Source organism: Arvicanthis niloticus, chromosome 4 (genome assembly GCF_011762505.2).
Source record: "Arvicanthis niloticus isolate mArvNil1 chromosome 4, mArvNil1.pat.X, whole genome shotgun sequence".
Taxonomy (NCBI): domain Eukaryota; kingdom Metazoa; phylum Chordata; class Mammalia; order Rodentia; family Muridae; genus Arvicanthis; species Arvicanthis niloticus.
In genome coordinates this window covers 122,074,963-122,188,398 of record NC_047661.1, presented here as the reverse complement: position 1 = coordinate 122,188,398, position 113,436 = coordinate 122,074,963, and the positions used below count along the sequence as shown (strand labels likewise).

At 44.6% G+C, this 113,436-nt stretch overlaps 2 protein-coding genes and 1 long non-coding RNA gene across 6 annotated transcripts; 2 read left to right on the top strand and 1 right to left on the bottom strand.

Moving 5' to 3' along the window:
• Positions 1-4,841: 4,841 nt before the first annotated feature.
• Mcoln3 (mucolipin TRP cation channel 3) lies at positions 4,842-32,123 on the bottom strand. 2 transcript variants are annotated; one of them, XM_076933335.1, is made up of 13 exons: positions 31,734-31,861; positions 27,603-27,832; positions 25,008-25,175; positions 21,070-21,223; positions 20,560-20,644; positions 20,336-20,432; positions 16,835-16,934; positions 14,328-14,440; positions 14,077-14,226; positions 10,257-10,358; positions 10,049-10,171; positions 7,953-8,159; positions 4,842-6,903 (listed from the first exon to the last, which is right to left on the bottom strand). In XM_076933335.1, exons 1-13 carry the CDS (start codon positions 31,807-31,809, stop codon positions 6,769-6,771), a joined length of 1,740 nt encoding a protein of 579 aa, XP_076789450.1. In that variant the 5' UTR covers positions 31,810-31,861; the 3' UTR covers positions 4,842-6,768. The 2 variants fall into 2 exon arrangements, with proteins under 2 accessions (XP_076789450.1, XP_034356089.1); XM_034500198.2 differs by lacking the exon at positions 31,734-31,861 and adding an exon at positions 31,944-32,123 and having other exon boundaries at positions 4,843-6,903.
• Positions 32,124-42,022: 9,899 nt separating this feature from the next.
• On the top strand, positions 42,023-95,429 carry Dnai3 (dynein axonemal intermediate chain 3). Of its 3 annotated transcripts, none has more exons than XM_076933333.1 (24): positions 42,115-42,258; positions 44,128-44,261; positions 45,782-45,868; positions 46,235-46,273; positions 48,985-49,166; positions 51,434-51,538; positions 52,281-52,430; positions 53,207-53,406; positions 59,295-59,411; positions 60,479-60,669; positions 61,470-61,594; positions 64,492-64,581; positions 66,463-66,549; positions 67,809-67,937; positions 69,387-69,460; positions 71,364-71,607; positions 73,274-73,361; positions 79,295-79,455; positions 80,600-80,663; positions 86,145-86,275; positions 89,212-89,416; positions 90,683-90,774; positions 92,404-92,526; positions 95,113-95,429. In XM_076933333.1, the coding sequence occupies exons 2-24, from the start codon at positions 44,222-44,224 to the stop codon at positions 95,254-95,256; spliced, it is 2,868 nt and encodes a 955-aa protein (XP_076789448.1). In that variant the 5' UTR covers positions 42,115-42,258; positions 44,128-44,221; the 3' UTR covers positions 95,257-95,429. The 3 variants fall into 3 exon arrangements, with proteins under 3 accessions (XP_034356847.1, XP_076789448.1, XP_076789449.1); XM_076933334.1 differs by lacking the exon at positions 95,113-95,429 and adding an exon at positions 93,592-93,735; XM_034500956.2 differs by lacking the exon at positions 44,128-44,261 and having other exon boundaries at positions 42,023-42,258.
• Positions 95,430-96,834: 1,405 nt separating this feature from the next.
• LOC143442154 (uncharacterized) lies at positions 96,835-99,313 on the top strand. The gene is made up of 2 exons (XR_013110166.1): positions 96,835-96,975; positions 99,167-99,313. It is a non-coding gene; the product is annotated as an uncharacterized LOC143442154 (long non-coding RNA).
• The last annotated feature ends 14,123 nt before the right edge of the window (positions 99,314-113,436 follow it).

Sequence of the window (113,436 nt, the reverse complement as noted above, 5' to 3'; positions counted from 1 at the left end):
GACTGAGACCAGGCAGTGCTGGGCACCCCCCAACAGGAAGACACTACTCATGCAGGCAGCGTATGTGCCGCCCTCAAAGTAGCCAGGGCCACCAAACAACCACCTAAATGTAGGAAGGAGCTGGGGATAGAGAAGAGGTAAAGAAAAGAAAGATGGAAAATCATCGGAATTACATGGCTGAAAGTTTGGGCTATTGGGTATACCGGGAGACATGAATTACGATTTCCCAATGAACCAGTTAAAACACTCAAAGGTTAGTTCACCAGAGTCTCTTGTTTACAGAGAGGATCCAGGCTCATGTGTCAGAACTAGCACTAGACACTGTTTTACGCTGCATGTTGGGCGGTTCAACCACAGGCTTTTGCTCTGCGCTCCTGTACTTCAAAGCGCGTGTCTTAGCTTTCTCAGGATACAAGAACGTTTTGTTCAACCCTGTACTATGTATCATATTACATAGGTTCACCAATCACAGTCATGGATTTCTCTTGGAGGTTTTCTTCTTATGACAAGTTCATGAATTTACTACGTTAAAAGGAATTCTTTTTTTTCTTTTAAGTCATCTGGAAAACGTGAGCCAATATAATAGTAGACCTGCAACAATTTTATAATAGAAAATCCAGAGCAGTCTCTACTGGGAAGTCACTGTGTAGACAGAACACAATAAAATAACAGGGAAGTGAGCCTTTTATTTGTGTGGCTTTATGTCCTTCTGATTTTCTGTTGATGTGAAGTAAGTAAGCTTTGAACTTTCTATATATTAATCTTTTGTTGTTTTTAAACACTGTGATCTCTGAACTAGGTCTTCCTCGGACTAGGTCTTTCCTTTGATGGTGGAAAATCAACCTGATATTGATCTCCATGACCTGAACGTTTCTGATATCTGGAACAAGTTTTCTCTTGAGAGTTGTGGGTGTTCTGTCTCCTTTGCCGTAGTTCAGTTTTATCTGCCATATCAAATTCTGCTGTGCTTCAGCTTCATGCATGGTAGGAGGTAAGGATGGCTCAGCTTTTCTGCAGCTCAGCCGTCATCTAGCTCAGCAAAAAATAGCCTTTAACTCTGGGTTGGTGATCTTTGTGTTAGGAGAAGGGCAGTCCTTCAGGCTTGGTGGATGGCTCTGACTTGCTTGCTTTAGGCTTGGTGGATGTGACTTGCTTGCTTTAGGCTTGCACTAAAGCAATGGATGGCACTACCTCTGTTACAACTGATGTGTGGTGTGAAAACAGGTACAGACAAGAGGGAAACAAGAGAGTGGTTTTGTTTCTCCGGCTTATAGACATCATTATTTTAAGTTTTTAAAATAAATTTTTGTTTCTTAGAGCAGATATAGCTTCAGAGTGAAATTGATCAGAAGACACGGAGGATTCCCACACATTCTCCGCCTCCTCCACATTGGGGTCACCCATCTGAACTGCACTCGCTGAACTGCAAAACAGAAAGCATACTATCACTTGACACCTGGCAGCTTCACTGCCAGCGCCTTGACTTTGAGAACATTCTGGCTCCCAGAACTGTGAAAAAGAACAGTTTACTGCTTGCTTTAAAGTACTGAATCATCACTACTGTGTTATAGCAGCCAGAACTGACTGAACATTCGCCCTGATAAACCCTCTGTGTACCTTCTACTAACTCACCACCTGCTGTTGCCTTTAGGAATTACAAGTTTTTCTTCTGTGTCTGCTTGTCCTTTTCTAGAATGCCATACAGTTGGAATCCTACAGTATGTAGCATTTTCACATTGACTGCTTTCACTTTGTAATACCCAGTTAAGCTTCTCCCATGTCTCTTCATAACCTGCTAACTCATCACCTTCCAGCACTGATAATGTCCTCTTGAATGGACATACCACAGCTCTTGATCCACTCTCTTCAAGAGTACCTTGGTTGCTTGCACATGTTGTAAATTTTGAAGAAGGCTCCTTTAAGAGTTTTATAAGAAACCACCTATAGTCCATTTTGAGTTCTCCTCAGTAATAAACAAGATTGTCTCACTTTATGCCCTCACCAACATTTGGAATTTTTGGTGTTTTGACTGTTACAATGGTGTGTGGAAGTTGATTTCATTTACAGGTCCCTGGTGACATGTGATATTGAGTATCTGCCCCATATCTGCTTGCCTTCTGTATATCGTCCTTAGTACGGCATTTTCTCCAGTTATTGTATCTAGTTTAAAGGGGCAGTCTGTTTCCTTATTGTTGAATTTTGAGTTATGTGTATATTATATTTGCGTGTCATTAGCTTGGTTTTTGCAAGTATTTTCTTGTACTCGTCTTATTCTCCTGTTGGTGTCTTTTGCAGAGCATACAGTTCTTTTTTAAAGGATTGCTACTGATTCAATTTATTTAATAAATATTGCTGTACTCAAACTCTCGGTTCCTTACGTAGATGTGCTGCCAAGCACCTTTAACCCAGCACTTGCGAGGCAGAAGCAGTCAGACCTCTGTGAGTTTGAGGCCACCCTAGTTACATATCAAGTTCCAGGCAACCGGGCCTGTATAGTTAAACTCTGTCCCGAGAGAGAGAGAGAGAGAGAGAGAGAGAGAGAGAGAGAGAGAGAGAGAGAGAGAGAGAGAACGAAAAGAAAAAGAAAGAAAAATGAATGAAAGAAAGAAAGAGAAAAAAAGAAAAGTAAATAAAGATGTCAAAATAAGGTTCCTTGTGTGAATTTATCCCTTGTATGACGTGGTTCATCTTCTGTTGCTCTAACAGGGATGCCTGACATCTGACACTGGGTAATTTATAAAGGACAGGGTTACATTTGATTCAGGTCCCAAAAGTCCAAAAGCAGGCTACCAGCATCTGTTTGGCTTCAAGTGAGCACTTTATACTGCTTCAGCCTGTGAGAAAACAGAAGGGAAAGGGAGGGCATGCACCAAGGAAGAGGAACAAGGGACAAACTTTCAGGACCACTAAATCGTCCCATAAAGGTACCATACATCCACTCACAAGACTCCACACCATGGGCCAACCGCCTCTCACTAGGCCTAGGCTCCCAGCACATGGATCGTGGAGATACAGGCTCAAACCAGCCTCTCACCTCTGCCCTCCACATTCCTGTACTTCTTGTTATGGAAATATATTGATCTTGTCCAGAATCAGCTTCAAAGTCCCTTGTGTCATCTGAGACAAGACATCAAGGCAAATGTCACAAGCGTGAGGCTGTAAAATCAGGACACGTCATCACCTCTGAGATGTAAAAGCAGGACAGCCTTAGGGTAGATGCTCTCATTCCCCAATGAGAAGAGTAGACCACAGGATGAGCTAGTGAATGGCTTCCAGCAGAATTGACATGGCATCTTAAAACTGGAGAATCATCTTTCACTCCAAGTGCAAGGTAGAGGGCAGGCTCCCAAGACTGCAAGCAGCTCTGCTCCCACAGTTTGTTGGGGCTCAATCAATACGGCTACTCTCTGCGGGGCAGAGGTGTCTTCGCAGCCCTAAGTACCTTGTCATGTTAGGAAACACAACTGCAGCTCCCCGCCCCCACCCCTTCTCCCAGACACTGACTTGTTGCAGGGTCTGCCGTTTCTTATGCTGGCAGGTCTCTGTGCAGCAACCAGATAGTCCTTCTGAAGTTTAAGCGGATGACTCCACACCTTCATATCCCCTGCATTCCACTCACCTGCCGAATGGATACTGCTAGCATTTGCTTACTGTACCCTTTGCCTCGGCAGCGGCGGTGATGGAGGAGGCAGATGCACAGTGGCCGGCAGTAGCAGGCACAGCTGGACCCACTTGAGACTCAGCATGCTGTCCAGGCTTATTGAATGGGTGCATTGGGTATATGAACAGAGGCACACTTGAATACACTCAAGTTACAGCTGGTTGTGCCTAAGCAGAGCCACAATGGGATGCAGGGAGCAGAATCCTTGAGTCACCAGGGTGACAAGGCCACAGAAGATATTCCAGCCGGTCCTCCTGGAACCACTCTGCCCCTCTAGGATTCTGGACTTTGATGAAAGGTAGACTCTAAGATTTCTGAAATAGCTTCAGGGACTTCCACCATTGCTTTGATGAGTTGGACCTGCCTCACAAAAGGCAGCTTGGCCATATACTTAGTGATATCTGTTGACTGCATATATGTTTTCCTGAGCTTTCTGCAAAATTAGCCCGTGTTCCACTTCTCACAACCAGCTCCTTTTCCAGCATTCACTTCAAAACTGTTGCAGTCTGGGCCCACACTGGGTTGGACTGCCATTTCCACGTAGTCAAGTGTTGCCATAGCAACAGTCTACTACTTGTTCTTCATCCATTTCCTGTCATTGTAACAGAATGCCTGAAGCTGAGTAACTCATAAAGGAGAAAGATTTGTTTTGCTTCAGATAGTTCTGTAGCTTATTACTCCAGATGTTTTGGACGTTATTACGTCCAAAAATCATCTCAGCTTCTGGTGGGGGCTCATGAGAGCAATCTGAAGAACGGAGCATGTGCAAAATAGAAAGAAAGAAAGAAAGAAAGAAAGAAAGAAAGAAAGAAAGAAAGAACCAAGAAAGAGAAAGAGAGAAAGGAAGAAGAAAGAAGAGAAAAGAAGAGAGAGAGAGAGAGAGAGAGAGAGAGAGAGAGAGAGAGAGAAAGAAAGAGAAGGAAGGAGGCCAAAGCCCCATGATACTCGCCTATTCCATGAGAAAATCAGTCTGTTCCTGAGGTCTCAACTCCTGTGACCCCAACACTTCCCATGAGGCACCCAGCTCCCACATGGTAACACTGACAAATTCAGTTTCTAACAGGTGAGCTTTAGGGAACACACCCAAAACCTAGAAGAATTAGTCCATCTTGTGTAGTTTGTCGAGCTGTGAACAGATAACTATAGTGCACTTGATTATCTTTTCAATGCATGGACTCCATCGGGCTCCTTCCTTCAATTCTGAATATCCGTGTCTGCATTGCTTTCCTTAGTTTGGTAGAGGCTTATTAACTTTACTGATCTTCAAAACAAAACATTATTTGGGGATTTGTTGGCTTTCTGTTGATTTACATTTTCTTGTTTGACACTCTGATTTTATTTATTTACCTTTTTACCATAGTTTTCCACGTTCTCTTGCTTCTCTGATTTCCCAGATAGATGTTTGGGTAATGACTTTTAGATATTTCCTCTCTTCTAACATACACATCCAAGCCTATACTCTACCCCCACTCACAGATCAGCCTTTACTGCACTATACTACGTGTTTCCCTCTCATCTGTTTGCTTGCTTGTTTTGAGACCGAGTCACTTAATGTATCCCTGGAAGTCCTGGAATTGACTACATAGAACTTTTAACTTCTCCCAACATTTTTTCAGTTTCTGAGATATCTATCTGGCATGTGTACTTGTGTGTATGCATGTGCACATGTGTGTGGAAGCCAGCAGTTGATGTCAAGAGTCTTCCACGGTTGCTATTCACTTAGTTTATTGAGGCAGGTTCTCTCAATTAAACCCAGGGCTCACCAACGTAGAGCTAGTTTTCTCTGTAGGCAAAAGGAAGCAACTCCAGGCCCAAACCCTGGCTCAGTGTGTTTCTAATGAAATATAATTGTTAGTCTCAAAGCATTGCAAAAAGGATAATAATAAGGATGTCTCAGATGATCAACACAGTTTTAAAATTCATGTTGCATCCTAATAAATTACAAAACAAACATGGCACCTGTGTATCTTCAGTATGTCTCTAGTGCAACATTAAAGTGTTAAAATTTTTTATTTTTTTAAAGGAGCTCTTGTAAAGCCATTATTTTTTTTTAAAGAATTATTTATTTATTTAATGTATGTGAGTACACTGTAGCTCTCTTTAGAGACTCCAGAAGAGGGCATCATATCCCATTGGAGATGGTTGTGAGCCACCATGTGGTTGCTGGGAATTGAACTCATGACCTCTGGAAGAGCAGTCAGTGTTCTTAACCACTGAGCCATCTCTCCAGCAATTGATGTCTACATAGATAAATAGTACATGAAATAAATATTATACCACAAATAAAAGTTCCCATAATCTCCCGTTAGAGAACTAGAAGATGTAGAGCCTAATTCTGAGCCTTTTCAAGCTACATAGATTCACTTTAAAATTTTGAGCATGGGTTCTAGAGCTTCAAGCCATAGAGCCACAAATCCTGACCCCAAATGGATTTGCCGAGACTGCACGGGCCTACGGGAGGCATGCCGTATCACCAGTTTCCCCCATGTTGCTTGGATGCTAATAAAACCATCATTTTTTAATCAAATGCCTCCTTGGCGTGCACTCTGACTTCATTCATTTATAGACTCTCTTCCAACTTCGTACCTTAACACTGAAGGGCAGAGAAAGCTTCTAAATGAATACGGGAATCAAATAACGACTGTCCTTCAGAGTCAAGCATTCCACCCGCAGCTGTGACGGGGTTCTCGCTATTGTTCTGTCTTCATTTAAGGAGAGACTCTAGGGTACAATGGTGTCGGGTGTGTAATAATTATGCCAATTCTCAGAGAGGAGCACTGGGTCATCCAATGTCGCTGAGAAGCCAAAGCTTATTTCCTGTGCAGCGCACGATGCCGTGTGGTAAGGGGTTAGAGCACACACTCCAGAGCACAGCGACTGAGACCCATTAGCGTCCCCCATCAAACCAGTCATTTAAAATGTTAATGTAAGCAGGAAAGACATGAAGTATGTTCAAAAAACATGAACAGGTCCTGCTAAGTCATCGCCGTGAGTTAACTCAGAATACCAGTATCTGAACATACTGTTGCGTGATCGCAAATCATCCATCTTGTCCCTGACCCGGCCACACACTGTATTTTCCTCCCAAGCGCAGAGAAACCCAGCAGTTACTTTTTGCAGCAGCAGAATAAAGAGCCTGGAGGGTCATCTTCTAATCTGTATTTTCCAGAGTTGGGGAGGTCTTTGCATTCTGCTATAAACTTTCGAAGTTCCGTCTCTGGAAAGCCATCTTGCTGGTAGTGCTACACCGGAGAATGGGGAAAGTCCTCGTTACTATGGCTACTCTCCAGTAGCTTCCCAGACTCAGAGTGGAGCACTTGGCAGTGGAAGGGATGTCTCCAGGGAGAGCTTGGGACTCCCAGGCATGTCTAGGACATGTCATCTCTGGAGCCACGCAGGCTAGATGGGCCTGGGACTCAGCAATAGTTCTGTGCTCACTCCTCCCAATCTGCCTGTACCCACAGAGGCATGTGAATCCTGTCTGTAACCCTCTCCTGGGAAATACTGGGCCAAGATTCATCTTAAATCCCACAATGTCTACTCCCAGTCTGCCTACAGCCCCATGAATTCCCAGACAGTGTGAAGGGAAGCTCCTTAGGTAAAATCTGGTTCAGGCATCCAGAATCCCATATGATTTAGATTAGCAGAGCCTAGCTGAGATTTGAGCAGTGAGAGTCCCTCATCTCCCACAGGTGCTCTCAGTGAACATCCCTCGTCCCTTACCTCCCACAGGTGCTCTTAGTGAGCATTCCTCAGCTCCCACAGGTGCTCTCAGTGAGCATCCCTCATCCCTCACCTCCCACGGGTGCTCTCAGTGAGCATCCCTCATCCCTTACCTCCCACGGGTGCTCTCAGTGAGCATCCCTCATCCCTCACCTCCCACGGGTGCTCTCAGTGAGCATCCCTCATCCCTTACCTCCCACGGGTGCTCTCACAGAACTTTGCCTCTCTCATATGGCATCTACTTTGTACACCCAATACCTACTGACACTTATTAATCTAATAAAAGATTAGAAATGTACTTAAGGGTTGGAGACAGAGTTCAATGGCACAGGGATTTCCTAACATGTGCCAGGCCCTGGGTTTGATCCTTAGTACAACTAGCAATGAATAAAAAAGAACTCTTATTTTTTAACACAAATACTGAGAAACAAGATGCTCAACATTCCAGAAATTCCACGATTATCATAATTTAGTCGTGTGTCTCCACCCCATCAATGCCCTCTGAGTACTAAGCTGTACTGCCACACACTCGCTCTATATCGGCAGTGCTCGGCTTCTGACAACCTACCTTAATGGTTTCATATGTGTCTGTGATCAGCGCGATGAAAAGGCTCAGAATCATGTATATGAAGAGGCTGATGAATGAGTACAGGTAGACTCGGCTGAACAGCCAAACCAGGTAACTTTTCTGCTGCATTTTCGCAAATGTGGAAAACATATCATCTCCGTTTATCAGCGAGAATAGGCACTCGGAGACCCTGTTCAGAGAACGGAACTGGGGGAGGGGCGAGAAAGGTTCATTTTCCTCTATGTTCCTTCATGTGGGAGACTGTTGTTCACGACATCATCCTGACCTGGTATGCCAGGTGCCCCTTTCCCAACAACCAACCCAAGGGAGCCACCAGCCTTTGCTTTGGGGCATATGCCAAGCCTCGGCCTGCTGCTTTGTCAAGTAGTTCTCTCCTGTCACTCCTCTGCGCTGCAGCAACCTGAAGTAGGTCAGGAAGGATGGTTCTGTCCTCTCAGTGCCTCTCAAGAGCCAAGTGTCCCCTCCCCTCCTCTCCCTCCTCCCCTTCCTTACTTCCCTTCCCTTCCCTACTTTTCCCTCCCTCCCCTCCCCTCTCTTCTCCTTCCCTCCCTCTCCTCCCTTCTCCCTCCCCTCCCCTCCAGTTTCCTTTCCTTCCCTCCCTCCTCTCCCCATCCTCCCCTTCCTTCCCTCCTCTCTCCTTCCTTCCCTCCTTCCCCTCCCCTCTTCTCCCCTCTCCTCCCTTCCCTTCCTGCCCTTTCCCCCTCCCCCTTTCACAGAAAAAGACCCTTGAAATGATTTGAACTCTTCTGCAGAGATGCCCAGGTTCCAGACTCAAATGGTCCTTCATCTCATCTTGAAGCTCATCCAACTCAAGATGACGTCAAGACAGTCTCACAGCAAACTTCTCAAATATTCCTACAAGGTTTTTGGTCGTCTGGTTGGTTGATTGGTTGATTGGTTGGTTGGGTTTGGGGTTTTTTTTTTTTTTTTTTTTTGTATAGTTTTACAGATGTATACAGGTGAATTTGAATGAACTGAACAATTCTCTGGTGGTAAAAGGAACAAACTTATCTAATGTATTCCAAACAGGATGTCAGGCCACGGAGCAGATCAATAATTCTCATGAGGTGTTCACATTTGACTGATTTATAGTGATACACTCGTTATCAGACCTATATGTGGATGTAGATATAAGTCTTTCCATGTTTTAAGGCTGGATTACCAGAGCAGAGGAATTCATTTGGGAAGAATAAACACTGTCAGTGTTTGATGACTTCTGGGTGGGGGTAGTCAGTGTGTGATCCTTGGTAGGCTGACCATACTCCAGTGGACGGCCCCCCACTCATGTGGATATGAGCAGCACTAATTACACCCAGTGGGTTATTAGAAGAGAGAACATAAGGTTGGGGGGATGTAAGGGAGGATGTGGAAGGGGTGGGGATGAATAGTAGATGAACATGATCAAAATATGTGCATGTGTAAAATTATCCAAGAATAAATAAAAGAATCAATATTTTTAAAAGGGTAAAAGAGCACATTAGGTGTGTTAGCACACTCCTGTCATCCCAGCACTTGGGCAATAGAGGCAGGAGAGACCAAGACTTCAAGGTCATCCTCGATTACATACAAGAGTTCAAAGTCAACAGGAACACAATCAAAAACAGAAGTAAATAAGCAGTAGTAGTCATAAAAATAGAAGCGATTGGCCTTGTCATATGAGCTTCATGACAGGAAGAGGGCCTGGCTGTCAGTACCTATGGTGGTTTGAATAGGAACAATCCCCATTAACAAATGTGTTTGGATGGTTGGGCCGCAGGGAGTGGTACTATTAGGAGGGGTGGCCCTGTTACAGTAGGTGTGTCCTTGTTGGAGGAAGTGTGTCACTGTCAGGACAGGCTTTGATGTCTCAGAAGCTCAGGCCCAGGCTCAGTGATACACAATTCCTGCTGTCTGCGGATCCAGATGTAGAACTCTCAGCTCCTTCTCCAGCACCATGTCTGCCTGTGCTTCCTGCCATGACAATATGGACTAAACCTCTGAAACTGTAAGCCAGCCCGTTAAATGTTTTCCTTTGTAAGAGTTGCTGTAGTTATGGCGTCTCTTCACAGAAACAGAGACCCTAAGTCATAGATTACCTTCTCATGGTAAGGGCCCAGCACGATCCATCCACAAAAGCAATAGCCTAGATAGATCATAGCAGCACAGCAACAGAACCTCATGACGTTTGGCAGCGCTGCCTGGAGGGTCAGAATAAGGAGCTGTGGAGACAAGAGGCTGTTAGATCCCTCTGCCCTTTAGTCAAAATAGTGAAATAGCTCCAGTGCACTCTGTAGGATTCCTTACATTGTACTTCGCAAAGAAACCCAGGTATCGGATAACGCCAAGCCAAACGAGCATGGTCGAAGTCCCAAGGAGTATGCTACAGACATCGTAGCTTGTGAGACTCTAGATAGAATAGGGAAAATTGGTTAAATTGCAATGTGTCAGTTAGGCAAGAAATATTGAATAGCTATGTGCCAGGAGCTGTTCTATGTGTGAAGAATAAAGCAACAGAGAAATCGTTTGGGTTTTTTTTTTTTTTTCTTAACCTTCATAAAGTTTACACTCTAGTGGGGTACATGGAACAAAACCCAGCAATAGATTAATACATCCCTCAGTTCACTCACTGATGGTAAACGCTGAGGAGGAAGGGCCCTGGTGTGGGGAGAGGGAAGGAGCGAGTGTGAGCTTGCGATCTGGACTAGAATGAACAGTAAGAATCTCAATGAATAAGAGGCATGGAAGACAAGATCTGAGGCAAAGAAATGAGGGAGAAAGTTGACCAAAAACCTAGAAGAGCCTTGGGGACACGGAGCAGCAAATGTGAAGGACCCGAGGCAGCAGGGAGCCTGGTGAGAAATGAGCAGCAGATGGGGGGGGGGGGGGGGCGGGGAGGTAAGGGGTGGGTATTGTAAGACCTCGTGGTACTTAAGGTTGTTTTTCTCAGAAAAGATCAGAGAGATTTTCGAGCCTTGAAGAGGAGAGACATGGGCAAATGTCGGCTGTGTGGCTGACAGGCTGACGGCAGAGGGCTGGGGAATACGAGGGTTCTTGGAGTCCTGTGAGAGCAGGTAATGGCTGGGTCCAGGCTGGAACTGTAAAGCTGACCAGGACCTTCTCAAAAATAGAACATATAAATCCCCTCTAGAATTATGCATAGGGGAGAGGACTTTTATGGAAGAGGAGAGCTTCAGTGAACGCGTGGTTTGGGGCTTGAACACACAGAGGGGTGTCGTTCGTGGACTGGAAAGGCAGTGGGAGAAGAAGATTTGAATTGAGGAGGGCTGGGGGCTGGGGGGGGGGAGGTCTGAGTTAGGTGTGTTAAACCTGAGAAGATAAGTAGGTAGTCAAGATATAAGGTTGACATTTGGAAATTCAAGCTGCAAACTAGAGACTTGTAAGGTGCCGATTTGACACATGTTGGTACAGAGGTACCAAAATATCTATCTGGGTCAGAATGACAATACCAAGGCAGTGACAACTGCCCAAACAGGATGCCTCAAAACATCTGCACACTGAGGGTTGGCCCCACGAAAGGGAAGCAGCAAGGAAAACTGACAGACTGAGATCTGGAGGAAACCTGGTAAGAATCACCTCAGCTAAAAGGCAACGCATGCAAGCCAGATCAGCAGTGCCAAGCTACTGATGGGTCAGGACAGACAGTAATGATCCACAGACAACAGCAGAAAGGAGTTTCCATGGCGACGTGACGCAGCCAGCTAGGCAGACATGCTGGAAGAACAGGTAGTAGGGGGTCAGACTCATCAGCAAGGTCAGGTACTACTCTGATATATTTTATCCTATAAACTGGAGCAGAGATGTGGGGAAATAGTTGGATAAAGGACCTGGGATTTTAATTTTTCAGAAGAAGCAAAAACGTAGTATGGGAGAGTTAGAAGAGAGAAAGAATTGCCAGAGAGAAGAAAGAACCTGGGGCCAGCTCCTGAGAGGCAAGTGAAGGAGCTGGCCTTGGACAGCAGACTACATTATTCACAGTATTAGAATGGACAGACACTGGAGACAAGTAAGGGGTCTCTCTTACTGCTATGAAACAGGAAGTGGGGTGAGGGTAGGAAGAAGTGCCAGTGGTTTCAGAAGGGAAGAGGGTGGTCCAGAAAAATGAAGACAATGCTGGACACTATGAAAGATCACTGAAGGAAATGATAGTTGATAAAAAAGAAACAAAGATGTCATGCACAAAGCGTCCCTGTAACCCCAGAATAGGGGAGGTGGAGGCAGGAAGATCAGAGTTCAAGGCCAGCCTCAGCTACATGGTGAGTTTAAAGAGAACCTGGGCTGCGTGCAATACTTTCTTAAAACTAATAAAATAAATATTAATTATAAATTCACCATGATTATTTGTTTTTGTTTCCCTTAAGCTAAACTGCACAAAAATATAGCCATATTATGGTAGTGGCTGGCCCATGGTGGGCACCATCTTGCCCCTGTGTTCTCAGGTATCTGTGTCCTTCTTCCTCATAGCCCCTTGCAGGTGGGTTTGACTAATGTCGCTCTAGAGCGTGAGAACAGGAATAACATCTGCTACTCCTGAGCCATGACCACGTGACACCGGAAAGCTGCCACCATCTGATATTTTCACTTCCCACAGCCGGAGCTGGTTCACGGGGCAACCCTGTGTCAATTGTGAAGTCAGGATGAGCCCTTAGCATCTGGTCAAGAACAAAATGCAGAGATCTTAGGTCCCTGAATGACCTGCCAACCTAGAGCCCCACCCTGACTGCTTCAGAAGAGAAAGGCAAGCTGCCCTTTGACCCAGGAAGATCAGAGTTCTCTGTGTTTGGTTTATAACCAGGGTCCTGAATGATGTGTAGTTCATTACGACAAGACCAAGGAAGTATAAAGCTGATCGAGACTCATCTGGACATTGTTAATTTATTTTATTTTATTTTATTTTTTATTTTATTTTATTTTTGCTTGAGAAGAAAGACTAATTCTAGACTAGATTGATTGTATTTCAGGAGAATAATATCAATGGGAAAAATAAGAACGTGAGCATATTTTTACGTTGAAAGGACAAAGGAAGTAAAGGTAGAATGCACAGGGTAGTACTTTGACCTCTTTCCCCTCCTCCTCCCACTCCCCTCCCTTCTCCTCCTCTTCCCCCCTTCCTCCTCCTTCTCCCCTCCTCGCCCCCCTCCTCCTCTTCTTCTGGTTGGATATCTTAGCTTTAAAATTTTCTGTGAGAACTCTTGACAACTCAGCATACTTTCCTTGGTGCGTATATGACTTTGATGTATGTGACCTGGAGACTTTGAGCTCTCTCAGTCGAGCTCAGAGCATTTTCCAGCCACTCAGATGATATTGACCGATCAGTTTGTGGATCACACTTTTAAAAACTCTGCTTGAGAGACTTCTAGCAGCCAAGCGGTGGTGGCGCACACCTTTAATCCCACTATTCAGGAGGCAGAGACAGGCAGAGCTGTGAGTTCAAGACCAGCCTGGTCAACAGAAAGAATTCCTAGACAGTCAGGACTCCACAGAAATTCTGTCTCAAAAACCAAAAAAGAGATATACAGATAGATATAGAAAACATATATCTATAGAAGATAGATATAGATATATAGTTATATAGTGATATAAATATAGATACAGTTATATAGATATAGTTATAGATATAGACAGATAGACAGACAGATAGATAGGAAGGTAGGCAGATAGATGGATAGATAGACAGACAGAGACAGACAGACAGACTTCTAGATTTAAGACTTAACTAGAGTTAAGAAAACTGCTGTTGCCAGGCAGTGGTGGCATACACCTTTAATCCCAGCACTTGGGAGGCGGAGGCAGGCGGATTTCTGCGTTTGAGGCCAGCCTGGTCTACAGAGTGAGTTCCAGGACAGCCAGGGCTACACAGAGAAACCCTGCCTCAAAATAAATAAATGAATGAATGAATGAATAAATAAATAAATAAATAAATATAAAAAGCAAAAAAACAAAAACAAAAAAAATAAGAAAACTGTTATTGTCAGCTTCAAGTTAACTGAACAAAAAGCCCAGAAGAAAGCATTTGCTTTGAATTTTTTTCATAGTTTGGAAAAATACATTTTACCATTATGATATTTTGCCATTATGATAGCGCAGTTGAGAAGAACAGTTTTACCTTGGCTTGGATTTCCATTTTCAGAATTGATCCGACGATTGTCAGTATGTCACTGACGATAATCATGATGTACCACCCGTTGATGAACTCCATCTGATCAGAGGCTGAGACTTCCTTCTTGTAGTGAAGAAGAAAAAAGTTGACAAACTCCTTTTGGAAAGAGGAAAAACACGTTGGGTGAGCTTGTGAGCTTTGGTGTGGCTGAGCAGGTCAGCAGCAGCTGAGCACGCATCTTGGGGAGCAGGGCTTACCTGCTGAAGCTGAAGACCCCGAATCACAGACCTGGCACAGAGCACCAGTGAGGTCAAGCAGGTCAGAATGACAAAGGCATCAAAGATCATCATGTAGTGGGTGTTCTTCTGAACTGGAAGACAGAGGCCGAGGAAGCATGAACATGATGTGACTTCTTTCTCAAATAATTCAGATAATTCAAACATTTCAGAATGACAAGGACAGGAAGTCCTGCAAGCATTCTTTCCATTAGTATTTAAAGAAAGCTGAGGGTCCTTCAAAAAAAAATATCTTTCATTATCAGCCTATGGCCTTTATGCTGACTAAATCCTCCTTGTGGGTGTGATATACACACCCATTATCCCAGCAGTCAGGAGCAAGAAGCAGAAGGATTGCCATGAGGTCTAGGCTAGCTTGGATTATATACTAAGTTTGTGGTCAACCTGAGCTACATATAGCAAAATCCTCAAAAAAAAAAAAAAAAAAAAAAAAAAAAAGTCAATCAGTAAGCAAGCCTTCCAACTCCTACATTGCTTAATGACATTCTTAGCTGGGTATAAAATATCCATTGAGTATCTGTATGTACCTGGCACTTTTCTAGATGCAGGAACACAGTGGTAAAGAGACAAGGCCCTAACAGACCTAACACGAGCATCTGTGACCGTGAAACAAGCAAAGGGGTGAGCAGGCCCATGGGCAACAGGCACAGATGGAAGGATACAAGAGACTTTAGGTCACAAGCACAGACAGTGCTCAGCACACTTCCCTCCTGACTCTGTTCCATGCACTGTGTGTGTACAGGATCCTCACAACAGCTCCTGTGAAGCCATCAGGCTTACCCCCACTTTGAACTCGAGAAAACTGAAACACAAGGATGTCCCATCATGTGCCCACGCCACAGGGCGAGTACACACCACGTTTGGGGTTTAAACGTTCACAGCATTGCCACCCCGCATCAGGTTGCTCTGTTTGTTTTTAGTCTTGTTAGGGGATATCCTCAGCTCTTGCCACAAAACTACAGAACCAGAAGTGTTGTGTCCTCCAGACAAGGTTATGGTTCAGAGCCATCGCTCCATACTGGAGAAGGAAGCCAGGAAAGAGGCCTCACCAAGGCTTAAACTGAACCTTGGGTGACAAGAAATGAACAGCTTCTGCCAGGCTCGGTGGCTCACACTAAAGTCCCAGCACTTGGAGACCAAGGCAGAAAGACTGTGAGTTTGAGGATAGCCTAGGCCATATAGAGAGACCCTGTCTAAGCAATGGACAAAGAGGAGGAAAAGAGAAAAAGAAGAGAGAGGAAGAAAAGAAAGAAGAAAGAAAAAGAAGAAGAGAGAAAATGGAGGAGGAAGAGGAAATGAGAGGAGGAGGGGAGACCATTTTTTTTATAGCCATATTGAAATCTTGGAGAATCATAAATGCTGTTGTGGCCCACGTGCTGGTGTCATCAAAAGAGGCAGCAGCCACCAAATCAGAGTTTATCTCTACCAGGCTGCTGTGAGGAAGTGATTTCAGAAAGAGCTGTAATAAGCATACTGCTGGTGTTTGCCCAGTGCCTCTAATGGCTGCCCAAACATCTAACACTGCCTTAGAAAAACTTAAAAACGACACACAAGCATCTGAGAGGCAGCCTCTGCGCCAGGCACTTTGGATGCTCCCATCTTCCCTATGTGTGATGCTGCTCACCAGTGGCAAAACAAGTTTGCACTCCACCTAGGCAAGTCTGTGACAGCAACGAGGCTTGTGATTCCAGAGCCTCTTATACTCACAGACAAACCCTCCACCGGTGACTACCCTCATGTTGGTCTGACACTCACAGATTCTAAACCCAGCTGGGATCTACCAACTCTCTTGTGTAAAGCAGAGGAAAGAGCATCTCAGCAGGTGTCCAAGACACTTCCTCTTCTCAGTAGAGCCCATGTAATCTCTTGTGTTGTGTAACCACGAGCAAAGTGCAGCGTAGCCTACCATCTGGGCTCCTTAATAGGACCTAGATAACGGCTCAGGGAAATTCTTTCCTGGCAGTGTTTTCCTGTTCCCGACAGGACTCATTCTAATCTGAATTTTTGTTTGTGTTTCTAGAACAGATTTTTTTTTCTTCCCACACCACTCCGGGTTTTAAGCCAAATGAAAGACCACTACGACATGTCATAGCTTCAAGGTCAAATCCTCCCTTCTCCCTCGATTTAAGAGCACAGGTCTTTCCTTACACATCGATCTTGAGCCTTGGTTTCTTCATCTGTGGACATAAGGATCCTGCTGCTCATTGAGATAGTTAAAGATATTAAAAGAGGAAAACAGGTATACGTACGCTTTTAGAGCAGAAGCGTGAGTGTGTAGTTGGTGAGGAGGAGAAGGTAAGGAGCTGCTGGGTGCTACTATGTACTGACTGAATCACCACACATCTTCCTGCAGAACGTGAAGGGCTTGGCCCAGTCTTTTACTTAGTGGTCCCTACATCCTGCGGGCAGTGGTGTGGTGCTTAGTGATTTAATCACTGTCCAGAGAATGCGTAGAGCTTATGACTTACTTGATCCAGACACATGCCAGTCTTTGCATTCTCTGATAGAAATGTCGTTGTCTAAACTTATTTTGATTCTTCCACTGTGAGCCTTGTTATCGAATGTTATCTGTAAAGACAGGAGAAGGGGTCCAGGATGCATAACTAGGTTTTGGAGTCAAGATAAGTCTCTAAATCTGCCAGGAAGCAGTTCATCCATGGACACGGGACATGCTGGTCCTCACTTCTGAGCAGCTGGTACTGGTCTCTGTTGATCCCTGAGGAGTGCCCCTTCATTCCTCTGTGAGGGGATAACACTGAACTCAATCTGCTGTAGAGAGATTTTTCGCATCTATACCCCATGTTTCTAGGATGCATTCTAGCCCCGGACACCTTAGCAAACAAGCGTGCTCTCCCTCCTGTCCTGGATACTTAGCTTGTGTGCTGAATTTGTTCAGGTTTCCTCTGCCCGCCTTCCCATGGGACCTTAGCAACTGATAGCTTTTGGTGTTCAGGCAAATTATGTAAACACAGAAGCACAAACTTCTGTTTTGCTTTCCTTTTTTCATTCTGGGTCTAGATTTCAGCACCACTCTGACATCCCACGTATTACAAAGGGCGTGGTGACTGAGTTGCTAGCATGTCTTGCTTCTGAGATAACCAGCTGAAGACAATCGGTGCAAGCAGCACAGAGCTACAGCACAACAGTCTTTGTGTGATCTTCCTGTGTCTCCTTCTAACTCTCTTGTTTCTTCCATACAGAGAGAAGGAAGGAAAGGCAAGAAAATCCATCTATATTTTTTGTCCCGTTTCCCACCAAAAAAATGGAAAAAGTTCACTTGAAAGTCCTTCATTTATAGCTTAGTCCTAAATCAATATCTACCTTACTCCACTTCACCCCCATGCTCAGGGAATATCACAGAAGCAGGGCCAGAGAGGCTGTAAGACAGAAGATAGGAGGACTCCTGTGAATGGTGTCTTCCGGTGACTGTACCCACGAACTCATAGCAGCACAAGATCAAGTCAGCTGACTTTACAGCATAGAAGGAGAGACACAGGAGACCACACCCTTAGCTGAGGAGATATTAGCACCTGATGGCTACTGGAAGAGAGTCATTTTTCTTTGGATGTGTGGCCTCTGATAATTTGTCCATGCTCTAGGGACCAACGCCTACCTGTGCATACTCAGACATCATCAACTGAACTAAGTGGGAAGATGGTAAAACAGTCTGGGAAGAGTTGGAGGGGGGCAGGGCTGGTGACTGTGATCAAAATACATCGTACTTATCTATGAAATTCTCGAAGGACTTTTTTTAAATGCTCAAAATCCTCTGCCTTTGGGTTTCATTGAAGTTTCTCCACACAGAGAAGGCAGACAGAGCTTCAAGAATGAGGTTCTAAGTAACTTCAGAGCCCAGTCACTCTGTGTCCCCTCGAGATGGAGTATCAGCTTCTTTCCCTACACAAATGAAGCCACTGCACTGGCTGCCCTCCTGACAGTGGCTGAAGAGTACAGCCTACATCTTACACGAGGAGATGCCAGTGTCCTTTGATGGGGTGAAAGTCCTGACCCATGAGAAAGAAGTCTTTGTTCACATAAAGAGCCTCAAGGACTGATGAGGACTCGGCAGATATCTCAAGTTACATTTCAATAAGCATCAGCAGAGGCTGAACCTCCCTGAGAAGAAAGTATGCTAGATGGGATTTTAAAGGAGTATAACGGGGGGAGGGGAGGGGGGAGGAGGAGGCAGAAGATTACTACATTTGGAGATCTGCACACTTGTTATGCAAGCTTGGGGCTGGAGCTCAGATCCCCAGGGCCTATATGAAAGCCAGGCAGACATGGCAGCTGCCTCAAACACGTGAGAAGCTGGGACAAGGGATCTCCCAGGCAAGTGGGCTAGCCAGACTGGCCAGAATGGGTGACTTCTGGGTTCAGTGAGGGACCTGCCTCAATGCATATAGGGGTACACAATCAAGGAAGCCCTTCAGTGTTAAATGTGAGCTTGTATACAGATGCACACACACATACATGTATGTGTCATGTGTGAACACACACAAGTACACACACTATACACATCATGTGTCATACACACGTGAACACATATATACAACATATACACATGCTAAAAATAATTCAGATGTTCATACACCTGATAAAGAATCTCAAAAAAAAATCAAGTGAGACTTGTGAATGTAAATAAACTATAAACCCAACTTAGCATGCATAGGCAAAATTTAAATATTATTTCAATGAATCTGGCATGAATATACTGGAGGATTAGATATCAGAATTGAGATGCTGGGGAGGACCCAGATTTCACAAGCATTTTTTTTTATTCATTCAAGAAAAAAATAGCATTTCCTATCACGTATTGTCTGAGGGAAAAGATATTAATTAATAAAGTGGTTGAAAGCTTCAAGAAGCCTAACAGAGATTATGCCAAACACTAAAAAACTCTAGAATAAAAAGTGAAGTGTCAATCATATAAAATATAAAAAGGGGAGGAGACAAATACAAAACCAAAGCCGGTTCCAGAGAACCCAAAAACCCAGGAGGCACCCGGGGAGATTAGAGGAATTCTGAAATTAGAAAACTATCATTTCTCAAACTCAAGATAGAAAAGACTTGATCACTCAAAATCTTTAAAATCAAGTAATTTTGATGATTCATAATTCACTGGTTAATACTAGAATCAACATATATAGTTCAAAATCCTCTTCAGGTTTGGGTGCTTTTTTATGTTAAACCACCTCTGTGGTTATTATTTTATGTGATGAAATATTATTTCACTCTTGTCCTGAAAAGTCAATGTTTCACAACCAATTAATCAAGCTTCATAGCTACTGCAGTGGCCATACAGTCGGGATCATATGAAGAAAGGGTTTTAAATTCTGTCATACATAACAGAATGTGTTATTTATACATCTTTTTAAAATCACATTTATTCATTTAGTGTGTGTGCACACAGACACACACACATACACAGCTCCATCTGCAATTGGATACATACAATTCAGAAGGGGAGGCAGAAGAAGAGATGAACCAGGGCACTCAGGGACACATAGGGAAATTAAGGGCAATAATCCTAAGGTTGCAAACATCCATGATGAAGAAGCTCAACAAAGACCCCTTGGTAACTATGGAAAGTAGTCAGTCTATCTATCTATCTATCTATCTATCTATCTATCTATCTATCTATCTATCTTTATTTCCCCTTCCCTCTTCCTCTCCCTCTGCCCCTCATCATACTAATCTTTTGGTCATCCGCTGTGCACCAGACGCCATACTGGAGACAGTAACACACAAGGTGAGTCCCTGCCTTACAGAACATGCACCAAGGTGCAGAAGACAAACAGCAAGTTAGCAACATGCAGAGAATAGAGCTGGTTGGAACAATGTCCCCAGGCACACTGGGGTAGAACATCCTTTATTTTTAACAATGCCTTAGCACCAATAAATGAACCATACACCTCATTAAAATAACTTTTCTCTAGACAGGAGCCACATTGAGGACAACCCACACTTACAGTCAGAGTGAAGTCGTAGCAGTCAGGAAGCTCCTGGTGGCGAACCGTCTGCAGATTGATGGCCTTGAGCTTAAACTGGAGCTCCACAGTCAGAAGTCTGGAAAGCAGAGCATGCTTCAGATGAGGAAACACGCATAGAGATGATCTGTGCGCACCTCCAGAGCAAGCTTCAGATGAGGGGGTCGCACACAGAGCTGAGCTGTGTGCCCCTCTGCTCTCCTCACCTGTGGAAGTCCAGGCTCAGGTTGAGTTTATTTTCTCCAGGTGTTCCGGTGTGGAAAGCTTCATCTGGCTCGATAAGGAAACACTCTGCCACAGAAAGAAACAAAGCCATAGGTGAAACTGCATCTCCAAAAGACGAAGGTTAAGATCAGTTGCTCACACTGATTCGTTTTAGAATCAAGACTGTAAGAGCTCAGTGTGTAAACTCAGCCCTTGTCCTGTGTCTCTTGTCTTTAAGATGTTGATGAATTAGAAAGACTCAAACTCTGTCTCAGAACGTCATTCCTGGTTCTAGTTCCCCAATGCTTTCTTTACCAGCTTGCTTTTCTTTTAAATTCATGAGTTTTATAACAAAGGATTCATGATAGAAATTGACACATGACTTCTGTATAGTTCTTCCTATGCCATAAGGGCACCGCCTATCAATGTTTTCAGAGGTGAAGTTGTCACAGGGCTTAGGTATAAATCAAGGAGTTAAAAACAATAGTTGGAGGTTACAGGGGGATCATCACCTGTTTCAACTTCTGGATCGATGTCGAAGGTATCATTCCCAGGGCAGATGGTTCCTTGCCTATAGAAGTGCTGACAAATTGCCATAGCTGACTGCTTAGTCCCCTTGTTCTCATATGCATGGTTGCCGACAGAGATGTTTCGAAGCTGCAAGTACTTCACCCAAAAAGAGAGACAGAAATGGAACACCAAGCAGGGCCAAAGGGATGCCAGCCAGAACAGAAGCAAAGCCATGATAACTCTTCCTGGCTTTGTCTCCCCTTGGGGTGCAGTCATTCGGGGAAACACACTCTCCGATGCTGCATCTGAGATAGAGGCTTTAAAGAAGAGTAGTGGAGATCAGAAGGGGCAGTGATGAGTCCAGGGAAGTCCCTGGAGAGGCCTGGAATACTCAAATGCTTTGTACAATCTACCCAGGAATTCTCCGGGGCAGCTGCCTCCAACCACAGTCTCTCCCACACTCCTGCTCCAGAATCGTCTGGTTTGGTGAAAGCCTCTCACCCAGATGCAGCATCCCAGGTCATTCTTTGACTAGTGAAGTAAAAGCAAATTAAAGATTTGCATCCAAGTGCTGCAGCTACAAGAAGTAAAGCAAGTATATGTTGTTCATTTGTGGTCCTTCCCTGGTTTCAGAACCCATATGATGAGGATTTTGAACGCATTAACAAACCTCTCTGTGTTTATCTGGTACTTCTGTCTTCATCTGGTAATTACATCAAATGCTATGGCAGTGAGCACTGATGGAGGTTTAGATGCATTTGTGGACACCAACCTAACGTGTATCTCTCTTAGTGTATGTATGGACAGGGGCAGAATATGAGTCTCTATTGTGTGAGCAGTATCGTGTAATACAAGCTGTGGGTTTTGGTGGGTTCTTTAGAAAGCAGAGGTGCTGAGGTCACTGAGTGGGAAATAAGAGAAAACAGCCAGATTCGGAAATTAGCAGACTGTTTGATCTGATAGGTCAAACAGTTCTGACATAACAGGGCCCGAGGGACTACGTGGACGCTTAGCCCATCTGTATCCCTTCTGTCATGGAGGCCACAGCAGGGAGATACAAGAGCTGAGCAGTAGACAGCCTTGATCCTAGCCTTTCAGAACCGTGAGGAGGACACGGCTTCTCAACCTGCAGATATTTTCCTATAGTAGCAGAAAGAAATGTGGCAGCTGAGATAAGGACTCCTCGTGGAAAGAACATGGAGATCTAACTAGCAGAGCAGTGCCAGGGCTGGGTACAGTGTTTTGAAGACTGAGCTTAGTCCTGCTGATGAAGCCAGAGATGTTTTACAAAGAATTGACCAGGCCTTTAGTCAGGCAGAGTGATTGCTTTTCAGAGGTGGAGGCAGCAGGATCAAGAGATCAAAGCCAGCCTCTGCTTCAGAGTTTGAAGTCACTCTGTGTTACATCAGGCCCCATCTCAAAGCAACAAAAAGTAATGGATGGTTTACTTCTTGTCTCTGCATACCCTCTAAGACACATACAAATCTAGTACAATGTTTTACAGATACTTAATACTTTTAAAAATTAAATTTAGGGCTGAGAGGTGGCTCAGTGTGTCAAGTACTTACCACCAAATCATGAGGACCTGAGTTCAAATCCCCTAAACCCATAGAAAACCAGGCACAGTAGCATGTATCTGTAATTGTTCCTATGATAAAACAGGAGGCAGAGGCAGGAGCATCCCCAGAAGTTCACAGGCCATCTAACTTAGTATACGTAATGATGAACAAGACTCTGACCTCAGACAAGGTGGAAGCTGAGGACTGGCAACCAAGGTTGTCCTCTGAGCTTCACACAAATGCCATGTCATGTCCTATACGAACATCACTCTCTTTCTCTTACACACACACACACACACACACACACACACACACACACACACATACACACTGCGATGCTTGGAATATCCTTGGCCAAGGAAGTAGCACTACCTGTTAGAGTAGGTGTGGCCTTGTTGGAAGAAGTGTGTCACTGTGGGGTGGGCTTTAAGACCCTCCTCCTACCCACATGGAAGCCAGTCTTCTAGCAGCCTTCAGATGAAGATGTAGAACTCTCAGCTCCTCCCCTACCATGCCTGCCTGAATGCTGCCAGGCTCCTGCCTTGATGATAATGGACTGAACCTCTGAACCTATAAGCCAGCCCCAATTAAATGTTGTCCTTATAAGACTTGCCTTGGTCATGGTGTCTGTTCACAGCAGTAAAACCCTAACTAAGAAACATACTCTATCTCTCTCTCACACACACACTCATGCATACACAAATACTCTCTCACATATTCATAAACACACAGAAACACATACTCACACACTCACACATCACACACATATTCTCACATACATACATTCAAACATACACATTCTCACACACACATACTCGCGCACATACACACTCTCATACACACCCACACATGCACACATACACACATTCACACATGTACTTACACACACACACTCACACACACACTCTCTCACACACACTCTCATACACACAAACACACTCACACACACTCTCATACACACAAACACACTCACGCACATACTCACATACTCACACATGCACATATACACTCTCACACTCATACACACACTCACATATGCACACACTCTCACACCCACATACATTCACACATGCACTTATACACTCATACACACACTCATACACACACTCCCTCACTCACACACACCCCAACACATACACACATCTTTTTTTAAAAGTCTCTAAATTTATCTTCATCAATGAGCTATTTGCTATTTTCCCTCTAAAATCATGCGGCGTAATTCTGTTTACCAGCTTATGTGTCTGACTAGCTTCCTATTCCCACAGCTGGCCAGGAGTTCTGCCTCTATAAAGATGCACTTCATCCTAGCAGCTCAGGGCCTCTGTTTGAATACGCTGCCTCCAGAAATGAGGAGTCATGATTGCTCGGGAACACGTTTAAATAAGGGATTTCATTGTTTTGAAATGTGGTCTGTAGCTAACCTAGGCCAAAAATTCTGACCTCAAAAGCACTTTTAATTATCCCTTCAAAAGATGTGACTTGGGACCTTGAGAAAGTACTAATTATAGCAAGAATGACCCAGAATGAAAACTTGAGTCTGGAGGATGAAAAACAAGCCTATTTTCTGTCAGGCAGCTAGTCAGTGTCACAGAGTAGTCATCACCAGGCATGACATCAATGCCTTGCTTCTACACGGGCTTGAAGGCCTTGCTTGTTACACAAACTGTAAAATTAATATTCTCATTAGTTATTATAAGTCTCCAAAAGTATAAGCTTTGAAGACTTAATGACTACCTATATCCAGGGTTATGGTAGTAATTTCAAATATTGAATCTCTCACATCAAGTTCTATCCCTGATTCTTTTAAATGAGTCATTGAAATTCTTCCTCTCTGTTGATAGAAACATAAGCTTTTCAATCAATTTTTACTTGTATATGAGTATAGCAATATTCTTCAATCAATTTTTAGATATTTGTTTTATTTTACACATGTGTGTGCATGTGTGTGTGTGTGTGTGTGTGTGTGTGTGTGTGTGTGTGTGTGAAGGGATGCCTACCAAGGCCAGACAGACAATAGATTCCCCTGAAGCTGAGATTACAGGCAGTTTTGAGCTGCCCAATAAAGATGCTGGGAATCAAACTCAAGTCCTCTGAAAGAGCAACAAGAGCTCTTAACTGCTGAGCCATCTCTTCAGCCCTTAAATTATATTTAGTTTATTCATAAGTCGTCTCTAAGCAGAACAGTGCAACGCTTGAGTGTTGGTTTCTATACAATCCACTGTTACCATTTCTCCAGCCTGTTCTTCTTCCCAAGAACACACCCACCATCTGGATAGCTCACTCTTAGAACCCTTGCCTAGCTTATGCAGAGCCCAGAGTTCTACCCCTTATACCTAAAACAAACAGATAAAATCAACACCCGATGCACACAGTTGACTTACCTGGGTCACTGCAAAGATGATCTGGTCATAGACATCATTCTGAGTGTACACTGCATAGGTGTCATCCATTCGATCCATGTATCCTTTTAGGAAGAGGTGTTTGAAGGCTACAGTGTTCTCTTCCTTGAAAGCTACTACCATCTGGTTACTTAGTCCAAACAGGACCAGCTTAAAGAAGAAAAGAAACACCAAGAGGATGAAAAATCTGAACAGAAAAGAAATAGAGGCATGTGGTTTAGGGGCTTGACTAGCTAGAATCTATGAGGGATTTGGTAGGATACCCAGAAGGCTCTCTACTTGGGGGCCAAGAGATAGCTCCATGGATGACAGAACTTTTCATACAAATATGAGGACCTGAGTTCAAATCCCCAGAGCCACAGAAAAGCCAGGTGTGTGCCAGCACTCCAACATGACTATAGAGACATGGGAGGTGGAGATAAGAGAGATCTGGAAGCTTGTGAGCCAGGTAATCTGGTGTAACAGATCCTGTTAAAAGGTAAGGGATGAGACTTGGCTGTCCTCAGATCTTCACATGTATGTCATACTTGCGCACACACACATACACACACAACATACACAAAGATAGACACACAAGGATACACACAGTGAGAGAGGGAGACAGAGAGAGAGACAGAGACAGAGTGTCTATAGGACTGCACTGAATTTGCAGCCAGTCTAGCCTCCATAGTGGTTTCCAAACTAGCCCAGGCAATAGATTAAGACCCCCATCTCAAAAACAAACAAGCAAGCCATCCGTTCCTTTTAAAACATTTACTTAAACACTTTTGTGTGGTTCTTAACAAAAAGCTTAACACTGACTAATGCTCCTCTGGACCACTCTAGTAACTGTTGGGAGATCGGATGAATCCTCTAAGAGGTGAGGAGTAATTCAGGACATGAGCCTGAGCGTGTGCAGCTCTGAGCCTGTGCATCACTTTCTCTGCTCTGGTCTCCTGTATCCCACAGGGATGCACACTGAGCCTGCTTGGTGCCCCTGAGGCAGAGATGCACCGCTCAGGTCTAGTTAAGACTTGAGCATGAACGCATGTACAGCACTGAGCCTGGCACACAGCCACCACTCAAATGTGCCTGGTATTATTCTTGTAAACAGCATTCTTGCCCAGCTGATACAGACCTCCCCCCTTGAAATGGCACAAACAAGCTTTTCAGTGCTGTGACATATTGCATTATCACCTGGAAATAAGAATTTCAAGTGCGAGTTGCCAAGTATTGTGCTGAGGACTGAGCAGATTTTCAGGGTGGTATATTAAAGAGAAACTGCCTGCTTCTGTACAACCACTGATGAGCCATACAGCCTTTTAAACCTGTAAGCATGGATATCCTCTTCTGTAAGGCAGAGACTGGGATGCCCCCAGTAGGAGGGTGGTCACATGACATGAGGCACTGTGCTGGGACGAGGGGTCACCCAAGTCCAGATAAGAATTCTACCAACTTAAATGATTCTAGAAACTGTCTTGGCCTACCAGTCCTAAGTACTTGTTTTCAATAAGCAATTAAAGACTATCAATCTCAATATTAAAAAACAATAATAAAAATCAAAACCAAAAAAAAACCCTTTCAATAAGTAAGTGTTCACCAAGAACAGATAATAAAAATGCAAACCTAAACTTTGCCTTCATTTTTTAATTTCTGCTTTTAACAAGAGATACTTCCTCTCACTAGCAGAAAATCCCACCTTTTTTTTTTCTTTTGACATTTTTTTTCTTTGTGAGCCCACACATGTGTGAAGGTCAGAGGACAGTTGGCAAGAGTCAGCTCAGGCCTTCTACGGTGTGGGTTCTAGAAAGCAAATACAGATTGCCAGGCTTGGTGACAAGTACCTTTGCCAGGAGAGCCATCTTGTTAGCCCCCAAACATGTTTTAATAATAAACTACACCAGCATGTGCAACTATCACAAAAACATGATTCCTCAAAAAAAAAAAATGTAAAGAAGTTATGGAAAATAGATTGAAATTTTCCTTTCTAACAAAAGTGAAGGCATAAAGTTCACAGGCAACGCAAAGCTCCTGCTGGCAACCCCATATTGTTCTGCTACATGGCTTTCCTGATTCGGGGCTGCAGGAATCCACAGTATTAGGAACACAAGAAAGACCTCCTGTTGGGAATCAGCTGCTATCTGTGCAAGCTGTAGGTCCCTCTCAAGAAACGTCTTCACTAGGATCCAAGAACTAAAAATGTTTACTCCTGAAAAACATTATGGTATTAAAATTCTAATAATGAAAGAATGAGAAAGAGTTATGTCATGGTGCACAGTTTACCAACACTGACTGGAAAGGCAGAAGTAGGCTGGTCTCTTGTGAGTTCAAGGCCAGTCTGCTCTACATAGGGAGTTCAAGGCCAATTGGGCCTAAATAGAGAGCCTGTCCCAAAAAAAATTTTTTTTTCTTTTAAAGAATCAAGAGGGAGAAAGAGAGGACAAACAAAGAAACAAAGTCGAAGGGAGTAGGGTTTAAGTTTGTATCTTTATTTATTGTCTATCCTTACAGGGGCAGTTAAAGCTGTTTGATGAACCTGTCCCGCCTTCTCTGATACGCAGAGGCTCCATCTAACTCTGGAAGCTGGAAGCTGCTTACCTGGATCGTCACCATTGCGATTTTCAGAATCTGTATGGCAAGTTTCCATGGCTTCCTACCCCGAGCCCAGAACTTCTCACAAGGATTCATAAAAAAGAATTTGAGTTTCCTCCTCATCTGGTCTTCCAAGAGAAGCTGCTCGGCCGGGGACGAGCTCGGGTGGAAAGTGCAGGGATTTTCATCGTGGTGTGGGCTGCAGCTGCTTACCACCACCTCGGGATTTGCCATCTCTAGGGAAGGAAGCAAACACTTCCACTCAGCTGGGAGAGGCACAGCCCACGGTGTTTGCTACTGCTGAGCCTCGGGACGCCTGAACAAAGGGTCACAGCACAGCGGTGAGGCGGAGTAGAAAAACCGGCGGAAAGCGAGGGGAGGGGGGGCCCGCATGAGAAGGAATGTGATGTGCTCCTCTTCCTGCGCGGTGTCTAGTTCAAGCCTCTCACCAGCAAAGAATCAAATATTCAGCCACAATTAACCTTTGCTTAAAGCCTTCCTCCCTTTCCAACTGTACACTTGCCATTTTCTAGAAAACCGTTCTCTTAACAGAAAAGGCCACGTTATGAACTCCTTGGGAAACCTGGTTTGGGGTGTTGGTTTTGCTTTATTAGATTATAATTCCATCCAAGATATCGCTAGAGCCATCTGACATCCTCCTTATCAGAAGGAGAGAAAGAAAAGACGTTTCTTAGCAATACTTCACGATGTGACTTGAAATCCATCAAGCTGGTACCTGAAGGAGCTCAGCACTGACCCTCTCTTGAGAAGTCCATGCCCACACATGAGGATGCCTTTCTCTTCCTTCTGGGGTGCCTCTCTTTCTCTTTTAATCCTCATGCTCAAAAACTGTGTTAAAATGTCATTAATAAACTTTAGCCCTGCCTCATGTTGGCTAGTCTCGGAATTCTTTTTCCCTATTAAAAATCTAAAGATTAAAGATCTGGGTTTTACAGGAATGGAAGTCCCTAAAGAATTATGAGTGCTCCTTTGGCTGCTGCAAGTGACAGTGGCAGAACTGTGCTCCCCAGACATAAAAACTACTTATATGGGGCTGTTAACTTACTATGTCTAAGGAATCCTGCATGGCTGCCCCAGTGTCCATAGGTAGGGTTGTCCTGTGCTCCTATACCATATTAGGTAGGTACAGACTGGAACAGAGGATCTGTTCCCCACTGGTTTCTATTATGTAAGTGAATTCCCACCTAGGTGAAAGTTAGCAAGTTCAAGGACTGCTCCAATCAGTAAAAAATTACATGTTTACACATATGACCACATATGTGTGCTTTCCAGCTCAGTGGGTGACAGATAGCCAAGATCAGAGCCCTGAGAGGCCAAGAAAGGACTTCAGAGAGTGAATGGACCCTGAAATGATATGCAGATTTTATGTGAATATGATCATTCATTTCCCTCTCTTAGGAGAAACAAAAACTTCCGTATAGTTATTAATCAATAAATCACTTTTGTACAGAACCAAGAACCAGTTTGGATCTTTGTAGGTCTATGACTTGATTCAGTTCACTCAGCCTACATCGAGTGATAGTCCTGCAAAATTCGAATAATAATATCCTCATAAGATTGTGGGAAACATTAAATTAAATGCAAATAAGGCCTTTATGTAGAGTGTAAGCAGGCAGCCTCACCCTCTACCTTCGTCAGTCAGGCAAGCTTTCTAATACCAGTGTTATTTCGAGGGACAGTGTGAGTCTCCAGAACTGGGCTCTGCTACAGCAGGGAGGGCAGGTTCTCAACTGCAGTCCAGTTTCCAAATGACTCAGCACTTGAACTTCCTTATACTTACCAACACATTTTACCCTTTGAAGCGCGTGTATCTACTGTTGGGTATACCTCTTTGGAAGGGGTATATCAAATAGTAGGCTTTTTCAGACTGAGGAAGAAGTCTCTCCAGAGAGTGGGAGTTATCCAGGATTTTCCTTTAGGCTAAAATTGATTCTATGGAAACCCATTCAAATAAAATACCCCACACTCACCAAGACAATAGAGTCCTTCCACATAGAACAGAAAGCCCATCTGAGGTTAATGTTTTCATAAAGACTTAACACTCAACAACGAAGGGAGAAGAATTTAGCCTACAATTATACATCTGAGAAATCGTATCTACAGCTTTCCAAGTCTGGAATCACACATTTGATATGGATTACCACGTTCTCATCAAACCCAGCATTCCTGAAATGTCGATTTGGGCTATAAAAACCAGCCATGGGGGACATTCTAAATTCCTGACTAATAAAAAGATTGATAAAACCACTGCTGAGTGAAGAAAAGAATGTGTAACACATGTTACTATGTAACAAATGCACTCGGTTCCTTCCAAAGAAGACGGTAATGGCATGCATCAAAGTGCAGCTTTGTCGAGGTCCACGGTGCATCTCAAAACATGAGTGTATATAATCTCCTTAGGGAAAGGCATAAAGGAGAGAAAAAAGCCATTAATCCTTAGGGGGTTTGCTCAATGTCTTATCGCCTCCAAGAGTAGAACCTGAAGTGCTGGGTACATGACTGAGGAACAAAAAGTTTGTCTCACACGAACAAAGCTGTGGGCTCTATCCCTAGCATGGCAAAAACAAAAACGTGGGATATTTTAGACAGTATTTGAGGAAACTTTCTGTGAGGCTTGATGCTGGTTGGTTTTTGTCAACTTGACACAAATTAGACACACCTTAAATGAGAAAATCTTAACTGAGAAAAGACCTCTTTGACCTGTAGGCAAATATGGAGGGTCTCCCTTGATTAATATTAAGTGGGAGGGTTCAGCCCACTGCAGGTGGTGGTGACATCCCTGGGTAGGTGGTCTTACTTAGTATAAGAGAGCAAGCTGAGCAAGCCCTAAGGGGCAAGCCAGCAAGCATCGTTTCTTGGTGGCTTCTGCTCCAGTGCCAGGCTTGTCAGGTGCCTGTCCTGTGCCCCTGTCCTGACTTCCTAGTAACAGACTGCGACCTGAATGTTTCAAGGTGAAGTAAACGTCCCTGCCCAGTTGCTTTTGGTCATGTGTTTTATCACAGAAATAGAAACCCTACTACGTCCGACTTCAAACAAGTTTTGTTGGTTACTACATATGAATAACTGCAATAGTGAATTTGTTGAGAGTAAAGTGTATTTGCGAACTACTGATTTGAAATCCCACCAACCCCTTTTCCATTATGTTACTTTAAGCCCGCTGGATAGACAGACACTATAACCTAGAGGAACAAACTGTTCTAGAGTAACTGTAACCTAGAGGAACAAAGAGAAAACTGCCAACCACCCTTAATTTATTCAAAACGCTGCTCAAGTTGTTCCGGAAGGCCTGCTCTCTCGCCCTCGGAGGTGGAGAGCCTTGCTGTCTGACCAGGTATTGGCAGCTGCTCTTTGAAGTCCAGCCCTGCAGGGGTTCAGCAGAAGTCTACCTCAGGTGTCAGGGTGCCAGCCCTAGACTGTCACAGTTACTTCAACAACCAGAAGCTAAACTGTGTTGAGCTGCAGAAAGGTATCCACAGAGAGGGTGTGTGTAATTGGAGAGAGCGACAAACTGCCACAACCTGTCTCTTCAGCATAGTCTCTTCTCCCCCGACAATACTTAAGCCCCTCCTTTCTGGCCTCCCTTTCTCCCTAGTTCTACAATCTGATAAGTCTTTGACTTCAGGCAACCCACTAGGCAAGCATGGAGCCTCCGTCTTTGCTCCTGCAAAATGAGAACAGTGCTATTCTCTCCGCAATGCACACCTCCTTCCTCTTTTTTCTCCCCTGCCATGGGGACTACCTCTAGGGTGCTGGCTCCTAGCCAGAAACCAAGGTCTAGCCTGCTGCTGGAGTCTTTCTGACAAGCGCAGAACCCAAGCTATTATTGTCCCCGTTTCTCCCCCTGGCCAAGGGCCTGTAATAGAGATTAAGTCCAAGTTTAGAGCAGACACAGAGCCATTGGGGGTTATCTCTGAGACTCTAGTGAGAGCAGCCCGGTTAGCCTCCGGGATCAGTTTTCCCAGAGAGAAGGACACTCTGAGCTGGGGGTGACATCTGGCATTGGATTCTCACAGCCTGGGAAACAAAACTAGCACAGACAGGTAGGACTCTGCCGTCACCTCCAAACCTTGCCGAGGTGACACCGAGTGTTCCCAGCCCAACAGGCGCCCCACTGACCTGTAGTTCGTGGTGGAGCCCCGATTGTGCCAAACCGGCGCATCTCACACTCCGCTCCCCTCTGTGTGCCCTCCATGGCTCAGATGTCCCGGGCCCTTACCCTCCCTCTTTGTGCCACCCACGGCTGGAGACACAGGCTCTCTCCGCGAGCGCAACAGGCAGCGTTCCCAGGACACCTGATGCCCCGGGGCGGCGCCCAGCTAGGCTCACCTGAGGCTCAAGTCACACCGAGGGGGCACCGGCGGGAACAGCGGGGACCTGTGGGGAGGCTTCAGGTCCTGCTAGTCGCTGAGGGACACGACACATCAGCGCGGGGTCACCCTCTGCTCCAAGCCCTACAGGCTCCGGCCATCCTCCTTCCTCCGGCCCCAGCCTCGTGACCCTCCTCCCCAAGGCTCGGGTTCCCTGCCACGCCCTTTGTGGGGCGGCCTTTCTCAGAGACAGGTGTGGAGGGGAGGCCATCTGAGGGAGTGTGGCTGTGGCACTGTCTTCTCTCTCCCTCACCCCCAGCAACCCATTCCCTGAGCTTCCACCGAACGTCCGTCGCCACTGGCTTTCTCTCTGCGCTGGAAAACGACTGGTGAGGTGGACCACTCCAATGGACGGCATGGAGCTGTAAACACGGGGTCAGACTCACTGACGCTCACCCACTAGCGTTTACTTGGCTCCCAGGCCTGCCATGCTGACATTTGCAGACACGGTGAACTCAGAAAAACGTAAGGCATCCACCCAGAGTCTTGGACCATCAGTCAAAGAATGGGAAGCGAATGCTGTTGACTCTCCCAGGACTAGGGTGCAGGCAGATAAAGAGCCCCGGGGAGCCCTGTGATGCAATGTAAATCTAAATATGTCAGGCAGGTCTACAAGGGTGTTTAGTCAGAAAAGCACTTGCCTTGTATGCTTGAGAAACCTAGTCAATCCCCAAAATCCATGTGGCACCCACAACCTCGGTCCTGGGGGAGGTCGGAAACAGAAGGATCTCTGAGTTCACTGGCCAGCATTCCTAGTCTAATTGGCGCCATCTCACTGGGCCAGTGAGAGATCCTGACTCACTGGATTCTTGCAAATGGCACACACGCATGTGCACCAGTATGGCCGCACATTCATATGTGCATCTCACACAAACTGGCACACGCTCACATGCCATTTTTAAGTGCCTGGCTGGAGGAATGGATCAGGCATTAGGAGCACTTGCTGCTGTAGCAAAAGAACCAAGTGTGGTTCCTAGAATCTGGTAGTAGATTACAACATCCGTAGCTCCAGTTCCAGGGTACCAGGTGCCCTGTTCTGAGCTCCGAGGACACCAGGTAGACATTCAGGTGCACATCCAAACATAAAGTCAAAACACGTATTCACGTAAAACAAAAATAAATCCATAATGCAAATGCTTAGGAGCAGACTTTAAGCTGAAACCTTTCCTTCACGAATTCTTTTGAAACGTTTAGTGTTGGCTTGTCTACACATCAGGATCAGCACGAACTTTGGCTAATTTCCATTACAATCACTTGAGGTTTTATTAATTTATTGTTTTATTTTTATTATCTTGGGGCATGAATACTTACTTGGAAGGGAAGATACCATAATCAAGAAGGTGCCCCCCTCCAGGGCGAGGCTTATCCACTGCATTTCAGATGTTCTGACCTTGTGACTTCCCCAAATGTGCAAAAATGCATAATTTGTGGTAGTGGGCGATTGTGTTCCAGCTTTCCCTTAAAACACATAAATAGTTTTTTTATTGTAACATAAAGTAGAATTTTCTAATAAAATATTCTACAAACTATACCCAGAGCAGACAGACCATTTTGCAAACTTGTTTTTTCAACTCTGAGATCAGTTTACACAGGCAGTTTATAACTGGAACTGTCCTCTTCTGTGCCTTTTTATGTGTGCAAGTGTTTTTTAGATTTGTTTTGCAATGGAGTGCAAAAAGTTTATTCTGTTCATTAACCTGAATCCCAAGTGTGATGTACAGACTGGCTAGATACTCAGAGGATATAATTGGCACACTGTATTCTCAAGTGCAATTTGGAAGAATAATTTATTCTCTAATACCCCTATGTCTCTGCACAGTTTAAGACTGTCTTTTTACTTACTGTAGCTGAAGTTATCATTGTAGCAAGTATTCAAAATGCACAATTGTTCAGAAACAATCTGAATTTTGGAGAGGTTTGCAGAAATAAGCGATGGCGTTCCCTCAGCCCTAGTGCAGCAGTGCTGTTTACTAGGGAACAAAAAACACTAGGTTTTAGAGTTAGTTCAGTGAGGGCCCAAATTCTTCTATGTCACTTATTGACTTATTTGTGATAAATCATTGACTCTCTCTCACTCCCCACTTCCTTTCATGTCTAATCTGCCTAATGAAAGAAACTGTGACCATTAATTCGTATAATACATGTAAAGCACTTGTATTTTATGTGCTTAGAGGTGTTCAGTCTTGGTTTTGGATAATCAAAGCGAATGGAAAAATCGATCATACTCATGAACTGTTAAGACTCAATATCATTAAGATGTCAGGTTTTGCTCAATTTATTTATAGATTAGATCCTGTCTGAATGGGAATTCCACCAAGCTGCTTTTAGAACTTGTATGGCAATGCAGAGAACCTAGAGTAACAGAACAATTTTTATAAGAACAAAACTAAAATATCTGTCAAACCTAATGCCAAGACTCTCAAAGCTGCTTGAGCAAAACAGCTGTATAATATACAAAAAGGCTCCACCCAAACGCTGGAGCAGCGACCAGAAATAGGTTCTTATATATACAAAAAGGCTGTACCCAAATGCTGGAGCAGCAACCAGAAATAGGTTCTTATGCATGCAACTGGTCTGTTGGCTTTTAACAAAACTGTCACAGTAATACATGGTGGAGAATTAACCTCAGTAATCAGCATAGTGATGTTATTGGCTCCACAGAACATACTGATGGGATTGAAGAGAGGGCTCGGTGGATAAGAGTGTTTACTGTCCTTGCAGAGGAGCTGGGCCAGTTCTCAACAGGCGCACAGCAGCTCACAACCAACCCAACTCCAGCACCGGAGGATCCCATACCACTTCCTGCTTCTCCATGTGCCTTCATACATGCAGTACACATGCACTCATGCCTGCACACATGCACTCATGCCTGCACATATGCAGTACACATGCACTCATGCCTTCACACACACACACACACACACACATGAACAAAAACAAAGCTTTAAAAATAGTCAGAATGCACTGACATGAAGCCTAGAGAAAGACAACTTTAGTATCAGAGTCAAATGTTTGGGAGACATATTTAAAAAACAGGGCAAAAGTAAGAAAGAAAAGCAGTTAAGAGCCAGTCAGTCAGTCTTGCTTTTGACCTTTACCATGCTAGAAGTATGTGTTCCCGGACCTGCTGGTACTTCATTCTCAAATAGAATAAACATGAGTACATTCACGAATGACACATATCATACTAGTGATATGAATGGCTATTCCAAAAAGTAAGTTTTGGAAGTAGTATAAATCTCAAAACTGCCATTTTTTTTTTAAACTTGAGATTTTGTGTTAACATTGCCGGGAATACACGCATATTGTTCGAGTATTGCCCAGTTGACTCCACTGCATCTTTGAGGTATATATTGCATAAGGACAATTTGGTCAACAACAGATGACATGGAAGATGGCGGTCCCATGAGATGACAGTAGAGCTGGAGCACTCTCATGACCTAGTGATAGAGCCATCATAGCATCTTATCTCTGTGCGTCTTTGGAATGACTGATGCAGGTATGAACACTTCGGCTGTGTTACGAGTCATAGCATCACCATACTGTTGGGCAGTACATATAATACACAGTTTATGAGAACATCCACCAGAAGCTCCTGTATTTGAATACTTGGTCATCAGCTGGTGGCACTGTTTGGTGAGATTTATGAGGTGTGGCCTTGCTAATGGAAGTGTGTCAGTGGGGACGGCCTTTAAGCGTTGAGGCCTTGAACCACTTCCAGTTTGCTCCTTCTGTTTCATGTTTGCAGTTCATGTGTGAGCTCTCTCTTGCTTCCGCAGCTACCATGTCTACCTGCTGCCTCCACCCCGCCGTTATGGAATCTAACCTTCTGGAGCCGTAAGTAAAACTAAATTCTTCTGTAAGTCTCCTTGGTCATGGTGGTTTTATCACAGCAACAGAAAAGCAACTAACAGAACATCCAAGAGTGACAAATGACATGTTTTTATCATTTTCTGTATTTTCAAGTGTATTATATTTATGAACAAGAGGTAACTGTAACATAGACGTAGAAAGGGTTCACAAAGAGCGCATCAGTACCAGAGGAGATGGCAGCGTCGTGCAAGGGCATCACCCTTGCAAACCCTCTAGAAGGACAAGGTTTTCAAGTAAAGTAGAAGAAAATGACAATCTTGACTTTATGTAGTCTTGAGTTCGTTTGGTTTTGTCTTCATTTAAAAAAATAAAGACAACAAAAATGAAATATCTTTTAGAACAAGGATATAAAGGATATAAATATTTTCTACAGCTACACAGTCTGCTGATTTATTTATTTTACTATTATTGAGAATTTATTTTTCATTGTTCCCTTCTTTTAATTGTTACAAAATGACTACAAAACAGTGATTATGTGATTGGAACAAAGTGTTTTGCACAATATTTTGATTTATTTTTTTGACAATATTGTATGTATACAATATATTTACATCATACCCATCCCTCCTTTTTCTCCTTAACCCCCACCCTGCACCCACCAACTTCATGTTCTCTTTGTTATCTTTATAACTCACAGAGCCTAGTTAGTGCTATCTATAGTGTGTGTAGGTGTGGGACCATGTGCTGGAGCACAGACAGCCTACCAGTGGCTGTGCACACAAAGAAAGATACTCTTCCTCCACAGCCATCAAAGGCCCCAAGCTCCCTAGCTGGGACGGGGCCTCCTGAGCTTCCCCCGCTCCGTGGGACCACACACCTGCAATCCTAAGAGACGAGAAGCTAAAAGATTTTGAATTTGAGACCTCACTAGGATACAAAGCAAGAAACCGTCTGAAAATAATATCAATTGTGAGCAATAACTCTCAAGTCTACACTGAGTAGTCAGGAAGATAAAATCAGTACCATGGGGATGAGAACCGCAGGAAGAGAAGCAGTCAGCACACTCAGGAGGTCCAGTTTGAGTGTGCCCTTGAGATGCTGGAGCGGGCTTCTCGTGTTGTTTAGGGCTTGTTTTCATTTCCTTCACAAGCGGGTGTGCTAACTGTAATATAAACGGCTACCCATACAGTACAGATCACACAAAGGGACAGACAGGCATGAGTCATTCTGAGTCCCCACTGGGCTCAGCCACTTTGCAAAGGCAGCGAGAAGGCTTCTCTCCTAAGGAGCTGGGATACAGGCATTTGGTAAACGAGCCCCAACTTTGTTCAAATATAGTTACCCTCAAATTTCTATAAATTTATTTTTAACACTTTCAATTTCAATACTTCTTATATGGCATGAGTAACAAATATTTCACAGACTACGGACAAATACCCTTGGGTGGCACTGACTTAAAGGACATATTTTGGATAAGTGTTTGTTATCTTGGAGACACACCCAGTAAAGGTGGGGTTTGATATTCAAATTTTCATTTAATCAACACCAAAGAACTCACTTTGAACAGAACTTAAGATTATGATTGAACAACAAATTCACTGTGAAAAGCCACAGAGAGCTGTTGGGCTGAGACTCCTATGGCAATGCCAAGCAAGAAGGAACAGATTAAGGTCTACCAGAAGTCTAGAAAGGCTAATAATTTGGCATCTGGTCTTACTAATATTACAAAAATGCATCCACCACATATGTAATAGGAATAAGGGATGTGGTGATCAATATTGTCAACTTGACAGGATCTAGAATGTCCTAGAAAGATCTAGAAGACCTAGAAGGCACCTCTAGGCATGCCTTGATAGATGAACTGGATTGGCTTAGTTGAGATGGAAAGACCCATCCTAGCTGTAAATGGTATCATTCTCCATAGAATGATGGGTCCTGGACTGTACAGAAGAGAGAAGCGAACTGAGGACCAGCGTTCTTCCCGCTGCCTCAATCCCTTCTCGGCCCTGATGTACTCTCCAACTGTGACCCAGATTAAGCACTTTCACTCTCAAACTGCTCTTGTAAGTGTTTTTGTTTGTTTGCTTGTTTGTTTTAATCACAGAAACAGGAATATCAACTGATTCAGGAAGGAGTGGTTTCCATTGCTAACATACATGCTTTTGGTTACATTTCAAATAATTAAAAAGATAATTTTTCAAACTAGGAAACTTTGGAGATAGCACGCCAAACTGTTCAAAAGTGGAAGAGCAACACTGGCTAGCCTCGGGGATGAGAACTCATCTTCTGATTGAACCTTATGACTTATTCCCTCACATGACAAAACTCTTTAACACAGATTGCATTTTAAATTCAAAGCTGTTTACTTGGCGGAGAAAAGAATCAGTTCATTCTTCCTCTGGCTCCCTCTCCTTCTTCTTCCCTTCTTTTCTCCAATAGAAGGTTCTCTGTGGGAGCCAGGACTGCCTGAGGAGCCTGCCTGTGATCTGCAGGCAAGGCTCACTCACCCCATCTTTTCTGGTTTCCTCTGAGGGATGCACTGTCACCCCCACACTGAGTTCTGGACAGTTTTACTTGTCAACGGCACTTGTTCAGACAATAATAAGCTTTGTCTTAAACATAATGTTCTTACTTAAAGACAGTACTTTTAAAACATTCAAAATGTCCTAAAGGTTAAAAAAAAATTAGACTTCTCTAGTAACGGTTCACCACTGCTCAATGCCTGCAAACACCAAGGGTTTCTCCTCAGTCTTCAGTGGCTCTCTTCCTCTCAGCTGTTTCTGAGAGTTTGAAGACCTACACAGCACAGTGAGCTCCATTTCCAAATGAAGCTGTTTGTTTGCTCCTGGCCTCTCCAGAGACACCTGCTATACAGATCTCAGGCACAGGGACAGACAGGTGTGAGTCATTCTGAGTCCCCACTGGGCTCAGCCACTCTGCACTCCTCTTAGTCTTTTTCGTTTTTCCTTTTTATAATCACCACAGTTGGGGCTTAGAGGTAGCTCTGTCAGTAAAGGGCTTACTGTGTAAATATGAGGGCCTGAAGTTGATCCCCAGAACCCACCTAAAAAGGCCAGGCAAGTGGTGTGCAAGCGAGTGTGTGTGTGTGTGTGTGTGTGTGTGTGTATGTGTGTGTGTGTGTGTGTGATCCTGGTGTTGAGGAGGCAAAGGTGAGTGGATTTTTAGAGTATATAGAAGTTTTACAGACAGCCAGTGTAGTCTGCTTGGTGAGCCTCAGGCCAGCGTGACACGTTGTCTCTAAAATGTCTATGGATGGCTCGTGAGGAACAAGATCCAAGATTGTCCTCTGTATTATACACACATACACACAGGGGTGGGGGAGAGTGTCCTGTGTTCCCTCTGACACAGGCTAAGACAGTTTCCCAGGAACCTAGAAGTGACCTCAGAGCTCAAACAAGGCCTCTCCTTTCCTTCTCACAGGCCCTCTCTCCCAAGCATACCGATGCAAATAAATGGTACCGGATGCCTATTCCCAGCCCTCCGTTCCAAGCTCTTTAAAAAGCAAAACTAGTAAAAATCAATGTTATCTCTGACTTCCCAGGTCTTCTGCAGTAAACTCAACCTGAAATCTCTCTAGCTGCTATTTCCCATTGTTATTCTGAGACTTGCTACCTCGTCCCTTAACTAACAAAACTAAAACTAATTTTGAATATGTTCAAGATTGAGGCAAATTTAATCCGTGTCCTCTGAGAGTGCACAGGTGCTCAACAGTCATCCTGGCCACTCCTGCCAAAGATGTCAGTCATGAATCTGCAATGTGAAAAAAAAAAAATCACTAAACACTTCCTGTTTTTTTGTTTTTTTTGTTTTTTTTTTTTTACTTTCTTGGTATTGTGACTTATGATTCATTCCTTGGGGTGTGTCTAAAGGAAAGATGACAGTAAAACCCATGTCTCAGCCAAATCACAAGATTATGATCATCCTGGAATCTAACAGGATTGTGGGGAACTTTTTTAAAGGAAAATATATCATTTGAGGAATATAAAAAAAGTTTTTGTTAATTTCTCTTGCATTTATCAGAAGAAGCAATTAATCAATTATACATTTACATATAATGCATATAATATGTCCATTATCTATGATATGTAATATATTATATGTAATATATGTGTGTTTATGTATATATTATGTATATATTTAACATATATGGGTTTATTATATAATATATATGAATGTATCAGGAGCAGTGTTGGATGGTATCAATTAAAGCCAAAGAGGTCTTACCCAGCCTTAAAGAGTGGAGATGCCATGTTAAGTGGCCTCAGCGACACAGTGTGATAGTCAAATGGGAAAGCAGGGGAGACAAATGCTGTGTGCTTCCATGGCTTTGCAGAGGAGACAGCATTTGAGCTGAGCCCAGAGAGATGAAGCCCTTATGTTCGTGAAGGTGGAGAAGAGCACACAGACTGAGGCAGAAAAAGAAGCAGTAGCTTGGCTTCAAGAGGAAGAGGCATCCTTAGAAAGCCAGGAGGAGTAACTGGGGACACACTGTCTCCTGAGTCAGGGCTGCAGAAAACCAACAGATGAGCATGTCATGGCTTCCTGTATTTTCATTTTCATTAAATTTTATGTCTATTTTAGTCAACGGTGACTTTACATATTTTAAAAATTGACATAAACATGAATATATATTGTGGAGCAGAATGTCAAACTCTCAAAAAATAAAACAAAACCAAACAAACACACACACACACAAAAAAAAACTTTGTGAGAATGGATCATATACCAAGTGCTCATGAAGAGACAGAGGAGAACTTCAAGGCCTCTGTCTTCATCTCTCATCTCACTGTATGAGCTCAGGGATGTGGGAAACCGAGGAAGAAAGGTACCTGGCACCCGCCGGCTGTCTCTCAGGCCATGTTCAGGGTTTTACACAAGTTTTTACACACAACCCTAACATGTGCAAAAAGAGTGATCTCAGGCCCCAATCTCTGATTCAGAACACTCATGGTAACTTAGAGGGAATTAGAGGGGAGAGGGTGGAACGTGTCCAGGCACTGTTGTTCCTAGCTAGGTGACAGATGAGCTCATCAGAAATAAGGAAAAGGCAGAAGGCAGCTTATAGATGGATTATCAGTGACATATTCAGGGAGGAAAATGGTAAAACTCAGTAATAGGTTGGCTCTGGGCAAGGCAACAAGAATCAGGGACGGCTCTCAGTTTTCTAGTTCTGCCAACCAAAGGACTGGGATGCTACCACCTTGGGGAGAACCTGAAAGACATCTGAACATGGGGTTGTGAGATGCCGTAGTGCCTTTTAAGTGTTAGGAATTGTGATGAAATCCCCGGGACCCATGTAACGCTGGGTGTGCACATCTGCAATCCCAGTGTTCCTACACATAAAAACAACAACCAGGTATAAGACAAGGACATTTTCTTCTGTCCTCCATATATGCATGGTGGCACTTGCCTACACAACACATACCGGGGGGGGGGGGAGAGAGAAAAGAGAGAGAGAGAAAAATTTGAAAAGATATCTAAAGACAGGAAGTTAATTCTGGCTCTGTTAAGCTGTGGCGGCGGCATCTACCCATCCGGCAGTCCATCTATCCATTCTACAGAGGGAGTTCTAGGGCAGTAAGATCCTGTCTTAAACAAAACTCTTTAAATCAATTGTTGTGGTCAACTGCATTACTTTACTAAATTTTGCCAGATCACAAACTAGCAGTTTTAATTTGTATTTTTAAAGAAAAGAAGGAAAGCTGGCGAGATGGGCTTCACTCCAACAACCCCAGAGGGCCCGTAGTCAGATGACGCGATCCTTACAAACAACAGCAACCCTTCAGGCAGCTAGTCCTCTGAGTCTCGTAGTTCCGGTTTGAGTCAAACTCTATACAAATTTTTTTGACGAGAAAAAAAAAAAATGCACCGCAGTAGTCAAGGACGTCCAGGACAACCAGAATGCAATCTCCACTCCACTCTCCAATTTTACACAGGTCCCCAGGTGCATCCTGCTCCCTGCAATAGGGAGGTCAGGTGGCTGACCTAGGAGCTGCTCACCCCGCACCCCACAAGAACTTCTCTTTGAGTAACGCTGCAGTGGATGCAAGGCATGGCATGGACCTGGGTCAAGAGGGACCAGTGCCACAAATGGAGACCTGAATCGCTAGCGCTTTCCTTATTAGCAGAAAACTGGGCTTCTCTCGGGTTGCGTTGGGTTACGTCACAACAGAACAACCAATCACTAGCCTTCTATGAGAGACAGAGTTGGGGAGTGGATAAGGTATTGGTGAAGGGGTTCTGTCAATCTCAACAGAAGAGACAATTTTTTTTATCTTAGCAACGGACGCGTCCTAGCAACAACTGCCAGCCGGCGTTGCTGGAAATTGAGATTTATTTTTCTGAGCAAGCAGAGTCAGACTCCCATCTCCTCCTCTCGAAGGAGCGTTTCTCCCGGGAATTATCAAGAGGCTCCTTTCTTTTCCCTCTAGTGATTCCAGGTAAGGGCGGTTCAGAACGGGAAAGGAGGCATGGGAAAACTAAACATCTCATTACCATATCAAGGGCGTTTGGAAACTTCCCAGAAAGTGCTAGTGGAGGTGAAGTCTACGAAATAAAGAAGTACTTTTTTCACTACTTTCGACAAGTTTGCAGCCCGAGCCAGTGAGACAAAAACAGCTATGAGAGAGAAATTAACAGCGAGCTAAGGTTATTGGGAACCGAGGGCGGACACTGTCTTGTTCTTGGTCTCGCATTGCTTGGCACGCAGTGGGAGCTCAATAAATTATGCATAAATGAATATGAGAATGACGTGATCCCGGTTACTCATCAACACAGTAGAGGATTAATGTGGACTGAAGCGGATCACTGGGGGATGGGGGAGGGCTAACCAAAAAGATGAACAGAGAACATAAACTCTTTGAAGGAGGGCTCTTGTCTTGTTCCCCTAGTGTTTAGCATATCCAGGACTTAATTGCTGCTCAGCGCGACCTCCCTTCCCCTTGAAGTACTGTATGCTGAATGCTGAGTGAATCCACAGTAACCCTTCAGGCAGCCTTGTGTCTGAGGCCCTGTGTCAGCTCCTCAGGGCACTACTCGGAATGCATCAGAACAAGACTGATTGAGGCAGAGTGAGAAAGCAGGCCACCAGAGCAGCATCCCCTTCCCCTTCCGACAAATGCTTCTAAGATTACAAAATCCACTCCTGGGAAGTAAAGGGGGCTTAGGGAATTTGCATTTCAAAACACTGGAAGAGAATGTCCTCTATAGAAAAGGAACCTGATCATTTTATTCGTTGTATAAAATAGACAATGAACAGTAATGATGGTGGCAGAGGTGTGTGTGTGTGTGTGTGTGTGTGTGTGTGTGTGTGTGCACGCTCTCGCCTCTGTAACTGGGTATGCTGCAGCTGGATGAAGCTGGGTGATGTATACAGTGCTGTTGAGTACTTTTGGCCAAATGAAACGGGAATAGAAAATGGAGAGGAATCAATGGATGAGAAATTTTCCAAAAGAGAATGAGGTCCACCACCTGAATCTATGATTCAGATGAATGAGATGAAGACTATTACATCTGAAAAGCTGAGACAGCCGTTTATTCGCAGAATACTTTAAAAGTAGAAATTTGGACTGGTGAGGTGGCTAAGTAGGTAAGGGTGCCTGCCACCAAGCCTAATGGCCTGGGTTTGACACTGAGACCTCACATGGTGGAAGGACCACCAACTCCAGTAAGTTGTCCCCTGCCCTAAACATGCACACACTAAATAAATAAGTGTAACTTTAAAAACTTTTAAGTAGAAAGCTCAGAGCTGAAGAGAGAATTCTGTTGGCTAAGTACCTGCCCTGCAACTGTGAGCACCTGAGTTTGATCGCCAAAAATCAAGTTAAAAAGTTGTGCATACACACAGGGCAGCGGCGGGAGTAGAGGATAGGAAGGGAGAGAGACTGACTAGGAATTTCCAAAAGTATTGATCAAAGTGTCAAGTGTACCTCCGTCGACCAAGACCACTGTTTTAAGTGGTTCTATTCTGTTTTAAGTGGTTCTATTTGCATGATGGATAGTTATATGTCAACTTGGCACAAGCTAGGGTCATCAGTTGAGAGAATTCCTCAGTGACATCCAGCTGTAGAGCACATTCTTCATTAGTGATTGATGTGGGAGGGTCCAGACCATTGTGGGTGGGGCCATCCCTGGGCTGGTGGTTCTGGGTTCTGTAAGAAAGCAAGCTGAGCAATCCAGTTAGCAGCACAGTAAGCAGCACTCCTTCACGGCCTCTGCGTCAGCTCCTGCCTCCAAGTCCCTGTCCTGACTTCCTTCAATGAAGGACTATGATGCAGAAGCATAAGCCAAATAACCCCTTTCCTCCCCAGCTTACCTTGGTCATGCCTGGTGTTTCACCACAGCAAGCAGGGAAATCCTGCCTCAGACCAAAAAAAAAAAAAAAAAAAAATCACTGAACTTAAAATGCACGTGAAATCCTTCAAACTGCCTGGCATAAACACCTGTAAGTATAATTTATAATTATGACTATTTAAAAACACCCATGTTGGGCTTCCCAGGCTCAGCATGAGAAGTGCTCGCTCTGTAAGCCCAACAGTCTGATCCCCAGAGCCCACATAATGGTGGAAGGAGAGAAATGACTTTAAATGTTGTCCTTTGAGTAACTGACAAGCACAGTCGCACATACAGCACCCCTCCCCCACCTCACACATGCACACACATGCACAGTGATGAAGATTCTGTTCTCACTGCATGCAAGAGAAATGTAAGGGTGTAATAAAACAAAACGGGGGGAGAGAGAGAAGGAGAAAGGGAGAGGGAGAGGGAGAGAGAGAGGGAGAGGGGGAGAGAGAAGGAGAGAGGGGGAGAGAGAAGGAGGGGGAAGAAAGGGGAGAGGAGGAGAGGAGAGAGGGGGAAAGAGAGGGGGAGGGAGAGGGAGGGGAGAGGAGAGGGAAGAGACAGAGAGGGGGAGAGAGAGAGGGAGGGGGAGAGGGAGAAGGAGAGGGAGGCAAACACACAGACACCCATCCTTTGGTCAAGATTTTGCAATGAAGGGTCTAACTAACAACAGCAAGACTTGGTCATGTTTTAGCCATCAGCTATAAAATAGCGTTCAGTTTGTGTTGATGTCAATTTGCTAAAATAAGACAAACCCCTCTGCAGGGACTTAATGATGATGTGATTATTATTATTATTACTATTATTACTATTAAACCTTCATAGCCACCTTGTGAGGTAGACTTTATTATTCCCACGAAACAAGGAAATAAACAGAAACTAAGAACGTCTGTAATTCGCCCGGGACCATTCAGCTTAAAGCAGAGACTGTTTTCAAATCCTGGTGCATAGATTCATAAAACCACATGTCCCATATGGGGTAGCCCAGGCTGGCCTCAGATCATAGCAATCCTCCTGCTTCAGCCTCCCAGGTGCTCTAATTTTAGGTATGGCCCCTACACCTGACTCTGAAGTCACACCTTTGACCATTTAATAGGATGAGCCTATGGTGGGCCTCATGACAGGGATTCAGATGTCATGCAGATGACCTTGCCCAGTGTTACACCCCACCAAAGCACCCTGGGACGTCACCAATGAGATCTTAATGGTTACATGATCACATGCTAAGACCTGTATGACTAAAATTATGTTAATTTAAAAATCATGTCCAGATGTGCATGTTGTGGACCCACATGTTAAGATTACACTCGGATGTGTGTGCTGTGGGCTGAAACACTTGCGAGGAGACAAAGTACCAGGTAGCACTGAGCACCTTCAGAGAAGTGGACCCCTGTGAAACAGAGGTGGTGCTGCGCCTCAGCCAGCAGCTTCGTAGAAACAGGGCGGTATCAATCACACTGTTGTTGGGTTAAAACCTTTAGTCCTGGTACTCAAGTTTCTGTTGAAAATGCATTGTTGATCTAGTCCAGGCCCAAACCTAGGAAACATTACGTTCACTAAATAGGAATGCTTCATTCATACCTGATAGCGTAAGCAAGGATTTATTGATGATTTCTCTTTTTGTAGTCAACATCAGAGCCATGGCACCAAAACCACAGAAGAGCCCCAAGGGCCAGAAAAAGGGCAAAAAGAAGATGAAGCCACAATTACCTGGTAGGACTGGTGGTGGTGGTGGTTGCTGTTATTGTTCTGTATTACATAATATGTACTGTGGCTTGACCTACCAAGAAAAATGAAACACTTTTGCTTCTATGAAGTCAGACACTGCAGTATTAAGTGGTCAGAGGCTGGTCTTTCCCCACTGGCTTCACTACAATATTAGTGAAATGCCATGGCCATTTCACTACATCACCAAGGGTGACTGTGAGAAAGACCGTTGCCTGCTTTGTCTGTAGCTGGCCACATGGTACTTGAGTTCTCCGGTTCATGTCTGTATTTGCATGCTATGTTCTGGTGTTTTACAATATTATAACCAAGTGAAACAACGTGATTCAAAGTTGATGTTTCTTTGTGTTTTAGTTGCTGAAGAAGAGGAACCAATGAACATGGAGAGCATGGGTAAGTAGAAATAACAAGCTTTATTACCTAGAGTCTCACTATGCAGCCCAGACAAGTCCCCAAACTACTGCGGCTCTGCCTGCCTCCACCTCTCCCGAGCATTTGGATTGCATCCCCATACTTGGCCTGGAATTCTTAAAGTAAGGAATTTAAAAACAAAAACAAAAACAAACAAACAAAAAAAAAAAACAGAAAGCAGAACTTAAACTGAGAAATAGATTTAGACAACACAATCCTTTAAAAAATAAATCTGAGCTGGAGAGATGGCTCAGCTGTTAAGAGCACCAGCTGCTCTTCCAGAGGACCGTTCAATTCCCAGCAACCACATGGTGGTTCACAGCTATCCGTAATGGGGTCTGATGCCCTCTTCTGGTGTGTCTGAAGATAGCAATGGTGTACTCATATACATAAAATAAACAAACAAATCTTTAAAAATAAATAAATAAAATAAAAATAAATCTACTGAGAGTATTAAGAGTTGGCAATTTGCTGGGCGGTGGTGGTGCACGCCTTTAATCCCAGCACTTGGGAGGTAGAGGCAGGCAAATTTCTGAGTTCGAGGCCAGCCTGGTTTACAGAGTGAGTTCTAGGACAGCCAGGGCTACACAGAGAAACCCGGTCTCGAAAAAACCAAAAAAAAAAAAAAAAAAAAAAAAAAAAAAAAAAAAAAAAGAGTTGGCAATTATGGTTTTGTAGATACAGCATGTTCCAGACAAGTCTGACAACCTGAGTTTGATCCCCAGAATCCCCCCAAAAATAAAGGGAGAGGCTGGAGAGATGGCTCTGTGTTTAAGAGCACCAGGTGCTCTTCTAAAAGACCTGAATTTGATTCCAAGAATCCACATGGTGGCTCATGACCATCTGTAATGCCAGTTGCAGAGGAATCTGATGCCCTCTTCTGGCCTCTGAGGTACCACATGAACATGGTATATAGCATGGTGTACACGCAGCCAAAACTCCTGTACACATAAAATAAAAATAAATAATCTTTAAAATATTAAAAATTGTAAAATAACATGGAAGGAAAGAACCAACTTCACAATTGTTCTCTGACTTCCAAAGCTTGCTGTGTAATCATACCTACATACATATATCATACACTGCCATGCACACACACACATACATCATACACTGCCATGCACACACACATGCATCATACACTGCCATGCACACACACATACATCATACACTGCCGTGCACACACACACATACATGCATCATACACTGCTGTGCACACACACCCACACACATATCATACACTGTTGTGTACTCACACACATATATCATACACTGCTGTGCATTCACACACAAACATCACACACATACCCAGTAATAATTTCTGCCCTATCATGAGAGTATTGAAAGATCTTTTGTAGGTGGCCTGCAAGTTATGGCTTCCATCAGGATAGCATCTTTCAAACTGTAGCTCAAAGGCAGTATTCGCCTGCTACCAGCTCGTTTTTATTGAGCTCATGGCCAATAAAACCCCTGTGGGTTGGCCTTGTAGTTGACACCCAAGTGAAGCCCCAGCATCCTCCTCTGTCCCCGGACCTTTCTCCGTCTCTTGGAAGCAGACATGTCACTAAGCTCTAGGCTCAAGTGAGTGACTCTCACTGCTGATTTCCACAGCTCATGGCTTAAAGCCTAAAGAGCAGCCCTTCTCATTCAGTTTTACCACAGACCCTGTGGGTTGGCAGCATCCTTGGGCCTTGCCCCATTCAGTCTGTTAGGCTGGACCACGAAGGCCTTGGACTAGAAAGGATGCACACTCTGTCTGACACCTTTTGTTCACAGTGAACAAGGACTCTGATATCCTGTTGTTGCCCTGAGTCATGGAGATGTTGCAGCTTTGAATCTGCAGGAGTGGCCCCTTCACATGCTCCTGCAGTTCACGAGTGGATTAAATGTCGTGGTGGGCCAACTCAAAGCCCTGGATCTGGGTCTGAGTGGAAGCTGAGTTGGTCAGCCTGCTAGCTCTCCTGTGACCACACCACCAAGGCCAGCTCTCCCATGTTGCCTAGGAGAGGTGTGGGGCCAACTCTCCCAAGTGCTGCATCTGACAAAGAGTAGGGGCCAGGTTCCCCACTCTCACATCCTCAGGGCTAGCGCATCTGCCGGCTACAGGGCACACCTCTCCCACAACTATACCACGCCATGGCAGATGAGAGGCAGGGCCAGCTCTTTGGAGTGTGACAGCCAGAGGAGGACAAGCTCTCACACCACAGGCGAGGGGCTGAGCCAACTCAGTACAATGCTCATACACCAACATGGCCTCAGGCAGCGGCCCAGACCAGGCACTTCCTCTTAGCCTTGAGTAACATAGGGCCTCAGACATCAAAAAGGCCTGGCTATGATATGAACAGGGACTCAGATGTGGGCCTTGGTGGCAGCCTAGACCCGGACATCATCATGGCGTCAGATGGTTGCACAGGCTTCTGTGTCTCTATTGTATTGTCGAGTCCCACCTCTCTCCACAGTACACGAACCACTCGGCTTTGCTTTCCCCCTCATCTCTCTATTCCCACTCCATCTTTCCCACTCTTTCATCTCGTTCTCATTCATCATGGTGGCGCCCACCTTGGGGCCAGTGTAGGCACTTCTTCTGAGTCTCAAACTTTTAACCAAGAAAATTATTTAAAATTAAACAAGCATTTCTTGCTGCTAGTAGTTTATGTTGTATTTAATGTCCAAACTCTACTTTGTGTTCACAGGCCATCCAGAAATTTATCCATTAGTATTAACTACCAAGACCCAGGAAATATTCAACTGTCGAGTAGAAGAAGATATGACAGATGAACAAACGTATAAGCTCATCAAAAAAGAAGATATCTTGGCAGACCTGCAAAACCGAGCTGCGGTATCTGACTTCCACCCAGTCAAAAAAATTGTCCGGGTAAATACAAGCTTGCTCTTTGCTTTCAGTCCTAACTCAAGAGTTTCCCAGAATACAACACGAATTGGGAAGATTTCAAGTTCAATGCTGTCACCCCCTTACCTTCAGCCCTGGAAGTCCAGTGTGGGGACCACATGTGAAAGAGTCATTCTTACCCCTGTTAGAATAGCAATCTAGCTGGGCATGGTGGTACCTGGGAGGCTGAGGCCAGAAGATCAAGTCTGAGGCCAATGTGGGATGTATAACAACTTGAAGGCCATCCTGAGCTACAAAGTTAAGAAACTGTCTCAAAATATGTTTCTTATACTACTTTAAATTGTTTAGTTCATTGTTTGGTCTTGCTTTGCCTCCTGCCATGTAGATTATACCACCAAACAATATTCACCCTTCCTCATTTTTTTCGTGTGTGTGTGTGTGTGTGTGTGTGTGTGTGTGTGTGTTGGCATGGGTAAGTGTACCTCTGTGGGTGCATGTGGGTGCATGTGTTGTGGAGGTGTGTGTGTGTGTGTGTGTGTTGGCATGGGTAAGTGTACCTCTGTGGGTACATGTGCATGTATGTGCATGTGTTGTGGAGGGGTGTGTGTGTGTGTGTATGTGTGTGTATGTGTGTACATATACCTCTGTGAGTGTGGGTGTCAACCCCAGGCATCTTCCTCAACAGCACTCTATGTTATTTTTCTACACAAGGCCACTCACTGAACCTGGAATCCATCACTTAGGCTGGACTGGCTGACCAGTGAGTTTAGAGAACCCTCCTGTCTTCCCCCGACCCCAGCACTGAAATTACAGATACTGGGAATCTGGACTCAGGTCCCCACGCTTGCTCAGTAGACACTTCACCAACTGTAGTAGAAAATTATTATAACCTCGGCCCAGGGGTCCTTTAGTTATTGAGTTCCCAGGTCAAAAACACATTCACAGCCTTTGTATTTTTAGTATGTCAGCTGTCTATTCTCCATGCTGTTAGAATCTACATTCTTATCGATAACCCCGAGCTATTACTTACTCTCAACTATGTTCTCTCTGGGCTGCTCTTAGCTCCAATTGGACGGCCCACATGGCCACATTCTCTTGACCCCTCTCCTATGACTGCTTCTCCGTTCCCCTCTCTTCTCTCCTTTTGTTCTTCCTTTATCTCATGGTGGCTCCCTTGCTCCCTTCTTTCCTTGTGGTCCTCCCTCTGACCGAAGCCTGCAAAACCTCAACCCCACCCACGTCTCTTCTGCCCAGCCATTGGCTGTCGGCATCTTTATTTACCAGTCACAATTAACAGGGGGCAAGGGGCAGCTAGCATCTGTGTGTAGACTCTCTCGTCTCTGGGGCAGCCAGTTCTGGGGGCTCAAAGCAGCATTAGAATCTAAATAGCATCAGGCCGACCCACTTACACCAGTGGAACCATTTTCCTCAAACGTGATGTTTCTTTATGTTAAAAATAAAACCATATGGTCACGGGCTGGAGAGACGACTCGGCCGTTCAGAACACTGGCTGCTCTTCCAAAGGAGGTTCAGTTCCCATCATCCTCATGGTGACTCACAACCAGCTAACTCCAGTTCTGAGGCATCCAGCTTTCTCTTCTGACTGTCATGGAAACGAGACACGCACATGGTGCACACAAATGTGTTCAAACAAAACACTCATACCTATGAAATGAAAATTAATAAATCTGGTTTCTTAATCATATGGTAAAATTTCCACGGGTCCGTTGTGGTTTTAATCGAATAATTTGGGAGTTGGCTCAAGAAGGCAGATTAGCAGTGTGTTTACATTTCAGACTGTCAGTCTGACGGTCTGATGTTGGCACCTGCTCGAGCTGAATGAGCACTACCCCCCCATGTCTCCACAGGAGTCTAACCCCCCTGCCGATGTCCCCCACAGGAATCTAACCCCCCCCCCCCCGCTGATGTCCCCCCACAGGAGTCTAACCCCCCTCCCCCCCGCTGATGTCCCCCCACAGGAGTCTAACCCCCCCCCCCCGCTGATGTCCCCCCACAGGAGTCTAACCCCCCCACCCCCCCACCGACATCCCTCACAGGAGTCTAACCCCCCTGCTGATGTCCCCCACAGGAGTCCAATGCCTCTGCTGATGTCCCCCACAGGAGTCTAACACCCCCTCCCCCGCTGATGTCCCCCCACAGGAGTCTAAACCCCCTGCTGATGTCCCCCACAGGAATCTAACCCCCCCTGCTGATGCCCCCACAAGAGCCTAGCCACCCCATGTCCCCCCACAGGAGTCTAACACCCACCACCCTGCTGTTCTCCCCCACAGGAGTACCCAGGGGAAGAGCTTCTCCTGGTTTACGACAAAGATTTCAAATATGGACTTAACTTTTACCTCATCGGAACTGAGGAAGGCAAGGAAAACTTTTTAAAGGTGAGTAAATCCAAAGGCCTTGCAGGCTGGCTGCTGGAGGGAGCAGTGACCTGTGGTATCCCTAGGCCTCTAGACAGGACTCCTTGAGTTCAGTTGAGCTTCAGAACAGTGAACTCTGTCCCCAGTCTGTAAAGAAACTCAGGAGTACAAATTATATATCTGGGTTTTCCCAAATAGAATGTACCCACTAACACAGACACGCACGCACACACACACAGACACACACACAGACACACACACAGACACACACACAGACACACACACAGACACACACAGATACACACAGATACACAGACACACACAGAGAAACACACACACACAGACACACAGACACACGCATATGCATATATTTGTGTATACATTTTTTCTTTTATTGAATAACCCTTTATAAAAACTCAGGGAAACCGAGCTTCATATTTTAACCATTAAACCTAGCTATCTGTATCATTTGCAAAGGCATTCGGTAAATGCTGCTCTCCTAACACTCAGGGTGTTCTCCTCTTCTTCCCCCATCTTTGTCTTGCCTTGTCATCTCCCTGCATCCTGACGTCTGTCCTTCTAATTCTTTCTTATTCTCCAGCCCCTCCTCCTTTGTGACTTAGTTCACTTCTGAAAGTATAAGATGACAAGAACATGGGCATCGCCCCGTGCACCCACAGAAAAGGCCAGCTCACTGTGAGAGACGCACACACGGAGCACGTGAGAGGCCACAGGCTCTAGCATGCATTTTGTTCTGCTCTAGACACCAGAAGTGCCAGAGGAACAAGAAGAATTCAAGGAGTATGTTCAAGAAGAGGTGTACATCTACAAGCCACCCGTCTCCAAGCCGTGGATATCTCTGGGCAGCGAGAAAGAAATTGAGGAAGAATCTGTCCAAGAATCAGAAAAGCGGGTTAGCGTCTTCATGGTGCTTTCCAGTCGTTACCTTCCTCTAACCTTCCGGGGAGACTCTAAACGTTGCTGTCTGTGCTACTGGAAAGTGCAACGTTTTTGAAATATTTTTTTTAATTTGGGGGTGGGGGGGAGGGGCATTTGTTGTTGTTTTTTAGTAGAATGGAATCCTCCAGACAACCTCAGTTGTTTTGCCTCCACAACTGTGAGACTGGAATCCATTGTTTTAAGCCACCCCAGTTGAGGTAGTTGGTTAGGGCAGCAATAGAAAATGAACACAGTGGGGTTCCCTCCCCTCCCCCCCCATCAACTCCTGAGGGGAGGATCCTGTGCAAATGGCTTGGGAAGGCCCTGAACAGGAAGGAAAACTCCAAGGGATGAGTCGGCCACAGTGTCTAGAAGGAAGGTTTCGTCCTGAGTCCCTAGGGGAACTCAGAAACACAGATTACACTCCGGGTTATCCCAGATAGAAAGTGGGCTTCCGAACACCTCCTACCCATCTCCTCCTGGTCCAGATGTAAACCTCCTGTCACCTCTTGTCCTTTTTGCCTCTGTCATGAGTGAGCACAGCTTCACTGAGGAATAGTGGCTGTGGGCTGTGGGGAGCAAAGCCACGTGGAGCTAGAGAGGGACAGCAAGGGTTGGAGGGACTCTGAGAGAGCCCGAGCATACCGCCACTGTGTCGCACGTCCACGTTAGCATACCGCCACTGTGTCGCACGTCCATGTTTCTCCACAGACTTCATCAGATTTCCTTTGCTGCTCATGTGTGTTGCAGGTGACCTACATGATTTCTAGAAAACGGAGTGAATTCGGTGCACCCGTGAGTTTCAGGGACCAGAATGCCTCTAGCGTAAAAGATGCCTACATTGAGTGTACGTCTTACCCGGATAAAAATTACATCCTCACACAGGCTGAGAAAGATGTCAGCTTACAAGTCATCGCTGAAGTCAAGGACACAAGCACGCAGACAAAATGGTAGGAGATGATAAAGTAGACACATTCGTGCATCCGATTCAGGAGGACTGGGTTATACCCAGTAATGCTCTTTTTGAAATCTTAGAGAACGAGATGCAATTACATGCTAAAAACCACGAAGCAGGAAAATGAGAAATGTCGTTAATAGTGGGAGTGCTGGCTGACTCACTCCTGGAATCTTACCATTGTCTTTTAGAAGCTCTCTTCTTCCTGCTCAAAGACTTTATTTATAATGGTAGTCTCACCGTGTAGACCAGGCTAGCCTGGAACTTGCCATGTATTTCAAGTTGAACCCCAATTGGCAATGATCCTGCCTCAGCTTCCCCAATGCCAGGACTACAGGCATGCATGACCACCGCAGAGGTATGGTGGCCATTTCCATGCCTCCCATCAGATTGTCTGGCCTCACTGGCAAGATCTGCACCATCACTTATGAGAAAAACAAAAAACTTCCATCCAGAGCCCTTTAGGATAGCATCTAAAGTCTTGTTTCCTTCACAGTGTGGTAGACAGAAAAGCAGTGGGCCAGCAGGAAAGGCTGGCAAATTCTGAAGCAAAGGAGACATGGCAGTGTGGTGTAAAACACACAGACAAATGACAGTGGTGTGTGCCGGGGCAGGGCAGAGGGAGCTGTACACCGAAGTGGCCAAGTCGGAAGTAGCTATAATTTTAAACCAGGCAAAATGTGGCCACCGCTAATCTGCATGGTGGTAGCAAACAGAAAAGACGGGTGAGGAAGATGTGTACATACAAAAAAATGCCATCATCAAAACTACCGAAACCATAGTGAGGTTGCCCTAGCGATCACCTGATGGGATCCAAGGCAATTGTCCAAGAGACACCAACACTGTGCCACACATCTGCCTCTGTTTTCTTGTCCACCACTCTGCCCAAGCCCTCAGAGCTCTCTTACCAAGGCCCCTGATCTTCTTATTCAGTTCCCATCTGCAGATCGTGTCTTCTTTCGGCTCTCACTGAAGAGCACTGACTGCTGGTCTTCCCAGGATTACGTCTTCCAGTGTGACTGATGGGCACGGCAAACTGATCCCCTCTGAGCTTGCTAGCACTTCGTCTGAGGTCACTGGCTTTTCCTCCTTCCCTCATATAATCTGTCAAGGACCCCCACCCAGGCTATCTCATTTTTGTCCTTTCTCTAACTGACTTCATCCTGGTGTGGCTTATCCAGCCCTGTAGTATTTATTCCCTGCCTTCTGTCTGCTGATGGCTCCCAAGTCCACACTCTCATCCACAGTCACTCTCCTGAACTCCACACACACTTATCCTCCTGGGTTTTTTTTGACTCTGGTGTACATCTCAAGTTCAAATGCCCAAAGCAAGCTTAATTTCACATGCTGAAGCCTGGGGCCTCCAGAACCATCCTCATCTTAGTAAGCAGTAATATTATCTCTAAATTACTCAGACTATAATGTAGCCACCTCTATTCTCCTGGACCACCTCAACCACATCATGTCTGTCTCTTGATTGGAGTATGATAAATCCTTGTAATGGGGCTACAGGTGTCCATCCTTGGCCTCCTACCTCTGTGAGGGTGCAGCGACCCTGTTAAAGTGGACCTCGGATCTATACCTGATCAAAGCCCTCCACCACTGTCACGGCTTTGTACGGCCTGGATCCACTTCCCAACCTCTGTCTAATCCTCCCACTTCTAGCTCACTGCTGCCAGCCACACTGGCTTTTTGTTCTGGAATCGTCCAAACATATTTACAGCTAGTAACTGCATGCTTGCAGAATGTTCCTTCTCTCCTCCATTCAGACTGTTGTTCAGATTAGGCCTCCCCTGGCCTCCTACAGAAGCACACAACTCCCTTTAGCCTTTATCCCAGCCTCTCCCTCCACGGTGCAGCCATCTCTCTGACCACACTTTTCGTTGTCTCGTTTCTCCCACCACACTTAGAGTTTAAGCTGTGTCTATCTGTCCTTGTTGTTCTGCCGTACATCTAGATTTAGGACAGCCCCCGGCATGTGCTTCTTATGAAGGAAAGAAATGGAGCGTGAAACAGAGTGTTTAAAAGCCAGTTATACAGTGAAGGGTAACTGTGCACTTAGTTCAGTGACAGACAGACAGACAGACAAGCAGGCAGGCATGGAGACAGACAGGCAGGCAGACAGGCAAACAAAGAGACAGACAGACACAGACAGGCAGGCAGGCAGGCAGGCAAGCAGGCAGGCAGACAGGCAAACAGACAAAGAGATAGACAGACACAGACAGACAGACAGGCAAGCAGGCAGACAGGCAAGCAGACAAAGAGACAGACAGACAGACAGACAGACAGACACAGTTCATGACCATTAAAATAGGGGGTTATAAGCATGATGTACAAACACAAAATCCTGTTTTCAGGTCCGTGTCAACCAAGTCAGAAGTCAAGCAAGTGTGGTTATTAACATCAGGACTCAGACACATGCAGTCTAAAGGTCAGGCAGAAATAGGTAAGAAAGTAGGGAAGCTGATAAAGGGCCAGGCTCAGCCAGAGGAAGAGAAAAGTAAAGACTTCCAGTCACGGCAGAAACACCTAGAGGGAGATTAAGACAAAAAGGAGAAATGGCTTCCCAAGCAAGACATCCAGGATACAGACAAGTCCCAAGAGAGTCAGGCCAGGCCTGACTCAAGGAGACTGGCTCAAAATTAACAGGGACCCAACCCACTGTACGTTGGACATAGTAGGTTCTCAAGAAACACTGGCCAATAAAAATAGTGATTGCTGTTTTTCTGGAGAGAGGGAGTAAATAGAAGAGAAATAAAAGTAGGCCTTACAAGTGGTAAAGATAAGAACTCAAATGATTCAAAGTAGATGACTAGGAAAGTGATGGTGTTGCCTCATTACATCCAGGTGTCAGGAAGGGCGGCAGGTGAGAGGGAGACGGATGCACAGCCATGCTAAAACTCTAGAAGATGACCCTGTCCCAAACATAAAGACATAGCAAGCAATGCTTGTGCTGTTCCCACCATGCCAGGTATGACTTCGACACACCAAATCAGTCCTCACAGTGCTCCTCAAAGGGAGGCTCCGTCAACCAGTCACAAGGAAACAATCAGAACAGCTGGTGAGCCTGCTCAGTGATAGAGCGATTACCTGACACACAAGACACTGGGCTCTGTCCCATTCACCACGCAGACACAATGAAGTCTACACACACATGCGCACACATGCAGACATGTACACACACACACATGCGCACACATGCAGACATGTACACACACACATATGCATGCACACATGCAGACATGTACACACACGTGCACACACACATGCATGCACAGGCATGCCGACATGTTGACATGTACACACACACATGCATGCACACATGCAGACATGTACACACACAGACGAGTTCATAGTATATTTTAAACTAAAGTACTGATGAATAGTTTTGCTGAAAAGCAAAAGAACAAATCACTTTAAAGACTAAGAATGACTCTTAACTTGCCTTGCTACTTTCAAAAAACCACAAATGTCTCTTTTATTTCTGCCTTGAGATCCGAACCCAAGTCTCTCAGGTTTCAGAGTCAGCATCCCTTCTCAGCACTATTCCGCATGCTGCTACGGATGCCAACATAGGTAGGCAATAAGAACAGCATGTGGTTCTATCAAGCATACTCCAGACTCTCTGTACCTTGCTGCCTGACTGCTGCTTAATCCACGTGCAGCTCGCAGCAGCAATTCACTGATATTTTTCAGTAAACATGGATTAAATACCCCAGACTCTGTTGAGCACTCTAAGCACGCTGGGGGCTCTCTTCAAGGCCCTGCATATACTCACATAACATACCCTGACAGTGACTCGGAGATGCTTGAAAGACTTCTATTCACAGGCAAGGAAATAGTTAGATAATTAGCCAAGGGTCACATGGCAAGTGATTGAACCAGGCTTTCAAGCCAGATAACCTGCCCTCAGAGTCCACACCGATAGTGACTGGGCTATCCTCCATTTCCTGCCTCAGTGACCTATCATCCAAGGCTCACTCAGTGAGTCAGACCAAGAAGGAAGCTCAGTGCCATGCTCCCAGTGGAGGCAAGCTAACTGGATACAAGTTGAAACAGATGCGGTCGCTGCCCCAATGTAACAAACCCTAGCTTTGTGTTCTCAGAGCAGCGTCTCCCATTCGATGGGCACTTTAAGCCAAGTAAGTCTCTGCGGTGCTTCTCAGGTTGTGTACCAACCTCTGGACTCTACCACTAGACTTTAGTGTTGTGGCCTGGGCTGCCCCACATTCGGGGGGCCCAAAATGACAGAGGACCGCTCTGTCAGTGTTCGAACCTGCACTGCCAAAAGCTTTGGGGGCTAAGTTGTTAGAGCCCACACTGCCCCAAGCTGCTCGGGTCTGTGGGTCAGGGTACAGCAAGAGAGAGAGTGAGGATGGACTCGAAGAATGGAGACCAGGCAGAGTGTGATTCAATCCCATTTATTCTTCAGTCTCTCTTTTTCTCCAAGTCCCAAGTCTTGAGTTCCTAGTCCCTAGTTCCTGGTCCCTAGTGCCTCCAAGTTCCAAGTTACTTCTTCCAAGTGCTAAGTGCCTAATGCCTAATAATTCTTCTTCCAAGTTCTCTAGTCCAAGTGTCTTCTTCCTCAATGCCTAATTCCTACTCCAAGTTGTACTGAACTCTTCTGTCTGCCTCTTGCCTTTTATGTCTCACTTCTAAGCCACGCCCTTAAGTCACACCCTTAAGTCACACCCTTAGGTCTTATCTCTAAATCTGATCTCTAAGTCAAGTCCTTAAGTTTCGGCTCTAAATCACACCTTTAAGTCTCACACACCCAAGAGAAGATCCTGGGTATCTAAAACAAGATGTTATCAGAGTGTGCTCAGCTGTTGCAGGCTGATGTAATCAAGTCTCTTGTCAGGGTATATGGCTCAAGATGGCTGCAAGGATGATAGCCGCCTTCTGTCTGCTCCCCACACTTTAGTAGGTAGCATTTGCCAAACGTCCCTTGAGGACGTAGAATGAATTGTGCTTGTTTAAATACACAGGTATAGGGCCAGAGTGATCAGCGGCTCAGTAGGTGAGAAGACTCACTAGATTCCAAACTCCAACATCCACATAAAAAGCCCTGCATGGCAGCACCCACACCCGAAACCCTAATACTCAAGAAGACAGTGGTGGGAGAATTGGCTGAGGCTTGCTGGCCAGCCAGCCTAGCTGAGGAACAGTGAGCTCCAAATGGAGGGGAAGGGAAGACAGCATCTCAGGGAAGTGAGGCACATAAGGCTAGAGCCGGGCACTCAGCATCCTCTCTGCGTTCATGTGCACCTACACATACAAGCCTGTACCTGGACACATACTTATACCATCCACATACACCAGTGAGACAGACGGACGGACAGACAGACAGACAGACAAACTGATTGGATGAAATAGAGGAGAGAGAAAAGAGGGAGACTGGGATAAATATTGTAAATATTGACTTAAAGAGAAAGACAGTTAAGTAAACTTGATGAGTATTCATTAGGGAATCTGGGCAAAGGACGTGTAGAAATTTCTTTATAGTTATATCCTTCTTACAACTTTTCCATATTTTTAAATAATTTCTAAATTAGATTTTACGACCTAAGCCCCTTTAAGGCCATTTTTTTTTTTTTTAATGCAAGCACACTGCCCGTAGGATTGGCTGACTTTGACCGTGCTCTCTTCTTAGCTCTCTTGTGATTTTCCACACCTCCTGTTAGCTTTTTATATTAATATTATGTTGGATAAATGTACATGTAGACTTTGGGAGTCAATATTGATTTTATGACAAAGAAAAATACTAAGTTAAAGTATTTTGATATAAATATTCTGCCACCGCTGCCACAGAAATAGACTTGTAACTTATACTTGGTTTTCTCTGATTCAAGTTTTGGTATTCAACTTTCTTTTATGTATTAGGGCATTTCCTAAAAATGCTACCACACAGTATGAGCCAAGAGAATTCTCAGAAGAGGAAAAAAATGTCATCGAAGAATCAAAATCTTTCGCCGACTTTTTCAACAATGTGTCCACAAGGTAAGAAAGTTCACGTGAAGAACTTTAAACATAGTATGCACACGCTTATTTTTAATATTGGGGTCTTAGGAAGCAGATTTGTGTGTGAGGCTCAGACATGAGGACAGTTGTCAGCTGGGCCTTGAGAAACTGAGTCTTGGGGATTCCTCTGCTAAGCTGTCATGGGCCTTTCGTGGTAGGGCTGGACCAAACGCAGCGAAGACAGTCAAGAGAGCCATGATGTTTCCCTAACTTCAGATTGACAATTAAAAGCTGAACATTGCCTATTTGAATGTTTGAGGCCAGAACACAACAGACTGCAGGTGGGACAAAAGTCTAAACACAAAATTCATCCATGCCTCCCACACACCCTTCTACACAGAGGCTGAGGTAACTGTACACACAGGACCATCTGACTTTTTATAACCTTTCACGGGTAAAGGGAGATTTCACATCGCATGACTTAATTCTGCCTAGAATATATAACAAGGATCACAGAGCAACTGGATGCTCTAAGTTGAGAGCTGACCAATCACGGCACAGACAGCTTCTTGCTGTTCCAGAGAGAGATGCAGGCAGGCATGGTCTGATTGAGACTTTGAGCTCAGCAGGTACAGGACCATGCTCTAACAAGAAGGAGCTTTTGTAGTTCCTTCTCTGTTATAAAGGAAAGAGAACACAGACCCAAAAGAGAGAGGAGATTTTATATAAGAACTATAGTGGCACTGTTCAGATTAAATAAGAAACCTATAGTAATACTAGGTTTTTTCCAACTTTAAAATTATTTGTGTTTTTAAGTTTGTGTAAATGGGACTTTAGGCTAGGAACAAGCACTTTTAAAGAAGTGAGTTTCTCTTGTCCCGGAATTTTAGCTAAAATAAACCGAGTGTGGCACCATTTCCCAAAGAAGATCACCAGAGAAACTTCTAAGGGATTCACACAGCGCCAGCTTTGGGGTTATAAGCAGTAATGGTCCTCACGTACACGAATCAACCCTGTGATAACAGTTTCAGTATCAGTTGCAGTGTCATTGGATACTAACACCCAGCATGTGGGATGCTTCTTTTTTAAAAAAAAAAATAAAACAGCGTCGAAATCGCCCTGCAGCAGAACGAGATCCTGAACACTTTTATCGATGACTGGAAGAACCTTGCAGAGGAGGAGAGCACATTTGGGGACAAGACAGACACCCATCTGAAGGAGTTTCAGTCCTTCACGGACCTCCACAGCACCATGGAGAAAATGATCACCTGTGTCTCCTGGCACCCAACCATCTATGGTGAGGAAGAGACGCTGGGGGCTCCCTTTCATGCTGACTTCGAAAAAAGTCTTGCTTTGATATCTAAAACTTAAAATGAGATTGATTTTAGCTAAACATATAAGACTTGCTAAGTGCCAGCCGCCCTCACCAAGCAAGCACTTTCCACACTCTGGGGGGCTCCAGCCTAGGTCACCCTGCTACCAGAGCAGCGAACAAAGAACCTGCCTTTGCCTGTGGCTTGCGGGATGCCTGTGCTGAGTTCACTGCCCCTAAACTCTGGAGAGACACCTGTAAAGAGCTCAACAGCCAAGGGGAAAGTGATGTGTCCAGACACAGCCAGGAAAAGAGAAGTCCGTCTTCTTTCTCCCTCCCAACCCTCCTCACTGGCCTTTTTCTTATTAAAAATACTTCTTGCAGGCTGGAAAGATGGCTCAGAGGTTAAGAGCACATACTTAGACCAGAGTTCACACCCAGCATCCACATCAGGTGGCTCACAACTACCTGTAACTCCATCTCTGGTGGATCTGCCATCTCCTACCACTCCCTGTGGTACCTGCACTCATACTGCACATACCTACAGAGAGTAACACACATATACACACAATTAAAAATAAAATAAAATCCTGATCTTTTATTACCAAACCTTCCAAGCACACTGTGTGTGCTAACTACACATCTCAGTGGGAACCAGCGACATTTTTCAGGGCTAAGGATGTACTCCTCACACACTAAGTCTGCTACAATGACAAGCACCAACCAGCTGGAGGCCTCCCTGTGGACAGCAGCTGCTGACTGCTTTGTACCTGTGTTTCACCCAGGGCTCATAGTCGTGTCTGTGGCCGTGCGCCTCTCCTATGAAGAAAGAGTCCAAAATTCCGGCAGGCTGCTGCTACAGCCCTCACTGCTTCTCTTCTGGAGTTTCTCTGACCCCATCCACCCTCAGGTAATTGACGGGAGTTACACCAGACACCTAACTTTTTCAAATATCCCATTATCACATCTCTAGAAAAGTGTTAGCTCCAAATTACTGTATGGTCTCCTAACGCCGTAAACTCTCAGAAAATAGGATTTCTCTTGTCATAGACTGCCATCATTTAATCTGAGCAAAGTGAAACTTTATGCTTACTTTATGGAATGTATATTGGGCTTCATTTTTACAACTAAAGCTGTTGTGGCGGGGTGATACCTCGGTCCATAAAGTGCCCGCCATGAAAGCGCGAGGAGGTGACATCAGATCCTCACAAGCCATGTAAAGAGCGGGACTGGCTGTCCCATCTGTAACCACGGTGCTTGTGACAGGAGGCAGGAGGATCTCTGGGTCTCACTGGTCAGTCAGTTCGGACCCATTAGTGACCTTCAGGTTCAATGAATCAAAAATAAGGTGGAAAAGTAAATGAAGAAACCAGACCTGTAGCCTACACATATACACACGCAACTACACATATATGCACATGTGTACACACATGCATATGTGCACACATGCGCGTGCACGCATAAGAGAGTGTGCACACACACTTCTTTAATAGACTGTATTTAAATATTGCAATATTCAAATGCACATAGATTTTTAGTTTCACAAGAATTTATTCAATTCTAATGATTGCCAGTAGGGGGTGCTAGAGAGTAAAATGATTGTGTAGGAGAGTATGGGAACCATGATCCCAAAAGTAAAGGCTCCTTTCTTCAGCTCTCGTTGTATGGAAGTCCACCATCAAGGGGATCTGAACTGAGTTGGAACTGGGCATTTGACTCTCCAAAGTTTAAATAGTTTAACTAAAACACCCTCACATGAGCATGTGTGGGGAAAAAAAAGGCTTGGGGATCCCGCGGTTCTTCCTGCCATGCTGTGGGTAGTCGGCTGGGAAGGCTCTGGGTTTCTCCAGCTGGAAGTTGGGCCTGGCTGTTCATTAACTAAAAGCCTCTCCCTGGCTCCTTACGGTTCCTCATAGCGGCGCAGCCCCAACACACGAGGAAGCCCTTGGGTTTCTAAAACTGGTTTATTCACATGGCGAATTGTGGACGGATCTGGATGCATACCCCTCAAACCCAGGATCGACCTGAGTTAAAAGGGGAGGGGAGAAGGGGGGAGGGGCTGGGGAGGAATGTTTAATCGGCTCCACCTCTGGCCTTCAGGTATGTAAATCTCTCTAGGGCCTGTTCACGCCCTCCACCTGTGTACATGACTGAAGGGTGGAGGTGAAATGGAGATTAGACCTTGTGTTAGGCCCAACAAGCATGCACACGTATACACACACACACACACACACACACACACACACACACACACACACACACATACACACACACACACACACTCAGACCAAACCCCACTTCAAGCCACATAACATGAGACAGGGCTGGATTCACTTCTTGTTTCCATTTTCTGCTCAGAAAGAGTTCTTACTTTGAGATGCTATTATTTTTACATTATTGTATTGTTCTTAAATATAATAACACCCCATTCCTCTGAGGTTCTTAATTATTGCAGAACTACAACTTTCCCCTAAGGAGATCTACCTGCCTTCCTCACTACATCTGGTTTAGGACCATTTTGTCCTAGTGGGTGGAACATGCTTTACTGTAGACACAGAGATCCGAACAGAAGTTCTCTAGCCCTATGGGTTTTTTTGTTTTGTTTTGTTTTGTTTTGTTTTGTTTTGTTTGTTTGTTTGTTTGTTTGTTTTACCACAAACTAGTGCAGGCCTCTCTCCAGAGAAGGCAATGTCCTGCTGCTGCTGCCCTGGAGGGCTACTCTCCACTCTGCCATGGAAGTGCAGCCAAATGCCTAATCTGTTAGGATGCTGAAGAAAACTTTCTTTACCTCTATTTTAAAGACAAGCTTTAAAAAGACAAGCATGAGCTACGGAGACGGCCCTGTGGGTAAAGCAGGTGTGTGAGGGTGGAGAAGTGAATCCTGGTGCTCTGGGGGCAGAGGCAGGGGACCCAGGCAAGCTGGGTAACTAAAGATAGCAAAAGTAGCTGAAGTGAGAGACCCTGTCTCAAAAGGTAAGCTGGAAGATGATCAAAAAAGACACTTGACATCACACACTCTGACCTACACACACACACACACATACTTACAAATACACACATACACATGCATACACACCACTTACACATATACACATAGTTACAAGCATACACACACATGGACACACATATACACATGAACATACATACGTACTTAAAACACACACACATGTACACATACACTTCCACACATGTACACACATACCACTTACACACATACACATACTTATGAACATACATACACATGGACACATATATACTTACAAGCACACATACATACATACACACATGCACACACATACACATACTTATAAATACATACACACATGCACACACATGGACAAAACACACATATTTATAACACATGCATACACATACTTATAAATACACACACACACACTTACAAAGTCACACACAGCACTCACACATACATTCACACATAACACTTACTATATGCCTGAGTAGATATGTAAAGAAGACAAGTATGTCCTCCTCTCTCAGAGTTTATCTTCTTCATTCCTCAGAAACACCAACTTCATATTCTTTTGTTTGACATATGATAGCATGTCCCCAATAATTATATAATCCTTGGGTGAGTGATGGAAGGACCTAGATCCCTGAGAGAGACCATGAGTCTCATAGGTGGGACCAATGTCCGTGATAAAGTCCAACAAAAGGACCTTCCAACCAGAGGTCTGATTCTGGGGGCTACCTCAGATGTGTGTTGCGTATAGACAGCTACAAAATTAAACTTCTGCTCATCTCAATATTATTTAATGCCTCTTTTTTAATTTGTGGGGTTGACTTTAGTTGATGCTGGAGAGCCCTGATGACATCTTCTGCTTTGAGTTCTGTCCAAGTGACCCCAATATCATCGCTGGAGGCTGCATCAATGGACAGGTACTCAGGAATTGTCTTTAAATGTTTATTAATGCTCTAAGACATTTTGATGTCCATAGCTCTAGACCTGTGGCACAGGGAAGACATGTTGGCCATGTGTTAATCACTATGCCAGAGCTTGGGTAGAAAAATATGTCAGACATGGGGTTGGAACTGGAGATGTTTACAGGAGAATTCAATCAGAATAAACAGACTAAGTCTACTCTGTTTCTTTCCTTTATACAGCCCAGAGCCACCTGCCTAGGTTGGGACCTCCCACAGTGGTCTGGAGCCATTTTATATCAATTAACAATAAAATAATGCCCCATAGACACACCCATGGGCCACTCTGACCTAAGCAATTCCTAGGTTCCCTCTTCCCAGGTGACTCTAGTTACATCAAACTGACAGTAAACATTAACCAATGTAGCAAGCTGCAAACATCATTACCTCTCATAAGAGACCATTGTTGGAATTTCCCTGAAGCTATTTGTGAGTTATAATACAGAATTCAAATAGAAGTTCACTGGAAAATACACATATATCATTGAAGTTGGATGTACTTGGCACTACTTCTGCTTTGTTTTTCTTCTAAGATATCTAACTTCTACCACATCGAGATTTTGCCCTCCAATGTTATATTAGGGAAGCAAAATAGAGACTTCTAAAGCCATTCTGTGATCTAAGCTGCAGCTCACTTCAATCCAGTGCGTTTGACTATTGGAAAAATCACTTAAGGTGCAGGATGAAGCTACAGAGGGGTCTTAGCATGTGCACAGTTTAATCTCCAGCACTTCCTAAACAGAAGAAGGAGGTGGCACACACCTCCACTCCCTACACTTGGGAGGTAGAGGCACAAGAATTCAGAGTTTTAAGGTCATTCTTGGCAGGTAATTCAAGATCAGCCTGGACTATATGAGAGCTTGTCCCAGTTAATCAGATAAAATAAAGGTATTTGGTTTTTCCATGTATGGCAAAATAAATAAATAAATAAATAAATAAATAAATAAATAAATAAATAAAAATTTAAAAAAAAATCGTTCTTAGCTAAGAATCAGACAGGAGCAGCATCCCAGGTTCATTTCTCCAGAACAACAGGATATTTAGGAAAACAAATGTCTCCAGGGTTTTTGTTCAACAGCTATTGAGATCATAGTAATGGCCCAGAGCCATTTCCTAAGCCAAGAACACCCAAAGTGCCTTTGCGTTTGTGGCAAGAATGGTGTGGATGTTTTATTTTGGAAAAGGACATGATAAAATAAAGTCACCCACGACTCTCCCACATTGGACTCGTTAACGTTTTCCTTTTGTTCGGATATGCTGTTTAGCCACTGACAACTGCTCTGGCGTCCTGTTATATATTCTGCTTTGCTCTTGTTTTTAAAAGAATGCCCATGGGCAACATATAAATTCTGGCTTAGCCGTTAGAGGCAACTAAGATAATTTGTCCGCCTTCCTTCCCCCATGATTAATGTTTGTACTTCACTCTTGAGAATTTGGGTAAAGTCTGTTCCTCCCCTGATCTGAAGCAAGCTGTACCTATATTCAGAGTAGAACAAATGACAAAATCTCCCCAAAGCATGGGGAAGTGCACGATGTTTATCTCACATTTATTTGCTCAGTAATAGCATTTATTAACACGAACATAAAACAAAGAGTTGCAGATAGGATAGAGAGATGAAAACATTCTCCTCAATATCCAATCTAAAGGATGCTGAGTTACTTTGGCTATAACCTGGGTCAGATTACGCCCCAAGGCAATTGATGTTCGGCTACAAGCTAGGGCTGGTTACGAAATTGATCTTTCTCAAGTGGTACACCACTGACTTCCTAAAAAGCAGTCATTCAGACCCAATTCTCTGTGTCCTGAAAGTGCTATGCTGACACTTCTCTCCCTTTTAGATCGTCATGTGGGATATCACGGCACATGCAGACCGCATAGAGAACATCAAGACGGGAGGAAGCAGAAGTAAAAAAGCCACTCTCAAGGTTGACTCTCTATAGATTCTCACTCACCTGTATGCTTTTCCCACCCAAGAGTTTCTCAAAAACATGTATAAAAGATCTGCTACGTTTTTAAAGTCTCGGTATAAGAAGCACAGGGATCATTTTCATTTCGCCATCTTTCGAATCTGTCTGTAGGTGCGTCCTGAGTAACCTTTTATGGAATCACTCACTAAAAACACAACAAGTTCATTGGTCAGCACAAGAGTCTGCAATTTTTTGTTGCCGTATTTATTACTAAGGAAAATGAAGAAAGCAAATACTGTATCTAAAGTGATTTTGCTGAAGGACCCCAGGATGGAAGGATGGAAAGTCAGGGTACCAAGACACTGCCTCATGGGCATTGGACATGCTTATCTGGCCTCTCCAACAGGCAGTTCCCGTGTCTAAGATGAAAGAATGATGGGCTGGAGAGATGGCTTAGAGATTAAGAGGCTGATCTTCCAGAGGTCCTGAGTTCCATTCCCAGAAACCACCCATGGCTCACAACCATCTGTAATGAGATCTGGCGCCCTCTTCTGGCCTTCAGGCATACATGTAGGCAGAACACTGTATATATAATAAACAAATCTTTAAAAAAAAGAAAAAAGAAAAGAAAAAAAGAAAGATGAAAGAATGAGAGTCCTTTTTGATGAAAATATGCTACCAATTGGCTGGCAGGATGGTTCAGTAGGTAAACATACCTGTCACTATGCCCAACGACCTGAGTTCAATCCCTGAGAGATCTACTCCCACAAATTAGCCTTTGACCTCCACACTCAAACACACACACACACACACACACACACACACACGCACATGCACAAAATACTAAAGAAAACTTTAAGTAAAAAAAAAATAAGATTCTGCGAGGCTATGAATTCTAGTAAGAGTACTGGGAAGAGCAGCCAGTGTCCAGGTGAGTGTTTACTCTCCATACCACAGATCCCTTCCAGCCCCAGCTCTCCAGCCTTGCTATCCATAGGTCTCTCCTCCCGGAATGGTAGGATGTATGCATCCCTGTATCCATGGAAACACCCTTTCATGAATAGCTTGGGTTCATAATCCTTGTGAAATGTAGCTATTAAACTACTTTGAAAGGGAAAGTTGGTAAGTCTGTTACTAAATATACGGTATACCAAAATACTACTTTGTGTTTTACCTTAACTGATACAACTCTTGAGTTGTTACATTTTAACTGGAATGGCCAGTAAAGTTGGCCTGTCAGCTGTCTGAAATGTAACTTTCTTTTCACCTTTATCCAGCCGATGTTTCTTCTTGAGCCAGACAGTAATAAAGAAACAATGTACATCAGACACTGTGCAGTGTCTTCGATTGAAAATGGCCACAGAAAAGTAATCACAGATATACACTGGCTGCCAGACTCATTTGAGGTAAGTTTTGATGGTTGTGTAGGTGCTGAGAATCAAACCTGAGTTCTCTAGAAGAACACACAGTGCTCTTAATCACTCACCATCTCACCAGCCTGGATTCAGTTACACTTGTTTGGGTTTTTGGAGGATGTTTTTTTGTTGTTGTTTTGTTTTGTTTTGTTTTGTTTTGTTTTGTTTTGTTTTGTTGAGACAGTGTCTCGTGTATCATAGAATGGCTTTGAACTTATTAAGTAGCCAAGGATGGCCTTGAATTTCTGATTCTCCTGTCTCCACCTCCCAAATGTTGGGCTTACAGATGTGTGTACCTTATCCAGTGTATGTGGCGCCGCTGGAGAGAAAATCCAGGGTTGAGGGCATACTTGGCAGGCACTATACCAACTGAGCTACCCTTGGTCCCTGTTTAGTTTAGAAAATGTGTTTTTAAGCTTCTGAAATAATATTATGGCTTTAGGAGCTCACTCTAGCTTCGTTTCTATTGCTGTGATAAAATGCTTTGACCAGAAGCGTCTTGGAAGAGACAAGGGCTTATTTGGGCTACACTTCCAAGTCGATCCTTGAGGGAAGTTGAGGCAGGAACTTGAAGCAGAAACCACAGAGGAACACTACTTGCTGGCTCCATCATTAGACCCTTCTCAGGCTCATGGTTAACCTAGTTTTCTTACACAGCTTAGAATCACCTACCTAGGGATGGTTCTCCCACAACAGGTTGGGCTTCAGGCACCAAGTAATAAGGTAATTTCCCACAGACATGCCCACACGCCAGTTGGATGTAGGTGATTCCTCAACCGAGGCTTTCTTTTCCTTTGACAGAGATAACCAGGACACAGTTCTAAATCTTTAAAATGTAAAGCCCTGGAGTCTCTGGATCCTAGGGGTGTCCTCCAGAGAGGGAGAGATTCTCAAATTGTCAGATTCAATGGAAGTCAGCATCCAGCACCCAACCAGCTGATCGTGAAAGATGAAAGAGCCTCCATTTCTGAAACTAATGAATAATGAGCTGATATAACTCATCTGCATTTTTGTAAAACAATTAAAAATAATCTGTGAATATGCAGATAAAATTCAGGTCATGTAAACAGAAAAATCTGAGAATCAGCATTTATATGCATCCTAATTAAAACTCTCTAAAACGCTGTGGGAAAGAATGGATAAGAAATCCAAGGAGAGCTATGTTGGATCTTAAAACCCAGATTCCAAACTTCTATGATAGTGTTAACTTTAATTTAACAAAACTCATTATGAGAAAAAAATAAAAAAAAAATAGCTGTAAAAAAATTAATTCTGGCTACTTAGAATTTACCTTTCTCTAATAATAGTGTCTATGCTTTGAGAATCTTATATATGTATTTCTGGTGGGATGCTCATGACTAGGGAGGTCAGAGGCAGCCTTAGAGGAGACCTACTATTGTAAGTTTACAGGATTTTCTTTCCTTAAACAATTTCAAACAGATTAACAGGATGGGAGCCGTCTTTGAGAACCGAAGTGGAATAAATTGTCAGCTCGTCACATGCTCAGCAGATTGGTACGTCTCACTTCAAACACTGCCCCAGACCCATCCCAGGCTGTGTTCTTTTGGCTTCCATGTTCCTAAAACCAACGTCTCCCTTCACTTTCCAAAAATTATTGTAGCAATTAAGCTAACATAACCAAAGGGCTGCACAGATTATCACTGGTTGGGGTGTTGCTAGCATTTAAAACAAAGCCAGGGTTTGACCTGGAGCAGGTTACACCCTAATCTCAGCACTCAGAAGGCTCCAGCAGGCCACGCCCTATGAGGATGAGGCCGCATGGTCTATAAAGTAAGTTCCAGGCCAAGCAGGGTTACATAGTGAGACCCTGTCTCAAAAGAAAAAAAAACAAGCTTTTTAGGGGGGTAAATTTGGAAATGATAAGAAAATGGAAGCTAGAAAAGTTTTGGTTGATTAAAAACCCTTGGCAGCAAAGCCTGACAGCCCAAGTTCAACTCCCAGAACCTGGGGTAGAAGGAGAGAGAGCTGACTCTCAAAAGTTGTCCTTTGACACATGCATGACACCATGCCAGGGACCATGCCACACATGCACCAGAACATGCCAGCGACTATGCTCAGACACATCATGGACACAGTAATAATGTTGACAATTGTAGTAAATAAAATATTTTTGGGAAACAAAGAGTTAACTGGGCGTGGCATCTGCGCACACAGCTTTAGCTGCAGTTACTCAGCTTCCTCACACTCCTAACCTTATGGTGTGTGCTGTTTCCATTCTGTTTAATCTCACAGACACGAGGGTTGTCACACATAGCAGGAAGGCCTCTTAAAAGTAGGAGAATGTCTACTTTTCTGGTGCACATCTACATAGAAGATTGTTAAAATACAACAGCCATGTTGAAGGCTGCTCATTTAGATGAAATCATAGCTGCCTGACTATAGAATTAACTCATAGCAATGTAGGGCATGTGATAGTAACAAGTAATGCTTATCTGGACTCCACAACATGAAAATGTTACCACTAAAAGCAGCTTTGTAGCTCATAATCCAAGCATTCAAAAGACTGAAGCCTGAGAGTCATGGATGTAGTTCAACCTGAGCCTTATGGAAAGGTCCTATTCAAAAAAAAAAAAAAAAAAAATCTTAGAAATTGGATGCAGTGGTGCACACCTTTAATCTTTAAAACTTTTGCACGTGGGAAGCAAAGGCAGGATGATCTATGTGAATTTAAGGCTAGCCTGGTCTACGTACTGAGTTCCAAGACAGGTAGAGCTATGTAGTGAGACCCTGACTCAAAAATAAACAAATGAAAAACAAAAACCAAAATTTTTTTGACCCCAATAGAAACAATGACACTTTGTGCTCGGGGAGTAGAAGCTGGGAAGTCCAGGAGAAGAGGCTGGTTACCATAACAACCACCACTAAAACTAGACATTTTAAATAGACGAACTTATTATATATGAGTCATCTTAATAAAGCATTTACATTTCCTTTTAAAGTCATCAGTTGCAAACTGCATCCCCATGTATTACCATCAAGACAAAGTAAACCATCAAACACTAATAAGCATGGTGTGATTCTGTAAAATATGAAACACCGTGCTGGGGGGATGAGTTTGTGTACTGGCTGCTCTTACGGAGGTCCCAGGTTCAGTTCCCGGCACCCAAACGAGACAGCTCCCCATCTGGTAATTCTAGCTCTTGAAGATCTGAGGCTTTCTTCTAGCCTCTACAGATATTACAGGCACATACACAAAGTCACACACAGCCACACAAAAATGCAGATAGTTACAAATCAAATCTTGGAGAAAGCGAAATGCAGAAAGGCCTGGTTTAATAAAAGCTCAGTTTCAGAAACATTAAGATGTGGCCATTGTCTCCTATGGTATCGGGACACTGTGCCTCTTACTTGGTCTTAATTTTAAAAAAAATAATAGTAACATGAGCTTTCTTTTAGCACAATTTGTTTTTGGGATATCCGACCCCAAAAACCTGCAGTCACAGCTGCAGCCGCCGCAGCAGCTGCAGCCGCCGCAGCAGCCGCAGCAGCTGCAGCCACCGCTGCAGCCACTGCCGCAGGTGCCAACAACACAAACCAACAACAACCGGCAGAGAAGAAGAAAGAAGAAAACATTGAGATTCCCTTTGATGTGCCCTCGACTTTCTTGCACCTAGATCTCTCCTGGAAACCCCTGTCTAGAGTAAGTAACATTGACTTGGCTTCACCCTATGCACCACACGTTACATAAATCACACTCATGTACCCACCCTCCAAAGGAAGAATGGCTTGAGTTAACATAGAACCACAAGATCCATGAATTCATTCATCCATCCATCCATCCATCCATCCATCCATCCATCCATCCATCCATCCATCCATCCATCCATCCATCCATCCATCCATCCATCCAACAAACTTCTTGACTGATGGTGACTGATGCTTGCCAAGACCAAAGCAGACACCCAAATAAATCACAGTGAACTTGCCTGGGACTGGTACTTCCTGTGTAAGTGAGACACAGCTTACAAATGGCTGTGTGGTAATTCTTTAGCTGCATACTGACTCCTTGAAAATTGGTAGTTCCTTGGGTGAGCCCAGGAAGGTTAATTTTCCACTACTTCCATAGGAGAAAAAAAAACTGTGCCCATTTTTAATAATACTATACTATTATTAATAATAGTAATACTATAAGAAGTAATACTATAGCATTGCTGACCAAACAGAACTGGGGAAGCATTGAATTTAGCTAGAGTCAGCCATATTAGAGTAATATGGCTGCAGTTAAGAATGGGCACACATGGAAGGCATGGGTGGGCCTCTTCTTTAGAATGTGTAATTCTAATCCCAAACTGAATATCTATCTTTTCTTTGAATTTATGAATATCATGTCACCATTACTGGGTGTTTGCTCCCAGAGAAGGAGCTTGGGGCGGGGGGGTGGGGGGAAGTGTGAGAATGTTTCTGAAATAACCAGGAAAGAGAAGGAAAGAGAATGTTAGAAATTGTCTGGGGTCGGGAGCCGGAGAGATAGTTCATGTCTTAAGAGCAGCTGCTGCTCTTGCAGAGGACCTGGGTTCAATTCTCAGCACTCGCCTGGTGGCTTCCGACCATCACTTACTTCAGTCCCAGAGCATCTGATGTCCTCTTCAGACCTCTGTGAGCACCATGCATGCACACTGTGCACAGACATACATACAAGCCAAACACTCACACACATAAAATAAATCTAAAAACCTTTTTAAAAAGAAAGAAAGAAAAGAAGTTGTCTGGGGGAAGAGTTGCTGACTTGTGAACACTTTAAGCAAAACAAATGAATAGTAAATGTACCAAAGAATCGTTGCATAGCAACATCCAGAAGGAGAAAACTGGGCGGATGGGCATTGGGGAAGAAATCTAAGGGTCGTTTATTACACTGGCCAGGAATACATGATGCAGGCACAGGGCCACAATTGTCATTCAGGGTAAAGTATATCCCTGATGGGACCTGCAGCCATCCAGTTAAAAGCAAGGTCCCTTCCTGAACCTTTGTCCTACTGAAAAACCTTGGGGAAGAAGGGTAGTAGTCCCTTGTTCATTATCTTTCACTACAACTCATGAAGGTGAGTTTTGAAATACAATATAAAACATATAAAGAAAGAAAATAGCACTTTGGGGCTGGGAAATGTGTTCCCAGGTGGGCTTCCCTTGGTAGCTTAGTTATAGAAATATGGACTGGGTGCTTTCCATGGGGAAAACAACTGGAATAAAGAGGGGGTGAGGTGGTACAGGGTCAGTTTCTAATGATGTAGGAGCAGAAGGGAAACAGACAAAAAAAAATCCAAGTGTTTTCTAAGAGTATGTCTTTCTTTTATTTTTTCTTCCATAAGATAAAACTGTCTAAGGGTGATACAAGTTTAGACCACTGTCCAACCAAGCTGAGCCTGGGTGAAGACCCCTTCCTTTGCAAAATACAAGGTAACTAATGAGCCTTTGTCTATTACAAGGGCATCTTGAAGCGTTGCTATCCATTTATGTCTAAGGTGAATTTCCTGCTAGAACTATCTGGTTTATAAAAGAGTGTAGCTAATAAAATCCCCAGGATGGAAGTTTATAATGAAAGTTTATATCTCTTTATGAGAGAGATAGCTTGTACTGAAACCATCAGGGCACAGATGGCGGGCAAAACAGAATTCTGATTCAGTTCTGCAATGACTGAACGTGTGTGTCTGTGTATCTGTTCTGTCTTCTGCTTTTGTTGGTCTTGAACTCCTAGAGTTGAGTAGAACTTCTCTGTCCACCTCTGAATTAGATAGGACCATGGGTGTATGCTTCCAAGGCAATTTCTGTATGTTTTGAAACCCCGTGTCATTGGCTCCTAAGGAAGACATAGTTTTCTTCAGGTCTATGACCTCTCATATGTTGCCAATGCCCTAGCGGATGGTCCTATAGCATCCTCTATGTACATGTGGGTAGCACTAACTGGAATCAGTGTATAATAAAGAAAAAAGGACATAGCATAAGGTTGGGAGTTGCTAGAAGTTGAGAGATGGGTGGTGTGCTGGTTAATTTCACGTCAGTTCGACACAGCTTAGAGTGATCAGAGAAGAGGAAACCCCAATTGAGAAGATGCTTTCCTAAGAGAGCTTTTGGCAAGCCTGGAGGACATTTTTTTAAATTAGTGATTGACTGGGGAGGGTCCAGTCCATCATGGGTAGAGCCACTCCTGGGGTGGTGGTCCTGGGTTCTATAAGAAAACAGGCTAAGCAAGCCGGTGAGTAGCACCCCTCCATGGCCTCTGTATCATCTCCTGCTTCCAGGATGCTACTCTGTTTCAGTTATTTCCCGAACTGCTTTAGATGATGAACTGTTTATATACAAGTGTGACTGGAATAAACCCTTTCCTCCCAAGTTGCCTTTGGCTGTGGCATTTTATCCCAGCAACAGTAACCCTAACAAAGACAGGCGGATACATTGTCTACATGTGTGGAATGTTCAAAGAACATATAGATACAATGAAGTTTTAAATGAATGAAGCCTACCTAAGGAATGTGTAGTGTTCAAAGAATAATTTTACTGAATGAAACTTATCTCAGGCATAACAAAATACATTATGAAACACAAAGAAACAAATTTCCATAAGTTAAAATGTCTAATTAGTCGTTATACAGTGCCATGATAAATTAAACTGAATGGAAAAGAAAGAAAGGTCATTTTTAAATTGAGTTTGGCTCAATCCATGCTCCTTTGGAACGTGATTAAAGGGTGCACCCAAGCTCTCAAAACCCTCAAAGTAAAGGTTTGCTGAGTGCTCCACCTGGAGAGCAGAGCACACTAAAAATGCACAAAAACGTATAAAGCTAAGTAGCAATTGAAGTATTTTCAGACACTTGTCTTGCCTCCAAAGATTTCTGTTGTAAAATTTCCAAAATTTGGTTAAACAAAAGGACATCTAAGAAAAAAGTTGTGTGGTTTTTTTATTATTTAATTTAATTTTTTTTAACTCCCTCACTTAACATCCCACGGACTGCCCCACTCCTGGTCACCTCTTCCACAATCCTTTCCCCCATGCCCCCCCTTCTCCTCTAAGCTGGTGGGGGCCCTCTAGGTGTCCCTCCACTCTGGCACTTCAAATCTCTGCAAACCTAGGCAAATTCTCTTCCAGTAAGGTGAGACAAGGCAGCCCAGCTAGTAGAACATACCCCACATACAGGCAACAACTTTTGGGATAGCTCACTCTAGTTGTTTGGGACCCACATGAAGACCAAGCTGCACATCTGTTACATATGTGTGGGGAGGTCTAGAGTCTCAACTTCAAGGTACTATATCTAAATCTATCTATAGCTATATCTCTGTATCTATATTTCACATTATATATTTATTACATCATACAATATATACATAATATAAATGTATATATGTGTGTGTGTGTGTACACACACATACACACACACACACACACACACACACACACACACACACTTTTTAAATGAAGGTAATGCCCAGTTAGAGCAGAATTCTTTGGCCCTGTGCTGGAGAAAAAAAGAAATCTGGATTGAATTTAGGGGCATTTTAAAACATAGCCTGTTTGTTTCCCTTTGGTGTCCAAACAAACATTTTAAAGGAACTACAGAGGCTTCTCTTCTCCCTTTGGATTCAGTTTACCCATTATAATTAATTGAGTCCATCTGTGGGTCAGGGAATGTGCTAACAGAATACATGCCTCCATTCTGTGGGTCAGGGATAGTGCTAATATTGCATGTGCTTTCCTTCATCTAACAAACTCTCAAGAAGGTCTCACCATGAGGCTAGGGTGGTGAATAGAACCAGATGCCAATGCTTGCAATAACTTGCAAGCTGGGAATTTTCATTACTGTTCTATAATTAGGAAAAGCAAGGCCAGGGTTGGGGAGAGACAGAGAGAGAGAGAGAGAGAGAGAGAGAGAGAGAGAGAGAGAGAGAGAGAGAGATTAATGCAACTTGCCAAGCAATTATCTTGTGTCATATATCTTAGTGTATTTTCCTACTGAGTAGCCCAGGATGGCCTGGAATTCTCTATGTGCTATAAGCTGCCTCCAGTTTCCAGCAATCCTCCAGCCGCAGCCTTGGAAGTGTGGAGTTGCAGATGTGAGCTTCCACCCCCCCAGCAACATGTTATCATTTTTAAAAACTTGATAAATATAAGTAGCCATGATGATGTGAGTACTCTATGCAGTTTACAGCATGGATGTCATTAAATTCTTTAGAGTGTGTAGAGTTTTATTCGGCTTAATAATTTTATTGTGAAATAATAGAAATAAGGTATATTGTCCATTAGGAAAGAGCTTGGGTGGCTCACACATGCTCACCTTGGAAACATCAGCACAGCCACCAGACTGAGGTTTGGACACACTGCCAGCCAATCACCTATTCTGGCCAGTCTCTGGATCTGTTCAGTAGAATGCACACATAACTTCCCTGGGATAGTTTGTCTGTTGGTCTAACTCTGGATTCCTTGGACCACAAACCACAAGCTCCTGTAGAACCTGCCCAGTTTTTCTGGTACTCTGTCACCATCTAGTGACCAAGGACTTTTTGCCCATCATTTTAGAGCCCAAAAGAGTTCATGGTCTGTGGGCATAATCCAGTAATTTTTTTTTTAATAACAACCAGTATTTTTATTTTTTATTTTTCCCCTTCCCTTCTCCCATTCACTCTGACCCTGCTTGCTCTGGTCCAAAGGTTTTTGTTTTTGTTTGTTTGTTTGTTTATTATATGTAAGTACACTGCAGCTGTCTTCAGATACCCCATGAAAGGGCTTCAGATCTCATTATGGATGGTTGTGAGCCATCACATGGTTGCTGGGATTTGAACTCATGACCTCCGGAAGAGCATTCAATGCTCTTAACCACTGAGCCATCTCACCAGTCCTCTAGCAGTTTAAAAAAAAACACTTCTGAGTATATTACTTTTTAATTAAAAATATTCTTCATATAATATGATCGTGGGTTCCCCTGCCCCAGATCCTCCAAGATACCCCCTGTCTCCACAGCCACCCAAATCCACTCTTTTTCTTTCTACTCTCACTAAAAACAAAAGGCAACTAGAAGGAACAAACCAGAATAGGAAACAAATGAACAGGAGGAAAAAAAAAAAAGGTGGGAGGAAAAACAAAAAAAAAAAGCAAAACAAACAAAACACCTAGACAAAGCATTCAGAAAACAAAGCCCTCCAAAATATCCAATGACACTCCATTGGAGGAAACTTTTTTTTTTTCCATTTGTGAGCAGTTGTCACTATTGGAAATGGCTTCTGGGTTAGGGATCGGGGCTTGTGTCTACTTCCCTTCTCTGCACTGGGATCCCATCTGGCTTAGACCTCTTGAGGGCCTGTGTGTGCTACCGCAGTCTCTGCGAGTCCACGCGTGTATCAGCCCTGCTGTGTTTAGAAGACCTTGCCGCCTTGGGGTTTAGTGAGGAATTCCACTCAGGATTGGGTATCCCAAGGTCCCACACTCTGCACATTGTCTGGTGTGGGTCTCTGTGGTTTTTTTCCCCACCTTCTGCAGGAGGAAGCTTCTCTAATGATGAGTGAGCAAGACACTGGTCTACAGATATAGCAGAAAGTCATTCGGAGTCATTTTGTTGTTGCTATGTTCCTTTAGCAGAGCAGAGGTGTTTGTTTTCTCCCTAGGTCTCTGGCCTATGGAGTCTCAGGTTCTTGGACAGCCAACCAAGCAGTGTCAGCCATGGGTTCCATCCCATGGAGCCAGCCTTATGACTGGCTTATCTGGTCAACCATATGACCAGATAGTGATTGGTTACTGCCACCACATTTGTGCTTCTGCAGCACCAGCGTATCCTGCAGGCAGAGCATCTCTGGTTGGACAGTTTACAGCTGGGTTGGTGTTTACATTCCTCCTCTTGTAGCATCCAGAGCATCTTCCAGTACCGTGATCAGTTAATCGGGGTGAAGGCTGTAGACAGACATCCTAGTTCAACCTCTCTATGGGGAAACTGCGTGTATTTTAATGGGGAAGGCTTTGGTCTAATAGCTTTTGAATTCTTTTGGCGTGTGCTTCAGAGCCTGCCACTTTTTAAGCAGTAGTATAGTGCTTAAGAGTGGATTCTGGTGCTGATGGGCTGTGTTTACAAATCCACAGCTCCTTATTTGACCAAGTAAATGACTAAGCCTCTTCACGCCCTACCTTATCTCTATCCTGTCAGGGTAAAAGGCGAGAAGATAAAAAAAATAGATAACAGAGGTAGCTACCTCAAGGGAGACTGTGCAGATATGTTAATAGAGGAATTCACACAATTTAGTGCCTGGCTTATAGTAAGTGTTCAATAAAAATTGGTTGCAGGAATCACTAACACCAAACACTGAAGCTCTGTGGTGCATAATAAGAGCTTTGAAGTCATTAAATATCCAAGGCTATCCCACTCACATCAGAGTCAATTCAATTGTTGGAAATATTTTTCTCTGGCCCCTTAGCATGACTCCATAGCATGAGACTGTCTCCTTGAGCCACCACGACGGTTCAGCAGGTACGGTGCTTATAGCACCAGCCCGAAGACCTGTGCTTGATCCCGGAGCTAAGGTGCTTGAAGGAGAGACGGTGTTCACAGTCGCTGTCTGATTTCACACTCGCTGTGCACATGTGCATGCACATATGTGCCCAGGTTTCTTTCAAACACCCCAAGATTTTCTTGATGCCAACAGCTTCCTTAGTATTTGTGTCTCCTACCTTCTCAGTTCTTCGATTTCTCCTCACCTGACTCTTAAGAAAACTAAAGAGCAGCACCTCAGGTCAAAATAGAATATGATTCTGTTTTTAAATATTTATTCCTTTTTATGCATATGAGTGTTTTGCTTGCATGCATACATGTGCACCACACGTATGTTGGCCCTATGGAAGAGTAGCATGTATATATGTGCAGGTGTTCTCAGGCACAGAGCCACCTCTCCAGTCCCAGGACACGATCCAGTTTTATGTGTAGCCACAGAAGTTTCCCGAAGGAGAGAAACAGCAGTTCTTCAACGGTGTTTATCTTTGAAGACGATGGCGTTAAATATGTTTGTTGTTTGATCAGCGTTTTTCTCCACTTTCCAAAGCTTAACAATATTTACAAATTATACATCAGGAAAACCTTTGCTCTAAAATAAAATTATATCAAACATTTGGGAGAAATGCTCCTGGTATTTTGACCTTAGCTTTAATGTGTAATATATAGAATGATAGAGTTGGTGGTGGCCTGAAAAGGATGCTGGCCCCTGCTAAACCAGCTTAGTCACTGCCACATTGGGAAAGGAGTGAGTGGAACAGGTATGTGTGCAAAGCAACAGAAAATACAATGGGTGTTTTGAAAGATCTCTCTCTCTCTCTCTCTCTCTCTCTCTCTCTCTCTCTCTCTCTCTCTCTTACACAACAGGTACATCCTCCATCCATGTTCTTCTGAAAGACAAGATGTTAAGTCAGATCAAGATGCTGAAGGCAGCAGAGATTAACCCCTACCAAAACCTGGACTTGGGGATAGCCAACATCCTCAAGCCAATAGAGGATTTCTGCACGAAGTTCTTTGTGGGAACAGAGGTAAAAGAGAACTGTCAGGTTTTTTAAATTACACTCCCCCATTGTGTTTTACGGCCTCTATTGTACATGTCTGCTGTTTGAAGGCTTACAATACTCACTTTCACGTTTTAATATGTTCATTTGCATTTAAGATGTTTAACTTAGGTGTCTCATAGACTCACATTTGAAAGTTTCTTAACAAAGGCTGGAGATGTAACCCCATCAGCCCAGTGCTTGCCTAACGTGCACAGGACTGGGTCCTACCTCCAGCACCATATAAACCAGGCTTGATAAAACACATCTATAATATCAGCACTCCTAAGGTGGAGGCAGGAAGCAGAAAGCAGGAGGCAGGAGGGGGCAGGAGGGGGCAGGAGGGGGCAGGAGGAGGGGGCAGGAGGAGGCAGGAGGAGGGAGGCAGGAGGAGGGAGGCAGGAGGGGGCAGGAGGGAGGCAGGAGGGGGCAGGAGGGGGCAGGAGGAGGCAGGAGGGAGGCAGGAGGGATACATGATCAAGGTAACCTGAAACAGGTGGCCTGGAATCGGTTAACAGCGAGCCTCCAGCGAGTCTCTTATGTTTTTGTCCATAAGAGACTCACCAGTCCGCTGCTTGTCTCCCTGTGTCACCCGCTGCTTCTGTCTCTTCCCCACTTAAGTGACTCTCTCTTCTTTTGCTTCATGTCCTTCTGCTTTCCCCTCCTTAAAACAGTCGAAGGTTAGCACTAGACTGTGCAATACCTAAGTCTGAGTTGATATTGTACTGACTCTTCTAGGCTTTAAAAGGTAAAGCTGGGCTGCATCTCCCCTCTCCGTCCTGTTCCAGGTCTTTTATTAAGTCCTGGCTTGGCTAAATGCTGAGGGCAAATCACCGAATGACCCAAACCTGCTCTCCTCCCAAAGCCAGCAGTTCCACAGGTAGCGGCCTCAGCCTTCCACAGTCCCCATGTGTCACTCTGTGTACATAAAGCAAACTCACTGGAAATCAAAGTCACCTTGAAGTGAAACACAGTAGCGACTTTGAGACTTGAGCCTTTCTTCCCTCCCGGTCACCAAATCCCGGTCACTAGACTGACTTTTTGCTTTGTCTTTAAACCCTCAGTCCCAGAGCAGGAACGCGAGGTCTCTTGCCTCTGAACTGCATTCATCCAGACCCTGTTCTCTCTCTAGGAAGGCGAAGTGATATACACAGACTGGAAAATGGAGAGGGACTCTGAAACTGGACGACTTATGGGTAAGTCTGACAGGTTAACCTGTTATTAAGAAGACCTCCTTTTGTTTTAAGTTTTATCATCATATATTAATTATATGCTGATGATATTCCTCATGGCATTTTAACACACACATAAAATGCATTTGTCACCTTCAGGCCTCATTGCCCCCTGCTGTCCCCCTCCAGTCCCCACTGATGCCCCCACCCTCTCACCTAGCTCATACTAATTTATTCAATGGCCACTAGACTTGCTTGCCTGGCTCTGGGTTAAGGGTCATTTACAGGAGCATGGGCTCCTTTGCCAGTGTCAACATCACTGAAAAGATGTCACAACCCCTGCAGCCACCATTAGCCGTCTACAGATATTCAGGAAGTGGTGGGGCCTGATGAGCCCCTACCTGACTGAAAAACATCATCTGCCTATAGTTCCTCAGGGCCACCAGGGCCTCATGGGTCATCTCTCCCTTGTCCCCAGTACAGGATATCAACAGGTCCAGTCTTGTCCAGATGTTATGCCAGTAATCACAAGTGCTGTGAGATCAAGTGTGTCATCACAATGTCTGTTGTAAAGACAGCCTTCTACCTCACTGCACTCCTTCCTCGGACCCTCACATTCCTTCTGTGAAGTTCCAGAGCCTTGAGGGTGTTGCTCTATTTCTTAGATAATGGATGGGTATTCATTGTGGGGGTGTATGCTGCATGTCAGACACCATGTAGCATGGTGGTAGTCTCCACTTCTTTGATACACAGTAGCAGACTGGATGCCCTGGCAAACACAGAGTCCTTCTGATCTCAGACATTCTCTTGAGGTCCCATCTCCTCTGACAGCCAGCTTTTGAAACTAATTTTTTAAGCAGAACCATAAAAAAAAAAAAAAAGAGTCATTCATTTTAAATAAATTCTATTCCATTTTTATGCTATGGGGCAGACACTGTTGATAATCGATGAGGATGAAGCGCCCTCTTCTGGCCTGTTGGGGGAGACACGCAAATGACAGCATTATGGTTACAAGCAAACAGAAAATGATCTAGAACTCCAGAGAGGAACTGTCTCTCTCGGACCATTGTTTTTCAACCACAGTTGAGCTAGCTGAGTCCTAAAGGGTGGATTGGAAACTCTTCAGGTAGACTTGATGAGGAAAAAAACCTTCCTTGTCAAAAGAGCAACAAGGCTGAGCACATCGGAACCCAGACAAGCAGTGAGCAGTCAAGAAGGGAGAGAAGCAGGGCTAGTGTATCTAGAGGTCAACCACAGCAGGACACAGCCAGCCATCTGAGTGCCGGTGGCAAAGGGCCATGATTGTCTCATTGAGAGCTTCAGAGACAACCATATTCAGAAAAGGAGCCTGGTAAGGGAGTGGGGGCTGGGTCAGGGGACCACTGGCTGGTTGTCAGGGGACTCCTAATGTGGAAGCAAGAAGAGCAGTCACAGAGAGTCACAGGTGAGAGCGAGTGGGGACTGCAGGCAGCTGTGGTCACAAGGATACAGCAGGAAACCATGGAGACATGAGGGTGTATAGGCCAGGACTTTGTGGCCAATCAGACATGGGGGGAAAGGAGTTGCTTTTCATTACTTGGCATTCAGTCTGCTCCCAACAAAAAAAAGAGCTTTCACTCCGGGGCCATAAAGACCCTTGGAGCCATCAGGCAAGCACTGTGTGACAGGCAACATGGAGCCAGCCTGCCATTCCCACCGAATACTGCTTGCAGGGTGGGAGAATTGGTACACAGCCACCCTGAGTTGTGTGCCCTGTTCCCAGTCTGTGGGGCTGCAGATGGTGTCCTTGTGAGCCCCCACCCAGCATCTCTCATAAACACCAGGGAAGTTTCCCAAGTGAAGACAAGGCAGAGACAGAAGAGGCAGAGGCAGAGGAAGCAGGGGCAGAGGCAGCGGCCAGAGGCAGAGGAGAGGTAGAGAGAGTCAGAGAGGAAGAGAAGGCAGAGGAGGCAGAGGGGACAGATGCAGAGGAGGCAGAAGCAGAGGGCAGAGGCAGAGGCAGAGCAGAGCAGAGGAGAGGCAGAGGAGGCAGAAGAGGCAGAGGAGGCAGAGGAGGCAGATGCAGAGGAAGCAGAGGCAGCTTCTGCAACTTGATCCCCCACCTCCAGCCTGCTTAACCTTCCTTAACCAGGCAAAAAAAAGAATTCTATCCTCTTAAGAAACAAAACAAAAACAACTTCTGAAAGGCAGATTACCCCAAATGAAATGAGTGTGCGGGCGGGGGCTGAGGGAAGCCACATCAAATATTTCCACATGATCTAAGAGGCAAGCCAAGAAGCACAGATCCAAATGATGAAGGGTGACATAACTGTTCCATGTAGCAGACCCATAAACCGTACAACCAGCACACAGTCACACCAGGCACTGTGCCAAGTACTTCTCACGGATAAACTCATGCCACAGTCATCAGAGCAACCCTGTAGGATCGCCGCCTTGGGCATCAGTGGCAGCTTTTGAGCCCAGGCAGTCTGCTGCCAATCTGTGCCTTCTGGTTTACTATAATTTTCTTTTAACAACGTGGCCTGGAGGCTCTGTCACTCCATCTAATAACTTAGGGACAGTTCTGTTCATTGTTGAAAGTCACGCAGGTCTTCCAAAGGAAAAGATTACAATGTGATGTTATTAAAACAGAACAGAACAGGACAAAACAAAACACCAGACCTTACCATTGTGGATGATACCATAGCTGATCACACTCTTCTGAGAGGGTTTCCAGCCCCCAGGACAGCCCTGCTCACAGCTTAGAGTGGAGGGAAATTTCCCCAGGGGCAACCCCAAAGAGAGAAACAAAAACATCAGTAAAACAAAGCCACTTGAGTCTGGGAGTGTTTTCTGCCTTACTGTGAACTTTCTAGGCCACTCAAGAAAGCCTGGGAAATATATACTCTGTGATCTCCAATCTAAAAGAGCTACCTTTGTTTTGTTTTGTCTTTTAATTTGTTTGTTGAGATCAGTCTGTGCCTTACTCTATATTGTGTAAAACTATGAGTTTTCAGACTGTGCCCTGAACTAAGAGACTCCATCTTACAAGCAGCCTGAGGTTGCATTTTGAAGACCAAGGGTGACTTTTACAGCTTGGTGGACATTCTAATGGCATCGTCTATTTGGTACCACATCTGGTACCACATGGCACAGACAGATAAATGGTTATCATTGAGACTAGAAATGGCACTACTCTATTAATATACCAAGGTGCCTTGGGACAGTAGGGAAATAAAGGCCAGTTAAAATAAGATCAGAGAAGCTAGCCCCCAAGAATTTAGCAGGCAGTCCAGACCTAGGAAAGTCTATGATTTCCTTACCTGGCCCCCCATAAAAAAAGGTGGGCACTTAGCAATCCAGAGACCTGGTCAAGGACCCACCTATCCCTGGGGCTTTAGCTCAGCTCAATCTCCTCTGCTAATATGGCCGACCAGAATCCATACCTGTGGGTCCTGTTCATCCACCTAGGCAGGCTTCCATCCTTCAGCCCCTTCCTTAACCTGCCCTTTTGCTTTTGCAACTGGACTGAAGTGTACAGCTCAACTCTGACCCCGCAGCCTGAATCTACTAGAGTCAGCAAGCCAAAGCATCGTCTCCAACTTGGTTTGATTAGTCAACTCAGCCTCCATAGACTGCACCTCCTTCAGCTTCTCCGCTTTCCAGAACCTTTGAAGCTTCTGGAACCCCACCTCTTAGCCCTTTGTAGTCACCCTGAAACCTGCTGTTAATGTTTTAAAAAACAAACAAACAAACAAAAGCTGCTCTCACTTCAAAGGCCATTCATTCCAGAGCCAAATCTTCACACTCTAAAAACACAGACGTGAGTTACCCCAAATTCCATAAACAAATGTGGTTTTTTAAGTTCTTGAAATTCTTATAGTAACAAAGTGAAGAAAGTCATAAGTCCAAACACTTTTCAAATACACTGTTGGAAACACCAGGTAGGTGTGTTATGGCCGAGCGAGAGAACCTTTGCAGTGTGTCTCAGATGCTGACAGGCTTAGCTTCGGGGCTAGTGGAAGCCTGTGCTCTGTTAAAGTAATGACGAGTGCTCGGGATAGCACCTAGTCAGTCAGTTTAGAAGCAAGGACTTTGAAAGTGAACAATTCCATTTTTGTCCTCGGCCAGAAGCAGGAAATGTCCTTGTTTCCCAGGCCCTGAGGTCCCATAGAGAACTCTGGTTTCTTATCACTTTCTGTCTAGAATCGACACCTAAGCCTATGACTAAGACTCTAGTCCATACACTCACACCTTCTGGTGAACAGGTATGGGGTTAAATTTCCGGATTTTTATGGTAGAAATGAATGGGTTATATTAGTTCCCCAAACACAACTCTTCTTCTGAGTGGTTTTAGAGTTTCCACTCCCATAGCACTGAAGAGTCGAGGTACAGAATAAGTTTGTGGTTGTAGTGTCTTCAGCCCCACCCCAGCGTACCTTTCCATGGCCATCCCTGGAGTTTGGAGCAAAGAGTGAGCATTTAGGTCATCAGCCAACCCTGGCAGACAGAAGGAAAGCCCACCAATCCTAATGTGCTCTGCGGAGACCAGAGAGGCAGGAAGACCCTGGGGCTGGGGCAGAGGCTCAGGAGAGCTCTGGTCTCAGCATCTGAATTTTACCTTTCTTAGCTGCAGTCAAGGGGATCCCATGGAGCTCTTGTCAGAAACCATGCTGTTCTTAGCACTTCGTCTCGCTCACTCTGACAGCCAAGCTGTCCCCATGTCTTGGTTCACAAATATGTCCTTAATTATCCATTCCACTACAGGACTTAATTCAAGCCACCCCTGCCTTTCATACCTACATGACCACCAAAATCCTCACTGGGGTCCCCACCTTGTTCCCACCTGCTTCCCACCCATCCTCCCCATGACAAGCCAGAGTACCTGTGGAAACATCAGTGGGTTTGAACTAGACTCATAAGAAGACATTGCAGTGTGGGTTTGGTCTGAACTCTTCTCCCTGCAGGGCCCTCCATGGTCTGATCCTTCTAGACCCTGCCTCATATAGCTCATGCCTGTAATTCCAGCTTCCACAAGGACAAAGGCACTTACTGGTCCTCTTTCCAGGACTTCAGGGTGTGTTGTCCTATCTGCACTGCTCCTCTGCACCAAAAACTTTCCAGGCTCAACTGCACTCAGACCTAAATGATTCACTCCCCCTGATGATTCAGTCAGTTAGGAGTGTCCCCTGTCCCTCTTGCTCATAATGGCTTTTCTTTGGTCTGCACATAGGTGGACTTCCATTACTCCTTGAGGGATTCATTTACTGGGTATCTTTCTTTCCCACTAGATTGCCAGCCACTTGAGGGCAGGGCCATGTCAGGCTACTGAATACCCCTTGTCTAGCCATGCATGTGAAGATAATCCATATATAAATAATCCACAAATATTAGTAACTTCCATACTGGACCTAAAACCAGGTGAATGAAGAAGACCAGGGCATTGCTGAGGGCCTGAAAAGTGGCCCTGAGGGCAACTTTTCTGGTTGATCATGCACCCAAACTTGGCCTTGTCCACTTCCACAGCCAAGAAACCTGTGAACCTCTACACCGTCCATGATGGGGCTGTCCACACTGTCCAGAGGTCACCTTTCTTCAATGACATCATCCTCACTGTTGGGGGATGGAACGTGGCCATCTGGAAGGAAGAGGTCATGGTAAGTTGCCCGCAGAATGGAGCAGGTGGGTGTGTCTTTGCCGCTGAGAAAGACAACAGGAACATGGGCCATTCCAGGATATTGTGCCCATGGGGCACTTTGTAGAGAAACAAGAACAGATGGTCTGGCTGCAGCTTGTCAGCAGAACCACTGGAAAGCTCAGAAAACACAACCACGTGCCTTTCTTTCCAGAGGGGAAGTGAACAACACAGCAAGGCCCTTGTTCTCTGAAACATAACCATAGTTTTTCTTGGAAATATCTACGGTGGGCAGTTCATCTGACTCGGCCTCTGCTCCTTGAGACTCAGAAGATGGATTCTGGTGACAAGATGAATTCCAGGGGCCGCCCAGCCTGTCCTCTTTTCTTCTGCACCAGGAGCATGTTGGCAGGTTCAGGAAGTTGGCACTTGTAGACTGAGGGCCCAGGGTTGGCAGAACACACTGCCTGTCCAGACACACGTGAGCACCAGTAAGATTTGGTCAGGATTAAGACCAGTCCTGCTAGATAGGAGCCAGCCTGCCAAGATAAACATCGGGAAAAATAAATAAATCCAGTGAAGCGGTGGCAGGGCACACCAGTTCTTTTGGGGGAAAAAAATCTAAATTACTATGCCCCTTTGGTAAGAAATAATGAGACTATGAAGAACCTGGAGGGAGAGAGACAGAGGCAGAGAACATGTGTGGGTCACAACTAGAACACACATAGTGAAAAGACTTTTCACCAAATAGCGTCCCCACCCCCACCCCCGCGCAATGTATACAAAGAATTTTTGAAAGAAATGTGTGTGGACACTTGTTCACAGGGTGCCCTCGCGTAACGCTGAAAGCTGCTTACACCTTTATCAGCAAACTTTCAAACAATATCCTCTGTGGTGTTTGTCTTGTTCTTGTTTATTTTTCCAATAAGGAAGTTTTGCAGTTAGAGCAAAGAAAGCCCGCATGATTAACAGAAGACTTGCAGGCCCAAGATCCGGGTGTCCCTAGAGTCTGAAAGAACTTAATGCATGAGCCCAAAAAGCCTTGGAGGTCACGAAGTTGGGGGGCAGGGGGAGCAGCCCAGGATGACACAAACACTTGGATGTCTCTCACGGGTAGACAGACCTGACAGTGGGAGAAAGCGTTTTCTAATCACTCTTGTCTGTGGTAACTTCCTGAAGTCAGCAAATCATCTCATGGTGGAAGGATTAAAAAGGTGTTTACTTCACCTTGCTTTGGTGGCCTAAAGTCCCTCTTCCAAACACATCTACAGCCATCTGAGGCTGTTTTCGGGCTCTGCTGCTCATGTCCAGCGTGCAGCTCACCGCTGAGGTTGACGGCTGCCTTAGTGCCTTTTACACCGCTGTGACAAAACACCTCAGTCATAACTTAGAAGAGGGAGGTGTTCCGGATGACTGGTATGTGATTTTGTGACTCTGTTGGTTCCAGTCCCATGTTGAAACAGAACATCATGGAGACAGCAACATGCACCTTGAGGTGGACAGGAAGTGGAAGGCACAGGACTGGGACCAGGTCTAACCTTCAATGGCATGACGTCTCCCCTCTAGCTGGGCCCCAACACTTGAAGTTTCCAGAACATCCCAAAATAGTAACACCAGCTGGGAGCCAAGCGCTCAACACACGAGCCTGTGGGGGACACATATTCAGATGTAACAATAGACTTGTTGGCTTTTGTAGACACCAGAACTGTTTCCATGGGCAGTAGACCTCTGGCAGCCAGATAAAGTTATGAGAAATCGCTTTACACTCTCATGTCTATAGATTTGCATAGAATAGTCAGGACAGAGGCAGCTGGGTCATCAGGACCATCTGAAGCTAACTTAGAAGGTTCAATCTTTTCTAAAAATCAACTAAAACAAGAAAAAAGAAAGGGGGTTACTTGTTGTGGACTTGGTTTATTGTTTATATTTGTTAATTGGGTTCCCAAATCACATGGGAATTCATGTCTGCATGTAAGACGCCGAGGGTTCCTGCCCACGTTTGCCTCTAATTGGAAATAAAGACACCGGCAGCCAATGAATGGTTGGGTAAAGAGACAGAGACTTTAGATTTCCCGGGCAAGGGAACCCAGAGAAGAAGGAGGAGGTAGTACCACCATTGCCAGGGAAGGAGAAGGTCCCGACCTGAAAAGTGTAGGACAGAAAGACAGAGACTGTCAACATGTAAGAGTCAGGGATTGTGGCCCAGGAGGGCTGCAGGCTTGGGTCCGGGGTGGTCAGGGTGGATTATAGGTTTTAGTAAGTAATAATTCAGGAATATTGAAGGGGACAGTAAGCTAGCAACATGGAAGACTGAAGGGGCCCAGCCATTGAACCATAGAGGCATATTAAAATAGAAGGTGGTGTGTGTGTGTGTGTGTGTGTGTGTGTGTGTCTTTTGAGAACCCAGGGCATTTTGGCGGGTGGGGAGCATCTCACACGGCAGCCACCAGCAGCGCAATTTAGGTAGCATTAATAATGAATGCAACAGCTGCTTATAAAATAACTGGTAGAGAAAATAACTTGTCCTATGTAAATCCCACAGCATTGCAGGCAAGATGGCTCAGTGGGTAAAGCTGCTCAGGGCTTATGAAGTAAGTTTGATTCCCCAGAAACTGTGTAAAGCAGCGGGAGGGAGAGAACCAACTGCACAAAGGTGCTCTCGCTTTCACATGGGTGTTGTTTTCTCTCTCTCTCTCTCTCTCTCTCTCTCTCTCTCTCTCTCTCTCTCTCTCTCTCTCTCTCTCTCTCTCTCTCTCTCTCTCTCTCTCTCTCTCCTTTTTTCAAAACTAAAAACAAAACCCCAGAACAAAAGGAAATGAGGCTTCCCAGTGGGATAAACGTTAACCACGGCCAGCTGAGTTGTATTTAAAAAAAGAAAAAAAATCATTGTCAGTTTCTCTAGGGTCGCAGAAAGGAAAAGAGAAGCGCTTTCAATGTGCCTTTTAAACTTGTGTTTAGACCGGACCGCTCCTGCAAACGTGCTGTGCACCGAAAAGGTACACGGCAGGGCACTGGTCCCTGACAAGGCCTGGAGTGTTCTACATCGGCCGGGAGGATGGATACGTCGACATCTGGGACCTCCTGGAGAAAACTCACGAACCAGCCCAGTCTCAGAATATCTGCATCACCATGATCACCTACATCAAACCCTGGACCTTCTCCTGTATGTTCATTCTAGCCGGTGGAGCAACGAGTTTGGTCAAACTAGGTTGTAGCACTCAGCTGAAAAATCTCCCATGTTTACCTCAACCCACCCTTCCTCCCCTCCTCCTGTCTCCTTTCTTTCTCTCCCTCTCCCTCCTGTTTCTCCAACATTTTCATCCTTTACCTTCGCCCTTGCTCCCAAACTCTGGAAGCCCCTTAGCGCCCCTTCGGTGTTCGGGTTCATTTGGTGCGATTTCCCAGACTTCTGATAAAGCCGGACTAAGGCTAACTTTGAACCACGTGATGGAAAGCGTCCGTCTTGTCTAAACCTGACAGAGTGGTCCTAAACCTTTGCTGCTTTGGGGATATTTCTTTTCCAGAAATACTGAGTTCTGTTTCTTTGTCAAGTTCTTAAACATTGCACACTTTAGTGAGTCTCGCGTGGGCCACACCGACAAGCAACAGGCTTCACGGGATCACGTGGTTCTCTGTGGTTATGTAAGCCTTAGACTCTGAGTTAAATACGTGTAAATAGCGATATACTACCAAGCAAGCCTTAAACTCAAGGGTATGTCTACAGAAAACTAATTCATTTCCTCTGGGATTTTTGTTTGTTTGTTTGGGGGCCCCCCCCCCACACCCTGTTTGGCCCAATTAGTATTTTCTGTGTAACTCCACTGGAAAAAGTTTCCCTTTGTTTCCAAAAGTCCATAGATATAAGATTGACTCTATGATTTTTCCTAGAAACACCCCACCCAAACACTGGGGCTTCAGGGTCTCTAGAATGTCTCAGTGCCACTTCCGTTTAGCCGTGAGGCACAAAGTACAGTACAAAAGACTGACTTTGTGCCTGCAGGGTTCTGCGTGTAGGACTCAGCCATTTGAAGCAGACCTTCCTGGAAAGGAAGGCAGACATCCGGGAAGTGACGGACACAGCACAGTCTTTCTGCTCTTGATGTGTTGCTGAGTGTGTTCTCTGCCCAGGACCTTCCCATGGCTTGTCCCTGCCTCCTCAAGACCTCTCCTTATAAAGACACCGAGAGAGTGAGGCTTGGAGTGGTGGGAGCTGACAGAGGCGCAGAGTCTAACGCTCAGTTCGTCAGCTGGAAAGAATGGCTGGTCCACATTTACGTGGTCCAGTCGTGAGCATCTGACGACAATGCCGGGGGCGCAGCAACCACACAGAGGCCTTCCGGGAAACCACAAAAGGAAACGGGATTTTGTGTCTAACCTCCCTTTGTTGAATTTTCCAACGCACACTTTTTTTTTTTTTTTAATCTTTCAGCTAAGCAGCAGTTTATAGCCATTGCTGACTATTATGGAACACTGCATATCTTAGAAATCCCTTGGACCTTAAGTCACCCCTCCTCTAACGAGGTCAGTAAAGTTGCGACTCTGCGAGTCTCCTGTTTTGGGACATTTCTTTTTTTAAATGTATACTTGTTAATTTATTTACGATGGAATGGGTGCATGCCATGGCATGGCACACTTGTGGAAGTCAAGGGACAACTTGTTTCTCTCCTCCTACCATGTGGGCTACTAAGGATTTAACTCGGCTCATCACACTTAGTTGACAGCAATACCCTGACCTGCCAAACCATCTTGCTAGCCTTTTGGGGCATTTCTTACAAGTGTGTTTTAAATGTTGTTGGCACTTTTGTTTTACAGGAGAATGAGAGATTTATTTAAAATAGTATTTATTTAGATAATATTTTAAGTATTAAATAATAAAAATTTTATTATTTTATTATTTATTATATTTATTGCTTATTCATTTTGTTTATTTTTATTTTAAATAATAGAAGAATATGTTTTTGTCATATAATTAGTTTGACGCTAAGGAAAATAACCAGACACGAGATGGGGAGGAAGTCAAGCGAATGACGTGCAGGCTGGGCGGACAGCTGATGTGGGGAGTAGGTAGCTGAGTTGTCTCTGTTGGCCTATTCACACACCTCTCTACCAGTCCCCCACCTGAACTGACAATACACTGCCCACCCCTACCTTACCCCGACCACCCAAACATTTTGAGCAACGCTGAGAATGAGGATTTAAATGGACCAATGAGTAGAAAACCGTAAATATCCATGCCGCTTAAATACACAGCAATCTGTTTCGAGTGCCAGCAGCAGCCTAGATCCTGCCAGACAGTAGGCTGGCCTGGATTGCCTTTCTTCCCCAGGCAGATCTCTAATGGTGTCTCTGCTAATGGCTATATAACCCAATGCTAAGCTCTCTGGGCACCAGAATTCAGTTCTAATTTTAGTCCCTTTAAAGGGGCTGCAAAGATGGCTCAGCCACTCAAGGCAAGACTCACGAGTCTCCATAAACATCTTCGTGTGAGTCTACCAAGTTCGGTGGAGGGCATGCAACTTCAGTCTCCTAAATAAGAAGAAAGAAAAGGCGGAAAAGCAAATTCCTATATTTCTACTATAAAAATGGCAGGGCTTTGCAGTTCCCTCCTCTCAACTATAACTGCTCCTGTCCTAGGAACCAGCAAAGTCACAGGGACCGAAACGTAAGCACAGAACCATGAACATGGTGCTTGCTTCTCTGGCCTGCAGGCACAACCTTCAAACCACATTCACCTAAAGCAGCGGCTCTCAACCTGGGGGGCTGTAACCCCCGTGGAGGTCAAATGACCCCTTCACGGGGGTGGGGGGTCGCCCAAGACTATCAGAAAACACTGATACTTACATCACGATTCGTAACAGTAGCAACATTACAGTCGTGAAGTCACAATGAAAATAACCTTATGGTTGGGGGTCACCACAACGTGAGGAGCTGGATTAAAGGGCCACAGCGTTAGGAAGGCTGAGGACCACCGGCCTGGAGGATGAGAAATATTTATATCATTATCCTTCCACTACAGTTAAGGAGGTGGTTATTGTCATCAGGTGGCTGAGGAAAATGGTGTGGGGAAATCCTAGTTAGAGAGCAGCAGCCTTGTAAAGGCCACGGGCATCCCTGTGGGGAGAGCTCACTGTGGGCCCTTGTTTCTGACAGGTATCAAGCGTGAACTACTACTTTGAAAGGGAAGTCAGGCATCTGGAATACGTCCAGCAGCGCAAGGAGATCCGTGAGCAAGAAAAGAAAGATATGGCCCTGGAACTGGTAAAGAAGAAAGCGGTGAGTGAAATCTCTAGATGCGAGCTGTCCTCTCCCACCATTGGTGGTGCCGCTGGGCTCATCCCAGGAGAGTCCTGTGCGCTCCCCAGCCTGATGCCTTTCTTACAGGCATCAGGAAGGTATGTCTTTGATTTCCCATGTGACCATAAGTGAGAACCACCTGTGGCACACATAGTGAGAGTCTATCACATTTCTGTCTGCTTATTGTGCAGAGGAGTGTTCTGGGTGGTAAGACTGTACACAGCTCACATGTGGAGTTCAGAGGGTAATTTATGGGAGTCAGTGTTCTCCTATCAGTAAGTCCCAGAGGACAAAGTCAGGTCATCAGGCTTGGCAGCAGGTACCATACCCACTGAGCCATCTCACCAGCCCTGATACATAATGAGATTCTGTCCAAGTCATTTTTCTCTAATCGACTACAATTCCGAAGTCCTTTAGTATAGATACAAAGATTCACAGATGAATGCTTTCCTTGTGTGGAGTTTTTGTGTCTGGTGAGTAATGTATTGAAACAGGCCATACGAAAAGGACCAGAGAAGTCAACACATGGGATGAAATCCCACAGTTCCTTCCATCTTTGCTGAGCTTTGGTTGTCTTGTCTGGAAAACTGGAATACCAACGGCCACCTCTGGTGATTGCTAGAAGGCTTTCAGCTAGTGGGACCATCTGCCATCAAACAGTTGCTACAGTAATCTAGCAGCTGACAGAGGTGGGGGAACAGTGTTTATCATACCGTGATGGGTAATGCTGTGACCCTAAAAAGGAGAAGTGGGAAACACATTTATCTTACGCCCAGCCAGCAGAGGGACACAACGCTCGATTGTCCACACTCCCCTCTTCCTCAGCCTTTCTCTGTGGGTCAGACTTTTCATTATACACTAGAACTGGGGTCTTTGAAATAGTCTATAAACCATTCTTCTGAGTTCTCATCCAAGTCTCTCTGGTATGGATTTCTGTTCCTCGTTGGCTTGTCTCCCTCTCCCCAACCCCCTCACCCCCCCCCCCCCCGTCACGTCTTTGTCACCACAGTTTCCTAACCAGCCCTACCTGTGGTCCCTTTACAGCCAAACACATGGTATCCTCCAAAGTAAACTTCCAAGCCAGAGCCCAGTTCTCCATGAAAAGCACCAACATGTGGATACCCTAACATTCTGCACACGTCACCTATTGACAGACACGAACTGTCACAATCAAAGCACGGGGCTCATTTTGAAAGCCAGCGCCACCATTGGTGGTGACAAAGGATACAGTGCTCTGGTGGGAAACACTCTACGCCAGCAGTTTACGCACAGTTGCTACAAGTCTAAGCACAAAGCGGTTCTGCAGGTCCTCAACCACCCTCAGCCACATAAGAAAGAAAGGCAGGGCGCTTGGGAAAGACTGGAGAAGGGGTTTGCTTGTCAGTCTACAGCAGTGGTTCTCAACCTGAGTCATGATCCCTTTGGAAATGCCTGTAGAATGACCCTTTTACAGGAGTCGCCCAAGGCCATCAGAAAACACAGATATTTACATAATGATTTGTAACCGTAGCAAAATTATAATTAAAGTAGCAGCAAAAATGATTGTATTTACTTTTTTATCCACAACACAAGGAACTGTATTAAAGAGTCACAGCAACTGGAAGGTGGAGAACTGTTGCAGGAGGTGTGAGAAAGGGTGGGCGGTCTGGCTAGCTCCTGGCCTCTGCCATGTTCCCACTCTTAAGTTCCCACACTAACGTCAGTCACCGGCTAGCCAGGAGTGCCAGCCGGGGACCCACAATATGTTGGCATGGCTGTGGTCTCCACCAGTCAGCTCTGTGGAGTCCATAGCTCTAAGCATGGCCCTTGGACCAACTATGCCACTCACAGTGCTTGGCTCAACCCCAGACAATAACCACCATCCTCACAGTACCTGGTACAATGAGACTCTTAATGCTTAAAGATTATCCAATGGATTTATATATTAACAAATATTCAATACACAAGATGCCCACACAATTAGAATTGTAACCCAGTCGCCTAACCATGAATGAATAACTACCTTAGACTGCTAGAGCCACACGGACATCTTCTCTCCTCTTTCCTTCCTCCTTTCTCTCCCTCTCCTCCAAACTTTTTCTGCTCCACCTTTCCTTCTACTGCCCAGTCACTGGCTCTAGCCTTTATTTTACAAATTAAGGTGGCCAAGAGCTTCTGTACCAATTCATTCCTCATCTGCAGCCCCTCCCAGGAAAGCAGAATTAGCGTTAAAATACAAGACCAGGGCTATCCACAACAGAGAACCAGTGCTATACAGAGAAGCAGTGAAGGGCAGGGTTTTTGCCCATTCTCACTTCTCCAGCTCATAAGACTGCCCCTCCTGTCCATCTGTCCTCTACCCTCACATAAGCTCCTGTCCTGTCCATCTGTCCTCTACCCTCACATAAGCTCCTGTCCGTCTGTCCTCTACCCTCACATAAGCTCCTTCTAGAGAGCAGCCACATCAGCTGTTCCAAACAAAAAAACAAAACAAAAAAAAAAAAAACACAAAAAACAAAAACAGCTCCTTGTTCCTTCTTGGTTTTTGAGCTTATAGAGCTGTCTTGCTTGCCCCCCCACCCCCAGAAAGTCTATCACAAGACAAAAGAACAAATGGAGGTGGAGCTGAAGTTGGAATACGAGAGCTACCTGGAGCTCGAGAAGTCTGTGCTCTTCTCCCTCGGCCTCGGCAAGGTCTCAGAGAAGATGTCCTACTTGGATTTGCATTAGCAAAGATTCTCGAAGATGGTCCCTGGGGGCCCTGTTGGTCTTCCCTCTCTCTTTACTGTTTGTGTTTTTCATTTTATGTAAGGTAAAATAGCAAACTGATTATATATAGGTTTATTCGTAAATGCAGGCTTTTATTTAACTGGTATCAAAACAATTAAATCCTATCAAGTTGATTTCAGTCTCATGCGGAGCATTATTGAACTGTATGTAGAATATGGACTTTTCAAATAAGGTTATACGTTTCCCCTAGTAGTATCACACAGCTGCAGACACCATCTCCCCCAACCCCCAAACCCTGGTCTTGCCGACATCCCCTAAACCCAGGTAGAAGCAGAAATCAAACTGTCTTTCTCCCCATCACGTTGTTTTGGTCGCCTCTCCAAAAAGAAATGCTTCCCCAAGCCAGTGCATGGGTGGTAGGGCTGTTTTCTAAACACAGTCCTCACCAACTGAATCCAGAAGTGTATTTTGAAAAGGAGAATACTTGGATGGACTCAAAAGGAAGACCTGGGTGGATTTATCCAGGAAAGGAAGATTGATTAACAGTAGAAAAGTGAATCTGAGATCGACTAGACAGAGAAATTGTAATAGTGAAAACATCTGCTAAAATACAACATTCAGGACAATGACACATTCTTAGCAGCTACAGAGAAGGCCTTCTTTACGTCATGAAGGGCATAAAAATATTGCTGTGATAAGACACCACAACCAAGGCGGCTTATTAAAAGAGTTCATTGATTTGAGGGCTCACAGCTTCAGGGGGTTAGAGTCCATGTGCACTGTGGCAGGGAGTAGTAGCTGAAAACTCACCTCTTAAGACACAACCATGAGATGGCACACCTCCTCCCACAGAGCCACGCCTCCTAATCCTTCACAAACAGTTCCACCAACTAGAGTCCTAGTTTTTCAAACATAATGGCCTATGGGGGCCATTCTCATTCAAACCGCTACGCTGGCAAAGAGCTAAGAGCTTTCCTCTAAGATGTGAGTGGACACTGTACTCATTCAACCAGCACAAGAAACTTCAGTGTGGGAGAAGGAGGAGCAACACCATGAAGCTCCTATCAGCCTGCACAAGGAGGGTGATTTTAGCTTGTGTGGGGATTAGCAGAAGGGCTAAGCAGGAAGCAGACACAACCCACTTTCTCTGTGAGAAGATTAGGAATCAAGAGTCACCTGGCCAGAAATCCTCTTAAGAGGTTCAAGAAATCCTCTTAAGAGGCCACTGTACCTGTTTAAGGTGAAAGATGAGAAGGTCCTGGATGCAGAGGCTAGAACTGAGAGGCCCAGTAAATGGGAAAGGGAAGACAAGAGAACGGGAGCCACAGCTCTGTTAGTAGAGGAGAGGAGACTTGAAGTCAGACTGAGATCGGCACCCCCTCCCCCAGCTGCATGCTCTTTGACAGTGACTGAGCTCTGTGAGGGCATCCTCCAGCCAGGCGGAAGCTACATATCAGGCGGCATTTGGGGGTTGGAGTTTGTTGCTACTTAGAACAGCAAACCCCTAGGCTGGTCTTGAACTCTCAACCGTCCTGCCTTGAGCTTCATCCGGGGAGCTTGAATTACTCATTGAGTGCACCAGTAAGAAGTGACATGGATCTGAGGCAGATCTGTACCTGTGGAAGGAGAAAGGGAAGGATGGAAGAAGATAGGCTGCCCCTCAACCACCCGGCATCATCTCAGTTATACACTCGTCCTCCCTGGGATGCCACAGACAAGGTCAGTAGAACAAGTTCCCACGAGCTGACGTCCTTTTCTCTGGCGCAGACCCCTTATTTGGCAGGTGACACACCCACTGAACCCCAGCAAAGTACTAGGTTGAGCTGAGGCTCAAACTAGGCAATAAAAATGTAGGGACAGCTGGTTCGAGGGAAATGGATGTGTCTCCTCCATCCCCACAGCTCTGCCCCTGTCCCCTGCTGTCCATTCCTTCCGCACCCTCCACCTGTATTTTAGATCAGTTCGAATCTTCTTTTTCTGCCCTCTAGTCATTTGGTCTGCCTTACAGTGTGGTGAAAAGAAAGAGGCTCTAGATTCCAGCAGCCTGAACTCAAAGCCCAGCTTCATCATCCCCTTGGACAAGCTGCACTGTCCTCCAATCTTTTCTCCTGTTAAAGGGTCTCTCTCTCTCTCTCTCTCTCTCTCTCTCTCTCTCTCTCTCTCTCTCTCTCTCTCTCTCTCTGTGTGTGTGTGTGTGTGTGTGTGTGTGTGTGTGTATCTCAGTCTCTCTGGCATGTACATGTGTGTATGTATGTGTGTGCATGTGTGTGTGTATGTGTGTGTATGTGTATCTCAGTCTCTCTGGTATGTACATGTGTATATGTGTGTGTGTGTGTGCACATCTGTGTGCCCGTTTGTGCCTGTGGAGTATGGAAGAGGACACCAGGTTCCTGCTCTATCCTTCTTTACATAGTCTATCTCTTCTTTGTTTGTTTTTTTACAGAACGAAACACACTACCCAATGATTAGTCATTCAATATTTGACTATTTGGATTAAATGTAATTATCATTCAGCTTCACCAATTACTTTCTGCTCACTCAGAAATGTGTGATTAAGCCACAGTATATTCAGGCCCACAGAGAAGCACATCATCTGTGTGTGTTTTAGATGAAAAAGCAATTAACTGCAGAGGACGGTGGCCATGAACTCTGCAGGTTTGCAAACCCACCGGGTAAATAATTAACGGCTTCCTGTGCCCTTCTGCCCCTGAGCACTGGCAGAGATAGGTGACATTCTATGCTGTTGCTAGGCTGCCACTGCCAGGGCAGATACTAGGTAACTGAGCTGCATCCCCATCAGGAAATTGAATCTCAGTGAAGGTCAGATAAAAGCCTGTCTGATGAATCCACTCCTTGCACAGCCACCTTACTGATGTGTGTGTGTGTGTGTGTGTGTGTGTGTGTTGTCACCGCCGGAGGATCACAGTGGAGAGAAACCCACACAGTAGCTAAACCAACCTGGGACAAGACAGTGAAGGGCTGGCGCAGCTGCTTTCAGATGTCCTATCTGTCGCGATATAACTTGATATTGACAAATACTATTGTTATATTTCCTTGCAGCATGGCAGTGTACTGGAGTTGGGAGGACAGAGGGAAAAGTGTCCTTGCAGTCCCAACTCAAATGTGTTCAGGAACATCTGCCACAATTTGCTTTTCCCTTCTTGAGGAGAGAGAAAAAAAGGGTAAAATAAAAAGTTTCACTCTTTCTTCTCAACTAGACATGCATTTTCTTGGTGTAGAGACAGGCTATACAATTCTAGCCCCGCTACTCTCAAGCCTCAGTGTTGGACATTGTGTGTGTGTGTGTCTACCTGTGTGCTCATACATGCAATATCTATGGGTGGGTGTATGTGTGCACATGCAGAGTATCTGTGATGTGTGTATCTGCATGTGTGCATACACATGCAATATCCACGGTGTGTGCGTGTGTGTGTGTGTGTGTGTGTGTGTGCACATACAGACACATACAGTATCTGTGGTACATGCATGTGTTGTGCACAGGAGTGTGCATTTACCCATGTTCACATGTGTAGAGGTGAGAACAAGAGTTCTGATGTCTCCTATCACCTCCTACCATGCTGCCTTGAGGATCTCTTACTGATGAGATACTCCCAGGTGCTCTCTCTCTCTTTCTCTCTCTCTCTCTCTCTCACCACCATGCCCAGCTGTTTACATGAACACCAAGGATCCCAGTTCAGGTCCTCAGCCCTCTTACTCAGACAGCATACGCTCTTCCCCAGGAGCCATCACCAACCCATAATCAATTTGACCATTTCTTCATTAACATGTAAGGACAGTAACTCCCACCACATGGAATTATGAAGAGTCTATAAAATATGAGAAACTACTGTGCAATGCTATAAAGTGCATATGAGCCAATAACAACACAGAACTAATTTGAATTCTGCAGAGACCTGAATCTCCAGAGAAAGACTGCCTACAGTTGCTATGCTATAGTTTTTGCTGTGCTGTGATTCCCAAGAGTCAATGTTTAACATTCAACTTACCGAGATCCTCCATTTCCACAGCTAAGGAATAAACAAGTGAGTAGCATGAATTCATAGGTAATTGATTTACTTCAACAAGTACTGGTCCCAAAAGTCTGAAATGTAGACAAAGGAGAACAAATCAAATTTTTTGTTACAAAAAAAACAAAAAACAAAAAACAAAAAAACAAACAAACAAAAAAAAAACAGCTGTTGCTTTTTTTTTTTTTTTTTTTTGTATAGTCCTCTCAACTTGGTCATCAAGGGGATGGTGTAATCATCTCTTTACTATATTTTACTTTCTCGGAGTATTAGATTTGTATTTACATTTCTCCAACAGGCCATTCTTAGCCCAGCACCAGGAAAAAACAAACTTCACAGGGACCTATTGGCTTTAAAAAGGAAACATTATGGAACGGTCTCATCCTCAGAAATGGTGTAATGAGACAATCTGAAACAAAGTCTTCATCTACTCATGGTGGACAGAGACCGGAGAGCAGAAACTGGTTATTCTTGTCTAGTCCTATGTGTCCATGTTTGTTGGATCCAGGTGTATCAAAGAGAGTGGGTAGAAAAGACAGAACCCGCCTCCAGGTCTGACCTGACCCCCACCTATCTCCTAAGTCCCCCAACTTTAACATCTCCAGCTGTGTGTTCAAGATGCCGTCATTTATAAACAGAAAAACATTTCTCAACCCATATCAGATTTTAACAACTGGAAAGTTACCTTTCAGCATATTAAACCGTCAAGAATTCTGGGTCCATCTGTCAATGCTGTAGCAGAGTCCACACTATATAGTGAACAGGTAGATTGGTAACAGCTCTACCTTGTTAGAACACCTACAAGCACTAAATCAGAAATTTAGCCTAAAACTACATACAGAAAAACAAACAAAAATACTACAGAATCTTAAAGTCCAAAAAGGAAACGTTTTCCAAGCTGAAGCTTACTTGTGCGTCGGCAGGTTGAAAGAGTATTCACCAATCTAAGCCAATTCACGTCACCCACCAAGGTGCTCACACCACTTCAAATCCCACATTTTAAAACTCGCAACACTAAAGCTGACATCACTAAACTAATGTGAATTCTGGGTTGATCTGAGTCTCAGAAGTCTGTTACCTCACAGCTTGCCATTGGTAAAACTCAACCAAGCACCAAAGGTGCTGCAAAATGAATCACTGCCTTGTTGAACACAAGTGTTGACATACTTCAGAAAAATAGTAACTATAGTCCTCCTATCGAGAATAAACAGTGGTCACAAATTGTTTAGCAAGCATAAAAGGACTCAACAATGGGCCAGCAATAGCTTTGGAAGTCAGCGTCTGAGACTCAAGCATGGTTACAATTCTGGAGTCACTTAGAAGCTTGGGTGTTAATCACAATGAGTTTCTGAGGTGGATGAAGTTCTCTGTGGTGGACAGAGCAGTGTTCCTGTTCCATGCGCTCTTGACACATCTACTCCAAGACCCCACTCCATTTCTCCTACTCGGGAAATTGGACAGGACCTTGTGATTGTGCTTCAATTAGATGCAAGTAGAAATTCATTCTTGGACCCAACCACTTTGGGGAGGTATGAAGAGAACACACACACAAATGTTCTGGCCCAGGCCCAGATAGATTCCAGTGAGCAGCATGTATAAATGCACACACTATCAGATGATGCTCACTTTGATCCTTCAAACTACACCAGTGGATCCTGTCTGACAGATATTCCCACACTTGGACTCATGCCACTGTGTTTGGGGATGGTTCACTATATATCAAAAACTACCTGGGCAAAAGACCTCACACAGCTCTTGAGGGGAATAAAGGAGAAAGAATATATAAAACTCCTTTGTCTGAAACAGTACATCCTCAATAACTGGTAGTTATTTATAATGTACCAATGACTGGAAACCATCCCTCACATGCAATATGAATTTATTCTTCCTTTACTTTGTCCTGGTGACCAAGCCAGCTCAGTCAGTCAACAGGCTCTCCATTGAAGGAGTGAGGATTAAAAGAAAGAGACAATTAGACAACACTGTATGACCCCAGCCAATTCTGAGACTGAAGGCAGGTTTATTTGTTCCCAATTTGCTTTTAAACCATTTTAATTACATGCAAGTATTTAGGTCAGTTCTAGGTTGAGGAACTAACAATACAATAAATGCAAAGAGTCAAGAAACAAACAAGGCAATAAACAAAGTCCCGTGATCACTCTTACGTCACTGTTTCTAAGGGCTTATCAGGATGACCAAAATATCTGGGCCTACTTCCCTGTCCTAGCCCACAGTCACATTCAATGCCTGAGGCCTAATTCTTTGCTCTAGCCTGAGATTTAGATTCCTGCCTGAACTCACTTCCCTGTCATGGCCCAATGTCAGATTCCTGCCTAAAGCCCATTTCCTTGTTCTTGGCCAATGTCAGATTCCTGCCAAGCGGCCCCAAAAGCTCTCCACATCCTGGGAAGGAGTATAAAGATAGATCATGTGCAGTGAATCCCTGCCTTCAATACTGTCTTAGTTAGGGTTTACTGCTGTGAACAGACACCATGACCAAAGCGTCTCTTTTAAAGACAACATTTAATTGGTGCTGGCTTACAGGTTCAGTCCATTATCATCAAGGTGGGAACATAGCAGCATCCAGGCAGGCATGGTAGAGGAGGAGCTTGGAGTTCTACATTTTCATCTGAAGGCTGCTAGCAAAATACTGACTGCCAGGCAGCTAGGATGAGGGTCTTAAAGCCTACAGCCACAGTGACACACCTACTCCAACAGGGCCACGCCTACTCCAACGGGGCCACACCTTCTGATAGTGCCACTCCCTGGGCTGAGCATACACAAACCATCACACATACATACACTCTAAGAGACAATACGCTACATATTCAAATAGCCACACTATAGAACAGAAGAAAATAAATATTGTGAATATGTCTTAAATGTTGGGAAAGGTATTTGGGAATCAATGGTAGAAATCACTGGTAAGTGGGATCACTTTGCCACCTTTTTTATTTGGCTGCAATTTCTATAGAAAACATGAACCTTTTGTCTTTTCCTGCTTGTGGAAATATTACTTGCTCACAATATAATATACAGATCTTACGTGCATACTGGATTTAAATCTTATTTATGCATACATCCATAGAACCAGAGGGCTTGATGGGAAGTGAATTTTCATTGTGGCTCATAGAAGACTTCAGCATTGGATCCTGATGAAGCATTGCACACTCACCCAGTTCTAAATACTCTAAGTCTGTTCTGGTTTAGAGCTCGAGACCAGATCCCAAATGAGTCCCGTGGACCCCAAACAAGGTGTCGATGGGACTGATTGCATCTGAGGATGTCTGAAAGCAGCAGATGAACCCTAGGTCATGGATGCAGCTCTGATGTCTGGCCTCCTTTGCCTGGTCTTTCCTGTCTCTAGCCAGACCTCCTATCTCTTTTTCATAGGGGTACATGGTTAATTTTAAGGCCCACTATTGAACAGAAGAGAGATTCCTCATCTCAAACTCCTCAGTTGTATCCATTAAATACTTTTGCTGCATAAAGTAACATTTGCAGGCTCAAGGTTTGGGGCATCAATGTGTTTAGGACTATTATTTCAGTTTATCATGAACTCATAAAAATGCTAAAATTGGGGAAAATTCTGAGAAACCTTTTATATGTTAACTTATTATGTCCTCTGAAAAGCATAAAACAGGAGTTACATAAGAGGTTTCCCTATGGTGGAGGACACCAGTAGAACCCAGACCACAACATCATCTAAGCAGGGTTCATAGGGACTGAATCAGTAATCACGGAGCCTGTGTGGGTCTACACTAGGTTCTCTCCTCTGCATATATGTTGTGCTTGTTAGTTTGGTGTTCTTGTGAGACTCCTGACAGTGGGAGTAGGGGTGTCTCTGGCTCTTTTCCTTGGTCTTGGGACCCTTTTCCTCCTGCTGGGTTGCCTTGTCCAGTCATGATATGGGACTTCATGCCTAGACTTACTGTAACTTGTTATACTGTGTTAAGTTGACAGACCTGGGAGACCTGCTCTTTTCTGAAGGGAAATGGAGAAGGAGTGGCCCTGGAGGAGAGGGAGGTGGAGGGGGTACTGAGAAGAGAGGAGGGAGGGGAAACTGCAGTCTGGGTGTAAGGTATGAGAGGAGAAAAAAGAAAAGATGTCTCCCTCTAGATAAATAAAAAATAGCCTTCAAAACAATAGGAGAAATTTCTTGTTTATTTGTTTTTAATATAAAAAATTATTAGCATTTTATGTGTGTGTTTGATTCAGAGTCTCACACTGCTTGTAGTTTGCTCAGAATATCTTCAAACTCCTGACAATCCTCATGCCTCTCCCCTCAAATGCCGCCACATCTGACTAGACTGGTTTATGGACTGACGTGCATACTGAAAACACATTCCTTAGAGACACATTCCTTGGGAAGAGCAAGAGCAGACAGCGCACTTCTGGTGACACGTGCTGTCACCATGTGGCTCTTGTCTATCTGCTTCCAAAGGTCAGGCTTATAGATCTGAGGGACATACTGGTCTTCAGAGAGCTCAGAAGCATCAAGCTCTTGAACCTGCTGCAAAGACAAAGCACTGACCTCTTGTCCTAACAAGAGGAGATGTGGACACAAACGTGTGCAAGAAATCAAAACACCCACAATGGAAAGATAAAAAAAAAAAACAAAAACACACACGCTGAGTATCTGGGGAAATCTCTGTTCCTCACTCATAATGAGCAATGATAAAGAACTGTTCTCCATGGAAAGGGAGACGTCATCATAGTCAAAGTGTCCTGGGCCACAATGGCACAAAAGTATGCTGCTTGTGTTGCAGGAAGGATGGATCCTCATCTCCATAGATGAGAGCCTGAGAGTGTGGCCATCAGAATGTTGGTCATGTTTGCTTCTAAAATGGAAAGGAGAAGGGGCTGTAAAACGCATAGATTAGCCCTCCACCACTACCAATTTAAGGATTCTGTTCTCTGTCCACCATGCGGGTTCTGGGTGCTGAGCTCACACCATCAGCCAGACTTAATAGGACACCTTTACCCACCAGACCATATCCAGTCCTGACCCTGATAGCAACAAAGATCAGAACCTAAATAATCTCTATACCCAACACTACAGATTGTGTCAAAGTAAAACTTACTTAATAAGAGATGATAAGTGTTTTGTCTGCATGCACGTATGTATGTCACATGAATGGTGTCTGAGGAGGCCGGGAGACTTGACTCCCCGGGAACAGGAGTTATAGATGGCTGTGAGCTGCCATATGAGTTATGGGAATCAAACCTGGGATGCTTGCAAGAGCAGTGAGGCACTCTTAAACAAGGAGCCATCTCTCCACCCCTAAAAGTGTTTCTTTTACTACTTGAAGTCTTTTCATCATGCCTTCAGTGACTTGAGAAATCTTTACAGATTCCAAGGTTTTCTTCAAGCAATTTGAGACTTTTCAGCTTTGGGAATTTGGGGGACTGGGCACAGGAACAGGGTTTATCAGTGTGGCCCTGGCTGTCCTGGAACTCACCTTGTAGACCAGGACTCAAAGTCATAGAGGTCCACCTGCCTTCGCCCGCTGGGATCAAAGGCGAGCACTGCCACCACCACCACCCAGCTGAGACATTTCAATGTTATTCTTAGATCTGTGGCTTGTTTTGAGTTAACTTTTACATGTGATCTTTCACATGTGATATGGGTGGTAAGTTCTCATTTTTTATGTTGTATATAAAGATTATCCGTTTCCCATTGGACTGCCTTTGCTGCCCGCCCCAGCCTACTTCTGACTTTAAGGTGTGATGTGGGTACTATACACCCTTGACTTCTGCCACTTTATATGTCAACTTAAAGTTGGCCAGCGCTGGCTGGCCTTGAACTGGGTTCTTTTTCAGTTGCTTCAGTTAGTTTAGGCCTTCATATGTAGGTTTCATATATTAAAATAAATTTTATGAAAGTCGAAATCATATGCAATCCAGTGACTGACAGTTGAGATAACTAATACAGAAGCCAGGGTGTCCTGCAGCTAAAAGAATGAAGAAAAACTATGCTTTCCTGGCTCTTCCTTAGGAATAGTCTAGAAAATGATGTGTTTTGTTTTGTTTTAAAATACATAAATAAATGAAAAATAAAGTGTAGCTGGGTGTGGTGAGTTGTTTGCAATCCCAGGAGGCAAAGACAGAACTGACATAAGTTTGAGTTCAGCCTGGTTCACACAATGAGACTTTGTCTCAAATATAAATGTACTATTTCTTAGTCAGAAAAGTCTCTCTCTGTTTCTCTCTCTCTCTCTCTCTCTCTCTCTCTCTCTCTCTCTCTCTCACACACACACACACACACACACACACACACACACACACCCTGGGATTTTAATCAGAAAAGAGGCTGTGTTCTAGGTGAGAATTCACTGAAAGACTTTCCCTGAAGGTGAGGAGAAGGAAGAGGAGGAGGAAGAAGAGGAGGAGGAAGTGGGGGAGGCGGGAAGGGAGAGGCAGCAGAGGCTGTGGTGGTAGCCGAAAAAAATCTCTTGTGCATGAAAGGCAAAGGAATGACTGTGAGCTCTCTTGGGCTCAAGGCAGCTAGAATGAGCGCATGGCCACCTGTGCATCAGGACACAGCATGTCAGGACAAAGCATGTCGGGACAGACCAGGGAAGGCTCAGCTGTTTGACGCTGGGCAAATGAGCTGGGGTATGTCACAGCAGCGTGGCTAGTAAGTGCTAGAAAACCCTTTGTTGGTTTTGGCTGGTAACACACAGCTCATTATTTCTGGTTCCTGCCCCTCCTTGGGGGGTTCCCACACTTCATCAGTCCAGGAGGAAGCAATAGGGGCAGTTGTGAGGAGACAACTTCCTGCATTTTTCCTGTTTTCTTACAAGGGAGGAAATTCTAAACCTCAAGACAGGAAAGGATTGCTTCCCAATTTGGCTCCCTCTTTTACGGGACCCAAAGTCAGAGGCCGCCTCTTCTGAGTGACTGGAGGAGTCAGGCATCTTTTCTGCACCGGCTCCCTCCACAGCCAGCCTGCAGCAGATTGTTTATGTATTTGCAAAGAGTCTCTGTATTGTTTTTTATTTATATATCTGAGTATGTGCATGAACACAATGGACACTCTAAAGACCATAAAGTCAGCATTGGGTCCCTTGGAGCTGGAGTTCCAGGACATTCAGGCTCATCCTAAGAGATCGCTGTTGAGCATAGTTTTATGCTAACACCTTTGCCTCCGACCACTCGAGCTACCAGCCCCCACCCAGCTTCCCTTGAATCCTCGGACAAAAGACACACACAGTTTCTTCCTTTACAACTTGACTTCTTGGTACAATTGCTGGGCGCCGATGTCTCCCTCCTGGAAAAGCATGATGCCCTTACCAATTTATTATCTCTGCCTCTCCACCTGCCCTGAACGTCAGTTGCTAGTCCTACTAGCCCCTGCCAAAACAAACAACCCTGGCCAAAGGTTGCTGTGTTCTTCTCCCTCCAAAGCATGACAGAAACTCCTCTCTCCTTCCTCGAATCTCCTTTTCCTCCTGGGATCTGAAAGTCCCACCTGTACCCTTTGTTCAGCAGTTGGCCCCCAGATTTCTTTACTAACAAATCCAGAACCAATTGAGGAACAGGACCTTAGCATCAGAACCCGCCCCCCCCCCCCCCCAATTGCTAAAAACCGAATTCAGGTCACCTGAATTCGGAGAATTCAGCTCAGTGGTTGCTGAATTCAGAGCAGCAACCACTGAGCCATGTCTCCAGCCCTCGAGGGGTGGTAGTAGTTGTTTGTTTGTTCTATAGATCCAACAGGCTTTGCAAGTGTTTAACTGGACAAAGTGCATTCAATCCTTAAACAGAGAAAGGCCTGGCATTAACTATGAGCCCAAATCAAAGCAGCTTTGATTTTCCTGTCCCTCTATTTGTGGTAGAGAGAAGGCAAGATTGAGATCATAGCAAGATTCTCTCAATTGCTGTGTGTATATAGCTCAAGATATCACCATACATATAACAACTTACAGATTTATTGTTATGTATAGGAAAAATGATGCTTGCTGATGACAAGTGACACTGGTTTTCTACTCACAGAACAAGGTTTACCCTCAATTTTACTTTTAAAGGACATATTTAATTTTAAAATTACAGTATATGTTTGTATATGTGTAGTGTATCCCACACAATGTGTGTGTGTGTGTGTGTGTGTGTTTGTGTGTGGTAGAACTTACAGGAGCCAGTTCTCTCCCTCTACCATGTACATCTCAGGGATCAAACTCAGGAACCAAGTGCCATTACCTGCTGTTAATTAATCAGTGTTCTATTGCTATGAAGACAATTCAGGACCACAACAACTTTTAAACGAAAGCATTTAAGTGGAGCTGGCTTACAGTAAAGGGGTTTAGTCCATTATTGTCATGGCAGGAAGCACGGTGGTGCATAGGCAGCCATGGTGCAGACCAGTAGCTGAGAGTTCTACATCTGGACTGGCAGGAAGCAGGAAGAGAGAATGACACTGGGACTGGCTTGAGCTTCTGAAGCCTTAAAGCCCACCCTCAGTGACACACTTCCTCTAACAAGTGCCACCTCCTAACAGTGCCACTACCAGAGGGCCTATGGGTACTATTTTTATTCAAACCACCACAGCTGGTAAACCATCCTTCTGGTCCTTAAAGACATTCCTCAGAGAAATTATAAAGCCTATAACATCCAATTGTGGCGGTACATGCTTTTAATTCTAGCACTTAGAAGGAAGAGACAGGTAAATCTCTGTGAGTTTGAGGCCAGCCTGGTTTATACAGTGAGCTCCAGGGCAGCAAATACTATGTAGTGGAACTCTATCCCTAAAACCAAAAATTTAGATAAGGACACAAACATGATCAAAGAGCTACAGGAAATGTTTCTTTTGATGCCTACTAGTTTTACATGTATGTATGCATGTATGTGTGTGTGTGTATGTATGTGCACCCAGTACATGCCTGCAAAGGCCAGAAGATGGCATTAGACCCCGGAAACTGGAATTACAGACAGTTACGAGCCTTCATGTGGTTGCTGGGAACCAAAGCTGATCTGCAGAAATCAAGTGCTCTCCGCCACTGAGCCATCTCTGCAACCTAAAATGTTTATTCTCCTAGGTGGTAAAGGGTGTTCACATGCTGCATTCAGCTCTATATTTATGGTGTTTATGACAAAATATTGAGATAGGGAAAGACACAGATGCAACTTCCCCCGTGCCCGCTTGCTTGGCTTTGAGCTAATGTAGCACTCAGAGGTGTGCAGTTTCTTCCTTCAGTAAAGAACTGCTTACTGGAGGGTTGAGGAAGATTCATATTCAAGAAGCCAAAAACGTACAGACTCTGTTGCAGGAGACTGCAAGACTAACAATCCATATCCTGAAGTTTGTAAGCCAGGAACAATTACCAGAGGTAGGGGATGCTTCGTGGAGCTGACTGTGAGTCCTGTAGTGCACTCCCAGGGTACAGCTTCCTGAGTCCTTACCCATGCTTCTGTGGGCTCCTGCACACATAAACCTCATAAAGTTGCTGGCTGACCAGACTATGCTGGGTTGGAATCTGTTTTGTTCTGTTGTGGGTGCTACCTGGAGCGGACAGACGTTTGTTCATGTCTCCCCAGGAAAAGCCAGACAAGATCAAATGTAGATTGACAACCTTGGGCAGGCAGCAGCCTTCGAGCTGCTGTTCCTTATCTGCTGGTCTAGACAAGCAGAGTTTACTTACCTAACAACCCAAACCTGCTTCTCCGTTGCAGTGAGTTTGACATGGCCATGGGGGAAGGTTAGGCAAGGATGGACACAGACCAGCTGGCAACCTGCACCTGACTTCTTGAGTGAAGGTCAAGAACAAAAAAAGGTCGCTGTTCACTGTCGGCAGCTGGGGAAAGTCCACAAGCTACAGGTTGCTCTGGTAACGTCACACAAACACCCTGGATGGGAAAGGGGGGTTCCGTTTCTTGACTTAACATCAACTGTAAATTTCTAAAGTTGGAATTTTAAGCTCTCTATGGAAGTTTACTTTGATAAGTGGAATTACCACAGAAGTATGAAGGGGTACAGAAGTTACCAAGATTTCACTACACCCATGTCTCCATTAGGCAAAAGCAGAGGTTAACACAGATGACTTAAAACACATATTGAGGTCTTGACAGTCAAGGATGAAAATATTCCAACCTGTATGCCTTCTCTGATACTCTATTAAGGGAGGGTTTTACTCATAAGCTCTGAACACATTTATGAAATGACTTCCTTTTAATAAGAATTTTGCATCTCTAGAAAGAAAATCTATTTGCACTCAAGTGAATGGGGCCCAAGTCAAAAGGGTGTGTTTTCTTCAGCTTTGTGTAAGGGTCCATTTAAATAAAGTCTCCCTTAGAGTCTGTCCTGTGCTGTAACACACCTTTCCATAAACAAATCATTTAAGTAACTGCAATGACTACTACCCAAAATTTACCAACTCACTTTTGTGAGTGACTAATCTCCCCGAGTCCATTCTAATTCCAAAATCCCAAAGCAAAGACACATCTTTAAGACCAAAAGATGGATGATTTATCATGTATTCTCTCTCTCTCTCTCTCTCTCTCTCTCTCTCTCTCTCTCTCTCTCTCTCTCTCTCTCTCTCTCTCTCTCTGTGTGTGTGTGTGTGTGTGTGTATGCCAAAAAAGTGATAGCATTCACTGAGGTAAAAAGAGGGCATCAGATTCCCTGAGGCTGGAGCTACAGGCGACTCAAGGACAACTGTTCTTAACCACTGAGCCATCTTTCCAGCCCCAAGGAGTGGATTTTTTTTTTTTTTTAAATCACATACAAATTGCAGCTTATGGCCCTTAGTTTTTGTCTTTCTTCTATAAAAAGACAACCATCTTCAAATATCTTTTCCAGCCATTCGTCTTTCAATAAACAGCTGATTATCATCTAAGTTACTGCCCCTCTAGGCATATGATGATGAACTAGACATACAAGCTTCTTGTTGCTATGAGAACACTGTTTACATCTGAAGGGTAGAGACAGATAGGGTAACGTAAGATAAACACCTTGATGGAGGCAAGCCAGGGATGAGAAGCAGCTTAGTTTTTAAAAAATGTTTTAACTTATTGTGCACGTGCACATGTGTGCATGTGTGTTCTACTGTGCTGCTGGTTTTAACAAAATATCAAATGTTCCATTTTACCAATAAAGACTCAGGAGCCAGATGCTGGGGTGAAAGCCTGCTAGCTCAGAGAGACAGAGGAAGCACCCAGCTGACCTTCCTCCTCAGTCAATATCCCCAGAGGAAAAGGAAGCCCTCCTTTTCCACACCACCTCAAAAACCCTTCAAACTCAATGTCCCTCCCTTCTACTTCCTGTGTGTCTCTCTGCCAGTCCTCCTGACTCCCTCTCACTTTGTATGGTTTTCTTATGTTCACTCTCATCAACTGGCTGCTTGCTATGCCTCTTGACTGATGGTTGACTTTGTTTAATCATATTTACAATAAATAAAAGGAAAGCTCTTGAATTAAAGGTGTCTGCTAGGGCTGAGCCACACCACAACTAGAAACAGGTTTTTCCAGTAAATAACACAATCTTGGGGTTCGAAGTATAGTCAAATATCCTGCAAATGTTTGCTCGTGGAAGTCAGAGTTCTTTCATTTCACCACATGAATTCTTTTGATCAAGCTCAGGTCCTTAGGCTTGGCAGCAAGCACACTTGCCTGTTGAGCCACCTCCAGCCTGTGACAAACAAAACTGTCCCCCTCACCCTCAGATGTTTGAACACTTCATCCCCACTTAATTGCTGTTTGGGAAGGCTTAGGAGGCGCTGTCTTACTGGAAGAGGTATGTCACTAGTGGAGGGCTTTAAGGTTTAAAGGCTATGTACCATTCCCAGTTTGCTCTCTTCTCCTGCAGAGAGGGATCAAGGTGTGAGCTCTCACCTTGCAGTTCCAATTGCCATGCCTGCCACGTTCTTGTCATAATGGATCTTATCCCTCTGGAATTGTAAAACCAAATACACCCTTCCTTCTATGACATCTTGGTCATGGTGTTTTATCACATCAATAAAAAAAAAAAGCAACTGATACTTGAAGTGACATTTCCTCAGAAACAGGAATGGCACGAAAGGACCTACCTAAGTAACAGGTGGATTGCTACACCTGCCCAGGCAGAAGGGCAAGTGGAGAGATCCTGGATCAAGGGAGGTCCCAGAGTGGGAGAAGGCCAAGGAACAATGCCCAGGAAACGTTGTACTCTATCTTGCCACATCACTTTAGTCTCCACAGATTACGGGGATTGTGGACACAGAGGGAACAGGGGCAGCACAGATGAGACAGAAGAAAGCATTAAACTGTCATTGGTCTTGGATCTATCACACCCAGATCTTTGATGCAGGAGTATGGGGGTAGCGGGGAGAAAAGACTAATATGGGAGCAACAGGGTAAGACAGAAAAACCAGTTCTGCCTGCTCGGCATCCAGTCTTCCCACGAAGCTAGAAAATTCACCACCATATGCTTTAGGCTGCAGCAATTCCCGACCTGAGCCCTTTGGGAGTTGCATATCAGACATGCTGAATATCAGATATTTACATTATAATCCATAAAAGTACCAAATCATAGTTATGAAGTAGCAATGAAATAATTTTATGGTTGAGGGTCACCATGACATGAAGAACTGTATTAAAGTGTTGCAGCCAACAGTAAGGGTGAGACTTTCCTCCAGGGGAAGGAAACGGCAAATTCCTAACTCCTGGAGACTTGGAACAAAACTGGTACTTTTGTTGGGAAATCCAAGTCAGAAATGATGATACAAAGCCATGGTGGTCACACCACAGCAGAATCGGGACCGAGTGTGACCTTGTCTGCTACTCTTGACCAGTCTGGTTTTGCCCCTTTCAATGTCCTTACACTGTGGTTCGACCCTTTCAATGTTCTTACACTGCCAATTGTTTTTAATATTATTTTAAAAACTGAAGCATACCTTAGAAAAATCACGTATCTCACTGTGCTTCTTGAGATAGAATCATCTTTGAGACCACCAAGAGCAAGATATATAAGTCTGTCAACACTGTTAGAGAGCCTTGCTTCTGAAGTGTGGTTTTAAGATTCCTTTTCTGCCTGAGTTAGCCAGTTAATTTTTGGCTAAGTCAGAATGTAACCAAGGATTCCCATTTGCAGCGCTCACTCATCAACTATGACCCCAACTGATTTTGCAAACTAGCCAGGAAATGAGGGTCAAAGATCATTTCTCTTTATAGCAGGGGCTCAGGTGAACAGGAACCAAATTAGGATTTGCAGGAACTTTTTGAGGGTTTTACTAAGTAGCCCTGGCTGGTCTTGAACTTGCAGTGATACTTGTGCCTTAGGATTGTTAGTTTTAAGGGCAATCCAACTTTATCATTTTAAAGTCCTTGAAGAATGATGGTTTTAATTATAAAATTACTGTGTTCGAAAAATAAACTCCAAATTCATTTTCTTTAGGGTCCCTAACATAAAACTACCTAATTTATTATTTTCCATGGACAGCTATTACATGAGATGTGGAATTCCCTAGAGATGAGCAATGAAAATTTTTGTTTCTGGAGGCTGATGGTGCCTGGGTATCAGCACCAGACACAGGGGTGCCTGTCCTCCTTTTAAACAGGGAATGGCATAGCAGATAGACAACCACTGCTATGAATAACATCTAACCTAAAGGCCATTTTAACAGAAATCGGTTTGCTCTTTGGGGCTTTTTTAGACAAGGTCTATGTAACCTGGCTGTCGTGGCACTAGGTATGCAGACCAGGCTGCCCACAAACTCAGAGATCCACCTGCTTCTGCCTCTTCAGTGCTGAGATTGAAGGTGTGTGCCACCATGCCTGGCCATTTGAGGTATTTGATGGCAACTCCCTTCTACTGCTTGGGCTATACCTCTAAAGCCTGCAAGCAGATTCTTTTGACTCCTACTTCAAAATATACCCATAATTCTCCTTGTAAGTTAATAAAATTTCACAGGCACGCAGGCATCCACCTCTCTACTACTTCTCTTGTCCGAATGACCACGTCTCCGCCTTCACTTACTACACAACCGGAAACACTATTACCTAACATGAAAAGACTTCAAAGTTCCAAGGTAGTTTCAACATGAGACCTCAATCCCAGTCCAAATGGGGGATGGGAAGAAATGAAGGCTTGGTGAGACCCATCGAGGTTCCACGTTTATCTCTGCAGTATCTTGCTCATCCTCGCTCAGGTGCACGACCTCCAGGCTCTTGGCAAGCT

Bases quoted from the DNA above. Each gene is read 5' to 3' on its own strand.
- Mcoln3 (XM_076933335.1), bottom strand. From the start codon at position 31,809: ATGGAGGGCACACAGAGGGGAGCGGAGTGTGAGATGCGCCGGTTTGGC. The intron at 16,935-20,335 runs GTAAGTGTGGGT...CTGTCTTTACAG, and splicing joins GCTACGACTTCACTCTGACT to ATAACATTCGATAACAAGGC. The intron at 8,160-10,048 runs GTAATCTATGAC...CCCCTCCCCCAG, and splicing joins TGGGCCCTTACCATGAGAAG to TTCCGTTCTCTGAACAGGGT.
- Dnai3 (XM_076933333.1), top strand. From the start codon at position 44,222: ATGCACGTGAAATCCTTCAAACTGCCTGGCATAAACACCT. The intron at 61,595-64,491 runs GTAATTGACGGG...GGTTGACTTTAG, and splicing joins CTGACCCCATCCACCCTCAG to TTGATGCTGGAGAGCCCTGA. The intron at 89,417-90,682 runs GTATGTTCATTC...TTAATCTTTCAG, and splicing joins CAAACCCTGGACCTTCTCCT to CTAAGCAGCAGTTTATAGCC.